Genomic DNA, 137650 nt, shown 5'->3' with positions numbered 1-137650 from the left:
TGGAATATGAAATGATAATTTTTTTAAATTACAAAGATACTTCAAGAAAACCACCTCACCGGGTCCAAAAAGACCCACTTATGCATCTAAGGTTAGCAGCATAATATGGAAGAGTAGAGCAGTCACTAGAAAAAACATTACCTCATAATTATAATATTTCTTGCTGTTTTATTCAATCAATAAGTAGCTTAAAAATCTAAGGGAAGCTCAATTTCCTGCGTGTATATTTTGATCCAGTTTATATTTTTGTTTGGGTTTGAGACGTTGGGAGATACTTGTGTCTTTAAGAAGTATAGATTGGATTCCTCTCAAATATTCTGCAGCTAGAAACAGTTTTATTTTATACATTTTCATCTGTTTTTCACCAGTTAAAGTTTCCAGTGTTTTACAACTTAATACATAATGAATAAACAGTTAATAATCGAAAATCAGACGCTCCAACTCCTCTAGTTACATGTTAGACCAATTAAGGAATAACGACCTTAAGATAAACCCTAACATTTGACTGTAGAATCACTATCGATCGACTCCAGACTGTTAAACCTGAAATCTGTTTATTACATTTTAAAACAACAGCACTTTAAAAGTGTTGCAGCGTGCACAACAACACACATATATTGTATTGATAAGTCAGTCAATCTTTCCAGACTCAAGCAACTTGACGCTCAATATCAAATACTTAAATAATGCTCACTGTTTTCATGCCAATAAGTTTTGGGTTTTCCTCAGATGTTTTGTTCTTTAAAGGCAGCCGTAAACTATCTTCAGTTATCCCCATGAGACTGTAAAGCTTGATAAACACTGTATACGTTTAATTAATACACAATCTTTCCCACACTTGTTTAGTCTCTCTATCAGCAAGAAATGAGAGCGGTTTTCAGACTTCACAGACCTGCAGAGACCCCTGTGTGACCATTAATTTGTTTTCTTTCACTAAGTCGAGCCGCTTTAAGGAGCCGTGAAATAGTGAGCAGCTAATCGTCTGTGAACACACAAACAGATCTGGCTACCACACTGCTGTTCTCGTGGAAAAACTCACTCCCTGGACCTCAATGTTTCTCTCAGTGCCAGCTAAACAGAAGGAGAAAACACTCGTGTGCAAAATGATCAGATCCAGCTGGAAAAGGGCGTTGGAAAAAGTCATTTCAAAGCAGATCTGTTTTACATATTGTTCATGTTTTGCACATCTTGACTGTGCCTTGTGATGCCAGATGTTTGTCCCACTTTTATTCAACAACTAAAGCTCAGAAGTGTGCGTTGCTTTTCAAACGGCAACACGTTGAACCGGCTCTCTCTTTATTTCTAGTTTCAGCCGACAAACAACAAGTGGGTGCTGTTTCTGGAGGATATATTTAACCTCCAGCTGTGACTGGTCCAGCCCTTCACACACCCCCTCCCCATTTATCCACCTCAGACTCAGCGCTGTCCAACTTTCCCTCTCACTACAGACCTCCTTTGATATATTCATGACCTCACAGTTTCCCTCATCTGGCTCCACACTTTACCTCAGACGTTTAACTCTGCAACCATTCCTGTAGTAATGAAGCCGCAAGGAGACGAGGAGAAAACCCATAACGTACTTTTAATCTAATCTTATTTGGGGTTTGTCTTGTGATTTTAAAGGCTTCACATCATGGGGAAGGTTGGAAATATTCCCAGGTTTATGATCAGACAGCTGAAGTTGTATGTTGGTCTTTTAAAGCGTTAAAATATACTGCACAATACAATCCTATCTATAAATGCAGGTTCAGTTATCGAGACCTTTTGCTGACATGATGCCTGTTCTTGTGCACAGCTGTATGGTTAAAGTTTGGTCTTAAGTTGGATTGTTATTCAAAAAAGTATCATATATATTGCTACAATGATCTCTTGATCCTGCAGGTTTTCTTCCTAAGGCTCTCTTTATTAATATTATTATTATAATTATTATAATTTTCTATTATTCTCTGTAGAATCAAGTGCAATGGTGGATGCAAAAGCTTCTATAGAAACGTTCATACCTATGGCTGTGGTGTTTAATCATGGTACATCTTCTCAGTAAAAATCCTTAGTATTAAAGGGGACCTATCATGCAAAAGGCACTTTTTGATGTCTTGTATACATCAATATGTGCGTCGGGGAACTCACGCAGCGTCAGAAAATAAAACCCTCTCTCTTTTCCTCCGTACCCAAATCTCTAAAAACGGGGAACAACGGAGCTGATCCAGATTTGAGTCCGATATGACGTAATATCTGAAATGTGGACCCACGGGCCAATCAGAATCGTTGCTATCAGAAACAATGCTCGACAGTTTTGGACGTAATATGGTCGGTGTTCACATTAGCATCGCTAACACTCAGAGCTAACCTGTACTGGAGAGCATGTGTGTGAAGAAGCAGGAAGTAAAAAGGAACTCACCTTGTGGTATAACCTACAAGACAGAAAGCCTTTGAGCTCCATACTGTTTCAGAGAGAATCCTTGATAATCCATGATATGGCGTTTCATCACGGCAGCATTTAGTTTAGACAGTAGCTGCCGGGTCCCCATGAGCTCAGACTCCTCCTCTTTTTAATTTGTATCAATTCTTTTTTTTAAAGCTTTATTCCCAAAATCAGCACTTTTGAAACAGGAAGTGAAATAGAGGGATATGAGGCGTGGTTAGAATGGGTGATATGTTTGGTATTTTGAGCAAAACACTTCATAAACATGTGTTTTATATATTTGTATATATCTGAGACCTGTGCTATTGCCTACAAATAGCACGATAGGTGACCTTTAAATGGATGCTTTGTTTTCTACGACATAAGCAGTAAGGAATAATAATAGACGTACGTTTGTTTCCATCGTAACAGACCTTTTGGTTAAATAAATAATGAATAAGAACTAGTGTTTAATCGTTGGACCTCTCTGCCTAATATTTCTGCAAACTGATTTATTCGTTTCAACAAAATGAAATGCAATTTAAGAATCGCACCGACTCAACGCAAAGATGAATCAGGTTGAAATAGATACAGTTAACAAATAGTTGCACGTTTCATGGACTGTGTCAGGAGTCACTAAATAACATATCATTCACAGAGTAAGTGTCATTTAATGTAATATATTTAACGTCCACACAGCAGCACCAGGTCAGCCTCTGCCACAAATCTATGTGATTTATGTATATGGAATATGCTTCTGTCCGTTTAATAAAACCAACAAAAGGTTGATTTTCCATCCGTTACAACGTAGGACTTGTTGAAAGCAGCAGTGTGTTGGAGGTGCATTCACTGACTCCTGCAGACAGTACGTTCAGTTTTGATCTGAGCCGGCGGTTAGCAGATAAGCCTCTGAGATCTTGTGGAGATTGTTGGACTCAGACGCAGCTCTGGAGGTTTTCTGCTGCTGATTTAATTGTGAACTGTGGGATATTTGAAATATACTTGCTATTCTAATTTTCTAATGTCATCCAATGTTGGGTGTTTGCAGTGAGTTGTATTCACCTGTGTGCAGTACCGACTTACTCAACTGTGACTATACACATCTTAAATGTCAGGAGAGAGACCCGACGGCACCCCAAAGGAAAATCATTAAACCTACAGTCAAACTGTCACAAGACGCTGCTCCTCCTCAGTCTCTGGGAGTCTTGGCTTCTCTCTAAAGAATCTCTGAGTTCATCCTGTCAGCAAACAATGGGGTATTGTTGCACCGGATATACTTCAGATAGCAGCGCGCTGCAGTCAAAACACAGAGGGAACTTCTTTTTGTAGTTGGGGAGGGGCCATGTGAGTGTGGGGCCAGATAAGGACCGTGCTTTTTGTTTTCATCTCCTGGGTTTATGCAGCAGAAGTGGTTTTGCTTTAAAGGTCCCCTATTATACTGTTTTTCATCAATATATTATAGGTATCAGATAAATACAGAACCTGTCTCTGATTGGCTGAAACACCAAACAGATCATTGCAGCATTACCCATAATCCCCTCTGTTTCAGCCCTGTTTCCAAAGTGCTGATTCTCTGTCTGTTACTTTAGATGAAAATAAGGAGCCCCTCCCCACGCCCCTCTGAGAGACATTTACAAAGAACTCAATGGTGCTCTAGGAGGAGATTCAGGTGATAAGGTGGGGGGGGGGTTACCTTGGTTGGTGATTGGCTAATGGTTACACAAGACAAAACATCGTTATGACATCATAAAGTGGCCAAAATCTGATCAGCTCATTTTCAGACAGATTTTAATAGAAATGGATCAAAAAGAGAGAGAATCTTTGTTCCTGAAACTTTTAGAGTCTCTTTCCACAGAGGGGACACATGTTGATGTAGAAAAGACATGAAGAAGAGGGGACACATGTTGATGTAGAAGAGACATGAAGAAGAGGGGACACATGTTGATGTAGAAGAGACATGAAGAAGAGGGGACACATGTTGATGTAGAAGAGACATGAAGAAGAGGGGACACATGTTGATGTAGAAGAGACATGAAGAAGAGGGGACACATGTTGATGTAGAAGAGACATGAAGAAGAGGGGACACATGTTGATGTAGAAGAGACATGAAGAAGAGGGGACACATGTTGATGTAGAAGAGACATGAAGAAGAGGAAGGAGGGGACACATGTTGATGTTGAAGAGACAGAGAAGAGGGGACACATGTTGATGTAGAAGAGCATGAAGAAGAGGGGACACATGTTGATGTAGAAGAGACATGAAGAAGAGGGGACACATGTTGATGTAGAAGAGACATGAAGAAGAGGGACACATGTTGATGTAGAAGAGACATGAGAAGAGGGGACACATGTTGATGTAGAAGAGACATGAAGAAGAGGGACACATGTTGATGTAGAAGAGACATGAAGAAGAGAGGACACATGTTGATGTAGAAGAGACATGAAGAAGAGGGGACACATGTTTGATGTAGAAGAGACATGAAGAAGAGGGACACATGTTGATGTAGAAGAGACATGAAGAAGAGGGGACACATGTTGATGTAGAAGAGACATGAGAAAGGGGACACATGTTGATGTAGAAGAGACATGAAGAAGAGGGGACACATGTTGATGTAGAAGAGACATGAAGAAGAGGGGACACATGTTGATGTAGAAGAGACAGAAGAAGAGGGGACACATGTTGATGTAGAAGAGACATGAAGAAGGGGGACACATGTTGATGTAGAAGAGACATGAAGAAGAGGGGACACATGTTGATGTAGAAGAGACATGAAGAAGAGGGGACACATGTTGATGTAGAAGAGACATGAAGAAGAGGGACACATGTTGATGTAGAAGAGACATGAAGAAAGAGGGGACACATGTGATGTGTAGAAGAGACATGGAGAAGAGGGGACACATGTTGATGTAGAAGAGACATGAAGAAGAGGGGACACATGTTGATGTAGAAGAGATGAGAAGAGGGACACATGTTGATGTAGAAGAGACACATGAAGAAGAGGGGACACATGTTGATAGAAGAGACATGAAGAAGAGGGGACACATGGTGATGTAGAAGAGACATGAAGAAGAGGGGACACATGTTGATGGATGAGAGAGAATGAAGAACAGAGAGAGGGGACACATGTTGATGTAGAAGAGACATGAAGAAGAGGGGACACATGTTTGATGTAGAAGAGACATGAGAAGAGGGGACACATGTTGATGTAGAAGAGGACATGAAGAAGAGGGGACACATGTTGATGTAGAAGAGACATGAAGAAGAGGGGACACATGTTGATGTAGAAGAGACATGAAGAAGAGGGGACACATGTTGATGTAGAAGAGACATGAAGAAGAGGGGACACATGTTGATGTAGAAGAGACATGAAGAAGAGGGGACACATGTTGATGTAGAAGAACATGAAGAAGAGGGGACACATGTTGAGTAGAAGAGACATGAAGAAGAGGGGACACATGTTGATGTAGAAGAGACATGGAGAAGAGGGGACACATGTTGGAGGTAGAAGAGCATGAGAGAGGGACACATGTTGATGTAGAAGAGACATGAAGAATAGGGGACACATGTTTGATGTAGAAGAGACATGAAGGAAGAGGGGGACACATGTGATGTAGAAGAGACATGAAGAAGAGAGGGACACATGTTGATGTAGAAGAGCCATGAAGAAGAGAGGGGACACATGTTGATGTAGAAGAGACATGAAGAAGAGGGGACACATGTTGATGTAGAAGAGACATGAGAAGAGGGGGACACATGTTGATGTAGAAGAGACATGAGAAGAGGGGACACATGTTGATGTAGAAGAGACAAGAAGAAGAGGGGACACATGTTGATGTAGAAGAGACATGAAGAAGAGTGGACACATGTTGATGTAGAAGAGACATGAAGAAGAGGGGACACATGTTGATGTAGAAGACATGAAGAAGAGGGGACACATGTTGATGTAGAAGAGACTGAAGAAGAGGGGACACATGTTGATGTAGAAGAGACATGAAGAAGAGGGGACACATGTTGATGTAGAAGAGACATGAAGAAGAGGGGACACATGTTGATGGAGAAGAGACATGAAGAAGAGGGGACACATGTTGATGTAGAAGAGACATGAAGAAGGGACACATGTTGATGTAGAAGAGACATGAAGAAGAGGGGACACATGTTGATGTAAGAGACATGGAGAAGAGGGGACACATGTTGATGTAGAAGAGACATGAAGAAGAGGGGACACATGTTGATGTAGAAGAGACATGAAGAAGAGGGGACACATGTTGATGTAGAAGAGCCATGAAGAAGAGGGGAACACATGTTGATGTAGAAGAGACAGGAAGAAGAAGAGGGGACACATGTTGATGTAGAAAGACATGAAGAAGAGGGGACACATGTTGATGTAGAAGAGACATGAAGAAGAAGGGGACACATGTTGATGTAGAAGAGACATGAAGAAGAGGGGACACATGTTGATGTAGAAGAGACATGAAGAAGAGGGGACACATGTTGATGTAGAAGAGACATGAAGAAGAGGGGACACATGTTGATGTAGAAGAGACATGAGAAGAGGGGACACACATGTTGATGTAGAAGAGACATGAAGAAGAGGGGGACACATGTTGATGTAGAAGAGACATGGAGAAGAGGGGACACATGTTGATGTAGAAGAGACATGAAGAAGAGGGGACACATGTTGATGTAGAAGAGACATGGAAGAGAGAAGAGAAGAGGGGACACATGTTGATGTAGAAGAGACATGAAGAAGAGGGGACACATGTTGATGTAGAAGAGACATGAGAGAAGAGGGGACACATGTTGATGTAGAAGAGACATGAAGAAGAGGGGACACATGTTGATGTAGAAGGGACATGAAGAAGAGGGGACACATGTTGATGTAGAAGAGACATGAAGAAGAGGGGACACATGTTGATGTAGAAGAGACATGAAGAAGAGGGGACACATGTTGATGTAGAAGAGACATGAAGAAGAGGGGACACATGTTGATTGTCAGAAGAGACATGAAGAAGAGGGGACACATGTTGATGTAGAAGAGACATGAAGAAGAGGGGACACATGTTGATGTAGAGAGACATGAAGAAGAGGGGACACATGTTGATGTAGAAGAGACATGAAGAAGAGGGGGACACATGTTGATGTAGAAGAGACATGAAGAAGAGGGGACACATGTTGATGTAGAAGAGACATGAAGAAGAGGGGACACATGTTGATGTAGAAGAGACATGAAGAAGAGGGGACACATGTTGATGTAGAAGAGACATGAGAAGAGGGGACACATGTTGATAGTAGAAGAGACATGAAGAAGAGACATGAAGAAGAGGGGACACATGTTGATGAGAAGAGACATGAAGAAGAGGGGACACATGTTGATGTAGAAGAGACAATGAAGAAGAGGGGACACATGTTGATGTAGAAGAGACATGAAGAAGAGGGGGACACATGTTGATGTAGAAGAGACATGAAGAAGAGGGGACACATGTTGATGTAGAAGAGACATGAAGAAGAGGGGGACACATGTTGATGTAGAAGAGAAATGAAGAAGAGGGGACCAATGTTGATGTAGAAGAGACATGAAGAAGAGGGGACACATGTTGATGTAGAAGAGACATGAAGAAGAGGGGACACATGTTGATGTAGAAGAGACATGAAGAAGAGGGGACACATGTTGATGTAGAAGAGACCATGAAGAAGAGGGGACACATGTTGATGTAGAAGAGACATGAAGAAGAGGGGACACATGTTGATGTAGAAGAGACATGAAGAAGAGGGGACACATGTTGATGTAGAAGAGACCATGAAGAAGAGGGGACACATGTTGATGTAGAAGAGACATGAAGAAGAGGGGACACATGTTGATGTAGAAGAGACATGAAGAAGAGGGGACACATGTTGATGTAGAAGAGACATGGAAGAAGAGGGGACACATGTTGATGTAGAAGAGACATGAAGAAGAGGGGACACATGTTGATGTAGAAGAGACATGAAGAAGAGGGGACACATGTTGATGTAGAAGAGACATGAAGAAGAGGGGACACATGTTGATGTAGAAGAGACATGAAGAAGAGGGGACACATGTTGATGTAGAAGAGACATGAAGAAGAGGGGACACATGTTGATGTAGAAGAGACATGAAGAAGAGGGGACACATGTTGATGTAGAAGAGACATGAAGAAGAGGGGACACATGTTGATGTAGAAGAGACATGAAGAAGAGGGGACACATGTTGATGTAGAAGAGACATGAAGAAGAGGGGACACATGTTGATGTAGAAGAGACATGAAGAAGAGGGGACACATGGTGATGTAGAAAGAGACATGAAGAAGAGGGGACACATGTTGATGTAGAAGAGACATGAAGAAGAGGGGACACATGTTGATGTAGAAGAGACATGGAGAAGAGGGGACACATGTTGATGTAGAAGAGACATGGAGAAGAGGGGACACATGTTGATGTAGAAGAGACATGAAGAAGAGGGGACACATGTTGATGTAGAAGAGACATGAAGAAGAGGGGACACATGTTGATGTAAGAAGAGACATGAAGAAGAGGGGGACACAATTTGATGTAGAAGAGACATGAAGAAGAGGGGACACATGTTGATGTAGAAGAGACATGAAGAAGAGGGGGACACATGTTGATGTAGAAGAGACATGAGAAGAGGGGGACACATGTTGATGTAGAAGAGACATGAAGAAGAGGGGACACATGGTGATGTAGAAGAGACATGAAGAAGATGGGACAACATGGTTGATGTAGAAAGACATGAAGAAGAGGGGACACATGTTTGATGTAGAAGTAGACATGAAGAAGAGGGGACACATGTTGATGTAGAAGAGACATGAAGAGAAAGAGGGGACACATGTTGATGTAGAAGAGACCTGAAGAAGAGGGGACACATGTTGATGTAGAAACATGAAGAAGAGGGGGACCACATGTTGATGTGAAGAGACATGAAGAAGAGGGACACATGTTGATGTAGAAGAGACATGAAGAAGGCAACCACATAATAGGGGACCTTTAATGTGGTTGCATGTTTAGTCTTGGTGCAGGAGACCTCTAAGATTCACCCTGCAGAGTTAATTACCTTCGTTTCAAACTTGACTTGAACTGCAGGACTCAGAGTTTCCACGAGGACAAACAAAAGGCGGGCTTTATAGCAGCTGTCTGTCAAAGCGTCAGCGCTGTGTGGAGCTCTCATCACGGCTCTTTAGTATACGGCTCCTTTGTGCGGACAAACGCTGATGTTGTTCAGCTTCTCTGCAGTTGCCTCGTGCACACGCAGCTCTCTCTGCAGGCGGAAACCTCCGGATAGAGGGGAGGAAGAGAGAGAGGAGCAGCTGAGTTTGTTTGATGAGTTTCTCCTCATGACGGGCACGAATCCTCAACTTGAACCACATGCAGAATGGCTTCAGAGAGTAGGAATGCTTAAAGTTCACTAACACAGCCCAACCCTCAGGCTTCTGTCGTTGTTTTGCCAACAAAAAATACTATTCCTTTGCAATTTTGGCATTTTAAGACTTATCTACTCTAGAGAACATTCTTAGTGAGGACTAAGGGCCAAAACAATTTATTTAACTGGCTTACTGTCTTCATTAAAACCTTTTTTTGAGTCTTGAAAACTGTCATTTGCAAACATGTCGAGATACAGAGAGATACAGAGTTAGCCAATTGGAAAGATGGGTTTAGATTGGTATCATCGCCTTGAACTGTCCGGGAGAAGTGCACGTTGTGTTAGGGTCCTTAATCTGGATGATGTTTGAAATATGACATGTGTGTTGTATTGTTGCTCCATCATAACACTTCTACCTTTGCCACCTTAGGTCTCAGGAGGCCTTTAGAGAATTCACAAAAACACTCAAAATGACAGCAAACACATTCTTGGCAGGTTGAGGAGGACCAACGCTCATTTGCAGGTTCTTGATTGTATTTAGTTACTCTACTGTGACATAGTAGATGGAGCTTTATTGTCTCCCTTAGGAGAAATGTGTCTTAGGCATCGAGACAATACACCTAAAACATTTAGGACAATCAGTCATAGATACAGAACAGAGGTCACATGGCAAAGAAACAAACAAGAAACATACAGGTACAGAACTTTCCATATTGCACATATCCCTCTTGGACCCCTACCAGTTTGCTTTAATCTTCAAAAAGAACACAAGTATTTTAGCCTCTGCAGACCGTTGACATGCACTAAAACCGATATAACACACTACAGCAAAGGGAGAAGCCACAACAGCAGAATAAGGCCTCTTAAAAAAAAATCTATGATCTATTCCTGCATTATTCAAAACATTGTGTACCATCCCAGAAGCAGAGCTAGAGTAAAACAAATGTGTGAAGTCCTCTGGATCGACTGCTTCTACATGCTTCCTAAAAGGACAACACTCTGGTTTAACGGCTGTGTTTTTGGACCTCAGTCTAACGCTCCTCCGTAAAGAGGTGGCAGGCTTCATGTTGTGGCCAGCGGCAGAGGACCCTCCCTCAGAGGTCCGTGGCCTACTGAGGGGCCCTGAAATCCGCCCGGTTACCTAACAGATCCTGCCTTTCTGCTCCTTCCTCTGGATTGGTTGGATTTCCTGCTGTCACGTCTTGGCTTTCCTTTCTGCTCGTTTGAAACGTCTTAAGCACTTCCTCTTTGAAAGTCTGCCTGAAGAACAGAACAGAAAATACCCTGATGGAAATCTCTCTATGTTGCTTTATGGCTCTATGGGTAAAGGTTCCCATACATGTGGGGAAATCATTTCTAAATATACATCCACACATGGCGCTGTAAGCCACTTTGGGAAAGAAAGCAGACTGGATTTGCTGTGCTAACATTTGAAGAAAAGGCCTACGGTTTCTCCAGAAGAATAAAGCACAGTCTGTTCTGCAAATGTGCCGAAAACTGTCCAAGAGCAGAATTAAAAACACATGACTGGATCCGTCTCTCACTCCCAGATGTTTTTAAAGTTTCAATTGCTCCTACGTGTTGAAAGGAGCCGGTTGTGATGCTTCAGGTGTCGGATCATAATGCAAACAGGGAATTACACAGTTTTCAGGGTTTCAAGTTTCAAAATGTTGGACTTTTTAACCACATAGAATATCACTTTATGACTATTTGTCTTTTGGGGACATACTGGCAGAAGAAGGCAAGTTGTGTATGAATCAAAATAAGTCCTAGGTTAGGGTTAACACATAGAGCAAGCTAGCATCTGTTGGCAACTTTTTGTAGTTTTGTTCCTATTTCTTGTGTGCTTTTAAACTTAAATTTCTGATATTATAATAATTGAAATGTCTCAAGGCTTCATATTATATCCTTCCGGCTTCAACCTCGTATTGAACATCTTATTTTCTATCCACGTCTTCCCCATTGGCAGCAAAGTGAAGCAGAATTTAATCTAAGTACATCAAGCTCAGTCTGAATGTTAAGAAGCTGGTAGGGTAGCATGATGGTGCAAACGTTAATTAAGTTGTGGTTCTGTTTTATAGCGATAAGTAAATACGACCCTCTTGAGTATTTGCTCTGAACACAAAACTAGAGCTTCAATTTTAACCTATAAAATCCTACTGAAGACAACTTGAGACCATTTTAGGACTGAATTCCAGACAAACCACCTGCAGGAAACCATCATTTTATTACATATGAAAGTCAAAATGTTCCAAGACAGACAGGATGCAAAACGATGGCGCCCCTTCACAGTGATCGGCATATAGTGTCATGGCTTTTATTGTCATTCGTACATAGCTACAGTGTAGTTATGTCGATGAAAATCTAAGGTCACAGGCTCCTCCAACAGTGCAACAACAATAAAACAGATAACATAGTGCAAGTAAATACAATAAAATAGAATAGAAGTAGTGCCATAAGAGTCTATATACAATTGATACATAATTTGTAATATAGTTTGAAAGGAGGTTTAAACTCTCTCAATGTCTCTTTTTCATTTTATTCAAAACTACTTCTGTCCATTTTGGAAGTTTTTGCAACAGCATGGATGTCATTCCAGGAGAGACTCTACTTTAGTTTGCACACCTCTCTATGACGCTGTCTCCTAACTCCTCCTTGTATCTCGGGCTCTATAAACCCCTCAGATGTGGCCCGACGACGTGTTGTACGACAGATCATTAACGCTCTCTGAGACCTTCAGACTGCGGCTCTCATTCTGGTTCTTTGAAACGTCTCAGGGCAGTAAAGTCCTTCCTCTCTCCTCCATAAACTCCTGAGCAGCGCTGAGGCCTCTGAAGCTGCTGCTCACCTCCAGGCTTTATGACGCTCACATGCGGGGCAGAGCATCACAGAAGTTGTAGAGTTGTTGGTTTGATTCCCGGCTCTTTCTGTCATTAGCCGCTTTCACACCAAGTACTTTGCCGTACTTAGTTCCCAGCACTTAGTTCCCAGCACTTAGTTCCCCCATGGAACTAAGAGCCAATCGGGTTCACACCGGAATAAGTTCCTGAGGGAAGATTACGCAATCTGAAGCCGCTGACGTCACTTCTTCTTCTTCTGCTTTGGGTTTACTGGCAGGCCGCGAACCACTTCACGGCATATACTGCCACCCGAAGTCCCCGGAGTTGGGGACTTCCGAGTAAATCGCCAGAACGCCGATACCTCCTCATCTCCACCGCTCCCATGTTTTTTTTTTGTGTTTCCATAAGTTATTCTCTCTCTGTTGGTGCGCAGGGCCAATGCTAATGCTAATAATGCTAATGCCAGCAAATACAATGGCGGCTTCAGAGTTTTACGGGGCGTGGTTTGCAATTCACCTCTCTAGCAGGGACTGAAAAGGGGGAAAAGTTCTCATGAACTAAGTTCTCTTTTCGGTGTGAAGGCAAAATCCCAGGAACTATCGGAACTAAAAGGGAAAAGTACTCCGGTGTGAAAGGGCCTAATGTTCAGGTGTCTCAAACATGCTACTGATGTGAGCAAACGCTCGAGTTAAATTTTTTCAACTCGAGTGTGACATTCGCGTGACGCGATTGGTAGCCAATCAGCGGTGAGGATCTCAGCCTGCCGTCACTGACATTGAACCACAAAACCAAAACATCAGCCGTTAGCTGTTAGCCCTCAAGCTCAAAGCTCCTCATATCTGTTCAGAAACTAGACAAAAGTTAAACAAGTACAAACCACAGACTGTCTGTGTCATGGCGAATACAGTCGCTGGTTTATTTATGTCTCTAGGCCGTTGTTGTGAGTGTGGACGGACGGAGCATATACAACGTTAGCTTAGCCGATCTCCATTCAGAAAACACGCATTTTTAAAAAGGTTTTTTGCCTGCCGTCTGTCTGCAGACTTGTCAATTCATGGTTTTTACTAACCGGTATCAGTATGTTTTTACTTCGGCATCATTTTAAAACGTGTATTACATTTTGTTGTAGTTGTAGCCCCCTAGCCAGCGCGTCCTGTTTGAATGATGCGAGTAAACACAGCTGACAGCCGCATCGCGTCCGGTGTGATTGCAGCATTAGACTGACACTCAAACTTTATTAGACTATATCTGGAACATGACTATGTAACACTCACGCTTCTATTGGCTAGCCTTCCAACACATTGCACGTAGCCTATAGGCTAAGGGGCGGGACATCTCCAAGCGATTGACCAATCACAACAGAGCCGGCCAGCCAGATCATATGCCAGCTTTTAAAAGTGAATTTTAAACTATATTTTGGTCTGATTTTGAGATTTCATTCAGCCAAAAAGATGATTTGCCGCCATGTGTCTACAGCCTATTGTCATAACTCAGCTTCTTGTTTCCACTTCTCCCGCCTCAATGTTAATGAGATCCTTCATTCCCAGATACTGTTCTTTGACGAGGGAGTGGACTTATGTCAGAGCCTCGGTCTGAACCTGGTCCAGTAATGAACTCTCTTCCAGGCGTCAGCGCTGATCGCAGGCTCTCTTTAATGAAAACACGTCTCTGTTAATGACCCGGGTTAGAAGGTGAGGCGGAGGACAGCCGCAGATCTGCTTCCCAGAGGACTCAATGTATTTTTAGTAACCTGCCGTACATCAGATCCTCCACAGATCATCTCGTGAGGCTCCTCTGAACACACACACCACTGTTTGTCTTGGGTTCTCCTTCAGCGAGGTCTTGGCTTTTGTGGCTTTATTTCTTTATTTAATCTCAATGGAGAGAGAAATGTATTCGTGAATTTATGACGTTTTACATTCCTACCTCAGTTATCTTTGGGATTATTAGCTGTATAGTGTGTATATTTTTGTAAAAACACCTTTAAACCTTGAATAAAAATCCCCGATTGGTATGTGTTTACATTTTACTTGAATAATTATAACTAGTATTTCATTTGATATTTTAAATGACATGCCCAGGCAAAACAGGCTTACAAGACACCTTTTTTTTTTAATAAAAGACCATAAACCAGACATTAGCAACATAAACTACAAATGATACAAAACAAATTAACCTTCATGACCTTTTCCCCAAGCTTTAGAAACACAAGTGCACAACTATATAAGCATTACATTAACTTATAGTGGATTTATTTGTAACTGTACGTCTTTCGACTCTGAGGTTTGCCATAAAAGACAATTCAGTGACATGATTGTGCTTGATTTTAATATATGTTCATAATTGTGTCTATTCTATTATATCTATTTTCTGTATGGAAGAGAAACTCCCTCTGTAGGTTACTTTGGGATGTTAGCCTTTGCAGACCATTTACATGCACTAAAACCTACATAACACACTACAGCAGGGGGGTCAAACTCAAATACACAGTGGGCCAAAAAAAAGAAAATGGGTACTAGTGGAGGGCTCAATGGCTACTGGCTCAATGTTTCTTGCAGAAGTTATTGAAATGAACTTATTGCACATATTAAACCTGGAACTAACAAAGCTTAAATGATTGCCTATAAAAACAACATTAAACATTAAATAATCAGTTGCATTCATTTCTTATGGCTCTATCTGCAGTCATTTCTTATGATTACATTTTTCCACAGACCAACAGCAGCTTCAACTAAACTATTTCCCTCAAAGAGAAAACCAAACCTGCCCTGTTGTCGTGAGAGAAAGTGCAGAAGGAAACATCCATTAAACTCAGTGTGCTGCTCTGTGATGCTAGCTCAGATACTTGGCATCTCATCTTGGGTGCAAGTTCATCAATGTTTGGGCTCAGGCTCTGAGCTGAGGAGACCCTCAGGATGGAGTGAAGGTGTGCGTGCAATATACCGGCGGGCCAGATCTAATAGTAATTAGAAATTATCCTGCGGGCCAAAATTAAATCCACCACGGGCCTGATTTGGCCCCCGGGCCTTGAGTTTGACATGTGCTCTACAGGAAAGGGAAAAAGCCTCTTTAGTTGTCGGACATCATGACGTTGTTCTCTGACTCAGCAGGGGACAGATGTTGCGGTGACTCAGCATCTGTATTAGAGTCAGAAATCCCAGCAGCTCCGTGATGAGCGTTTGTGACTTTAACACTTTACCTGTAATTATGTGCAACAACAACAAGTGTTATCAGCATGCCTGCACGCTGCAGTAAGCCTCGCTGGATGTCTGAGAAGTGTCTGGTTAAAGGACATCGTTATGCAACTTTTTAGATACATGTTTTTATGTGGAACACAGCAGGTGGCTCGGCACAAAGGAGGAAACTGAGGGAAATACATTCAGCTAAAGACATCGGCAATGAATTAATATTAAAATATATAATCAGAATCTCATGTTAGTCTCAATATGGTTTAGAAGAAAGAAAAAATCATATTTTTACCGTAACAACACAGATGTTGACTTTAATTAAATGTATTATGTCAACACATTTCACATAGCTGTAGTTGAAGGCAATAATATTAAGTTGAACCTAATATTTTGTATCTCAACTTAATATTATTACTTTCAACTAACCTAATCACAGTTACGGAAATCTGTTGACATAGAACATTTAATTAAAGTCAACCTTTCAGTTTTTTCAGAGATTGCACGCTATCATGAGTCTGCTGACCCTCAGGGCTGAAAATGATTCGTAGAGAAAGATTCAGATAATAGAACAAAGTGACTCAATCTATGGATCGTTTCTTATCTGTAATCATGTCAGTGAGTAAAGACTGGACTCTCCTGAACACTGCAGTGTGTTTCTTATCTGGACAGTTTGTGAATGAGACTCTCGTAACACCGTCACTGAGAGATAGATTGTGTTACTAAGAAATATCGTCTGACAGAAGATCAAACTGTCCTGCTGATTAACTATCAAGACATTTAAGATGTGTTTAGGACAGTTTCTTCTACTGCACGCTACCAGTGTTGGTACATGTTATTACAAACAATTAATTTAGTTGATTATTATAATCATTGATAAGAATTTTCCCAGTAATTTATACCAAGTCATTTGACATTTCGTGGTCTTCTCATCTCCTCATCTCTTGTGTTTTATGTTGTTTTTCTGATGATTTATGGGGAGGACATTTAAGATGTATCAGATCAGATTCCTTTTAGTACTTTGAAGTTATAGCGCACACTATGATGCAACGTCCTGTTTAACAAAAGAAAGAGTATAATAATGAAGAATTCAAGAAATACAGGTTCACTCTTCAAAATTACAATCATTGGTTTTTACCATTGGATGTTGGATTCAAGCAGGAACATGATACATCCATGTGTTGTTCATCTGGATCATATTTACAAGTTAGTACGTGTTTACATGTTTATGAAGTGCAAATGCTATCAGTAAAAAACTCCACACCACGTTCACATGACTTATAATTTGATATAAGCTATTCTACAAAAGCCTTTTCTCTTAGTGTCATAAAGTTTTATTAACCCTCCTGTTGTCTTTGGGTTGTCTTGGGATTTACTACTTTCATCAATCATAACTTTGTAGTTTTACATTCGATTGCATTCAGGCTTTATGATATCCTTCACAGTAGACATTTGAACATATACAATTGCTGATCAACACTTTCATTGCATTTTGGATGATTTAGTCAACTTTGTAACACCATGGTGTTCCTCGTCCCATAAAGAAAAGGAATTAGTAACCATCCGGATCAGATCAAACACACACACACACACACACACACACACACACACACACACACACACACCACACACACACACACACACACCACACACACACACACACACACACACACACACACACACACACACACACCTGGCACACGCAATACATGTTCAGTGTCTGTTCTTTGTATATGTACTGCAGTTGTTCATGTATACCAGTAGTCTGATACAATATGTACAGTTTGAAAGGGTGTTAAATAACATTTGGTGATGATTAATGGTTTTTGTGTTAATGTAATAGCAGTTAAAACAGGACCGGTCAAATTTGGCCGCGAACACCAAAGTAAGGGGCGGAACGAAGACAATAGGAGGGTTAAATAAGTTTGCATGAGCTTGAGTATGAACACAACAACAACAACAAAAACATCAAAACACTGTATTTTTCAATATTCACTTTATATCTTAGAACAAAACATAACAATCTCTTTAGCTTGCATTAACCACAGACCTTATTCCAGTCATGAAACCAAAACCCCCTTCTTAAAACGTTAGAAAAGTGAGATTTTCAGCGCTCATATCTCACAGGAGGAGTTTATTTTGGTAACAATCCGCCTCTGAGGGTGGTGTCGGGTCCAAAACCCTGAGCCGTCAGATAAATAAACAGAAATAAACACAGATAATCTGACACGGTCAACAGGTCGACTGCAGTGAGGATAACGGGTTCTATAAAGAGCCTGAAATAGAAAACACACACTGATAACAGAGAGTGTGTGTGTGAGTCCAACACCAGTAAAAATATCACAGGTCGGGACCTTTATATACAGTCTATGGTCGGGACCCTTTATCTCCAGGAGAGCGGGACATACTCACGTTCGCTTTAATGCTGTTCATCGAAACAACTGAAACGTTGACTTTAATGAAATGTTCTATATGTCAACAGATTTCACGTTACTGTGTTAAGTTAGTTGAAAGCAATCATATTAAGTTTAAATACAAAATATTAGGTTCAACTTCATATTATTGCCTTCAACTACAGCTATGGGAAATGTGTTGACATTTAATTAGTCAACATCTCAGTTTTTTCAGTGTTGTTACGGTAAAAATATATATATTTTTTTACTATATCCAAAACATATTGAGACTAACATGAGATTCTGATTATATATTGTATTAAAAATTAATTAAATAATAACTTTTATTTCTGTTTTGTTCCGTAAACTCACCCATTTCACTGAAATATAATGTGTAATACTTTCTTTTGCTTCATGCGTTTTCCTCTAAAATATATATTTTTTGCAATATCTAAAACACATTGAGACTAACATGACATTCTGATTATATATTGTATTAAAAATGCATGAAATAATAACATTTTGTTCCTTAAACTCACCCATTTTACTGGTCTATTATGTGTTGCTGTATATTTCCATATCGTTCCCTAATGAAGAGAAACTTTTGAGGTTGTGCCACAGATGGAGTTGATCCCACTGTGAGTCAGACTGGAGCTAAATTCAATAATTGATAACTTGTGAAAACAGTGAAAGAAAGTCAATGTTTTATAATTAACAAAAACCCTGAGAGCTGGATCTCGTTTACGATCAGAGACTGAACTTTGGATCTGACAAGATTTACCTTTCTTATCTTTGAATACAACCGGGTCCATCTGCAGCTGCGTGACTTTATACAACGTACGTTTTTTATTGCATCCCACAGAACTGTGTATTATGTTTTATTATGTCATAAACGGACAGCTTGTTATCAGCTGTGTCGTCAGCGGAGATAATACTCTAATACTAAAAGGACAATTTCTACATGTTTGTGTTCAAACACTTTGATGCTTTAGCACCGTAACAACAGCTTTGAACACTTCAGACATCACACAAACATCATTTAGTTTCAAGAGAATACATTTTCTAAACATCCTCCAGTCTAGAAAACATACAATATAGGTTTGGTACTTAAGAAAAATGATTGGCTTTGGTAGTTTTTATTAATGAATGATATATGCTGTGTAGAGATAGTTTAAGGTTGTAAAAGAAAACATAATTCCCTCTGTAATATACATATTTTATATTGTTGTGAAAACACACAAAATATATATATTTTAAGATGTTAAACCCTGTTTTGATATATTTACGGGTCAACTACAGACTTGTTTGGGCCTAACTTGATCTTTATTTAAATATTAATTGAAGACACCAATAGCTTAAACATCTATTACAAATAGATTGAATTTCCTTTAATAAATATAACTTTATTACACCACGAGATTTGAAAAACTGCCCTCTAGTGGCAGTATCAGAAACTAAATGTGGAATTTATAAAAACAGTTTGAGTATCAATTTAAAGATGTTATTAAAACGTTACTTCCTGTTATGTAATAGTACATATAGTCATATTTGAGCCTTTTAACTTCTCCTTTAATATCCCAATTTCAGTGTATCAGTTTCCAGTAAAAAATAGGCGTCTTGTTATTTAATTGATATCCCTGCACACCAAAAAGTTATTTATTTATTTTCCTCATCATTTTCTATTTATTTTTGCCATCTTGCTATAACAACACTCCCATAATATTCCTTCAAGCTGTGTCACTGATGTGTTGATGGGAGGGGCTCAGCTTCGTGACGTACCTCTGTTGACAGTAGTAAAACCTCCACACACGCACACACACACACACTCTCACACACACACTGCTTCCACTTTCTCCACACACTCTCGCCGAGCTGCGCGCCTCTCCATCCCCGGCTGTGCGCACTCTCTCCCCGCAGAGCGTAGGAGCAACGACCGCAGGCTGAGAACCGGACAGACTGCAGCGTAAAGAGGGAATAACACCCGGGAATATCATGTCTTCTAAAGCCATGGAGTGCATGATGCTGGCGGAGGAGCAGACCAAAGTTCTGGAGGACAGTTTCACTAAAGTCACCAGACATCCGGACGGGACCACGCTCATGCTGATCGCAGCCGAGTGCGGGCTGTCAGAGGAGGACACACAAGTGAGTAGAGAGACAAAACATGGGGTGGGGGGGAAACGCTATTTTATTAGTATGGGGTAAAAAAGAGTGTTTTTTACAGGGTTTTCAAGTCAAGATGTGTGAGTTGAAAAGCAGCATTTCTAGAAATAACGAGTTAATAATGTTGAGGAAACACAAGTGAGTAAAGAGACATAACGTGAACAAACGGTCTTTTATACTGAGTTGTGTTAAGATGGGCTAAAAAAATGGTGAAAGAAATGTGTTTTTCACAATGTTTGCAAGTCATCTGTACATTTTGGCTGAAGTTTATTGATAAGCAGGATTTCTAGAAATTGTAAGAGCGTAGAACTTCTTGCTATTGATGAGGACACACAAGTGAGTAGAAATAAATCCCTCTTTTATTAGTATTCGACAGTATGGGGTGAAAACGGTGTTTTTCAAACAAGTCTAGATGTGAGTTTATGGCTAAAATGTATTGAAAAGCAGCATTTCTAGAAAATATAAGAGTGTAGAACTTCTTGATATTAGGTTTTAAGGACACACAAGTGAGTAGAGAGACCAAACATGTGGAAAAGAATAACTCTTTTCTTGAGATTGTGCTCAGTATGGGGTAAAAAGTGTGTTTTCACAATGTTTTCAAGCCTAGATGTGTGAGTTTATGGCTAAAATGTATTGAAAAGTGTAGAACTTCTTGATATTAGGTTTTAAGGACACACAAGTGAGTATAGAGACCTGACATGTCCAAAACTCCCTTTTGTTATTAGTATTGTGGTCAGTATGGGGTAAAAAGGGTGTTATTACAGTGTTTTCAAGTCTAGATTTATGGCTAAAATGTATTGAAAAGCAGCATTTATTTTATTTAAAATGAGGTAATAGAACATCTTAATATTAGCTGTGTTGAGGACACACAAGTGAGTATAGAGAATTAATGTGAAACAACTCAAATGTATTCTGAGTTTTGTTCAGATGGGATAATAAAATATTTGTTTTTCACAATCTTTGCAAGTCAGATTGTGTGGTTTTAGGCTGGAATCCAGTGAAAAGCAGCATTTCTAGAAAATATAAGAGTGTAGAACATCTTAATTGAAGGGTTTGAGGACACACGAGTGAGTTTTCACATTGCTTTCAAGTCTAAATGTGTGAGTTTAAGGCTGAAACGTGTTAAGTGGCATTTCTGTAAATAATTTGATAACAGAAAACTCCTATAGTATACAGTACTACTGAATAGTATATATCAATGTAATATTCTTATACAGACTGTTACCAAGTGGTGAACTCCTAAGAAAGTCATTTTAGTTTTAAGGTGATTTAAACATGTCAGTGGTCATTTTACAGTTTTTCTGTGTAGTATTCTAGACCTTTACAAACGTGTAATGTATAGTATTCCCATAGACCATGAGCAGGAGTAACCCATCTCTCTGCTGTGTGATCGCTTTGTGTGGTCAACCTTTCTTTTATGGTGATTTAAGAATATTTACGGTCATTTAATTGAGCCGTGGCCCTTTACAAACATGTCTTTCATATGATATGTGTACAGTATCCTTGTAGCAGACATAGTAACCACACTGGTTTTTCTATTTGTGTGGTCAGGACTTAGTAAATATGTAGTATTAATATGGTCATAAATCTAGATTTGTAAATTTTTAGGCTGACTATATTGATGTAATTGTGTTGCTGAACAAACAGTATGCCGCATTTATATAAATAATGAGATATTGATATAGGCACGTAGCCAACTCCTTTACCACATCATCATCTATGCCAAGTTGTTCAACTGTTTATGCAAAATGTTGTTGTGCATTTTCATTTTCAATACGCATTTGGGTGAAACTAAGTGTCATTTTATGTCACTGAGTAGTTTAACCTCAGTAGTACTTTAGTAGATATACTATTTTATTTTTAAATCTATGCAAATGTGAGAGGTTTTACTGAAGTTACAGAAAAAACCGAACTTGTTCACTTAGACTCAGGAAACATGTCAATATGGTGTCACAAGTTAGTGTCAAGAAAGTTGACAAGTCAGGAGAGTGTGTGTCAGTTTTCATATCAGTGTCTCAGTTAGAGGAAGATACAGCTAAACAACATTTTAAATCTGTGATATGAAACTTAATCCAGCAGGTTTGTGTGTGATCCCTGGCTAATATGTCTGGTTAAATGTCGCAATCTAATGATATAATTGTCATTTGCACGTCAACACTGACCACAGAGGCGGCAGCGCCCCATTGATCGTCTGCTCCACTGTTGTTCTACATGATGAAGTCATTCAGAGTGGAGTTTCCTGCTTCTGTTTCAGCTCAGGAAGAATCTTTTGTTCATTCTTACGAACACTGATTGATCTCCACAGGGGGACTTCAAGTTTAAAGAGGACAACTTTAAGGAAAGATCATACGTCCATCCATCAGTGAGGGAAGTCTCTATTGTTGACAAAGTTTGAGTTTATTTTAGTGATACTTGGCCGGATGTGCACATGTTCCCATTTCAGACCATCTTAGAGGCATTAATTGAAGTGGAAAACATGACAAAACATCACATTACTAGTTAGGTATTTAATCTCTCCCACCACCACCCCTCTCCCACATGTAAACACTCCCACCATGCCTCTATCTGAGGAATGTCTAACTGTAAGTCTGTGCAACTGTCACATCAGGAGCCAGATGTGAAGCTTCAGAGTGCCAATAACAACATGTTGAAAGGCACCTCCTGTAAACCCTCTGATGGATCATTGTAAAAGCTCTCCGTAATGAGGTATAGTTTGTGGGGTTGGAATAGATTGGTGCATTCATGACGTACTTTTAAATGGAGATCTGGAAGTTAGCATCTCAATGGCTCCCTCGGATAAAAAAACAATCACATTTTCTTCAAGCAAATTAAACTCTGTGAGATATTGACACCACTTTATGATTATTGAAGAGTAAATCTTCAGATTCCCAGAAGTAAAAAGCTAACATTAGGATATAAAGGAACTACAGATCGGTCACATGACTTCACGTCACCACCGCTAAACTAAAGGTGGCTAACGTTAGGATATAAAGGAACTACAGATCGGTCACATGACTTCACGTCACCACCGCTAAACTAAAGGTGGCTAACGTTAGAATATAAAGGAACTACAGATCGGTCACATGACTTCACGTCACCACCGCTAAGCTAAAGGTGGCTAACGTTAGGCTATAAAAGAACTACAGCACGGTCACATGACTTCACGTCACCACCGCTAAGCTAAAGGTGGCTAACGTTAGGCTATAAAAGAACTACAGCACGGTCACTGACTTCACGTCACCACCGCTAAGCTAAAAGTGGCTAATGTTGGGCTATAAAGGAACTACAGCACGGTCACATGACTTCACGTCACCACCGCTAAGCTAAAGGTGGCTAATGTTGGGCTATAAAGGAACTACAGATCGGTCCCATGACTTCACGTCACCACCGCTAAGCTAAAGGTGGCTAATGTTGGGCTATAAAGGAACTACAGCACGGTCACATGACTTCACGTCACCACCGCTAAGCTAAAGGTGGCTAACGTTAGGCTATAAAATAACTACAGCACGGTCACATGACTTCACGTCACCACCGCTAAGCTAAAGGCGGCTAACGTTAGGCTATAAAAGAACTACAGCACGGTCACATGACTTCACGTCACCACCGCTAAGCTAAAGGCAGCTAGTGTTCGGCCTGATGGCGTTTAGTCGTCTCATTGAGACACTTGTTAGCAACCTCCTTTTGTAACCGTACCTTAACCAGTTGGGTATTTACTGACGTATGTTACTAAACATGACATTCGTATACATTTTAATCAACCTTGTTTTGGGGAAATTCACCAAAAGCTGATTGAAAAGCCATTGACTTCAAGATGAAAGACTGGAAATGCTAAAATACTAACATATTTCCTGCTCTAGGACTCATTCCCGCACCACTCCCCATTAAATCTATTTTGCACATTTCTTTTACTAAATGCCTCCATATCGATATTGCGACAATATTCTAGGGTTGACTTTTCGTGATCTCACGCAATTACTATGAGTAATGTGGATATAACAAATAATAGAAAAAGCTAGAACATCAAGCTTTGTTCAGAAAGTTACATCACTTAACTATAATGCAGCCATTAAAACCAAGTAAGGAAAAAGCTTATGCCATATTACGATATCCAAAATCTAATCTAATTTATCGACATATTCCCCAGCCCTTGTTGGTATTCCTCTTCAATTCAATTTCCAGGGCAACAACACGCCTACTGTATTTGCTTAGCTGTACCCACTGTTGAAACCCTACATGTAAATTATTTCATTTGCGTTGACGTAACACCTCATAGGCAAATATTTCTGCTAGTGTTTGTGCTTGAGAGGTTAATATCTCACATGACAGGGAAATGTGTGTCCTTTTCATAATTAGCTTTGGCACAGGTGTGTCCTAGCTCTTTGCAGTACAGTACAAATATTCCACCTGTCACTCACTCGTTGACGTGTGACTGTGACATCAACTCCTCAAACCAGTTCATCCAGGTTTCTCAGGGCTGAAGTCACACAGCCCTCAGGTGTAAACGGGTAGACCTGATGATGTAGTTTGTATTAAAAGTGGAGGCCTCTTTTACAATTTTGTCCAAGCCTTCTGCATCACTGTAGCTACAAATGTTGAAAGAAAAGACAACATATGCTTTGGTTTGCAGTCCAGAGATGTTTAAGCCTCAATACTTAAAGGGATGCTCCATGGTTAATATTTCATTTCCATAAATAAGGGTAACGTGAGAGAGAATTAGATAAAAAGTCTATAGCGACGATTTGCAATATCCTGACTTTTAATCCCTTGTATAAATCGTAATGTTCCCATAATGCACCACAGTAAACTGATATTTATGTTAAATGTGTATAGAGTACAAATTTAAAGTAGAGGGTCTCAAATTCCCTCAAATCCTTCGTACATGCTCGTAAACGCTGCAATTTTTACTATTTGTAATCATTCTGTCCGTACTGAATGATGACCCTCTATCATGACCAAGTTGCGTGAAGGCAACGTCATTTTTTATCGAAACAATGTGTTGTTTCGGGGGAATAAAAGCATCAAGCAATCATGTTTTGGATTTGAATCTATAGTCGACAGTCCGAACCAAGACTGCAAACTTTATTACAATTTTAAACCTTGATAAAGTCAGCTCTACCAGATCCACAATTGTTACCTTTCACAATAAACGCCCTGGCCATATACACGTAACTTTTTAACCTTCCATCCAAATGTGTTTTTCTGAAGATTGACCTGGCTCTCACATTTAATTTGCTGCCAGTATGAATAGTTTAGCTTGTTTTTCCAGCATGTTCATGTCAGTAAATGGCCATACGCCTGATGTGTAAACGCCTTGAAAGAGGAGAAAATCCAGTCCTCAATAAACCCAGAAATGAAGTTTTAGACGGACTAAGTGCATATGTTTTTCCTGGTAGTTGTGTAGAAATGTATGGCCCATTATCAAAGCATCTAACAAGCTCATAAACCACATATGACTCACAAATGAACATACTATGGTTTGAACATGCGAACATGGCTTAAAAAAGCACATTAAAATCCATGTTAAAACAGCAGATGCTTACATTTCGCATGTATCGTTCAAGCGATTTGAACATGCTAACGTTAGCCTGTTAAGATGTATTCTCGCCGAAGACGTGTGTGGAAACCCAGAGGCAATTTCACACAAAACATTTCGCTTACTTCTTTTACCGCAGAGCACCACCTTCGTTTCTAACACATCCAAGGTGTTTCATTATTTGGCTCCACTGAGGTTTACAATGCAGCTTTTCAGCCGATGAAAGATGTTAGATAAACTAAAACTGCTCTGCGCTGCGTCCTAATTCCTCTCCCAGTGTCAGTGACTGTTTCCATTCATGGTACACAAAGGTGGGAGGGCTAACCTGACAGAGTGAGGTAAAGGTCTGGCCCCTCATCAAAAGACCTCAATTCATTTCCAGCTGATGAGCGGTTTTTTTTCTGCCTTTTTTCTACCGCTTCCCCCCTATCGAGCGTTAACAAAGCTCTCATTGGAGAAGGTTTAGCTGGAGAAACACTCCCGAACTCCACTCCCCGTTTCACATTTACAACATGCTCTAACCTCTGTAAGGCATGCTTAAGCTCCTTTCATAGATCACTTGTATTTGTTTTCAGTGAGTCAGCAAAGGTGAAGAGAAGTTTGAAAGGCCTGGTTATGTAATCCACTCCTATAGTCAGTTTGAAAGAACAACATAAGCACGAGTGTATAGGTCAGCAGGATTATAGGACTTTTTAAAAGACATTCAAAGGTATTTTCCACTTTGAAAAGGATTGCAAACTAAACAGGGTTGTGACTTTCAGAGGATAAATGGCTTCTGTGTTTTGTGTGTAATCTGACTTCCATTCAAAACCTGGTAGAGAAAATGGCATTTTAAAGACTGTATAGACTGGATTTTCTTCAGTTTGGACACATCTAATGTTAAAGAATAGTTTATTTCCCCCCAAAATGAATGTCCTGCATCACAGAGAGGAGCTACACGAATATGAAATCCTCACACAGATGAACGCAGAGCAGAATTGATTTACTCCTAAGTGCAAACACAGATGACTCCAAATGGGATTCTCATGTGTTCTCGACAAAATGTGGAAACCATCCAGGTGCACGTCTATAAAGTGTGTGTGTGTGTGTGTGTGTTTGTGTGTGTGTGTGTGTGTGTGTGTGTGTGTGTGTGTGTGTGTGTGTGTGTGTGTGTGTGTGTCGAGTCAGGGTTTCAGTGGCGCACTTATTTGTGGAGGAGCCTGCTAAAGTCGGATGGAAAAAAATTTCTTTCGTGGTTTTCATAATACAACTTCGCCTCGGGGTCACTGCCGTGTCACTGTGACTCAGAGACCACACCTAAACTCACAAAGAAATATAAGTGTAACGTAATTATGAACTTAATTGAGTCAGAAACATGGCTACAGCTATGACTGTCTTTTAGGCGTATCATTTAGATGTAGGGTTTGCCTTTTAGGATGGTGCTCCGGTCACGAAAAGACTCAACAAAAATAAAACCAGTTATGGAAATCCTTAATTCCCCTTTAAATCTGACTGTGCTAAAATATTTTCGTTATTTAATCCTAACCTAATCAAAACCGTTATCGTTTTCTTTTTATAAACTCACAAGCGTGCGTATAGGCCTACTAAAATACATATGGACGTTTTCATGTATCATAACAGGCTAATGCTAGCATGCTAAAATGGTGCATGAAAAAAGTCAGCTTATTTCTGCTGCTGTAGACAGAAGATGTTGATATGCTAACTGTAGCCACGTTAACTTGTTCAAGGCGTAGCATGTTCAAATCTGACTTACATGTTCCTAATGAGCTTGTTAGCCAACCTAAATGCTTTGAAAGCTGGACGCATAAGTTCACTGCAGATGTTGTCATTTTGGCAATGATGTTAGGGTGCACATTTAACAGCATACGACGCGCTAATGAGGCTAAGCAGGTGACCGCATTGTCCTTATTACTGCCGAAAAGTAAAGCTAGCTACTGTATATCCCAGTAGCGCTCATATGTATGCTAAGCTAGGTTAACATACTGATTACAGCACTCACAGACATGAATTTGATTGAGTTTTTCATCTCAGTAGAAAGAAAAGCACTGATTTATCCTAGCAGGTGTTATTATAGCTTTAAACCCATCACATGGCAATGGTAATATTATTAACCAGACATCTATATCCACACCTCTGAGATTGCAGTGTTTAAATTCAAACAAACTGTAATCGATACCAGTTGAATCACTTCACTTAAGTATCACATAGTCATCCTATAGTTGTTTTAGTTCCTCATGTGTCCAGGCATCGTTCAATAACAGGTGTGAAGCCTATACTGTATGTACCCAGTGGCCTGAGGATGTATTTTTGTCCAGATCACTCTTGACACTACACACACTCCACCTGTGTTGCTTCTCAGGAATATTCCTGTCATGACTGTATTCTGTAAATTACCTCATTGCTTTGTTTCTGAACCAAACCTCCTGCAACACCTCCCATGGGTGTGTTTGTAATTAGTTCCTTTTGTTTGTGTCCTGCAGAAATGGTTCAAGCTACGCAACGCACAGTGGAGGAAGGCGGAGGGTCTTCCGTCTGAACTCGGATCAGTGTTGGACTGATACCGAAGAAGGAGAAGAAGAAGCTCTGCGCTGACTTTGTTGCTCCTGGACAAAAATGCCCCCTCCACCTTTTCCTCATACCCTTCCCCTCTGTGTCATTCGTTCTTGTTTTGTATCTATTAAGCTATTTTAACTTACGGAATGTGAAGGTGTTTGTGTGCCAATATAACCGCCATGTTTACAGAAATAAACATATTGTTATTATTATAAGTTAAAATGACTCGAGTGTGCTCTGTGGTTATACAATAGTCTAAAGGGGGACTGGGGACCTTTTGTTTTCAGGCTTTGTTTACATGTGCGTCTGTCAGCAGGGAGCCGACTATAAAAAAAATGTAAGGAAGCGCTGGGATTACAATAGATGTTGCTGGAATCAGTTGCCGCTATCCAGGGACAATTGTGGAAAATGTCCAGTTGTAGAGGAAGGAGGATGGGGTGGACATATGAGCCGAGTGAGCTGAATGACTAAATCACGGGCTAAATAACAGGTGATGTCATTTCAATGTCCATTTCCTTCCTTGTGATCACTCTTAAAGGATATGATTACAGCAGTCGGTTTGAACTTAAAGGTGGGGTATGGTCATTCACTTCAGAAACACTTTTTGTTATATTCCATGGAATGCTCTTAACATCCCGATAGCAATGAATATATTAAATGCTTTGACAATAAATACATAACAAAATATCCTCTGTGGAAGCCGTGGCGCTGTAAAAAGCCGGCCCGGCTAAAGTAACTGGATGGCCTACCTGCCTGTCAGCCTTCCATCTGTGCACAAACTTATCTCGTGCCCTCATTGGTCATGTGCGCGTTCGTGTGTGTTGGAGGAGGGGCTCTGTGAGGAAGTCTGAAGGAAGGGGCAGATTTTTTTTGGGTGCGTACTTTCAAATTCTAGTGCACTCGAGCTGGTTTCTCCATTCTTACCTACCCTACCTTTAATGGCTAAAAAAAGATGTATAGACAAGTATTTTTTTGTACTTTAATATTTACTGGAGCCCCGAAAATACTCACTAGCCTATAGAGCATCACATGCTGAAAAAGTCTGTAAGAAATGCACTATTACTTGTGTTTTTTATTGATGTTTTCCTGAAATAACGCTGCCCTGCTGAGTCTTTTACTTATTTTTAAGAACCACGTCTTCAGTGATTGGCCTGTGGTCTGAGTGCTACTAAAAAGGAAGATAAGACAGGAAGTACTGATGAAAGCACATTGTTGGTTTGGGTTTGTTTGAATGAAAATAGTTCAGTTTGTGGTTATTTTGGGATGCTTCCTCTGACCTGATTTTGGTTGCTGTCCTGTTGAATTGTTTTAGTTAGCAGGATGTTTTAATAATACTAAAGGTTATGGTCTAAGGACAAAGTAGCGTTTTTATTTTTGTTCAACTACCACACCTGCTTATTGGAAAAACTGTCACATGTATTTATAGCTTTTTGGGCAATATATGTTAAGGGTTAAGAGCATTTAATATTATCTCTTTTTATTCTCCCTTTCATGTTACCAGTTTCAAGTTCAAGCGAGAGGTACAATACATTCTTTGAAATGAAATACATAGTTATTTTCAGCAGAAACAAGAGGCTACATAAATGACGCTGTGGAGGAACGAAAATGATATTAAATCAGACATGTTCAAAAAGTGGAGCGAGAGGCAGTTTCTAAATGTACCGGTCAGCAAAGAAATGTTGTTTGTGAAGAAGGTGTGAGAAAGAGAGAGAAGAGATGAGGTTTCCTGCCAAACAGCCCGGAGTGAACTCTCTGTGAGAACAGTCTGCACAACGAGCTCGACAGAAACCAACACCAACCCAACAGGTAGTTCAACTGCTCATACACTGCTGCTTTTAACAAGCTGCTGTGACAAGGTGTTAACATCTGCCACACACACACACACACACACACACACACACACACACACACACACACACACACACACACACACACACCACACACACACACACACACACACACACACACACACACACACACACACACACACACACACACACACACACACACACACACACACACACACACCACACACACACACACACACACACATACACACACACACACACACACACACACACACACACACACACATACATACCATGTATGTATACATCACTTCATACACATACATGCATTTCTTGGAGACTTATCCTAACCTTAACCATAACCAACACATGCCTAACCCTCACCCTAAACCTAACCAAGTCTTGACCCTAAAATGAATGATTCCCCTCATGGGGACCTCCATTTTGTCCCCATAAGGGAGGCGAGTCCCCACACGTGACTGTGTAAACAGATGTAGGTCCCCACAAGTATAGTAATGCTAGGCCACACACACACACACACACACACACACACACACACACACACACACACACACACACACACACACACACACATACACATACACATACACATACACACATTCATAAAGTATGTATAATCAGCAATGATATTCATGACATCTTCTTAGTTTACTTGTGACATAATTATTTGTAGTTATTAGTAAAACACCCGCAAAACTCCTCAATTTGATAATTGTTTCTAATTGTTTGAGATGATATTTGAATCCCCATATGAAGAGAAAAACAGAACACACACACACACACACACACCCCTACACACACAAAAACAAAAACACACACAGTGGTGTCTGTTTCCTGAGCCTGGGGGTGTTTTCCTCTGTTCAGCTAAAAATAGGCACAGTTGTTTATAGTGTGAACACCCCACACACACTGACACACACACATGCTGTTGCTCAAGCCCCTGCTGAAAACACACATTATATCAGAGACCCCACCCATCTCTCACTCACACTATTTCCTCTTAGTTTGGATTGCTTAGCACCAAAACGGTTTACTTTTATTGCTCGGGTGATATTACACATTGTGAGCAAAACAATGTCAACGAGTGTTGGAAAGGTTCTTTTTGAACTGTTAAAAGTTAGACTATAGTTACCCTTTGAAAATGTAAAAACTAAAATAAATCCAAAACTTTTCAATAAAGAAACTGTTGAATTAAAAAATTAAAAATAGACTAAAATCAAATTTAAAGAGTTGTGTCCTACAACCAGAGAAGTCATACAATGCTGCATTGATTCCAAGTCACTGGGTCACATGACATAGAAGCAATTGAAAAGCAATCTTTTCCCAAATTACTTTATAAATTATGCAATATCTACAACTTTTATACCAATATAAGCCACTAAAAAGGAAAGATTACTCAATGACGGTTTAACTAATTAATTCATATGGAAATACAGTTACTCCAGGTTGTTTTAAATAATGGAAAAAGCAGGAGGATTTATTTAAAAATATTTTTTGCCAGATATTCAATGCATTCAGCTGATAATGTATCCAAAGTGACTTATCTGCATTACTAAAAGTGGAATAAACTATCATATCTAATATTCCTGAGAGAGATCACGAAGTCCTGATGGTGCACAAACATTCTCTCTGCAGTCAGTGCAGTGAAAGCAGGATGTGAGTCTCTGTGTGTGTGTGTGTGTGTGTGTGTGTGTGTGTGTGTGTGTGTGTGTGTGTGTGTGTGTGTGTGTGTGTGTGTGTGTGTGTGTGTGTGTGTGTGTGTGTGTGTGTGTGTGTGTGTGTGTGTGTGTGGTCTAGCATTACTATACTGTTTACACAGTCACGTGTGGGGACTCGCCTCCCTTATGGGGACAAAATGGAGGTCCCCATGAGGGGAATCATTAATTTTAGGGTCAAGACTTGGTTAGGGTTAGGGTAAGGTTAAAGGCAAGGGTTAGGCATGTGTTGGTTATGGTTAATGTTAGGACAAGTCTCCAGGAAATACATGTAAGTCAATGTAATGTCCCCTGAAGGGATGTATACATGGTGTGTGTGTGTGTGTGTGTGTGTGTGTGTGTGTGTGTGTGTGTGTGTGTGTGTGTGTGTGTGTGTGTGTGTGTGTGTGTTGTGGAGCCATAAGAGTGTGTGTGCAGCATGTGAATGCAGTGTGGTTTTGTGTGTTGCTAAGAGGACTCTGCAGAGCTGTGAGGAATCTGCCATTTAGCTCTGCCAGCTTCAGATGGGTCACTTTGTGCTGCTTGACTTCTGTTCCCATAAAGGCAGGAGAACACAGAGTCTTGTTAACTGCGAGTCAATTCTCCCTTACTGAACTGGGATTTTTCATGCTCTTTTAATCACATTATGTGACCTTTTGTGACATGCTATAACATTAATACATATGTTTTCTTAAGGCAAGCTAAACTATGATTTAAACATATTTTTTAAATACTATTTATGACATGCTATAATATAAATATATTTATTTATTAGATTCATTCACTCCACAGCTCCATATAATATGCTCATCGTGGGTGTTCTCTTTTAACCAATCACATTTCACCTCAAACTCCAGCAGCCAATCATCGTGCTGCAGTCAAACTTTAAAATCGTTCTCCTCTCTCCTGCAGTCAGCTGTGATTTCAGGTGTTCATGCTGCGGCCTCCACCCCATCTACCTCCTCTCATTACATCCAGAGTCAGGAGAGATAACCAAAAAAACACCTCCTCTTCATCACATCTCCTCATCAAATCCAGATCTTCAGCATCCTCTTCATCACATCTCCTCATCAAATCCAGATCTTCAGCATCCTCTTCATCACACTTCGTCATCAAATCCATATCTTCAGCATCCTCTTCATCACACTTCCTCATCAAATCCATATCTTCAGCATCCTCTTCATCACACTTCCTCATCAAATCCATATCTTCAGCATCCTCTTCATCACACTTCCTCATCAAATCCATATCTTCAGCATCCTCTTCATCACACTTCCTCATCAAATCCATATCTTCAGCATCCTCTTCATCACACTTCCTCATCAAATCCATATCTTCAGCATCCTCTTCATCACACCTCCTCATCAAATCCAGATCTTCAGCATCCTCTTCATCACACCTCCTCATCAAATCCAGATCTTCAGCATCCTCTTCATCACACTTCCTCATCAAATCCATATCTTCAGCATCCTCTTCATCACACTTCCTCATCAAATCCAGATCTTCAGCATCCTCTTCATCACACCTCCTCATCAAATCCAGATCTTCAGCATCCTCTTCATCACACTTCCTCATCAAATCCAGATCTTCAGCATCCTCTTCATCCCTTCTCCTCATCAATCCAGATCTTCATCATCACCACCAGTGTCTAGAGTCTAGACCCCAAGGGTTGGTTTCCTATATGCTCACAGCTGCACTTCCTCTTAAGATATACGATATCAGGATTGGGTTTTAATCTCCAAAGACTATTTACATTTCCATCATACGGCGCATGCGCAAGTAAATGTTCTTTAAACAACAAGTGAAGTCTTTCCTGATTGAAATGTTTGCACATGCTATTAATAACAAAAACCACAAAGAATCTGTTGACATTCCCAGTTTAAAAAGTACCCTCCCTTCTTCTGTTGAAGCATCCAACTCCGCTCCCATATGTCAGAGATGTTGTGAAAGAAAACACAGTTCAGAGTTGACGTTCAAAACATCCTCATGTGGGAGGAAACATGTGGGGTGCTTTGGTGACAGAAAAATCTGGGAGTGTATCTTATAAAATATGACTTCTTAATTTACACTAATAGAAAATATTCATCACACGCTAAAATTAGCTAGCCAGCACTGATCTGCTTTGAACTGTCACCGTCAGACAAACTGTCGCAAACCTTTAAAGCAAAACTAAAACTTGACCATCCTTAGATTTTTGCATTCCTTTCCGACACCTTTAGATAAACTCTCAGATAAACTGGAGGTGGTTTTTCAAAATGCAAACCTGAAGACCATGAAGATACATATTTTTCACACATCTGTTCCTCCTGTGTTGGACCATTTACTCAAACTAATAAACCCAAGTAAAGCCACATGGATGTGCCTCATCCTCGGCAGTATATCATGGGTATTAATTAAGTAAATACTGAGTTTGCAGAGTGAAGGTCCAACTGGTTCTTGTTCAAACCCACAGCAGCAGAAACCGACAGCAGCCAGTTCCTCTCAGCTCAGGGAATATTTACCAGAGACGTTTTTGTTTGGAGAGAGTTCCTGTTACTCCACCCTGACATGGATGTTTGCAGAGTAACAACCGTGCAAAGGAAACATAGAAAAAGATAGAGATCATTTTAGTATTTATAAGGAACTTTATAAGCTTGGTTAGCTTGAACCAGCGCCGTATTTCTATTATAGGGCTCTGGCTTGAACTAGCGGAACTAAACGGGAATAGTACGGGGAAAAGTACTCCGTTGTGAACGCGCCTAATACTTTATAATCTGCAGCAACTTCAGGAGATCAAGCTTAAACTCCATTTTCTTCCAATAGGTGATTGTTCTTAACCGGTTGAACCCCATCCCCCCGCCGGCGGGCGGAAAAACGCATCATCTGCAGGAAACAGCGTCTGAGGGCTTCTTAATATTTAATAAACTATCAATGTTTCATATCCATGTAATGCAGTGGTTCTCAAACTTTTTCTGTCAGGCCCCCCCTTTGGAGATAAAAAAAAGTCGGGCCCCCCCAACACAAATAGTCAGGCTCAGTGGCGGCGCCAGAGATTTCTTTTGGGGGTGCTGTGGGGTAGCTTGACCTTTCATAGAGCGTGCTCAAACATTTAGGGTTTCCCATTAATGTACCGGTCGCTACAGTGGAATTTTCTACTGCAACACTCCCCACGCACACTATGTACCCGCGACTGTTACAATGAAGGCTCGATATCAAGTCTCGGCATATAGGTGTAAGCAGGGGTAAAGTGCTATTTTTATAGGTGGTGTGTGGACCTCACATAGGGGGGTCCGGGGGCATGCTCCCCCGGGAAGATTTTTAAATATTGAAGTTGAAAGCATCAATCTGGTGCACTTTGAGAGCAACATGAGAGATCTATGGATACATCGCTCAACACCCATATGAAACAGAATTGTAAACAGATTTACTATTTCTTTATGGATATTTTATAAATCACTCTTTTAAACTTTATTCTTGTTTTACTGTCATATAGTATTTCATAGCTGTTTTTCATGTATTCTCTTATTTTTTTATAACTATAATGATCATATAAACGTGTGCCTCGGAAATAATTGTTTATATTAATGGTGACCAAAACGTTTGAGACCCACTGAGATAACACTGAGAGTCCTTTAGCTCACTGAGACTCTCAGTCTGACAGGAGAGGACTCTCCTCCACTTTGTTGTTAAAAAAACTCCTTATATCCGTTAGCGTAGCTCGCTAGCACCAGAAGCTAACATCAACGATCTCCGGTACCGGTGCGCTATCTCTCTCTCTCGCTCACGCACGCACACAAAATGGCTCGTTCCACACACACACACACACACACACACACACACACACACACACACACACACACACACACACACACACACACACACACACACACACACACACACACACACACACACACCACACACACACACACACACACACACACACACACACACACACACACACACACACACACACACACACACACACACACACACACACACACACACACAGAGCCGAGCTTTAATGAAACACAGAGACCCAGACGTAATAGTACTGTATCATATTATTTTCGAATCAATAATTTTTCAAAATATGATTTTTTTTTTTTTTTATAATCTTTTTTTTTTTTTAATAACCATTTTTCCTCCTGGTCTCTCGCGCCCCCCCTGTCATGCCTCATGCGCCCACATTGGCCCAAGCCAATGTGTCTGTGTCACTTTGAAATGATTTCTGATAATCCATCAGCAATTAAGTTTTAAGTTTTCAGATTTCAGAGCGTAAGATAGGTTTCGCTTTGGGCAAACTGCGTGCGCATAGCCCCCACTTCTCAATGGTAACGTTGGTGTGTATGTGGAAACTCCCCTTCGATTTGATTGGCTCTTTTCCCCTTTTAGAAGTGTAGTTATGGTCATTTGTTCTGGAAATGTCATTTTCGAGCCTGAGACCTGAGAAACAGGCTTGGGGCTTAACGGGTTAAGCACTGAACTGTTAAATATGTGTTAAATCACAGAGGTGTAAAGCAAGAAGGTGTCATAACAAGAACCTCCTTAAAAATAAACCCGTTAATGTAATTAATGCTAAGAGTTTTTATTATTATCTGAAACATCTATTTTTAAGTGTTTCCTGTGTTTTGCAGAAGGTGTGGGCAGCAGGCTCTCCACATCCTGTGGAGGATGTTGGCACAGAACAAGTGATAAAGCAAGACGGCTGAGACAGCGAACAGGAAGTCAGCAAACGTATTAGTTACATAAGAAACATACCTTCTTTAGAGATGATATTATGTCAGAAACACTGACTGTAATCACACCTGTTAAATAACCTAAGACATAAACCAAGCTTTCTTTCAATTATTGGACAGGGGACAATTTACATTTTACACCATTACAAGATGCACACTTTTTACATGACTTTCTTTTGGATACACTATACTATGACTTATTTCATTATATATTTAACTATACTATCTATGGCTTTTTTATGATATTTTCGACATACTACACAAATACTTTTTTGACATTTAGAGATATTATACAATGACTTTTTCTTGATATTTTAATGATTCTTATGATATTTTCATGACTTTTCTCTTGTTATTTCGAACTATTAACTTAGATTTTTGCTATGATATTTTTGACTGACTACACTACAGTATAACCCTTTTTTAACAAACTGTACCATGTCTTTTATATGACATTTTCAATACACCATACTATGACTTTTTCCATGATATCTTTTCAAATATTAAAGGTCCCATGTCATGGCAATTTCTACTGATCATAATTCCATTGTTGAGGTCTACTAAAATAGATTTACATTGTTCAATGTTCCAAACTCACATTGGTTTCTCATACAGCATCTCTGTATAGTATGTGTATTCACTCTCTGTCCTACACGGCTTGTTGGAGCTCCTGCCCCCCCCTCCCCTCCCTGTGAGCCCAGTGGCTGTCTGCGAGACAGCAAGACACCGCAGAACTCAGCCTGGGCACACACACACACACACACACACACACACACACACACACACACACACACACACACACACACACACACACACACCCGCAGCCTGGCTGGGAGTTTGTGTGTGTGCCCAGGCTGAGTTCCGCGGTGTCTTGCTGTCTCGCCGACCCCACACCAGTGAGCCAGCTCACAGTGTCCTGCTCCTCGCAGCAACGTCCCACCGAGTGTGTGTGAGGAAGTCCGCGGATTGGTCCAAACGTAACGGCTCCGCGGACGTAACGTAACGTCATTATACCCGAAATACGTCACTATACCCGAAATACGTCACTATACCCAAGAAGTAAACAATGTAAAAAGAGAAATCTCCAACGAGGCGTTCTGGGGCAGCACAGACAGGTCTTCTCTGTGTTAGAGTTTTACTCGCTACAGGGTGTACTTTGAGGGTTTGTGACTCTGCAGACCGTTCACATGCAGAAAAAGCTTCATAACACAAGGGGACGGTTAATAACCGGAAAAGCATGACATGGGACCTTTAAGACATACTATACTATGACTGTTCATTTGTTCAACATACAGAGAGATACATTCAACAATCTGAGTCATGGCTCACCTAAAGTATCAAAACTCTCTAACACTGGCTGGTGTCTGCCTGTTAGTTAAGGAAGCGCTTGATTTGACGTGCAGCTAACTTCCTCCTCTGCTTGGGGTCACCATCATGGCGGGCTAATCCCAGATTAGCCTCCCAGAGGGACGTCGGTCCAATCTCCTTCATGTCTAGCCGAGTTGAGCTACAAGCTGCACTGATTTACAGCCCACACTGAGAGCAGCAGCACACACCACAATGACTCCTCTTTATGTAACACTCACTTGTTATGGGATCTTAGTGGATTTCCAGGCACTCTCACTGAACTGTGGCCCGGTTGTGGTGTTACCAACAAAGTTATGACCTCTGAAAGGGGGATTGAGAGGCTTTGGGGAAATGTTCTCTCTCACACACACACACACACACACACACACACACACACACACACACACACACACACACACACACACACACACACACACACACACACACACACACACACACACACACACACACACACACACACACCACACACACACACACACACACACACACACACACACACACACACACACACACACACACACACACACACACACACACACACACACACACACACACACACACACACACACACACACACACACACACACACACACACACACACACACACAGTGGCCTGAAGTGACACACATCAACGCGTGAAAAAAAAATGGCAGACGCACATCTGTACCAAATCAGAACTTCAGAGAGAGAAGAGGAAGTGGTTGAACTGGAAGAGAAGGCACAGCGTTGCCTCAGTGGAAATATTACACTTTCAAGGCTAAAATACCTACAAAATAAAGTCAGTGAACAGAGGCTGTCTGTTTGCAGGGATTCAAACACATGTGGTTGTGATATAAATGCACAATCCAGCTCAACAGCAAAGGAAAAACACAGTGGACGAACATTATTTATCTTCCCTGCCGTGATTTATTTAAAATGTCTGAGATTTAAAACAACAAATCATTCATGAGGTATAGTACTGCAGTCCAGATGTTCTATTCAAGTCTTTAGACACATGGCAATGTCATCAAGAGAGAAACAGACATATAAATGTTATCTGTTCTCACTCACATTTCCCCTCCAGACGTCTCAAACTCTGGAGGGATTTTAACATATTCAACATTTTTATCACGGTACAAATCTAGTTCATTTATATAGCATATTTAAAACAACCACAGTTGAGCAAAACAGGATCAAAGTATCAAAGAAAGGACAAATAAAAACACTCTATTTTTATTGTCGTTAAGCTTGGATCCCTAACCCTAACCCAATGTCTTGATCCTGGTATGTTTGCTCTCATTGAATTGACACATGATATGAATACATTTAATTTCATAGCACTCTTTAAAAACAGACTTAACATACATACAGAAGGACAGAGCAATCATGTAGCAAAGCCAATATAACGGCACAATCAGAATGGGTTTTATTACCAAGTAGGTTTACACATACGAGGCATTTTCTTGTTTATATGTGGTGCATACAAAAACAGAGAGTAAAATGTATCAATGTACAATCAAATAAAGTAAAAAGGTGCTTTATGACATCAGGGCTTGAAATAAAGCTTTTCAAAATCATTCGAAAAACATTGAATGGAAGTTAAATGCTCGTCATTACTGTTATTCACCATTTCGACCAACAGTTTTCTGCTTCAGGTGACGTTGAATTCTCCTCAAAAGGATCCACACTCTATAAACTCTGACTTGGTGGACTTGTTGACGGACGCTCAGGAGGACAGGACGGTGTTTCTGCTCCACTCTGGATCTCGAGGAGGGATGTAGTTTTTGGAAAGCTGTTTCGGTGTCGCTAACATTTCAACTCGATCACTCGCTGTGGCTTTCCTCGCCGCCTTTGAAACCTGATTTGGGAAACTTCAGAAAGTCATCAATCTAAATGTTCACTTAAAATCTTTCTATGTAAGAGCCAGACTTTAAAAAACAAAGATGGAAAGGACAGATAGTAAAAATCTGTCTGTGGTGTTTCAGCAGAGGACGCATCCGGTAGCGGTTTGGCCTATGAATGGAAACTGATGGAAAATTCCACATTAATTGAAACTCATCATGAGAAAACAGCTCTACAGTTCTCGACATGGAGCTGGTTTGAACAGCTGGAACATATTTTAAATTAATTGACTGATGATGTCGAGCAAACAGACATTCAGCCAAAACTGTTCTTGCTTTGTTGAGACGAGTTTCTTCCAAGACTGCTTTGAAAGAATGTACAATAATAACTGAATGTGGAGTCCTCTACTGTTTAGGAGGGTTTTAAAAGAACCTCCACTAACCAGAGATGGCAAAAGTACACACATCCTTCACTCAAGTAGAAGTACAGATACTCATGTTTAAAAATACTCTGGTAAACGTAGAAGTACTGACTAAACTAAACTAAACTAAGCTGTTTTAAAGAGTACCTGACCTCCCTTTATATTAATAGAACAATAATGTCATTGTTAGCTAATGAATGTTTCCATGCTGAACAACGGCAACATGACAACGTTTTAATTGGTCCCTCTTCTTTAGAGAAGACCAGGAAATGATGGATACACGGATCGTGTTCAAATCAATAGGCACGCAATGACTCTAAATAATAATGATCACGCCACCAAACACACATTCAGACTAAAGGAACCAGCCTGTTTGGACAATGTGAGAAGTAGAAAGTACAAGTATTTGAGTTCAACATGTAAGAAGTAGAAAGTACAGGTATTTGAGTTCAACATGTAAGAAGTAGAAAGTACAGGTATTTGTGTTCAACATGTAAGAAGTAGAAAGTACAGGTATTTGTGTTAAAAATGTAAGTAGTGGAGTAAAGTACTGTGAGCAGAAAAATAAGTAGTGGAGTACAGTAACGAAGTATTTGTACTGCACTACTTCCCACCTCTGCCACTAATAGATAATGAAATGATTTGTCGGTGCTCTTACGGTCCAGATTGAGTCGGCTGGAGGTCCGATCTGGAGGCAGATGTTGCTCTGCTTCAGTCGGGGCAGAGACAGTCTGATCAGCCGCGGAGGGATTTGAGCCGTCTTTGAAGCAAAAGAAACGATGGAGGCAACGCTCTGTGAAAAAAAAACATTCCGACCTTAGACACCTTTGTGGTTATTATCAAGTCAAGTTTATTTAATATAGCCCAATGACGCTCTGTGGAACAAAAAAATGATACAGGGAATTCAGACCTTAGACTCCTCCTAAACAGTATTTTGATTTTTCTGTGTACACAAACATATTTTGAGATTGACAATAAAGTTGACTTTGACTCCTTTGTTGTTGTTATCTATTCAGCTGTATTTAATATAGCCCAATATCACTAATCACTTCAGTCATTTTCCAACCCTCGAAGACCCACATAGGGCATTTCTGTTTTTGTATATTGTTGTGTTTTGTCTTATAAATTGTCATTTCTTTACAGTATAATCAAGTTGTACACATCCCAGAAATCAGCAGAACCTCAGCTAATGATATATGTCACTCATTAGAGACTTATATACACTATAATAGGGGATATTTGTCCATTAAAAAAAAGAAAAAAAACGGAGCTTGAATTTTTTACTTATTTCATTAAAATAACTGCTAACCATAACATTGAAAGAAACATTCAACACAGAAAATTGCAAACATTTATTATCATTGTATCAGAACTGATTAGAAGATTCTAACTTATTCTGTTCATTAGTTATCCCCATTCTTTTGGGCAGTGTCCATGGGCGTTCTTTTGCCAGGAATTGTCATTTTTTGTGCTGCCAATTTTGAAGACACATGATATATATCATGGCAGTTCCTGTCCACAATCACACATGGCATGCTGAGCAGGTTCGTCTGCATTTTCATCGACATCGTCACCTTGAAAAAAATCAGCTCCAAAGCCTCAGCTGTAGTAAACTTCCTTGCCATACCTCAGTCTACTTTTAAGACACTAATGGCGCTTTTCCACTGCAGGACCTAGCACGGCTTAGCACAGCTTAGTTTGGCCTTGATAGGCCAGTATCACTTTAAGCTGCGTTTCCATTGGGGTAGTTACTATAGTAACGCATTGTAGGTGGGGCGATCGGCTGTTCGGCAGGCGGAGCGACGCTGCGTAAAACTGCCGTGACGTCTTCTTCAATGCGAAACATAAAATCAAAAACATCTGCCGTTAGCTGTTATCCCTCAGAGCTCACAGCTCCTCATATCTGTTCAGAAACTAGACAAAAGTTAAACAAGTACAAACCACAGACTGCCTGTGTCATGGCGAATACAGTCGCTGGTTTATTTATGTCTGTAGGCCGTTGTTGTGAGTGTGGACGGTCGGAGCATATACTGCGTTAGCTTAGCCTGATCGATCCGATCTCCATTCAGAAAACACAAATGTTTTTCGCCTGCAGACCGGTATCAGTATGTTGTTACTTCGGCATCATTTTGAAACGTGTATTACAATGAAATCACCGTAAAATATGTTCATTTTGTTGTAGTTGTAGCCCCCTTGTCAGCGATTCTCTCTGACCATTTAGCAGTCGAGAGTGTTGACGTCACTAGTTTAGCATTGTCAGCCCGGTTGTTGGCCCGGTAAGAACCTCGATTTTGGAGGGCCAGAAAAAAGGTGAAAAAGTAGCCCTAAGCCGGAACTACCCCTAGTGGAAAAGCAACAAAAAAGCTTAAACCGTGCTACATGCTGCAGTGGAAAAGCGCCATAAAAGAACGTATTCCAACTTTTATTTTGTTTTCGTGTGTGGAATTATACGGGCTCTCGTTTCAGTACACAAAACATATTACTATGTTCGATCTGAATTTACTTTAAAATAAAAACATCAATATTGATTCTGACTCTTCTACATCCAACTCACAGGTTTATCATTGCTTTGAGAAAAAAGATTATTAATTTACCCCTTTTAGAAGTAATGGTCATTTGTTCTGGGAATTTCATTTTCGAGCCTGAAACCTGAAGAACAGGCTCGGGGCTTAACAAGTTAAAGCAACACATCAGGTGACTCTCAGCTGATTCCTCATTCACTGCAGGAAGTGAACAAGAGCAGACGTAGCAGATATTTGTTGTCCTTCGGAGCTTAAAGACTATCTGTTCAGAGATAGAAAAAGTATTTGACATTCACTAACACACTAAGAGAGGAAATGGCGCAACAAGAAATAATCAGCTGTTCGATCTGTCTGGATCTACTGAAGGAACCGGTGACTATTCCCTGTGGACACAACTACTGCATGAACTGTATTCAACGCCACTGGGATGACAATCTAATCTACAGCTGCCCTGTGTGTAGACAGGCCTTTGCACCAAGGCCTGTCCTGGTGAAAAACACTATGCTAGCAGACTTAGTGGAGGAGCTGAAGGAGACTGGTTCTGCTGATCACTGCCATGCTGGAGCTGAAGATGTGGGATGTGATTTCTGCACTGGGAGAAAACTGAGAGCCTTGAAGTCCTGTCTGCAGTGTGTGGCCTCATACTGTGAGAAACACCTCCAGCCTCATTATGATTCTCCTGCCTTTAAGAAGCACAAGCTGGTGGAGCCCTCCAAGAAGCTCCAGGAGAACATCTGCTCCCGTCACAACGAGGTGATGAAGCTGTTCTGCCACACTGATCAGCAGTGTATCTGTTATCTCTGCACTAAGGGTGAACATAAAGGTCACGACACGGTGTCAGCTGCAGCAGAGAGGACTGAGAGGCAGAGACAGATGAAGGGGAGTCGACAAAACATCCAGCAGGGAATCCAGGACAGAGAGAAGGAGGTGAAGCTGCTTCGGCAGGAAGCAAAGGCCATCAATGGCTCTGCTGATAAAGCAGTGGATGAGAGTAAGAAGATGTTCACTGAGCTGAAGCAGCAGGTCAGATCCCAGCAGAAGAGTGAAGTGAGTCGAGTCAAAGAGCGTCAGGAGAAGCTGGAGCAGGAGATCTCTGAGCTGAAGAGGAGAGACGCTGAGCTGCAGAAGCTCTCTCACACAGAGGATAACAACCAGTTTCTGCTCAACTACCCCTCTCTGTTACCTCTCAGTGAACCTAAACACTCATCCAGCATCAAAGTCCATCCTCTGCGCTACTTTGAGGACGTGACAGCGGCTGTGTCAGAAATCAGAGATAGACAACAGGACGTCCTGAGGAAGACGTTGAACGACACCTCACTGATGGTGAGTGAAGTGGAAGGCGTACTGCCACCTCCAGAGCCAAAGACCAGAGCTGAATTCCTAACATATTCCGATGAAATCAAATTTGATCGAAACACAGTAAAAAGTGTAGACCTGGAATACACAGACACATTCACTTTTTATTTTCAGCTCCTGAGTACAGAGAGTGTGACTGGTCGTTGTTACTGGGAAACGGAGTGGGGTGTTGGGAGGGGGCTTTGTGTAGGAGTTACATACAAGAACACCAGCAGAGCAGGGGGATGGGAGGAATGTTTGTTTGGATTCAATGATAGTTCATGGGGGTTATATTGTTTAAATGACGGTTATACCTTTTGGTACAACAACATCAAAACTCCCGTCGCAGTTCCTCAGTGCAACAAAGTAGGAGTGTACCTGGATCACAGCGCAGGCGTTCTGTCCTTCTACAGCGTCACTGAAACCATGACTCTCCTCCACAGAGTCCGGACCACATTCACTCAGCCGCTCTATGGTGGACTTCTGTATTAATTACAGTTCTATTGGAGACACTGCTGAGTTCTGCAAACTCAAATAATCATTTAAAGGGGCCATGTGTTGTTCATTTTCATTTTCAGGTTCCTATTAGTAGTTGTTTCCTTTACTGGGACATGTATCAATGCTTTAATGTTCAAAAAGCTCTTTATCTTGAACTCATTTATCTCAATGCTTGCCGCTGACAGCTGATTGTTGTGGCATTTCTTCAGATATCAATCAAACATTATGGGCTCAGCTGTACTTTGACATATTGTCTTAAGTTGGTATGTTGTAAATGTTAGTTTCTTTAGTGTGTTTAGCTATCACTGCTCATGATGATGTTTGTTTCTCTGCATGAATATTTACATTTCTTTATGCTCTAAAATATTGTTAAAAATGGGTTTTCATGTATTTCTATGTTGCTGACCCTCTTCCACTGCAAGGGTCTAGAGAAGAACTAGCAGAACTACTTCCTGGACACTTTGCTCTGTTTGTGTGCATTTGTAAAGACATGTTCAATTACAATGTGTTGTTGTTGTTGTTGTTGTTGTTATGAGATATCATAGATCTGTAAATATCATGATCATATTAATTAATGAGGAATGATTCATTATGTTCTTATACATAGCGGAGATTCTGCTGTGACAAAGTGATTGTGTTGATGAAATCATTAAACCGGTGATAAGAAATAAAAACATTTAACAAAGTTGAGTTTCTCCTTCCTGATTACAATTTGCAATTCTTCTGCATATCTGTAAATTATATACAATCATATGTATAAACAGTATATTACAAGCCTATATTTCTGCTACTGCAACATTTTTGACCCTCCTGTTGTCTTCGTTCCCCCCCCCCCCCCCTTACTTTGGTGTTCCCGGTCAACCGGTCGACCGGGAACACCATGGGTGTTACAAAGTTGACTAAATCATCCAAAATGCAATGAAAGTGGTGATCAGCAATTTCAGATGTTCAAATGTCTACTTTGAAGGATAACATAAAGCCTTAATCGAATGTAAAACAAAAAAGTTATGATTGATGAAAGTAGTAAATCGGTCAGATCTGACCCGAACACAACAGGAGGGCTAAAGAACATTTTAATTATCCAGAATTGTGTATATTGTTTATATTTGATATACTATTTTTAATTGTTAACTATTTTCCACTTTGTAAGTATTTGTTTTTTTAATGTTGAGCACACTGGTCCTGTAACAAAATAATTTCCCAATTTGGGATAAATAAAGTATATTATATAATCTAACATTTATCCAATGTTGACATTTCTGTTCTGCAAATGGATGCAAATAGGCACATATTTAGTAAAATAATTATGATCTGTTAATTATGACCTGGGTGTTTCTCAATGTCGAGGACGCTTCTTTGGTAGGACATGTCACTTCCTTCAGAAGCGAGGCAAGAATCCCTCCTAGCCTCGGAAAACGAAGAATGGTGGAACAGGCTAACAGGTGTGCGTCATATGCGAGGCCCCGCCTTAAATGGAGCGTGATTTCCACCAAAGATTTGGGAAATTGGTCCGTCCGCAAAGCATTGTGGGGATTTTAAGACCGCGGAGGATACACATGTGCAGCCTCGAAATTTCCCGCAACGAAGGACGCCGGCCTCGGTAGAATTCCAAGGATCCTGGAAATTGGAACAGTCCAGTCGGTGGGACTCGATGACGTAGCACCCTTGAAATAGTGGCTCTGGAGGATCCTTCCTCGACATTGAGAAACACTGCGTCTGTTGACGCTTGATCAGATCAGAATATTGACGTATAAACATTATGGCTCACTTTTAGACTGAAATAAAAATAGGAATACAAATATGTATTAACTTCTTATATAAACAAGTTGTAGAAAGAAGCTCCAATAAAAAGTAAATATTTTTATATTTTGTTTTATTTGATTTGATTTAGTTAGAATGTGTAAAACAATAATACAAAAAATAATAATGAAATGAAACATGAGAATTATTATAATATACAAACTTAAGCAGTATATTAACTTAAGAGGATAAAGTAAAATGTCCAATAAAGGATCAAATAATATTACATTTGAATTCTTTTTTTTAAATACACATATTACATACATCATAATCTCAGTGGGTAAGTCCTTCAGGATCTCACCTCTCTGTTGCTGTGGAAGTCCGGACGGATGAGTTTTGGGATGGAGAGCTGCAGGAGTCTCGGTGTTATCACTGCAGAGGTTTTCAGGCGGGGGTCGACGTGCCAAATGGGACAACTCCTCTCACAGTGAGGAGTGTGAGGAGGCCTGGGGGAGCAGAGAGACACACATGGGAAAAGTCAAGAGGTTTCTTATTGAGCTTTATTTGACTGAATACACAAATGAGTTTTGTCTTCTAAAATGTGCACTTTTCTTAGTGATTTAAAATATTTATCCACAAAATATGTTTTCAATGGCAATGACAATAAAAGACAATACTACAGTATGTTGAAAACCAAGTGTTTTTTAAAGGAAATGAAAACATATTATTACACAACTTAATAGAATTCTTATAGGTCAACTTGGACTTTCCAGAGGTCCGTTATGTTTCCGCTAACAGACCGTTACTAAGGAGAACAGACCGTTGCTAAGGAGAATCGGCCATTGGTAGGAGAACAGACCATTGCTAAGGAGAACAGACCGTTGGTAGGAGAGCAGACCGTTGCTAGGAGAGCAGACCGTTGCTAAGGAGAACAGACCGTTTCTAAGGAGGATCAAGGGGACTATGTGCAGTCATATCAATCCGCAGAAAGAAGTCCGGTCAATTAAACGTCAGCTGTGAATAACACACTTTAGTTTTCCTCCGTTAGAAAACACAGTGGAATACTTTTTTGATTATTAATTTTTATATTTGTGAATTTGTTGATTTATGATGGCTAAACTGTCTCCAGTAAAGAGAGATCAAGAGAAGGAAAGAGGTACTAACCCTGAAATATTACCTATACAGTAACAGTTATTAAACATATGATTCCTTATACAGATGGTGACCAAATTGCAAGGATTCATTTTATGAACAAATAAAATCCTTAGCAACCGATATAATAATTCCAGTACCTTTTATCACAGTAATCTTTAATAAAAGGTTTACTGTATATCACATATGTGTCATTTAAGAAGAAGTACTCAAAGTAAAGCCAAGTTGCTTGTGCTCCTTTGTCTGCTTTATTCATTTATTTCGATGTATTTTTGGTTGTTTTTCTGGAGCATCCATAAGAGAGGATTACGTTTAGACAGCTGGCGACTTTTGTTTTTTTTAATCAATGTAATGCCTGCTTTCTAAATTACAACAGCGCCTATTCATTTCGATGTCATGATTTTAGTTTTGTGTGTTCAGACATGGTTTTATGTTGAAATGCAGTTCTCTTTCTTATCCCCCTCCATGTTGGTCCCTGATGGCTTTTGTCCGGATGTTCCTCATGCTACAGATTTATGGATTTATGTGTTTTTCATTGTCAACAGCTTTTTGGTACTTTGAACCCTTCTCCTCATTCTGCATTTGGATCCTGATTTCCCCTAACCCTGACATTAGAGCATTGAATTCAGAGAGTAAAGCAAATGTCTGTGCAGCCCTTCAACATGTTCTGCTGCTGTGTTCGGGGTTTATAAAAATATGTTCTGTCTGCGAGCGTCCCCAGGGGTCCTGAACTGGGGACAATAATCTCTATTGTCTCGACTCATATGCTCCCACAGTCTGACACTGAAATAACAGATGTCCAAACGCTGGCTTCCTCACCGTAGTGTTGGAGCCTGGACCGCTCATATTTAACTGTATGATATCAAATATTCTGCTGCCATTAAATCCTAGACTGTAGACACACTGAGGGGGAAGGAAAGCAGTTTGAAGTTAAAAAAGATGGATGTCCGCTGGAGGATGTGGACATAATCTCTAAAACAGGAACCTCAAGGAGTTTAGTTTTGTGCTGGTGATTTGTTTTAACATTAAATCAGTGATGAGTGGTTAGATATGGAGAATATGTAACCAAATGTTTGAGGTAAATGGACCATAACAATTCAAATAGAATAATTGAAATTACAAGGCAAACGTTTAGCACTGTCCTTTACTAAGTGAGGTTGTTTTATAATAATAATATGTCAAAAAACTAAAAGAAAAATCATATGTCTCAGAGTCCATGGTGAAGTCTTCAGATTGGTAATTTTGTGTGATAAATAGTTAAATATTTAAAAAAAATAGCAAGTAGAAAGTCCTCAGAATTGAGCAGATGGAACCGATAAACGAGACATTTTTGCGTGATAAATAACCGCTCTGGCTCCTCGCTTCTTAAAATAAGCAAAGTCTCGTTGTGGTTACAGCTTCAGTGAGACTTTAGTTATGAGCCGTTCAACCAAAGAATGTTTATCCTCCTCAGATTGTTTTCTTAAAATGATTTCTAGAGGCCTGTAGTGGTGAAAGTAATCAGTATTTCCCTTTAAAAAAACTTGAGAAAAGTAAGAATAATATGTACGATATTTTGTGGGACAGAAATATATACGTATTTATTTTTTTATAGATATGTTTAAACTTTAAGATCGGTCAATCTTGAGGTAATATATGATGGTTTAGGGACAATGTTTTTGTATTTCCATAAAATGTGTATTGTTGTAGTGGGAGTGATTTGGTGGTCTGGCATTCCTGAAATGTATTTGTAACATTGTTTTGAAAAGTGCTGTTTCAATAAGGTTTATTATTACATAACTTTAAAAAAAACAACAACTGTACGAGCAGCGTAGCGGTGTGTAAGGGAGTCTTTTTAAAATCGCTACCCGAATGGGCACAGCTCCCCAAGGGCTCATGGCAGGGGCGGACTGGGACTAAAATTCAGCCCTGGAAACTGACCCAGCCACATGAAATGTCAAATGTTAGAAATCCGCTGTTTATTGTTTAAAGTTTTACGTCCGACTCGCTCCTTTTTCCCTCTCTGTGCACAGCTCCAGTTTGGGCATCGGCCTGTCATCAGATTTCATTTTGAGCTGCTTCCTGTAGCGGAAGTTTAGTAAAATTATTTTTGATGAAATACTCCAAATCTCCACCCTCCATAATTGCACTTGCTTCAGTTGCTTGCTACTTTTTAAGGGCAGTGATGACAGTTACAGTACGAACTGAAGTTGATGCGATTTGATTGGATTGTGAGGCATGACGTGCATCATCTGATTGGTCAATCCCTCAATTCTTTTCACCAAGGGAAGCCAATTTCGGCTAGCCTCCTCTCGCAACAGAGAGTGCAATCTACTGTTTCACCATAACATCTAGAGGGGCGCTGTTTCACTCTTTGTAAAATACTCAATGAGAATGGGGGAGAGACGGGCCGGCGGAATAATTACCGAAACTAAACGAAGTGTTTTTATGTATTTATTAAAATGATAACTACAATCCAAAAAAACAGGGGAAGCCTGGCTTCCCTTGGCCTCCAGGAGAAAACGCCACTGAGTTCAAGGGATAATTCTCACCCACCTCTTGCTCTGCACGTGTGCCAGTTGAGATGGTTCTTCCAGCAGCTCAACTCTCTGTCCCTCATTATGAACGCAGGAGGCTGGCTGTATATCTGAACTAGCGCCCTCATCATTCTCTTCATCATCTTGCACTTGTTCTAAGCTGCTGCTGATAATGCTCGTAGCAGCGCTGCTGCCAAAAAGGTCTGTCAATTTGCGACATGTATATGCTTCACCTGCTTGTGACTTCATCTTTTTTGTTCTCGCCTTCTCGGCCCCACCTTTTTCTTTTCGTTTTCTTTGATTTGTATCCATGTTTTTTTATTCTTCCTGTCTGCCGCGGCGTCTAATCCCTTCTCTTCGTGTGGCCGGTCTTTTTTCTTCTTCGTGTGTTGTTGACAGATAAGAACCACACAACTGCATTAGCGGCCGCTGTCGCCCGTCAGCGCAACTTAAATGATGCCGTTAAACATTTTTTTTTTTAAAGGGCCGGCCGGCCGTCAACGGCCCCTGACGACCGGCCGTTCTGTGGTTCTCCAGATTCTACAGATGGCCAGTCCGCCCCTGGCTCATGGGCTCCGTTGGGTCGCAATCAACCTCCCCGCGTGTCCCGTGACAGATGCGCTTGTTTTCGTGCACGCGCTACCATCGCCGGCCAGCAGATGCCGACACATTCCCCGGTGTACAAAGCGAAACGTCCTTTGAATAAAATATAGCCCAGTTAAAAGTTAAACTTCTAGATGCATTTTCATCTGCAAAAACCAACACAACAATAAAACTGTTTTAGCTAAGATGTTAGCTTGTTAGCTTAAAAGAAGGGTAATATAACTTCAGATTGTTTGTATTTCACCCTCCGTCTGAAACCAGAACCCAGTCTGCTCTGATTGGTTAGCTGGCCGACTCTGTTGTGATTGGCCAACTGCTTAGAGTTGTCCCGCCCCTTAGCCTATCACGTAAAATGTGTTGGAGCGCTAGCCAATAGAAACGTGAGTTAGGGATGTCACTATTACAGGAGTAAACAAAGGAGTAAAATGGAGGCGTTTCCGGCATGGAGGTTGTTCCTTCTTGAGGGAACACATGGATTTTAGCCTTTGCAGACCATATACATGCACCAAAACCTATGGAACACACTACAGGAAAGGGTAAACCCTGAAAAGCACAATAGGGCCTCTTGAAAAAAAGTAAGCGTAAATATAAAGGCACTAATTTGACCTGTGTTGTTTGGTTCTGCTCCACTTGTCCTCACTTTATTGACTCATGTTGGATTTAATGAGGCTTTTACCGGTTTTCCTGGGCGCTGCGCCTCCTGCTCCCGGGTGTCGACAGGCGGACAATGTGCTCGTACTGGGATGGTTTGGAGGAAGGACGTGGGGTCTTCCTGGAGAAACTCGCCTCCTCCTCTTCCTCATCTTCCTCCTCCTTCCTGCAGGAAAATGGAAGCTATTACCACATCCATTATGTGTTGTTGGTCTGCGACAGAAGAATGTCTTGAGCCATGAGGAAGGAGGAGGAGGGGAGACAGAACAATGGACGAGGTAAAATCATCTCTACCCACAAAGACATCTACATTTGTTAAACTCCAGTCGAGACAATGGGCTGACACATAACGGAGGATGAATGCTCCCAGCTGACAGTTTAATTCTGGCTCATTGTTTGGCTGGAAAGAAAATATGTTGTCACAGTTATCATGTTAAAGGATTTAAGGCATCATCTCTGCAAAGCTATTCCTAACATAAGGCTGGTCATATGTTATGAAAGGCATGAAAAGACCACACATTGATTCAAGTAGTGACTGAAACTTACTGAGAGTAGTCCCAAACAAATGCACTATTTATTTGTTGACGTTATTTCCCCTTAAACTACAGCCTCCAGCTGTTTTACGAAGTTGCTCAGCCGGATTTAAGTCTATTTGTGACACATTTTTAAAGATTTATGCCATCAAGATGAATCATTTCCTCCAACAAAAAAAGCCAAATCTCACATCTGAGAAGCTCGAACCTGCAATTGATGGTTTTCGCTTGATTAATAACTTTGAAGATTTATCAAAACTTCAAAATCTGTCTGTTTATTTTTGTTTATTGACATATTAAGAAATGGTCGAATTGTTTCAGAACTACAAGTCAATCAACAGAAAATTAACCTGCAAACATTTTAACATTAGATTAAATGTTTAAGTACGGAAGAACGGTCTCTTTGTAAGAACTGGAACTCTCTCTTTTGACTGTGTTTTCATAATTCCATACCATGTTTTTGTAGCATTCAAACTGTTAACAGTGGCTTTATGGCCCCCCTGAACTGCAAAATGTCACTCAAAGAGACATGTGCCAACCAGAAAGATTCTCAAAAAGACAACGGCTAAGAAAATTACATAAAATGACTACAGAGACACAAAACAGCTACAAAAACAGGCTTAAAACCAATAAGTCTGTGTATCCCGCTTCGGAGGCTCACTGTCTCAGAATCCAGCCACGCTATAACACAACAAACAAATTGAAGATGTCCATGTATCAGTCCATAATGAAAATATACAGTATAGCTGCACCAGCTGCCATACATCTTTCCACACTATTAATAATGACTTTGACCAGTAATGTTGTGATATTTGATTAAGAGGAGCAGGAACAGAGTCTGACGGGTAATCAGATTAGAAATGAACTACGTGGACTGCAGAGTGAAAGAGCAATATAACACATTTATCACAATTTAGATGTCGTATTCACCAATACAAATCAAGCCAATGAACACAATCTCTATATTTTCATTTGCAGCCTGAATCCACGGTATCTCCTCCGCTCTGAATTTCAGATGAACTTCCTGCTCCAAAGCAAGCCAGCAGGTGTTTGCTGTCATCTTCAGTTACAGTGAATTACTGTTATTTACTCTGCGAGGAGCACTTCCTGTGTGGGCTTCTGATTGAGTTACGTGGTTATGTGGCTGTGCTTAGAATCTGACAGCTGGGGGGAGGGGACAACAAACATTATCAAAATAAAAGCCTCTAAAAGACGGCGCTAATCGATCCTGAAGCCCTCGGAGGAGATGGGGATGCAGCTGCTGGCTTCGGTCCTGAACATCACTTTGCATTTCCTGAATACACTCAGTGCCAAAGCAGCATCAGAGTCATTATCTCTTCAGCTTTGCAAACATTTTCTCGAATATGTCGATGCAGCACAGGATTATAAAAGGCTCGTGTCAGACCTCTCGTGCCTTTTTCAAAAGAGTCATCAATACTGTACCTGCGGGGGTCCTCCCTTGCTGAGAAGTCTCTTTTGTGTCTGGACAGGTATTGGATTCTTGCACTTGGAGCGGCTCCTGATGCAGAAAGCGGCCATATCGGATCCTGGTTGCCCCAAATCACCTTCTCACTGATCAAGAAAAACATGAAACGTTTACAATAAGGAGCAGAGATGATGAAGAAGTTGGTGGAGAAGAAAGATGTTGTGTTTGAAGGAACCTGGGGATACGGTAAACATCATGATACAGGTGTTACACTTCAATGTTTTGTGATTCTCTAAGCAAGGTGATATATTACAAACTTTTTTTTAAAATCCACATTGCACACATTTAGAGAGAGAGATTTCATATGTTGTGTCTACGGGACCAGCACAAAATAAATGTTGTGTCACTTAAGTTCTTCTTGAATCCTAAACACAGCTTTAGGAACACTAGCATAGCTATTTCCCCTGTGTGTGACCTAGAGACCGTCTTCTTTTATGACGTACTTATGTTCTGATTTGTTTTTATTGTCTGTAACATTAAATGTGTTATGCTGTGTTGGAGATTATTAATCTGAAAGAGGCTTTACCTAGTTTGACTTTTATGTAAATAAGATTATTAAAGAACATGCCACAACTTAGTGTGCAATCTAAGCAAAGAAAAATATAAAATGTGCCTATAAGTAAAATAAATAATGGAAAAATATAAGAAAAAGCTTAACAAATTAAGTTTTAGAAAAATCTAACAGCAAGTGTTTCATGTACATATACTACACTTTCATTCATATAAACATGTGTTTTAGAGCAGTGCTTCTCAAACTTTTTTCAGTAATGTTCCCCCTTTGAAACATTTTCTCAGCCAAGTACCCCCTGACCGATCCCGAAAATGTTTGATCGAAAAAGCCTATATAAATAATTACAATATAGTGATGTTCCCTCAGTGTGTGATGTATTAACTCCTTCGTGGTATGCATTACAACAAACTAAGGATATTTTCATTGTATGCATGAAAAAATAATAACATAACACTTTTTCCAAGGAGTTTAAGTAATATGTTATTGTGAAAAACTATACAATACAATACATACATTTGACATGTTTATATGAGGACCCCCTTGGTGGTTCTAGGAATGTTTTATATAAAATTGTGTTTTCTATTTAACTTATTTTATTAAGATTATTTTTTTAATTAACCTTTTTTTTTTTTAAATCTCACGTACCCCCTGCAGTACCCCAACGTACCCCCAGGGGTCCGCGTACCCCCATTTGAGAATCACTGTTTTAGAGCATCAACACAATAATACAAAAAAAAAGTGATTATATTGCGATACTAAAGTGAATGGATCTTTTTTACACTCTATATAAATATTTTCCAGCGGGCGATTACCAAATGAAAGAATAATACTCTCAATCAGAAGTGACCGCTGTTCATTCTCTCAATGTTCTGCCATTTCAACCACACATCCATCCAGAGCGTGCCAGACATCTTTCTCTAATTATGTTGCTGAAAGAAACTCAAAGGAAGGAAACACTGACCAGAGGCTTTGCAATTCTTGGACTCTCTTTCACACCATGATCAATGAACTAACGTGCAATTTCATATGATGTAACAGCTGGGGCTGAGACCAAGAATGACCAAGGACATACTGAACAGAGGCCGCTGTGATGCGTCGTGTGGTATCAGAAGAGTTTAAATTGTTATGTGAGAAAGAAACCACTTTTAATCAAGAGGAGAGATGTGGTGTGGTGCTCACCAAGGAGTCGTCTCCCAAATAGTCTTTGAGGTTTTGTGCTGCGCCAGCTCCAGGATCCTGCCAAGAAAACATTCCCAAAAAACACAAATCAGCTTTAAATCGAGTCGGATACAGAGACTCTGGGCAGAACGTGCAATCACTCCGTTTCTCTCTCTGGCATCAAACAACGGGTCTCACTCTTCAGCTAACAGGCTGGCTTCAAACTGAAAACCTCAATGGGAAGCTGATCAAAGTCACTGTCAATATTTATCCACGATTACAGAGGTTTTACTTTTCAGGACTGACATTTACACGTTTTCTTTATTCCACGAGTAACCCCTTGAAGAGGACGTATTATTAATAACACATAAGCGGCAGACATAACAGCATTCAAAGTGTCTAAAGTGAAAAGTATTTATTTGTATAACTCATCCTATGGAGACACATATATATATTTATCAAAGTCAAAGTCAACTTTATTGTCAATCTCAAAATATGTTTGTACACACAGAAAGATCGATATACTGTTTCCCACAGTCCCGAGGTATAACAAATCTCACACATTAAAACCCATAAGGACCCACATGAACTTTAAATGTTCTGGAAAGTTCCTTATTCAGCTTTAGCCTTTATTTTATCTCATGAAGTCCCTCAGTGACACACCCTGAACTGTCTGGGGGGTCCTGGTCCAGGACATGTGATTTTGTGTTCCCATGACAACATGTCCAAGATGTCCATGTGCCAGACTAACACATGTGACAGAACATTTCAAAAGCTTTTTTGTTGCTAAAAGTACAATTCAAGCCATTTAAGAATTGAAATGCTTACATAACATGTCCTTTATTACATTGAACCTGTTGTGGAAACATTTATTGATTAAATTGATATGAAACAAATGAGACAAACATCGCTGTAACATCGGGACTTTAACCCTAAACTTTCACAGTAAACCCAAAGTGACATATATGCACAATTAGAAATATGATTATGATCTGCTCAGTTAATTTAGCTGATTCAATTATATTGAGTTAATTTGTTCTTATTCTTCAATTCAAAGAATGTTCAAACTAATTTTAAGTTAAAAATAAGAGTTACTTTGCCATTAAAGCCCATCAATGGGACATATATGTCACTTTTCAGATATTTGTCTCTAGGGGGGGGTTACTTGTCAGAAATGTGTTCTAGGTGGTCTATTTAGTCTAAATGATGTTCCCCTTAATTTCCCCAAAAGTAGAAATGGGTCCGGGTTCTTATGGGTTAAAATCCAAGAACACTCAATAATTTACAAAAAAACACAAAATAACCATTTACTTGAAGTAAGCAGGATATATATAAAAAAGATGATGTACATAGTGCAAATGGGAGTGCACAATTGTCCATAGCAGCGTAAAAGTGACTGGTGCTGGATTTAGAGATGTGACATACTATAATATAGCTTTATTATTTCTTCTAAAATACTATTTCTGTCAACTTTTAAACCCCATATTATTTATTACTATGATAATCTCCATATTGGCGCCCTTGTATATCTGATTAATGTCCTTTTTCTTCGTTGTTTAATTGAAAGGGGACCTATCATGCAAAATGCACTTTTTGATGTCTTGTATACATAAAGATGTGTCCCCGGTGTGTCGGGGAACTCACGCAGCGTCAGAAAATAAAACCCTCTCTCTTTTCCTCCGTACCCAAATCTCTAAAAACGGGGCTATAACGGAGCTGATCCAGATTTGCGTCCGATATGACGTAATATCTGAAATGTGGACCCACGGGCCAATCAGAAACGTTGCTATCAGAAACATTGGTCGACTGTTTTGGACGTAATATGGTCGGTGTTTACATTAGCATCGCTAACACTCAGAGCTAACCTGTACTGGAGAGCATGTGTGTGAAGAAGCAGGAAATAAAAAGGAACTCACCTTGTGGTGTAACCGGCAAGAGAGAAAGCCTTTGAGCTCCAAACTGTTTCAGAGAGAATCCTTGATAATCCATGATATGGCGTTTCATCACGGCAGTATTTAGTTTAGACGGTAGCTGCCGGGTCCCGCATGAGCTCAGACCCCTCCTCTTTTATTTTTTAAATAGATTTTCAAATTTTTTAAAGCTTTATACCCAAATCAGCACTTTTGAAACAGGAAGTGAAATAGAGGGATATGAGGCATGGCTAGAATGGGTGATCTGCTTGGTATTTTGAGCAAAACACTTCATAGACATGTTTTTTATATATTTGTATATATCTGAGACCTAAGCTATTGCCTACAAATAGCATGATAGGTGACCTTTAACATCAATTTTCGTAACTACCACCATAGATTTGACCTTTTCTCTTAGAACAGAATTCTTAAACTTAAAAGCTTTTAGAAAATGATGCAACTTTTATGTCTTTATCGGAATAACTACAGTATTGTCTTCTTTTGTATTATGAAATTATTGTCATTTAATGGTCTTCATATAAGCTTTTCCACTTATGTGTGTTCTATGTTTGCTCCTACTGTTTACCAGACAACAATAACACACTAAAAACGAATTTTGATGTAGGTAAAACACAATAAGTGCATCTAAAAAGTGTGAACTTTATAACAAATTTGATGTGACCTCACCTTTCTGATGGACCAAATCTGGACAGAATCCCTGCAGGAATGAACAAGAAAGTAAATTAGGATGAAAATACAAGACATTTAAACACACAGTTTACAGCTAGTACCTGTACGTTGTTTTGCAGACATCTCTCCTCTCTGCAGGATGGGTCCGCTTGCACTAATCTCCTGCTGTTGCTATGCAGCCAGGAGTCCTTAGCAACCATCTGAGGACTCCTTGAAACTGGAGTCTGTGAACTGTCCCAAGACGTACGTTTGAAAGTAAGTGATACATGCAGGTCAGCTTGGATCAGATTTCAGAGGAGTACTGTGATGGTCGACGACAGATTAAATATCAGATGTTAAGACAAATATATTTTTTCCCCGTTAAGAAATATGTAGAAGCCATAGAGTAGACTGTAGCCTATAAAACGGTAGAAGCCCTTTGGAGGCAAAGGATACAAAGAGCATTCTGGAGATCTATTGTTTCAGTGTGATATAGCCTATCAAATATTGTGATTATTAGTAAAGAACAGATACCAAAAAAGGTTTTGCATGGTTACTTTTTTTCCATCTGTTAAAATAGGATGGGAAATAAAGGTTTCGCGTTTTTGTATTTGTTGATGTAATACTCATTTTAGCCACAAGAGGCTGAAGTGTAGCACTACAGGTGATATATAACAGTGTGTGATAGCAATGAATGTAATCCAGTTATATATCAAGGGAAATAATGATTCATTTAAATGAGGACTTTACTCTACTACAGTAATGAAGTTTAATCACATATGAAAGCTTCAGAATCAGGTTTATTGTCAGGTAGGTTTTAATACATAAGAAATGTGCTTTGTATAAGGGTAAGTCTCTGAAAAAAAGGCTTACATTTAAAAAATATATACTTAAATTGAGAAGCATAATAACTGGGAAGTGTATGCCTGGGTTTCTCTTTAAATAATTGATTGTGTTTTTTAGAAATATAAACATATTTACCCTTTTTTTCTTGACATTTGTAAAGCGACCCCTCACGTTGTACAATTAAGCTCTCCATATATGCTATAATACATATACGTTTTGGACGTAAAATGTATGATATTTCATTCTATGAAACGCATGCCTTTGTCCATGTGCGTCTGTATTCATCATGAGTTCAATTCCCATATCTACATTAAAAACAAACCACACAACAACCAACACATTTAGTGGAAACAATTTATTTAAGTGTGAAAAAATACATTCAAACTATTCACACACATACTGTCTGTCTGACATTTTGGTTTTGGTAAAAGGCTCTGAAAATGTAGATGAAATAAAAAAGTGCTTATTTTTTTAAACCTCCTTAGAAATGGTACTCGTGAAGGCTTTGCACAAAACAATGTATTTCCCTTTTTATCCCAATGCTTACAGACAGATTTCACCAAATAAAAAAGCATTAAGACTTAGTAACAAGCAGCTGTGTCGGCTCTCTAAACAACAAAAACACCACGCTAATACAAAAGCGACTAGAAAAGTAAAACCCTATTTAAGATGAACACTTATCAAAGTATTTACGGACATTCATGATAAAACCAAATGTTTTTTACAAAGCTGTAATCCAACAATAACCCCCTGCAGTAATAGTGATCGGGTAGTGTTAAGGTTTAGTGGCTAGGCGTCTGATTTTCATAATGAAATGACAATAAAACGTGTATTATTAAGGCAGATCTGACTCTAATTGCTAAGTTAAACCACTGTTGTATTCAGACATTCAGACATCGCTTGGGTGGTAATATTGGAGAATGCAGCATTTTTTCAATTAACCAACAGAAAAACCCTTCCCAGTGTTGCCTGCTCTTTTAGGTAACTAGCACCACTAGCTCAAAGGTGGCTAAATCTATCAAGAAAGTGTCCGTTTCTCAATGTTGAGTATACCTGCTGCAGAGCCACCATTTCAAGTATACTACGTCATCGAGTGGCGCCGAATGCTGGGCATTTAAACAGTCCTTCGGCGCCACTCGAAGACGTAGTATACTTGAAATAGTGGCTCTGCAGCAGGTTTACTCGACATTGAGAAACGGCCCGATTCCACTCCAAAGCCACTCCCCCAAAATGACCCGGATGAACATATTATGATGAACGTAACAAGAAGAAGAAGACATGGCTTTTCCGAGCATTCACAGCAACATATAGTGCTCTTTTTTTGTTTCTGGTTTCTAAATGAAAATGACCCACCCTAGCTTTAGGTAGTTGTGGTGTTATATGTGGTGTAATTGTGCTATTTCTTTATCAGTTGAAATATTAACGGGTCATCAACAGGTTTTTTTTTTTAAAGCTGCAATAGTTAATATGCATGTTACCGTGCGAAATGGCAGAAAGAGGTCACTGCTTGAAAAGTTGAAAACATATATATCCCGTACCACCTGAATAGAGCAGCCTTTTTTTGTGTGTTTTGCCAAAATGTGAAGTGATAATACCAGATCTTAATCAGTAGCCTTGTATTAGGTTTACATGATGGCTTTCCCCCCATAAAAAAGATCATAGGACAGCTTTGAGAGTCGAGGTATTTAATATTCTTCAGATCACGACACATGAAGAACATTATGATGCAGACCAGGTTAGAAAAATAACTCTGTTAGTGCCGACAGTGCTTTTACATTTTGTTTTCTTACATTACAAATTGATGCTAAACGACTGTTAGCAATGTTGGTGCTAAAGCTGATGGCTTGATCAAACCTACACCCTGAAATGAAGCCTCTTGAGATTCTGTACCATCAGGCGATCTGCGGTAAAACCTGAACTGTTTCAACATCTACCGCTGAGAGGCTTTAGGAATAAGACGCACAGTAACAGTCTGTAAAGTGGAACATGTATGGCTCTGTTGATGACGCTCAACATCCGCTTTGGTGAAAATAAATCTTTGGTGAATATAACGTTTGAACATAAGCGTGTCCAGTAGGCCTTAAGTTTAAATTAAGACAACAAAATAACTCATTGTTGGTTGTAACGGTTGAAGAACAAAAATGTTTGAAGTTTGGAACAAATCCAGAATCTACTTTATAACCCCGAAACAAAAACGGTTAAATACTTTTAAATGTTCTTATTCATAAATAAAGTGCCAGCCTACCTGGTGTAGTGAAAAGATTAACAGAGAACGTGTTAAATCAAAGTCAAAAGCAGAGGTTTAAGGATGAGATGTGTCCTATCTGCTGTCAGAGACCATCTGCAGGATCAGCTCTCGAGCGTCCTGAACGCCAGAGCTGAGCTCGCCCTCGCCCTTCTTCACGTGGGTCCCGATGAGGAACAACCTGCGGTCCCCGGCCTCAGAGAGGGACAGAGCGTCGTGCAGATCTGTGATGCTGCAGGCTCCTGGGAGGTCCTGGAAACACAAGGTCGACATGAGGAGACATCCGGCGGCAGAATTAACTTTTTTTCAAAGACATACACGATATACAGTGAGTAGGTACCCGAAACCTTTACATGGCGTACAAGAAAAGAAGAAAAAGGCTGGGTATTGACAGTTCCTGAGAATAGTCTAAAGCTGCCAGTCGACAGTATCGCAGATACAAATAAAAAGGCCAAGTAACCCACTAACAACAACAACAACAAAAAAATATCGAAAGGAGGAAAAGTGCAAAAATAAATAAAAAATAAAAAACTGGGGATGGGTTGCTTTTATCTTTTTAATGCTATTTTATTTCTATTTCTGAAATATATTGGACTGTTTATTTCTGTGTCTTAGTTTCTCTTATGTAGGGATGCTCCGATCGATAAGCCGCCACAATAGAATAGCGGTATGCAACGTGTGTGAAGCAGAAATCCTGCAGCTCCGCCCGCTGTGACGGACTGGTGAGCGAAACACACACTAAGAGTTAGACCTAACACACTTAGCTATTTTATCTACCTCTGGAACAAGCTCAACAATTATATGTTTATTCTTTACTGTCGGGTCACTCATTACTGGATAATTGAGCTGCATGAGATACTGACAGGCTGTCAGGAGTAGGGCTGTCCCGAATACCATTTTTGGGCTCCGGATAGCTATTCAGTAGCAATCAGCAGCGAATATTCGGCCCGCGCGGGGGGGCGTAGTAATCAGCAGCGAACCGCTTCAACACGTGTATTTCGGTTTATTCACGGCATTCATTTTGTTCTACAGTATTGTTGTTTTATAGTTATTTGTTAATGTATATAACCCAATTTGTGTTCTTTGAAATTGAAAAGGATATTGCATTGTTACTTTCGTTGCAGTTGTATATGTCGTGTAATTTGGCTTGGCTTCCTATTTTGTATGGACATGCTTTTATTTTGAAGGAGAGTTAGCGCTGTTGACAGGAAGTTGTTGTTGCTATGGAAACAACGTGACGGAGATTAACGGAGAAAAAGTCATATCTACATATAAAGACGGAGAAAGTAAACGATAAAGTGTATGGTTAAGTGTTAGCACCCCCCGAAGAGGCACAAGCTGAAACCTGAATAGTACTCCAACGAACGAATATTCGGATATTCGGGTACAGCCCTAGTCAGGAGAGAGAGAGAGAGGAAAAGAGAGCGCTTCTGCTAATTTCTCCCGTGTTATTCTCCAAAGTGAATGTAAACTTGAATAATGTACTTCATTTGAATGTAATAATTAGGTTGGTTGTTGTTTGTGGAAGGGCCAGTGAATGAGCCCCATTAACTGAGTTTTAAACATCACTTTTAATGGAAGATCCCCATAGGCCCCGCCCACTCGATCGGATCGGTCGATACTGATTCCGTTGATCGGCCCCAAAATTGGTGATCGGAGCATCCCTACTCTTATGTAATGCAAACATTTCCCAAATTGGGATCAATAAAGTACATATCTATCTATCTATCCATCCATCCATCCATCCATCTATCTGTCCGTCTATCTATCTATCAAACATCAGACAAAATTAAGAATTACACAGTCTTTACAGAGTGAGTAAACTACAAGCAGCAGCAGAGCTCTTTAATTAAATTATCAATTATCCTCGAGCAATGTCAGAAACGGTTTCCACACCTTAATAAAGCAATCCTGTGAATTCCGTTATAGTGAGTTTGCTCCATCCTAGCAGAGGGAATCATTTCGGATAGCCACCTCCTGAAGCACGGGGGATTTCCTACCTGTTTTAATATTTCGGTAATGCCTGTTTTGCTTTTTTTCAACTTTCCCACTTGGATAATTTGTGTCCGAGTTTTCCTACCAACCATAATTAAACGTTCAGCTTTTGTGTAATCGAAAGGCAAAATTACTACGATTTTTAATTAATGCTGAAGAATTATAAAGAGGAAATTATTGATATATTTATTATATTTTTTTCTACAAAGGGTAGATTTTTGTATAATAATATATTGTTATATATAATTGTGTACGAACAAAACAGCATTTCCTTATACGAGTCAAAGAAAGAAAACATTATGCAGCGGATTGTGGAAAAATGCTAAATAAACTGAACTTTTAAATCAAACAAAGTGTACTTTTACCTTGATTCTTTATCACCATTCACATGACAACTCTTTTAATTAATACTTGTTGTATAAGCAATTATGCAAAAACTTTACTGCCAAAAGCTTCTGGTCTGGTTCCAAATGAAAATCATTGCTGTCACTTAGACACTGAGATGGATGTTTTTTAATTATTTCTCACAATTGTTAAGATCAAACCACAAAAAGTATGAATCAATTAATATTATATTGCATCCCATGTGAACACAAAGTCTCTATTTATATGTTTTACATGTATTTTACTGTTCAAATGTCTTTGATGACGAGAGGTTTGCAGGCTTTTAATAATTATATTAATAATACATTTTATTTAAGGGGCCTTTCATGACACCGTACAATTTGTTAAATATTCTAAGAGGCAACAGAACATGATAAAAACACAAACATACCATCATGCAGAAGACAATTCAAGTGGACACAGACGATAGGGACAGGTTATTCAGGGGAAACAGATAAACAGATTTGTTGAAACGGTGTGGAGTGTTTGTTCTGTCACGCTCACCTGCTTGTTGGCCAGTACCATGAGAGGCAGGCGGGGCCGGGGGTCAGAGGTCAGCAGCTCATGGAGATGCTTCTTAGCGACGGGGAAGAGCTCTGGGTTGGAGGAGTCGACCACGAACACCAGCAGCAGCGCCTTGGACATGTACTTCTGCCAGTAGGGCCTCAGCTCCGCTTTACCTCCAACTGAAACACAGATGTAGTTCCGTCTAATCCAAAAATCAATACATCCAAAAGTAGCAATAAGCTTGAGTCCAACAAAAATACGTCTCTGGAAAGTTTGGTTGACTCTTTACTTAAAGGTCTCCTATCATGCTATTTTTAGGCAATAGCATAGGTCTCAGATATATACAAATATATAAAAAACATGTCTATGAAGTGTTTTGCTCAAAATACGAAGCAGATCACCCATTCTAGCCATGCCTCGTATCCCTCGATTTCACTTCCTGTTTCAAAAGTGCTGATTTTGGGTATAAAGCTTTAAAAAAATAAAAAATTGATAAAAAATAAAAAGAAGGGGTCTGAGCTCATGCGGGACCCGGCAGCTACCGTCTAAACTAAATGCTGCCGTGATGAAACGCCATATCATGGATGATCAAGGATTATCTCTGAAACAGTCTGGAGCTCAAAGGCTTTCTCTCTTGCCGGTTATACCACAAGGTGAGTTCCTTTTTACTTCCTGCTTCTTCACACACATGCTCTTCAGTACAGGTTAGCTCTGAGTCTTAGCGATGCTAATGTAAACACCAACCACATTACGTCCAAAACAGTCGGGCATTGTTTCTGATAGCAACTGTCTGATAGTGCTGTGGGTCCACATTTCCGATATTATGTCATATCGGACGCAAATCTGGATCAGCTCCGTAGCCCCGATTTTAGAGATTTGGGTACGGAGGAAAAGAGAGAGGGTTTTATTTTCTGATGCTGCGTGAGTTCCATTACCAGCAGTCGGCTATGACGTCACGCAATTACAAGCATAGATGAGTGAGAATGGGACATCCACACCAAACTCGGACTGATGGAGTGGTGCAGGAATGAGTCCTGAACCTTGAATCAAGTGAGCATTTTTAGTACTTCCTGATTCCTTGATCTTGACATCAATTGTTTTTTTGAAGGAGTTAGATTCTTGGAATAAAGCGTTTTATTATCACAGGCTTACGAGTTTTTCACTTTTTTTTATTTTATCAAGGACATAAAGTGCGTCAGTAAATACCCTAATTGTGAATATCTGAAGCACTTTTGTGTCATAAAATGGCTGTTGCCAACTAAGTGACTAAATAAGACTACTCACGTTATCATGCTGAACATTAGCCACTTAGTGGTGGCGATGTGACGTCATGTGACCAAGATGTAGTTCATTTATAGCATTGCGTTAGCTTTTTACTTTTGGCTATTGCATTTAAGCTTCAATTCTTTTAAAAGTGGTGTTAATATGTGGAGATTATCCTGCAACTTTAAAAAGTACAATGGAAAAATCCTATAGGCTTTTAGTCAAAGAAGCCCTTGCAATGCTAACAGAGCCGGCCCGACCCATTAAGCGACATAAGCGGCCGCTTAGGGCCCCGCAGCAAAAATAAATAAAAAAATACCGTCACCGTGATAAGTATGTTTAATTAATTGTGTTAATATGCCTAGATTGCCTACTCTCAAAGTCATGTATTATATTATTGAGTCAATAATATAATACATTAGCCATGCTTTACCTAAACCTCATCATGACACAAGAGAGGACGGCAGGATTGTAATTTCCCGTGATCAGTGAATGCAACAGAGGCAAGACACCAGACATCTGTCTTATTGGCTGACGGGTACCTATCCTGTGAGCTGTGACAATGTTTAAACTGTCAGTCGGACTCAGAGTTTTTGAAGACAAAAAAGTGGTGGCTCACACAACAACCCCAGAGCCACCACTTGAGCCAGGTAAACAAGGTATGTAAATGTCAGTAAACTTCCAAGTTATGCGAACATGTAAGCAAAGCACAAATTACAGCTACGTTGACGTTACTTTGAATCGCGGGAGTAAGCTAAACCGTTAGCAAGTAGCTATAGCTAGCCAGATATATTAAATAAACACTTTGTCATACAATCTAAATGTAATGTTTTTTAGCGTTACCTGGTGATTTCAAAGAAAGCTCTCAGGGAAATGTTGACTTACTGTCTGTGTTCGACATGAAGCTAGAAGCTACCTTACAATACACAGTTGATCCGGAGTCCAGTCAGTTAAAGTGTTTCATAGTTAGCTAAGCATCAACCTAGCACTGAAATATATGGATGTTATGTGACAGTATTTCTGAGAAAAAGTCAGCTGAAATGGTGGTATAGTTGCCACTGCTTTACGTGTCGACAGCATGTTTGAACGTATTTGCAGCAGTAGATGTGGCTGTTTGGCCACTGACGTTGCCATAACAACACCTGAATTTAAATGTGCAACCTCTTTTTGTGACAGATTTTTGCAAGAAATTATAATTCTTCTGAATGATATTCCTATTGACAGCTAGTTTCTATGTGAACATTATGAGATGGACAGCCAGAGAGAATAAATGAAAAACAGTTATGAAATACTATATGACAAAACAAGAATACAGTTTAAGTGATTTGTAAAATATCTATAAACAAAAATCTAGAGGAGGTTAGGTCCACGGTGTTTACATGCTTATTTATACAATATGTGTGCTTATGCTAACATCATAAGACAAAAGTTGCTTTTGTGTTGTGTGTAGAGAGAACACGCTAGAGTGAGGGGGGCCCCCAAGCCAAAGCTCGCTTAGGGCCCCCAAAAGTCTAGGGCCTGCCCTGAATGCTAACATCTGCCATTAGGTTACAAAAATCGGAGCAGAAGTGAGTGGTCACATTGTGGACTTAATACTAGTTGAACATAACATTTTACATTTGTATGTGTTTTTATATGTTTCTAGTTATTGTGCTTTTTATTTTATTATTTTTCTCCCATTGTGTTATTTTATATTGTATTTATTCCCAGTACAGCACTTTGGTCAACTGAGGTTGTTGTTATGAGCGGTCAGAAAAATCAACGCGCATGCACATTAAAGTTCAGATATCGCCGATTATTTAGAGAAAAAAAACTGACAAAATATTAAACAAAACTCTAAACTCTTAACCAAAAGATTCAAAGCCATACGGCGTATATCTTGGGTGCATTTTCTCCTTCACCACGCGCGGTCTCTATCGTGCGGTTAATAAATAGTTTCCCTCGACTCAACATGAGCACCTGTCACCTGTCGTCTATTAAAGGGCCAAAGCCACGCCTATGTGACGTCACCATAATAACCCATTGATAGTCGGCATCAATCAAAACAATAATTCATATAAATAATAAAACATCATATCCAAGTCATTCATAATATTTCATTAGAAATAGAAATAAGATGAGATAAGAAATGCTAAATGGCTTCAACAGTTGTTTTAAATGTGCTATATAAATAAATAAAGATTGCGATTGAGGACTTACTCTCCAGGAACTCGATGTGCAGGTCCTCCCGGCTGATGGACACGGCGTTGAAGCCCTGCGTGGGCTCCATGTCGTGCTCCAGGCAGCCGGTGGACAGGCAGTGCAGCAGGCTGGTCTTACCGGCTCCATCCAGACCCAGAACCAGAACCTGGGTCCCTGCTGACTCCACAGGCTTGGACTAGAGCACACACAGAACCAGCACACATCAGATTTAGGCGGAAAACTATCTGACATACACACGTTTCTGTACCATGAAGACACACATTTGACCTTTGAGAAATGTTTCATCAAAAATATTGAATGGCGGTTTGGTGCAGACAGTTCATATTAAAGCAGTTGCTAGTTGTACTGAGCTGTTAGTATGAATCAGTAAGTGTGCATTATAAGATTTGTGTAATCAATTATTTAAATGTATGTCTGATTCATTTGATCTATGTTTTAATCACAGCTTTAGAGCCGGTACTATTAAAAGTAATCCCCTGAGCCATTAAAAAAATACTGCCAATGAGTTTATATTTTAAGTTTAATATGTGGTCTATTTCAAGACTGCAACTGATTTGAACGGATTAGTCATCATAGTCTAATGAGCAGAACGCGGTAGAAGATATATTACTATTTATATTACTGTCGTGTAAAATGTAGGAAACCAGGATTTTTTTTAATTCAAATACATGTAACAATGTCAAAGGTTTTACATTTTCTGTCACTCAAATAACTTATATTTTGTTTAACTTCTAATATAATTAATACAATATAATATAATTATCAGGTTACTTAGCACTACATATCCCAGAATTCCCCATGGCAACATCCAAAGAACTAGCATGAACTTGTGTACATAAAATATAGCTTAGCTGTTTTTAGTTGTAGTTTATACACCCTGGAAGATGTTCATAATAAAAGATAAACTTAAATCACTAAGCTGCTGTTATTTAGAGTATTTTCGTTCACGTTTTAATCCTGAAACTAAAGTTGTTTTAGGTGAGGAGAAACGTACAGTCTCCCCTTGTAAGTATATCTGGATGTCAATTTTAAGTGCAAAGGTATATTTAGAAGTAAATAATACTACACTACCACCAACGGTTTCTAATGGAAGGTGTGTCCATGGTAACGTTTTTACCTCGGGTGCTTTCGGAGCTTCTGAAGCGACAACCGGCGCAACAGCAGCGGCGACAACAGTTTGTTCAACCATAGTTTCCTCCTTTATTTCCCCTTCATCTTCGGCCTTTTTACCGTCTTCCTCCGGCCGTGTTTCGGTCTCCTTCTCCCCGGGGGAGGACGCGTAGTTCCAGACAAGATAAGCGACTCCTCCAGCCATAGCCACGGAGGCACCGAGGACACCGGCTGTCTTCAACCCAAACATCGTGCTCAACCGCCGGATTAGTGATCTACAAACTGCCGCTTTTTTTTACCCGTCCGTTTTAACCATTGTTTTTACTTTAATTGGTTATTTCACTCCTCGTTATCCTCTATAAATCAACAAGTGGATTAACAGACAGGAAGCTGAACTCCTCCACACGATACTTCCGGAAAGAAGTGCGCCGATTTAATTTGAAGCAGTGTTACCAACTCACCGCTTGATGGCGCCATTATTCTTTGTATTTTCAATATATCAACACAACTCTTGGCTCCTTTTCATTACATTACATGTTACACGCTTTTATCCAAAGCGACTTACATACTCAATACTGTGGACAATCCCCACAGGAGCAATTTTGGGGTGAAGTGTCAGTGGGGTCTGAACCTGTTCGGCTCCCCTGATCCGAACACCAAGGCTCTATCCACTGCGCCACACGCATAGTCTATGATTATACCCAGTGGTAGAAAATAGGTCCACTACGTGTACTTCATCGTGACATTAACAATAGCCTACTGACTACGACTACGACTACAAATAATTAAAAAGAATAATGGGAGGATGGTAAAAAATACAAATTCCCACTTTTATCAATATTCAGAGTCAGGATTATTTTGTGAAAAAACGCTATCATTGGGTTTATTTAATGTCTTCCATATATGTTTACACTGCACGTGTGCTTATTTCAACTTGAATGTGCTTCTCGTTTCTGAGTTTTCCTTGTGATAGGTCTTTGGGCGCATGGGACTATTGTTTTATTCCTATAATCAAATTGTAGTCCCAAAAATGTATTAAAATATTGAGTTCTTACTCTTATACTAAATATAGAATCTTAAGAAGATCTCACTTCAGCAGAACAGTTTGACTGATTTGAACAAAAAATAAATATATCAATAAAACATTTATAAAAGACCATTAAGTAGTTGGGTTAGACGTTTAGTTTGTATGGATTTTGGTTAGTGTGACTTTAGATTGTAATGTTTCTGTATAATACATGAACTCTCTCAATTCTATATGTATTAATTATATATAATGTAAATACTGTGATTATTGTAAGGGCCCCAGTTCTCAAGCTTCCTATACCTTGTTGGGGTGTCCCATTTCACATGTCTCCATTATGTCTTAAGATTGTACTTGTTTTTGAAAATGTAAACTTGTGAATATAAAATAAAATGAGAATAGGCAATCCTAGAAAACACTTCCCATTTGTGGCCATAACTGAAATATATATATATATATATATATATATTTCAGTTATGGCCACAAATATATATATATACCACCATATTTTTAACCACTCAAAATAATGACAAAAATGCACCATACCAACATGGATTTGCTAGGAGAAGCCAAAGATTTTACTAAGTTGTGATGAGTTTTATATATATATATATATATTTCAGTTATGGCCACAAATGGGAAGTGTTTTCTAGGATTGCCTATTCTCATTTTATTTTATATTCACAAGTTTACATTTTCAAAAACAAGTACAATCTTAAGACATAATGGAGACATGTGAAATGGGACACCCCAACAAGGTATAGGAAGCTTGAGATATATATATATATATATATATATATATATATATATATATATATATATATATATATATATACAGTGGGGCAAAAAAGTATTTAGTCAGCCACCAATTGTGCAAGTTCTTCCACTTAAAAAGATGAGAGGCCTGTAATTGTTATCCTAGGAGGTATACCTCAACTATGAGAGACAAAATGAAAAAAAAAAAAAAATACAGAAAATCACATTGTCTGATCCTTAAAGAATTTATTTGCAAATTATGGTGGAAAATAAGTATTTGGTCAATAACAAAAGTTAATCTCAATATTTTGTTATATACCCGTTGTTGGCAATGACAGAGGTCAAACGTTTTCTGTAAGTCTCCACAAGGTTTTCACTCACTGTTGCTGGTATTTTGGCCCATTCCTCCATGCAGATCTCCTCTAGAGCAGTGATGTTTTGGGGCTGTCGCTGGGCAACACAGACTTTCAACTCCCTCCAAATATTTTCTATGGGGTTGAGATCTGGAGACTGGCTAGGCCACTCCAGGACCTTGAAATGCTTCTTACGAAGCCACTCCTTCGTTGCCCGGGCGGTGTGTTTGGGATCATTGTCATGCTGAAAGACCCAGCCACGTTTCATCTTCATCTTCTTGCTGATGGAAGGAGGTTGTCACTCAAAATCTCACGATACATGGCCCCATTCATTCTTTCCTTTACACGGATCAGTCGTCCTGGTCCCTTTGCAGAAAAACAGCCCCAAAGCATGATGTTTCCACCCCCATGTCTCACAGTAGGTGTTCTTTGGATGCAACTCAGCATTCTTTCTCCTCCAAACACGTCTAGTTGAGTTTTTACCAAAAAGTTCTATTTTGGTTTCATCTGACCATATGACATTCTCCCAATCCTCTTCTGGATCATCTAAATGCTCTCTAGCAAACTTCAGACGGGCATGGACATGTACTGGCTTAAGCAGGGGGACACGTCTGGCACTGCAGGATTTGAGTCCCTGGCGGCGTAGTGTGTTACTGATGGTGGTAGCCTTTGTTACTTTGGTCCCAGCTCTCTGCAGGTCCTTGACTCGGTCCCCCCGTGTGGTTCTGGGATTTTTGCTCACCGTTCTTGTGATCATTTTGACCCCACGGGTGAGATCTTGCGTGGAGCCCCAGATCGAGGGAGATTATCAGAGGTCTTGTATGTCTTCCATTTTCTAATAATTGCTCCCACAGTTGATTTCTTCACACCAAGCTGCTTACCTATTGCAGATTCAGTCTTCCCAGCCTGGTGCAGGTCTACAATTTTGTTTCTGGTGTCCTTTGACAGCTCTTTGGTCTTGGCCATAGTGGAGTTTGGAGTGTGACTGTTTGAGGTTGTGGACAGGTGTCTTTTATACTGATAACGAGTTCAAACAGGTGCCATTAATACAGTTAACGAGTGGAGGACAGAGGAGGCTCTTAAAGAAGAAGTTACAGGTCTGTGATAGCCAGAAATCTTGTTTGTTTGTAGGTGACCAAATACTTATTTTACCGAGGAATTTACCAATTCATTCATTAAAAATCCTACAATGTGATTTCCTGGATTCTTTCCCCCCATTCTGTCTCTCATAGTTGAAGTGTACCTAGGATGACAATTACAGGCCTCTCATCTTTTTAAGTGGGAGAACTTGCACAATTGGTGGCTGACTAAATACTTTTTTGCCCCACTGTATATATATATATATATATATATATATATATATATATATATATATATATTTCAGTTATGGCCACAAATGGGTCAAACAAAAAGGTAATTTTCCAATTGAAAATAACTTTATTTAACCTGGAAGAACACAAACAAACAAACAGAACACATGGTTTCAGCTGGAAGACTTCCTCCCTTCCCATCAATCTTTGTAGGGTGGTGTCTGGTTGGTCCTCTTTACCGGCACCCTCTCCTTCTGCTCCGGAGCGCTGAGGAGCCAGACCTGCACCCGGCTCTCGTCCTTCGTCACCCCGAGACTCTTCCAGGTCCGAGCCCTCAGAGAAGGAGGTCTCCTCTTCCTCCCAGACCCATAATGCTGCTCTGATCCCGAGCTGGAGGACTCCACCTTCAGCTTCTCCGGCTGCCGGTGCCTCCGGGCCTTCGGCGCCTCCTGGAAGTTGCTGTAGCTCTTCTGCTTGATGGAGGAGATGAGTCTGGCTCTGCTGCTGCTGGCCTTATAGTCCCTTTCCTCCTCATCCTCCTCCTCCTCATCATCATCCTCATCATCTCCACCGCCACCTTTGTTATCCTGCAAGCAGTGGTGTAAAGAAACAAAGTACATACTACTTAAGTACAATTTTGAGGTACTTGTAACCATTTTATGCTTCTTAATACTTCTACTGTACTACATTTTGGACTTACTTTTACACAACTGGGTACTTGTACTTTAACCGAGTATTCTCAGTTTATGGTAATTTCTACTCTTAAAAGTCAATATTGTACTTTTTACTCCATTACATTTATTTGACAGCTTGGAGTTACTTTTTAGAGATTTAGATTAGCTTGTAAAAGAAAATATATATAAATCAAATGTTACATACACGTTGACATAAATGTAGAGGTTAAGATATCCAGCAGCAGTATATAAAGTATTTAAATTAGCTATACATTTAACAGGTGTGATAAAAACTGTACATTATCAGTAACTCAAGATATGATTCTGAAATGGGCCATTACGTATAAGGATAACTTTTACTCCTACTAATACTCCAGTATAACTTGATGCCGATACTTTTGTACTTTTACTGAAGTAAGGTTTTGAATGCAGGACTTTTACTCGTAACAGTACTTCTGGAATTAAATATTACTATTACCGCCTCTGCTTGTGAGAAGGTCTTCTGCTGCCAGGTGAGGAACTCCGCCATGCAGTCCTTCAGGCGAGCGGTGAAGTCTCGTTGGGTCATGGAGGCCTCACACCTGACCGCCACCGTGTTCTCCTTCAGCTTCTCATACTGGCTCTCAATATTGCTCACCTCATCCAGGATGTCTGCGGAGAAGAGCTCCTGCACGGCCATGGACCTCCCAATAAACTCTGCACATACGTTGTTCTGCTTTCGTTTCCTCAGCTTTAGGAAGGAGAGAAAGTGCGGCATTGCGGTGAAGTGAATGGCTTTTGCTGCAACAAGCTTGTGATAGATGTACACCACATCTTGATGCCCTGAGTTCACTGAGTCCTTGAGAAACTTCTGGATTATGTCCCAGTCCCCCAGGGCGAGTCTAATCGGCACACGGGGGATGGCGAGTTGTGTGTTGTACAAACCAAACATCAGATAAAGGCCTCCCGCCCTGATCTGGTAGCTGTATGGAGGCAAGAAGTACTTCACAGCCGTGGCTAAGGTTACTCTGCTGAACCTCTTCTGCTCAGCCATACTGACGATGCCTATAAAAACATCGGAGAAGCCCATCTGCCTCCAAGCGGCGGAGAAGTACTCGTACCTGATGGAGTCCGACTGCTGGAAACGAGCAAGTAGTTCCTCCACATCTTCAGTCAGAGGATCGTAGAAGAAGTCACTGTAAATAGGTCGTTCACGAGGCATCCTGTCCACAAAATGTGCACCTCAGAAACAGCCAGGAGTCTGAAGGAGCTCTTCAGAGCAAGTGAGGCTTTTCATTAGATAATCACACCCAGTGGAAGGAGTCAATTAGGGTTATTTCAAAGCAGGTGTGGTCTGGCAGCAAGGCTTAAGTGGACTTATTCTATTGTGCTCATTTTCAGGTTCATATTAGTATTTTTCCTCTACTTTAAAGTTCAAAAAGGTCTTTATTTATGTCAAAGTGTCTGTGCTGCAGCACCCCTGTTACGTTTCATGACAGCAGCATGTCTAAAAGGCAGTGCACCTAAGTTTAAAATATAATAAAATGACTATAAAACAGTAACACTAAATATGTACGTATCGCTCACTTCCTCAGGGTTTCACTTGCATGGACCATCAATAAGTTATCATTTGAATGAACTCAGAAATGGCCCATTTATGATGATGCTAATAATTATGTTTATGTGGCACAACTTCTTTATGAATTTTTCATTACATTATTTTAACTTGAAAGACGATTTCCTGTTGTAAAATAAATTCCATGTCATGCGACCAAGTGACTCCAAAGTATTATTTATTTTAAATAGCTCCCATGTCAAATGACCTATTGACTCCAACCCAATGCAACCCTACACTGGAAGTAAGGAACATCTTTTATCTGATCTTATTTTAGATGATTATTTTCAATATGTTTCATGATATTTTGGATTTCTGCCCTGTTCAAATGAATACCTGCCAAAACAAATCTGTTTTTTACCCAAATCAAGTCACATTTCATCAAAAATAAATAACTAATCCAAATGCCAACTCCACACACAGATCAGAACACAGTAGTTATATCATAGGAGGAACCACATGTGTCTTTGTTAAGGGTTTTATTAAGACTTAACAAAAAGGGATCACCTGTTTGGTCTGAAAACAAGCTCTGGGTTTTGCTTGAATTTAGACCAACACAGGGATTACAAAATAAATATTCACTTACTTGAAGCTGATTGAAAGTAAAAAGGGACAATTTAAGAAAACATGAAGCAAACAGCCAGAGTGTGATATCTTATTTCTCCGAATCAAGAAATATTAAGGAAAACTCTCCCAAAAATGTACTCGATGTTAGCTTGAAAAGGCAGTTTCTATCATCCTAACCACCACATGGTAGAATATTAAGAAAATGCATTGAATATGTTTTGATGTCAGTAGTGACAGGCTGTCAGTGATTTCATTGAATAGAGGGTAAGTGGATTCACCATTTTTTTAATAAAGACATTTAGAGATGTGTCTGAAGGTCTTTGTAAATTACAAGGGGACAAATGTGAGCAACTTGAAAAAAAAAAAAACGGAGCACCAGGTAAAAGTAAATCATTTTACCATTCATCTGAACCTTTAATGAAAAAAAGGTCGCGAGTAAAACCACTTGCTTTTGCAGAGCAACAAAAAGTTAATTTGTGTAGAAACGTCCTTTAAATACTCTTCTGTGTACTTTTAACACACAAATGAATGACACAGAATAGCAGAGGGGAGCTTTTGGTTTCACATAATTCAATGAATGGCCAGAACAAAAATAAACTTGAAACATAAAAAAGCTGATGTCTCTGTGAGGCAGCGGTGTGTCACGTGATGCTTCCCTCCGACTACCAGCCTCCTTTGCCTCCTTTCTTCTTCTTCTGTGGTACCTTCTTGCGCGTTGCCCCCGGCGCTCCAGGTTTCTGCTGTCGGGGGGGAACCACATTGCTGGCGGGGGCCGTGGAGGAGCCGGACGCAGAGCCGGGTCTGGGGGAGGTGGGGGGGCTGCTGGCCGTCTTACTGGCATCCCTGGAACAATGGGGGGAGAAATCATGTCAGAAGGCAAGGCATGGATTTATAGAGCACCTTTCAACACAAGGCAGTTCAAAGTGCTTTACAAACATGAAAGACATTAAGAAACATATTATAAATGGCATTTAAAAACACTCATTTAAAAGCAAAGATAATAAAACATGAATAACAAAAAGGTACATGAATTAAAGTTACAGTGCCGTGTAAGATACACACATCTGAAATGTTTAGGTCGGACTCTCAGAAATGTCTCAAGGAAATATGTTTTTCACTCTGGGAACAGTTTGCTTTTAAATGTCTATGAAAAACCCATTAAACAAGTTCAAATGTGACGCCCCATGTCTCTCTGTGCCCTCAGATATCTTAAAGGAATAGTAAGAGGTCCATTTCCTTTCTTTTGAAGAGTTAAATGAGAAGATTAACACAAAAAAAAATGTATTCAATATACAACGACAAATAGTTAAAAAAGCAAATTTGACTCATTTGAAAAGCTGAAAATGAAAATGTAGGTGATATTTTATATTATAAAAATGTAACAATTGTTTTATTAAAAAGTTGTCACTGCCTCACATATGGCATACTTGTATTTTGGCTCTGCACATCTCCACTGAGGAATTATTGGCAGGGAATCAGAAAGGACACTTGAGTGCTTCACTTCCATCAGAGTGTAGATAATGAAGGTTACAGCTCCACCCTCAGGTCATGATCGTTTACTCACAGCTCGGCCGAAGCTCCTGCTGTCGCTCCCTGTGTTCCTTTTCCTATCGTGTCCTTCTTCTTGCCCTTCTTCTTGCCTCTGTAGTAGGTACGCTCCCTCATGGGCAGCCACCGCTCCATGTCAGGGGTCGCTGAGAGGTCGCAGTTCTTGGGCAATTTGCCTAGAAAATACAAAAATATCAGGTTAGGCAGATCTCTGGTAAATAACTGGATGCTAAGTTACCAAGGTGAGTACAGCTTTTAAGGAGTCATGTCTTTTTGAAGCGTTTTCTCAAAGCAAGTTCCCATTCTTTGTTATTTTGGATTTCATTTACATTTAAAGTTGTATTAGTAGTCGTAGCAGTAGTAGTAATAGTAGTAGTAGTAGTAGAAGTAGTAGTAGTCGTAGTAGAAGTCGTTGTAGTAGTAGTAGTAGTAGAAGTAGTATTAGTAGCATAGTAGTAGTCGTTGTAGTAGTAGTAGTAGTAGTCGTAGCAGTTGTAGTAGAAGTAGTGGTAGTAGTATTAGTAGTCGTAGTAGAAGTAGTCATGTCTTTTTGAAGCGTTTTCTCAAAGCAAGTTCCCATTCTTTGTTATTTTGGATTTCATTTACATTTAAAGTTGTATTAGTAGTCGTAGCAGTAGTAGTAATAGTAGTCGTAGTAGCATAGAAGTAGTCGTAGTAGTAGTTGTAGAAGTAGTATTAGTGGTAGTAGTAGTAGTAGTGGTAGTAGTTGTAGTAGTCGTATTAGTAGTAGTAGTAGTTGTAGTAGTCGTATTAGTAGTAGTCGTAGTCGTATTAGTTGTAGTCGTAGTAGAAGTAGTAGTCGTAGTAGAAGTAGTCATGTCTTTTTGAAGCGTTTTCTCAAAGCAAGTTCCCATTCTTTGTTATTTTGGATTTAATTCAAAGCACCAACAATATGTGATGATTTTGCATACCTTTCTTTTTCTTCTTCTTCTTTTTGATGTCGCCTTGGCTGTAAATAAAAACCCAGACGGAAGCGTTAAGGAGGTGAAGGTGTAGCCCCTGAGCTCATCCTTAATACTTTTCTATGAACAAATACCATCTAAATGTAGTTTATTTCTGAAGCCGGTGAGATTACCTCTGTTCTTTGGGAAGGTTTTCTCCGATGACCTTAGCTGCCTTTTTCCTGACGTAGTTTGCGCCGTGGGAGTTCTCCAGCTCGTCCACGTCCACATTTAAGGCCATCGTCTCTGCGGAGGGGAGGTGTTTGCTGAGGCTGCACAGGAATGCTTAGGAAATGTACATTTAATGTATACAGCTTAAATTAATCCAAGAGTCATTAACAACAAACAAATGCATTAAAATACAATACGGTAATAATCTCAGGTTGGATAACAAATAACGAGGCTCCATTACTGTTTTCTATACAATTAACATGGTACTAGTCTTTAGCGTTTGTGGTGTGGTCTTCTAGGGCTGCAAATGGAAACAACTTTTCATTCTGACAATCAGTTTCACAACTAAGCAATGCCTATTAGGGCTGCACGATATTTTTTTTAGAACGTGCGATATTAAGTAGGCAAATTAACTCAAACACTTTATGTTACAATTCTTTTGCTGCTTGCTACAAAAGGAAAAGTTGTGCGGCTCTCATGTCAGGGGCACTTGAGTGAGTGACAGGCTCTGCATGGACAGCAAACCACCATCACAATCAAATCGGTGATTAAAAGGTAAACACACTGAATAAAGTAGTTTCATGTGTTTCTCCAGTTCGGCGCTGCTAACCGAGCTAGCTCAGCTTGTTGTTCTGATAACTTAAGATTCAGACGTCCGTGACTAAAATCCTTCATCCGGTTAAATATAGTTAGAAAAATACCAATTGTATCATTCAAGTTCAAGAAAGCAAGTATTTTCTTCAATTCCTGTATTTTTTCCTATCGCAATATATATATATATATATATATATATATATATATATCGCAGGGGGAAAAAATCGTAATGTCAGTTTTTTCCAATATCGTGCAGCCCTAATTCCTATTATATCTTCCTAAAAGCAAATGTGGCGTTTTAATGTTTCCTGATTTATTGGATCATCCAATATCTAATATCTACAATTTCAAATGTTCAGGAGGTCAAAGGATACGATTTGGCTTTATCTGTGTCCACCAGAGAGTACGCAGAGATGAGTTGTGCCAGTGTGTGGATGTCCTTAGTGTTTTGCCTGCATTAGGAAAAAACAAAAACACGTTTAGCTTCATTGTTCTCAAGAAGAAATTCTTCCACATTTGAGTTTTCCGGCTCTATAAGCAGCGTGTAACAAACGAGCTACTTAGTCATGCAGGCAAGAATGATTGAACTGTAAGCAGAATCGACAGCTGGGAGATAACTTCCACACCAAAAACACTCCACACTTTTCTGATTGTGAGTGTTTCCACAGAGCTGCAACTCACTTCCACAGCTGCTCCAGATCACTGATGGCTTCTTTTTTCCGACCGTACTTCAGTTTGAAATTGGCAGCTTCTCGTACAAGAGCCAAGTGAGCAGCAGATCCGGACTGTGGAGGAGGAGGAAGAGCAGGACGATCATTCAATGAAAAATACATTCAAAAACTACTTCCTGAGGTGGCTTAAATTGTCATATTAAAATATTATGAAACCACCTTCACTATAGGTGATACTTCATTTTGACTCAAAGTCACTTGATGCTTTCATGTTATTTTCACAATTAAAACATAGGACACAAACCTGCTCAGACTGGTAATGCTCGATCCCTTGTTTGAAAACCTCGATAGCGCTGTCGATGTCTTCTTCATGGGAGTACATCGTTACCAGAGCGGAAATCTGAGGAGTCAAAGACACGGTGAGATCAGAGTTCAATTATGGCGCTTTTCCACTGCAGCAGTTAGCACGGTTTAAGCGGGCCGGGTAGTTCCGGCTCAGGGCTACTTTTTCACCTTTTTTCTGGCCCTCCAAAATCCCTTACCGGGCCAACAACTGGGCTGAATATGCTAAACTAGTGACGTCAACACTCTCGACTGCTAAATGCTCAAGAGAGAATCGCTGGCAAGGGGGCTACAACTACAACAAAATGAACATATTTTACGGTGATTTAATTGTAATACACGTTTCAAAGTCGGCAGACGAAAAACCTTTTAAAATGCGTGTTTTCTAAATGGAGCTTGGCTAAGCTAACGCAGTATATGCTCCGACCGTCCACACTCACAACAACGGCCTACAGACATAAATAAACCAGCGACTGTATTCGCCATGACACAGACAGTCTGTGGTTTGTACTTGTTTAACTTGTGTCTAGTTTCTGAACAGATATGAGGAGCTTTGAGCTCTGAGGGCTAACAGCTAACGGCTGATGTTGGTTTTGTGTTTCGCATTGAAGATGACGTCACGGCAGTTTTATGCAGCGTCGCTCCGCCCGCCGAAAAGCCGATCGCCCCGCCTACACTGCGTTACTATAGTTACTACCACAGTTCCTAAACTGTAATGGAAACGCAGCATAAAGTGAACCTGGCCTAACCATACCGTACTAAGCCGTGCGAGGCCCGGAGTGGAAAAGCGCCATTAAAGAGTTTACACAGTTACCAGGGGACATAACCCAGCCATGCGTTAGTTAAAAGAGACTTTGTGACAATTCTGAGCAGACTTACCATCCCCGATTTGTGCTTGAACTCTTCTATGGACCTTAGAACATCACAAGCTTTTGTTACGTGACCTGAAGACCAAAAACAGAGTATTATAAAACAAATGCTGCCATGTGACCATTATAAAGAATCCCGTAATTTAACATTTTATAAAACTCTGAAAGACTGATCATTAAAAGACATAAACTACTCAGTTAAACAACTTAATTTGCCTCATTTGAACAATTTGAATGTGTTTATTAGAAGACCCTGGATAATTTAGGACTGACACCCTGTCCTAAGGGAGTAAAGGTAAGTAAGAGTAGGGTCTGTAATCAAACCTAATCAGTGTAGATCATATCTGTACCTTGTATTAAATAGAGTTGTGCCATTGTCAGTTTGATGCCAGACGCACTCTCTGGATGTTGGTCTGAGAATTGCTGGAAAACAAAAGGAGAGTTAGAAAGCATGGTCTAAGAAAACAGAAATCACTGAAAAACTAAATTCAGGGTTTAAAAAAAAGTGTCTTTCAGTACTGGCCTACATTTGTATCGTGGATTGCCTAACTGGGAATGAATCATCCCCAAGTTGGTGTTTGACTTTTACATGATCAGAAAGAAAAGCAGGAGGATGTATTTAGATTTAAAAGGTTGTCTATTATACTGTGTTTCATCTATATATTATAGGTCTCAGATATATACAGGACATGTCTCTGAAGTGTTTGGCTCCAAACACCAAACAGATCATTGCAGCATTACCCATAATCCCCTCTGTTTCCAAAGTGCTGATTCTCTGTCTGTTACTTTAGATGAAAATAAGGAGCCCCTCCCCACGCCCCTCTGAGAGAGATTTGGTTACAAAGAACTCAATGGTGCTCTAGGAGGAGATTCAGGTGATAAGGGGGGGGGGTTACCTTGGTTGCTGATTGGCTAATGGTTACACAAGACAAAACATCGTTATGACATCATAAAGTGGCCAAAATCTGATCAGCTCATTTTCAGACAGGTTTTTATAGAAATGGGTCAGGACAAAAAGAGAGAGAATCTTTGTTCCTGAAACTTTCAGAGTCTCTTTACACAGAGGGGACACATGTTGATGTAGAAGAGACATGAAGAAGAGGGGACACATGTTGATGTAGAAGAGACATGAAGAAGAGAGGACACATGTTGATGTAGAAGAGACATGAAGAAGAGGGGACACATGTTGATGTAGAAGAGACATGAAGAAGAGGGGACACATGTTGATGTAGAAGAGACATGAAGAAGAGGGGAGACATGTTGATGTAGAAGAGACATGAAGAAGAGGGGACACATGTTGATGTAGAAGAGACATGAAGAAGAGAGGACACATGTTGATGTAGAAGAGACATGAAGAAGAGGGGACACATGTTGATGTAGAAGAGACATGAAGAAGAGAGGACACATGTTGATGTAGAAGAGACATGAAGAAGAGGGGACACATGTTGATGTAGAAGAGACATGAAGAAGAGGGGACACATGTTGATGTAGAAGAGACATGAAGAAGAGGGGAGACATGTTGATGTAGAAGAGACATGAAGAAGAGGGGACACATGTTGATGTAGAAGAGACATGAAGAAGAGAGGACACATGTTGATGTAGAAGAGACATGAAGAAGAGGGGACACATGTTGATGTAGAAGAGACATGAAGAAGAGGGGACACATGTTGATGTAGAAGAGACATGAAGAAGAGGGGACACATGTTGATGTAGAAGAGACATGAAGAAGAGGGGACACATGTTGATGTAGAAGAGACATGAAGAAGAGGGGACACATGTTGATGAAGAAGAGACATGAAGAAGAGGGGACACATGTTGATGTAGAAGAGACATGAAGAAGAGGGGACACATGTTGATGTAGAAGAGACATGAAGAAGAGGGGAGACATGTTGATGTAGAAGAGACATGAAGAAGAGGGGACACATGTTGATTGTAGAAGAGACATGAAGAAGAGGGGACACATGTTGATGTAGAAGAGACATGAAGAAGAGGGGACACATGTTGATGTAGAAGAGACATGAAGAAGAGGGGACACATGTTGATGTAGAAGAGACATGAAGAAGAGAGGACACATGTTGATGTAGAAGAGACATGAAGAAGAGGGGACACATGTTGATGTAGAAGAGACATGAAGAAGAGAGGACACATGTTGATGTAGAAGAGACATGAAGAAGAGGGGACACATGTTGATGTAGAAGAGACATGAAGAAGAGGGGACACATGTTGATGAAGAAGAGACATGAAGAAGAGGGGACCACATGTTGATGTAGAAGAGACATGAAGAAGAGGGGACACATGTTGATGTAGAAGAGACATGAAGAAGAGGGGACACATGTTGATGTAGAAGAGACATGAAGAAGAGGGGACACATGTTGATGTAGAAGAGACATGAAGAAGAGGGGACACATGTTGATGTAGAAGAGACATGAAGAAGAGGGGACACATGTTGATGTAGAAGAGACATGAAGAAGAGGGGACACATGTTGATGTAGAAGAGACATGAAGAAGAGGGGACACATGTTGATGTAGAAGAGACATGAAGAAGAGGGGACACATGCTGATGTAGAAGAGACATGAAGAAGAGGGGACACATGCTGATGTAGAAGAGACATGAAGAAGAGGGGACACATGTTGATGTAGAAGAGACATGAAGAAGAGGGGACACATGCTGATGTAGAAGAGACATGGAGAAGAGGGGACACATGCTGATGTAGAAGAGACATGGAGAAGAGGGGACACATGTTGATGTAGAAGAGACATGAAGAAGAGGGGACACATGTTGATGTAGAAGAGACATGAAGAAGAGGGGACACATGCTGATGTAGAAGAGACATGAAGAAGAGGGGACATATGTTGATGTAGAAGAGACATGAAGAAGAGGAGACACATGTTGATGAGGAAGAGGGGACACATGATGAAGAAGAGGGGACACATGTTGATGTAGAAGAGACATGAAGAACAGGGGACACATGTTGATGTAGAAGAGACACATGTTGATGTAGAAGAGACACATGTTGATGTAGAAGAGACATGAAGAAGTGGATTTTGCATAATAGTTGACCTTGAAGACAACAGCAGTGTAATGACTCTGTACCTGCAGCAGCTCGATGGCCCGGCTGTGCTGCTTCTCTCGGCACAGCTGAGCCACCTGGATCAGGACCGGCCGGGGGTGACCCGGGTTCTGAGCCTGGAGACTGGACGACAGCTTCCTGCACTGCTCAGCCTGTGGATGTTAATGCACACACATGATCCTGATCAGCAACAGGATCTCACATTCTGAGAAGTCAGCCATTCCTGTTCTCCTCTTGATGTGAATGCAACAGCTCTTCATCTACCTGGTTGGTGTACATGGCCAGCAGGGATTTGTTGAAGTCGATGGCCTGCAGCTGCTTCTTGGCCAGCTTGTACTCCACACCTTCAGCGTTCGTCAGCTTCACCTTTTTCTTAGAGTCAAACACGTTTTGGTCCTACGGAAACAGACAGCTTTCATTAAAACACATTCAATTAAAACAGTATTTTGCTTATGATTTATGATGAAATAGTAGCCAAATGTACTGTGTTTGCATGCAACACTTGTAGTGCTCTATAATTCCGTATATGACAACAGGGTCATGTTAAAACATTATTCACTTAGGACATTTGGAATAAGCCTTTATTATGTGTAGGATTTCCCAATAAACACATGTGGGATATGCAGATAGTTTTATGAGCATGCAGTGTTTCCGCCAGACCAGGGCAGCGAGGGCGCCCACCCAGAGAGCGAGGGGGGGGGGGGGGGGGGGGGGGGTGACGTCACGTTGTGTCACGTGACTTGAATTGAGCCGTCCCTTATAGATACCATCTCTTTACGTATTAGTGATGGGATATCCGGCTCTTAACCACAGAGCCTCTGTTTCGCCGCTGCGAGGCTCCACTAGCCCCCCGCCAAGGCTCGCCGGCAGAACACTTTCCGTCACAGGAACACGCTTTCCTGGCAGCGAAAAGAATCCTACCAGCAGAGACTCCTTTGCCCCTCCAACAGAGGGGTGTCCTGGTCCTTTTTCCTTTTCGTCACTTCAAGCGATAAAAACTCTCGATCTTCTCTGGAATTTCTTATTTTTTTGGACTCCCTCGGCTCGAGTTCAGGGTGACGTCAAATGACGGCAAGACGCCCCCCTGGCGGAAACGCTGTGAGCATGTATACATTCGGGTTATGCTTTTCAATAGTGTTTTCTTTGCGACACAAAGCCTTTTGCCTGTTTATGGTCAGCTATTTGTGTTATTCAGAAAACCATTTCATGTCTGTTGTAAAAGGCTTAGTAGTAGTAATGTTGTCTTTTCCTCAATCAGGGCAGAACTTGGATTATTTTGGGCATGTAAATGTTGGAGCGTCAAACACTCACCTTGTTTATTGTAATGATATTGTTGGCAGTCACAGCGAGCAGCCCCACGTCTGATGGCCTGCGAATAAAGAGCATGGAATATTCATTTAACAGCTCCACTGTTCACGCACTAAAAACTCACAGCTTATGTATTGACTTGTGTACATCTACGCCAGTAACAAGTTAACAGGCATTTCCATACAATTACAATCACATTTAACTAGGATAGACTATATTTATTTAACATGTGCTACATCATTTCTCTGCTTTTGATGAACTCACTTGAGCTTGATGACCTGGTTGTAGAGCTGCAGAGCCTCGTCCGTCCGGCCCTGTAACTGCATGACGTACGCCATCTGAGAATGGATTACAGCCAGCTCTGACTCGATGTCCTCCTCAGTCACATCCTGAGAGGGACAAAACAACAACCAGTGATTATCAGGAGGGTATTGAAGACAAGCGTGGGCTTTGTTGTGCATTTAGTCCAAAGAAAAACACCATATTTAATTCATTTGTGTATATTCTTCTTGTTTCTCTTTTGGGGTATTTAGAAATGTGGCGGCTGATTTACCCACGCAACTTCCCTCAAGATAAAACTATTCTACAAGATTATTGCCTTTCACAATTCTTTCTTTACATATATTAAGAATCCATTTTCATTATTGTCCACTTGATTATCTTTCGACATCAATCCACATACATAGTGCATCACATCGTCATCTACAAGCATCTTCTACCAATAATGAATAAGGCTTGATAAAACCAAAAGCAGCACTCACAGAATCCTCTGCCAAAGACACTCTGCACAGCTCTGTGAAAGAAACACAATCAGTTCACGTCAAACCAAAGAATTGATCAAATAGAAATCGGACAGAAACTCAGATCAGAGAGAGACTGACCCTCCGCTTCCTGTAGTTTGCCCAGCGCCTCTGTCAGCTGTCCTTGACCAATCAGAGCGCAGGCAGCGTTGTAGCACAGCTCATACGTGGACTCAGGGAGACCCAGATCCTCCTGTAGCAGAACACGCAACACATCTTCTTAGTACACAATACATGCGTGTTGAAAAATAAACAAACTACATTTTTTTAAATGTTGTTAAAGAGCTTACCAATGGCGCTTCCTCCCACTGACTCATAGACGCCACCACAGCAGAGAGGTTGGTCTTCCTCTCCTCCTCGTACTCGTCCTGGGAGTTTCTGATGAGGTCAGTGTAGACGGACTTGCAGTCATCGTAGCGCTCCATCCTGTACAGCTGCAAAATAAAGAGAGAGACACTTACTATCAGCAGGAGTCTTTGAGAGGTTGAGAGAAAACCTTTGATGCTTTTCCATCACATTCACAAACAAAGAGCTGGGTAGGAACACCGTCTACTTTCAATATACATGGTTTAAAAGCTAAGTCCACAGATCAAAGACATCCAGCAATAATTAGATGCCGTTCAGCCTCACCACTTGACCATAAAGCTCCTTCAGCTTGTCTGTCTGCTCAGGAGCAGACTCGATGGTCTTCAGGGCGCTTTCCACTCGGTTCAGACGGTACTCGCAGTACGCCTTCTCAAACACAACGTCACTGAGAAAGGAGAGAGATAAACATTATTTCAGTGGGGAGATGGAGCCAACTGCACGACAAGTACTCACGTTATTGTTTGTGTGTAAAAAATGTATTCAGTTATGTATATTGTTGAACAGTTTTGATAACATTAGCATTAACGTACAGCATTAAAACAACGTATAGGTTGTATTTTAAATAGGCGAGCAAGTAGGTGTTGTGACAAATGTATTTATATAAATATATCTGATAGTACTTCAGTGCCTGTGCCCCTCGAGTATTAAATGAATGTAGGCTTGCCGTTACAAGTGAGTTACTATTTTGGAAGAGCTAGGATTTGTGTATGTCAGTTATTACTTGTTTTCCCCTCTATAAAGCACTTTTTACTGCTTTTGTACAAGACTGTGCTCTACACATACACTTGAATACGGTCTATAAGAGTCAAAACATTTAAGAAAAACAGAGAAATAGTATATTACCCGCCGAGCAGTTTTGAATGAGTGTTCATGACATTCAGCGCCTCTTTGAAGCTGCCGTTCTGAACGAGGCAAACTAATTTACAGTGAAGAGCAGTCACATCCTCCCTGTTGTCTTGCACAACTGTGAACAAGATAAAACAAAGCAGATTAAAGAGATTTTCAAAGAGTGTGTCTTAAAAAAAGAGAGCTTAAATCACGAACAAGTGTATTTCTATAAAAATAAACCAAATCAGACAGAAGGAGAATACATAGAAATAATGAATTGAGAAAAGGAATCCTGATGAAACCTAACCTTAAAACATGTTGTCTTCTTAAGTATAACAGTGCATATTACCTGCACTATAATATGAAAATACCCCAATAAAAAATGAAAGGAAACTAGTGTTTCCACTACACTAGTTTGATTATAATGTTTGTATCATTAGTAGGCTAAATAATAGAAGGAAGGACTGATTTAGTGCTGACGGAGAACAGTATTATTGAAAGAAAAAATGTTTCTAAAGGTCTGGTGACAGCTGACTGAAAGCTGGTTAGCATTATGATTAGTTAGCTGTAAGGCTAGGGACACGTCACTAGTCAAGACAGGACCACGCATTTCTTCAGCTAAATACTACTTTATAAGGTCACATCAAATCTACACACACTCGATGCATGTGTAGCCACGACACTCAAGTATACATTTATGAATATACTTTTACCATACAAAGCTAATTGCTTGTTTGAGAGACCTGGCAAGTACATGTGTAACCACCATTAGCTTAGCCACATGCTAACAGCTGGTCATGCTGTTGGCCCTAGCTCAGCCACTGAAGAAATAGACAGTTTTTCCACTGTTTACCAGCAATTACAGGTTTTGTTTGAGAGTAGCAAGGAAAGATGTGAATACGTACTTTTAGTCACAGCTTTAAGGGCTCTTGTAAAGTCTCCATTCTGCCCACAGCGGTTCACTTCGGTCCACAGCGAAGCGACCGAGATCCCTCCGCTCGCCATCTTCGCTGAATGGGCTCACAGAGTCTGCGGAAGTAGAAGCTGTACACATCCAGGTAAACAAGAATTCTGTATATTTATTTTATTTTATTTAAATAAATACTCAAAAAGATTATTAATGATTGACCACGACTTCATTCTATAATGTAACTTATAATAATAATAATAATAATTCTATATGTGTGTTACATTCGGGCAAATGATGCCTTCATAGCCAACGTGAAAAGTGAGGCTTTCGTATAGCTGCCATAGTAGGCAGTTAGTAGTAACATCGTTTATACATTGCCTCATAATAATGAAGACTTTCTTAGTGTCCGACACCAATTTATGTCAAAGTTGTAATTGCCGGAAACCTATTCCCCTCTCATTGGCAATCAACAATAAAACTACAAACAATAATTCACCTTTATTTAATCAGGTTATTTCTGTGATAATTTCATAATTCCGAACTTTATTCTAGCTCCTGAAGGCAGCACTGCCGGAGGTTCGGTCGGACTCGTCATCTCTCGGCTTCACTCGGAGGGGGGGCACTGTTGTCATTCGTCAGGGCTGTGAGTCGAGTTTTTGTCCAGGAGAAATGGCTGGGATTAAAGGTAAGCCAATTCCACTTTTCATTCCCTCTAGAAAGCCTCTACATTCCGGCTCAGTTAACGCCACTTTGACCCATCATCCTGTAGAAAGATGGATGCGTTTTCCACGTCCAGCTAGCTAACTGTAGCGAATAAGGAGTTAGCAGCAGGGCCGGTGTAGCATGCCAAGCCGGCCGTTGAAGCCGAATGTTTGAATGACGTAGTGGCCAAATGGTGGTACTACAACGGCCGTGACGTCATGTTGGCCCAAAATACTCTTATAAATAATAATAATAATACACTTAATGTATCTAGCACCTTTCATGCACTATGCAGCCCAAAATGCTTTACAGAGCAAGACAAGATACATAACAGTAACAATGAGTACAAATAGGAAGGAACAGAAATAAAAACGTTATATAAAAAGTGATATAAAAAGTTAAAAACCAACAAAAAGGGTTGGATCAGAGAAACAACAAAACAATGATACAACTAAAACTTGAAATAGCTTTATTAGCATGACCATAATGACATACAGTATTGCCTAAGCTTTGTACAATTGCGACATCTATACATAAATATACATTTTAAATGTACTATTACATTCATAAACATTTTAAACAAATGCAAAAACACGTTTTCTTTACAAGGAAAATATACTTTTTGAACATGGACTAGAACATTTCATAAAAAAAACTCATAATAGAACAAGTTAATGTGAGTTATTGGTTATTGTATTTCTATTTTTTAAAACTGAATCCAGAGTTATTTTCTCTTTCAATTAATGTTACTGAGCTAAGAGCAGGGGAATAGGAGGCGGGGCTTAAGGGGAAACTCAACTGCGCATGCTCAATGGGCCCGGGTCCCCTGATGATCCGGGTACTTTCTGAATCTACAGTCCCTTTATTTTGAGCTTCACGCGCTACTGAGTAACTCATAGCAATGAACGGGGTATCCAGTTCTCTTTATACATCCATGCAGTAGAATCGTTAGCATTTTAGCCTTTATTCATTTGCCCAGGAAAATCCACAGCAACACAATGAAATGCACAATAACGTTATTTGACACTCAAGCAGTTATGTCATGTTACATAACGATGGTGTATTTTATTCCCCATCCTCTTGTAACAGTGTAATAACGTGGTTAGGTAGATACCGTTAAAATGCTAATGCTAGCTGCACCCTAACTTGATTGAGATGCTGTGCTTTCTGCCGTGATCTGCCGGGATTATGTTCTGATAAACCAGCATGTAAACTCACTGTAATGCTCCCAGAGTTTAACACGAGTCCCTAATGACCCGGCTTAGACTGCAAATGAAGCTGTTACACGTTAAATCAGCTGATTCATCACATGAGAAGCTGCAAGGATGTGATGGCAGTGGTGGTGGATAGTAATATAGTACATGTACTCAAGTATTGGAAGTAAAATGTTGAGGTACTTGCAGATGTGGAAGAAATACTCAGATCTTGTACTTTAGTCCAAATTAGATCTACTAGACTTTTGCAATGCAGGAATTTTACTTGTACCTGAGTATATCTACTCTCTTGCAAATGTTTCTCAAGTAAAAGTACAAAAGTAGAAGCATCGAAACAATTTTTTTTCAGACTTTTGGTATACTCAGTACTCATTATGCAGATTAGCACATTTCAGAGTAATATATATGATATGTTTTGATTATAATTATTGATGGATTGATGTGTAAAGGTGCAGCTAGTAGTGCAGGGTAGTGAAATGCTTAATACCCTCCCCTCTTCCTCTCTTCTCTTAGCTCTCATCAGCCTATCCTTCGGGGGGGCCATCGGCCTCATGTTCCTCATGCTAGGATGTGCCCTCCCTGTGTACGAGTAAGTATCATCATCACACACCATGTGAGCCTGTGTGTGTGTGTGTGTGTGTGTGTGTGTGTATGTGTGTGTGTGTGAGTGTGTGTGTGTGTGTGTGTGTGTTGGGGGGGAACTCTTTCACACTTGGCACTCACACACATGCACTCTGGGTGATCCCATCATAGGTTTACAGCTTTAGATGCAGGTGTGGAGCACGGTCGGATTAACCTCCAATATAACTGTTTTCAATGTATTTAAATGTCACTATATAATGTGTTGTTTGTTTTGTTTTAATTGTACGACACTTTGAAATTATATTCTGATATCTAGTTGTTCATGTAGTTGTGTCTTTCATTTTATATTTATGGTGGATAACCCTGAGGTAGAGATGTAAACAGTAAAACAAATAATATCACAATTACAGTGATCAAAATGATGTAAGTATTGTTGAAATATACAAGCATTGATAAACAAATTATTCCGGCACATTTTCACAATTTGAAGGCTTTTGTTTGTGTATCTTCTGCAGACAGTCACCGTCTTTGTTCCAGTTTTCCTCAGCACTTTTATTACAAATATATGTACCACCACTTTCTCGACGCATTCCTCTCGGATTGTTCGTGTTCATAATGTCCACTTAAAGGCAGGGTAGGTAATTCACTTCAGAAACACTTGTTATATTCCATGGAATGCTCTTAACATCCCGATAGCAATGAATATATTAAATACTTTGACAATAAACACATACAAAATATCATCTGGAAGCCGTGGCGCTGTAAAAAGCACGACCAATCATCTGAGCCGGCCCGGCTGAAGTAACTGGATGGCCTGTCAGCCTTCCATCTGGGCACAAACTGATCTCGTGCCCTCATTGGTCATGTGCGCGTTCGTGTGTGTTGGAGGAGGGGCTCTGTGAGGAAGTCTGAAGGAAGAGGCAGATTTTCTCCGGTTGTGTATTTTCAAATTCTAGCGCACTCGAGCTGGTTTCTCCATGCTTACCTTTAAATGACTAACTTATGTTTCTTTTTTCCCTCTTTCTACAGTAAATACTGGCCTTTGTTCCTCCTGTTCTTCTACATCCTGTCCCCCATCCCGTACTGCATCTCTCGGAGGGTGGTGGACGACACAGACTCGGCCAGCAACGCGTGCAAAGAGCTGGCCATCTTCCTCACTACGGGCATCGTCATCTCAGCCTTCGGCCTGCCCATCATCTTCGCCAGAGCTGCAGTAGTAAGTCACAGAAGCCTGTATTTCTATCTAGCCCTCTGCTCACTCCACATGCAATCGGGTAAAGAAATGACTTTCAATCACAAAACACCTCATAAACATGTACAGAGTTTGTAACTCTTGTTTTAAGATAGGTTTGTTAAATTAAACATGACCCCAATGTACTCGAAACCTTCAAGAACTTTTTCCATTTTAAGAGAAGTCTTACTTTATAACACAACAGGACTACATGATATACAAACAGCCCTATCCCATTGAGGAAAAAACAGTCAAACCAGATAGTGAATTAACAAAAATGACTGTAAAAAGAAACGTTTAGCCACATAGCAGAAGCCCTGAAAGACGGAGGTACCGGCTGCAGTTTGACATGATTAGCATTTAGCCGCTGTTAACGTCTCACTCTGAACACAACAACAGCGTGGAAGTGATTCTGTGAACTCTTGCTGTTGAACACCCGGTAGATTTTGCCCTCAATATGCACTGAAGCCTGGCAGCATTCAGCGCAGCATTTGTTAACGTGACTTATTGATGCGTCTGTTCTCAGATCGCCTGGGGGGCGTGTGCGCTCGTGCTAACGGGGAACGTGGTGATCTTCAGCACCATCCTGGGCTTCTTCATCGTGTTCGGATCCAACGACGACTTCAGCTGGCAGCAGTGGTAAACCAGCGGAGTCTGAACTGTTTTTATTAGCATTACAATTATTATTATTATTATTATGGTAAAAACTGTTTGGTTCTTATTGTTGTTATTTATATGATGACCGCCCATCCATTGACTCACACCAAACCAGTGCAATACTTAGTTTCTTTTACCGCCTGCTTCATGTTGAACTGACAAGTGGGATGGAGAATGCTGACTTACAGTTGGATTTGTACTTTTAGTTTTGCTCTTGTTCATTTTTTCTCCATCTCTGTGTTTCATTTGGAGCTGATGAGCGCTGGTGAACAACTGCTTGTTTTATCTGTGAACAAATATGTTAAAATAACCCCAATTGAATGTGGAATAAGACTTAATCTGACCAAAGGGACAGGGTCATACCTTTCTCTATGTAGTAGAACCTCTGGAAAAGCTTTTCCTACACCAGTCTAAGTGTAAATTGCAGAAAACTGACAGAAAATCTGCATCACATAAACTCAGATTACACCACTCAAGCTCTATTTCCATTTGTGTCGAATTTGATTCAAACTAAAATATCTTTTGTCACTTAAAATGTGATATTCCTGTAATAGAGTGCGGATTTAAGTTAGCTTTGTGCTAATGTAATGCTACGATCGCTAAGCTGTGAAAGTCTAGAAGCTCAGTGTGTGTTTTAGACTGTTACCGCTAACAACCCTTCTCATCTCTACACCCTGTTACACGTTATTCCGTTTTCTTTATTTCTTTGGGACCATGTTGGCATTACACGTTGAATCATTTTAATTTCTGCAATCCATAAAAGTCATAAGCTGTCGCCACACAACACAAGTAGACGTTGTTCAGGAGCAGCAGGAGCATCCTCTTTCAACTTAGACGAGGGGATTTGTTTAAACAGCCTCAGCACCACCGCAGAGATCAAGTTAAACCGACTAGGTGATTTCCCAGGCTGCTTAAATATTCACGAGTTATTCTGCATAGCTGTTTCCCCACTCTAATGTCAGGTGAAGAAAACATGAGAAGCCACGGCTCGCGTACAGTAGTTAGGATTAGCGATTGAAACTGAGCCGGCTAAGAACCGGCCGACTTATAACCAGTCACTGACGGCCGCTAAGCTTTTAAACAGGACCCTCTTAAAATAAAAGCATCCAGCGTCTCTGCTCAGTGTAGTTTCCTCTCTCTAGAAGCACATCCAGATTTGTCGCACATTTCCTCACACCAGCATTTCTCATGGTTTATGATTTCTATGTTCTCCGGCCTGTGGGAAGGACGTGTGTAATACGTTGGCAGATTACAGGTGCAGCTCTCCTGTTTCACTGCATTAGGAAGATAAACAAGGAAGTTAGGGTCTGGTTCCCTGTTTAATGGATGGTTCAGTTTGAATATGCGCCCTCTGGAAGACACTTTTATTTTATTTAAATAAGGACTGATGACTGACGAGAATTTGTATTGTGTCCATAATGTCAAATTGAACATTTGCTTTTGTTTTTATGTGTTGTAGGCCAGCCCAGATTTTTGTTGTTATTGTTTCACCGTGGGTTTGCATGCACAGCAGATTTCCAATACAAGTTTAATCCTGCTACAAAGAAAAACTGTTTGCAAAAATGACAAGTGATGGTTTTAGAGGGATTTGTATTAGCTTTCACGATAAACAGTTGTTTGTCAAGAAATAGTTATAGCACAAACAACATTTGGCATTACTGTATCTCAATGTCCTTATCAATAAACCTTAGAAATGTTGATAAGTGGTGTAAAAATAAGAATTTGATAGCTGTTTACTAGCTTTATGCTAAGCTAATCGCCTCCCGGTTCTATACTTGAAGCACAGACATGACAATATCTGTCTTCTCATCTGCATCACATTTGCATGCAATTTCTAAGGAAGAACAACAAGTACAACTCTTAATTTAACCACATTATTTCTAAAATAAATAACAAATTCTATGAGAAAAGCATTGGAAATCTGCAGAGGAATCCCACGGCTAATAAAATGCTAACTGACCCTGGGCCTGGGACTACAATTCGGCATTACTGTAACACTCCTCTTTAATATATATATTTATTCTGTTACGTGACTCTTCCAGAGATCACCCCCTCAGTGAAGGCACTGATTGTATAAAAGCACCATAATAACCATGGCAGCTTTTTCATTTCCAGTTATATTTACCTACGTTAGTGAACATTGAACACTACTGACATGATTTGTGTAATTGTTACGTGACACTGAATCTGATGCTCTGAACATCACGTCTGTTTAACGTCTGTATGACACTGTGGAGTTTAAGCTAAATGTGTCAAATGTTCTCTGACTTTGTTCTGGTGTGTAGCGGTGGGACGGGTTTCTCTGTGTTCCTGTGAAGAGAAACTGATTCGGGGAGGATATTGTATTTATTTATTTTAATAAGGAGGTTTGTGTCAACGAACGTCCAACGCCATTTTCTATCTACAATGTTTCTGTTCAGTAGGCAGAATTCAGCATGTTGGTCTTCTTGGTTTTTTTTGTTTGTTTTTTTAAATAAACGCCATTTTTGAACATCCTCTCCTTTGAATGACTACACTTACATTTGCATGACACTTCACAGGAAATACTAGTATAACTAAACAATTGACTGCTTACGGTTCACTTCCTTAGCTTAGCACTGATGCATGGAAGTGGAAGCTTTCCATTTTGACTACCCACCACATTTAAAACTACACAGCTACTGAAGTGTCGTGGTATTATTTATTTCGACCATTTTTATGGAATTAACATAATCTTTGTTCGACTGTGGATCAAATGTTGCACCTAGAAATAGCATATTTTCTGTATTCAAATGATTTCTTTATTACTAATTATAGATATGAAATGTTGCTCCCTTAAAGTAGAGTCCATCTTGAGGAGGGGGCTGGACTTTGTCTCTCTTCACATTCACTTCTGGTAAAGAGACTATGAGAGACTTCCTGTGGGTGAGGTTGTTTCTAAACTTAAACTTGAATTCCTCCTTAACACTCCAGCACTGCGTTTCAACTATTTGCTTAAAGCTGTTACACACATTTTCATATGAAATATTGGTGAGAAGGCCCATGGATTATAAAGTGAGAATGACGCCTGCAATTGTATCTCCTTCTTAAAACTGTGTGCACTTTATTTCTTCGAGAAAGACTTTATGCAGCAGCCTTTAGAGAAGCATCAAGCATTACTGACCATATGTGAAGAATCACGAGCCCACAGGATGATCTTATCTACATCAGGAAGGATATGCTAACACCTTATCTCTGTTCATCATTAGAGGATATCTAAACCAAGGTGCAAACAATGTGCTGTGTTAAAAGCTGCTCAGTTGTGAGCTTAGTGAAAAAGGGAAGGAAGCCCTCACCGTGTAAAGAACTTAAAAAAACAACTTCCGTCTCCAATATTACATTGCATTTGTTTCTCTGTAGTTCCTGATTGCTCTTCATATGCTGCAGTTTCAGTCTTTCTATTTGCACAAAGTAGAAGAATTTCTCAGAAGCAGATTATCAGTGCTGGATGTGAAGATGGGACACACTTTGCTCTGTCTACGGGGTTTTTTCTGTGAGTACTTTTCCTGTTTTAATTACCATTGATAAAACGTTTTAAATGCCTGAGTTAATATATATTTCTGTCAGTTTGATAATGTCTGATTTAGTTTCATACATATTTCAGTTCTGAATTTACTTTACCGTGGACAAGCTCAAGGTATTTATACAATTTCATACTTTTTTCTACTCATTCTAGACAAATCTCAATGTATAAGAAAACACATTTTACTTTTTGTATCTTGTGATGGTTTCTTGATGCTGTACTGACCATTGAGCCAAACTGGACCACTTTCTTTACCGGAGAGTCTGTTACCTTCAAGTGTGACATTACAGGAGACAAAGGCAGCGACTGGGTTTACTCAATCTACTGGAATGATCAAGAATGGCTTCCTAACAACAAACATGAGAGCTATGAATTACATTCTCTAACTCCAGGCTACAATGGTGCATACCACTGTTTTTTTTATCAGAAGGGCTCAACAAAGAAAAGCAATACAATCTATCTAAATGTATCAGGTAAGTGATCAAAGTAATACCACCATGACCAAGTTCAACACAAACAGTTTTTATTTATTTATGAGCCAGTTTGATGTGAACACGCAGTTTGGACAAGTTCTAATATATAATCTGTAAATGATTGTAATGTTTTAACGGTTGAACAGCTCCACTGACGCTGTATAGGCAGGTGAAGTATACTGTACCATCCTGTGCTTTTCGTTATCACAAAATAATGTGTATTAAAATAAGAATAAGAAGACAGGGATCAGTTTCTTACATCACAGCATTTACATAAAGATAATACTTCACCAACAAACCTTGTTATACTTTATTACCTGTGACAAATGGATTGTTTTCACATTGACAGTTTCTGAGAGTAAGTCATTTATTATCAGTTAATCTTTTTTTTACTGTATATACAAATAGTATTTTGGTTATTATAGTTAAGTACAGTTCACACTTAAATTAGTTTTTTACATACTGTATGCAGCAAATATGTAGGATCCAAGGAGTGCATGCAACCCACCAATTATACATCATAATGTTATCATTCTGTGAAATGTTGTTTTCCAACAGACAGACCTAAGGCTGTCCTCACTGTGTCTCCATCATGGCCGAGTCCTGGAGCCTCAGTAACTCTGGACTGCAGCGTTGATCATCCTTCTGCTGGCTGGAGCTTCTACTGGTATAAGGCTGTTCCCAAACCGTCACACAACTCCTACAACTCCTACGACTATGAGCTGCTACCTGGCAGCGAGAATGGGACCGAACAGCATCTCTTCATCATTGATGGACAAACACACACAGCAGGATATGTGTGCAGAGCAGGAAGAGGAGATCCAGTGTATTACAGTGGGCAGAGTCAACCTAAGTTTGTCTGGTCTGGAGGTCAGTATGTTCTTCCTGTTTCTTTCTTTCTGTAGTTTGTACCACCAGTAGGCCAACAAATGTCTTTGTCAAAGTTTGCCTGGTCTTGAGGTTTGTTTTGACTTTTCCATTATTGCAAAATGGAACAAAGTCACTTATTTTGGGAACTTTTCTTTTACACCAGCATCAGGTCATAGTTCAGTTTTCAAAACCTTTCTCTAAAACAGAATGATGATTGACTGATTCATCTTCTGGACTGAATTTGAACACAAAATAATCTCTTTTCATCCTGACACATGAGTTGTTGTTCGCCATGGTTCAAACCTTAGACTTTGTAAATCCAAAACCTAATAATATAAGGCTTCTACAATACATTAGATATAAGTGGAAAGTGTTTTCTTTATTTTTTTAGTTTGGAATATGTTTTAAGATATTTATCTGCTGGTTAAATAGTTGAAGACATAAACAATACATATAATTAAACACATTTGTAGTGTGAGACTGAGGCACTGGTACTTTCACTTTTGTTTTTTCAGGGTAAATTAAGTGGCAGTTTTGCCATACCAATGCTTTGTCTTTTTCAGTCTGCATGGTTTAAATGTCCACTCTTTGTGTGTTTCAGATTTGAATTCAGCAGCGTCTCTCACAGTGAGTCCTGACAGTGTGCAGCACTTCAGCAAAACGTCTGTGTTACTGAGCTGTGAGGGAATCTCCACTGAGTGGAGAGTGAGGACGTTTACGAAACCTGACTACCTTTATCGCTGTTCTTCCTGGGGGACAATGACTGGATCCACATGCACAATAACCAGAGGCTGGCTTAGTGGAGTGTTCTGGTGTGAGTCTGAAACAGGACAGTTCAGTAATGCAGTCAACATCACTAAATATGGTGAGTTTTAGTTATTTAAAATGTTTGTTTCTGAAGTATTATGTTGTTTTGAAATGTGAAGGTGACAACAAGCATTAGCCAAACGTCTCTTCAAATTAGTAAAACTTCATAAAAAAGGCTAATTTGCGAAGTGATTTCCAGGGTTACTTCTCTCAAAGATCAAAGATAATATTCTGTGTTTAAATGTCCTCATACATCTACCTGACATTTCAGCTTCTGCCAGACTAGGCCAGTTGTGCATAAACATATTAAATCTGCAAAAGCTGATGACTCTGTCAAAGCCTTTATATTCTTTGATTTCTTTTCAGACTATGAAATGATCCTGGTGAGTCCTGTCCGTCCTGTGGCTGAGGGACGTTCTGTCACTCTTAGCTGCAAGTTCAAGACAGGAACGGTTCTTTATAATGTGGATTTCTATAAAGATGACAAACTCATCCAGAACGATACCAGGAAGGAGCTGACCATCTCTGCAGTGTCAAAGTCAGACGAAGGCTTTTATCAATGTAAACGGAGAGATCCAGCAGATGGTTGGACGTCACCAGAGAGTTGGTTCTCAGTCAAATGTAAGTATGATTTAAAAACCCTTCCTTTTTTGTAAGCTGTGTTACAGTATGAGATAAAGAAAGCTTAGTTTCATCTGAATTAAACTGTGTTTGTTTAAGAGAGATGTTTTATACAGTTAATCTATAACAGGAACGTTTAATATAAAATAAAGATTAATAAAGATTACTTTTAGTAGCAGCGTCCGGGCCTGGAAAAGCCTCTCAATTTCCCATTCTTCTGATCGTTGGGCTGCTTGGTGGAGTTGTACTGATTATTCTCCTGCTGCTGTTCCTGTATTTATACAGAAAGTCAAAAGGTGAGATCATTTTCTTCTGATATCAGATTGACTCTAATGTAACCACACGTACTGTTTTAACAGTAGAACACTTTGCAAAACATAATAATATAGCAGCAAATGTCTTCTTTTTTTTACAGATTCATGCTGTATCAGGTTGGTACAACACTCTATTGTATTTCATTATGAACATGAAAGCAGTGATATCTATGTTCCTCTCATAAATCCACTTTATCTTCATGTGTTTTGCACAGATCTCAGAGGACCAATCAGGGCCCTGCTACAGACCACATGATCAACCAGGATGAAATTCAAAACATGCCACAATATTCTACTCTCCTCCATGGTCAGCCATTGTCCGGTTTAATAATATGATTTATTTTAACTTTTGGCCTTAATTGTGATTAAAATGTGGCTTGATTTTCACTTCTCTGTAGGTGATCGTTGTCTCTATGAAACAATAGGAGGGCCTGTAGAAGCTGGAAATGGTACAGTATTTCCTCTGTGTTTAACATGGAGTAATACAAACTACTGCAGTGGCCAGCAGTGTCTAAATAAAGTACAGGAATTGTCCTTTGATACATTATTTTAATCCTTCTAACAGGTGCCAGTAATGAACCAGAAGAGAGCCTTTACTTAAATGTGGCAGCAGGTAATGTAATAAAGCTTTTATAATGTGCTGTGCTGCTTGCCAGTTTCAGCAATGAGCAAATCCACCAAATAAAGCTTTTACACTTTGTGTGCATTGTTATACAGCATGTTGTTTTCCAGTAATGTCTTGGTTTAATGATACATTACTTAAAATATCATAATTATTAAATGGCAAATGTAAATATGTTCACACACAAATGAATTGGCATTAACATACATTGTTTTATTCAAAAATAATAGACAGTACCATGAGCAGAAATGACCCAATGATAATAACTTATTTTGGTTTTCTTCCAGATCAATAAAGACATCCTCATGGACAGAACCAATGGAGCGGATAAAAACATGAAAAACAACATCCTTGTTTCAGCAATTGAGTGTATTTGCTGCTTTTGTGTAAATAGCGCAGTGCCTTTAAAAAAAATGCCTTTCTAGGAACATGGTGAATGCTTTGCAATTCAACTGTACTTTCTGTGTACTTATATTTAGTGTAAAACATTGTACTACCACCTTATCTGTTAAATGTCTGATTCAGATCATGTGGCTAGAACCTCGTTGTACATTGAGTGATATTAGAGCCAGATACTAATATATGCAGTATGGACACATGCTTTAGCACTGTAGATGCACACAGTGGACACACAAATATACTATTAATAAAACCCAAATGCAATTATACCTGCATGTACTGTTCAGTGAATGATTCTTACCAGATGCTACCACAGGGTGCCCACTGTAAGGGAAACTTCTGCAGCAATGGAGAGTCAGAACTCAGAGAGACACGAGGAGAGTTGGAGCTTTGATGTCAAACACTGGTAGTTTATTACAAGTATCGGCCGGAGAATTCATATCACAAGTCACAGCAGCAAGAGGTTCTGACTGCACGGGTGGGTTGCCACATCAATTCTGCCCAGCCTCTCTCTCGATAGACCTTTTAACTAGTTTACAGAGAGTTAATAAACATATTGGGGGAGTTAACGTAAACATCTGGGAACACTGGAGATATCACCAACATCTGGAGGCACTGAATCACTTGCCTGACTCTTAGGATCTGTGACCGAGAGTTGACCGGTCATAAAACTGAGAATAACAGAGTCATGGTAATAAAACGTCAACAGGCAGAAAAGTTAAATATCTTAGGAGTAAGGGAGAATTATTCTCTGACACCCACAAATTATCTAATGCCTTGAATTTATCTGCAGAAGTAGTCTCTTGCAAAAGCCAAAACATCTGAAGTCACAGCACCACTAATAGGTCAAACAAGCTTTTCGGATTCAAAGGAACTGAAGCACACACCTTTTGTACAATGTGTTTGTTTTCTTTCAGATATTTAGGGCCCGTTTTTAGTTTTTTATTTATAAAAATAACTTGGTTTATCTCATCTCAGTTTTAATAATACAAATGTTCTGTATTGTGTGAAGCAGATTAACCAAAATAACTAAGAACATGATGGAATTTCTCATACGCTTGTCACCAATAGAAAAACATCAACCCACAAATCTTATCTTTATTGCATGATTTCAATGCAATCAAAGCAGTAAAGCCTGTCCAGGAAGAAAACAAGGCAGAACATTTTATATTTTTCAAACATGTTATTGTCATTACAATTTTTAAATGGTAACGAAAACATGTCCCACCCCACTTTTCAAATGTGTTTTAACAGTTTTAATTTTAAAATGTTGTACGCAAGCGCTTATCGCCAGGGAGGAGCACATCCTCTGTGTGTGTGTGTGTGTGTGTGTGTGTGTGTGTGTGTGTGTGTGTGTGTGTGTGTGTGTGTGTGTGTGTGTGTGTGTGTGTGTGTGTGTGTGTGTGTGTGTGTGTGTGTGTGTGTGTGTGTGTGTGTGTGTGTGTGTGTGTGTGTGTGTGTGTGTGTGTGTGTGTGTGTGTGTGTGTGTGTGTGTGTGTGTGTGTGTGTAAAGAGGGAGAGCGCACCAGTTACGGGGATTTTTGTTGTTAGCATCTGGTGCTAGCTCAGAGCTAACGGACATTAGAAGCTGTTTCTACAACAAGGAGAGGGAGAGCTCTCGCCTGTCAGACTGACCCCTAGATTCCACCGGGTCCGTCTGCGTCATGTTACGGCTGCGCCGCGGTTTTGGTCCGGCCTCCTCCGGCGTCATACCCTACCGGGCGCGTTTCAGAAGCATTTCAGAAGCGGAGCGTCTTGCCTGCCGGCTCGCAGTTTTGGTTGATTTGGGCATATTTCCTGGACAGGCTACTTTGTACAGACAAAGTTAATAATCTTGTAATATTCCAGTTATAAACGACATGAATCAAAGATCTGTTGCTGTATTTTTGTCGGGTTTGAGTTTTTGTGTGTCTAGTTTTGGGGTTATTTTGCTGTTCTGTCCTCCCTGTCGTTAGTTTCCCTGGTGTGTCTAATTGTCTGATTGTGTTCACCTGTTCCCCTTGTGTTTCTCCTCCGCTGCCCGGCTGTTTCTCGTCTCGTGATTACCCCTCCCTGTATTTAGTCTTGTCTCTTCCTGTGTTCGGTGTTGGTTCGTTATTTGTTGTTCATGTCCCTCTTCATGTTGGTCACCGTCACCTTTGTTTGGATGCTACCTCGTACCTGTTTTTGGATTCTTGTTTTTGTTCAGCTTTTGTTTAATAAAGCTCGCCTTTTGTTTCCTTTTGAAACCTGCTTCCTCCTCAATCTGCATTTGGGTCCTATTTTTCCCCAACCCTGACAGAACGAACCAACCAAGAATGGACCCAGCAGACAGTTTGTACGAGGTGAAGTACAATTTGACATGCTTGAGGAATGACTTTAGATATGCCTCCAGTGGTGAAGAGAGGCAGTCAGGACCTAACCGCCCCCCTAGAGGATATGAGGTCCACCTCCACTTAAAATATGTTCACATGGATAGGCTCCTAAATAGATTTGCACTTTTTTTTAAAATAGTAACCCATGTCCATATGTTTATTCTGGGGTAGTAGATTTAAAGTTTAGGGCTATCACTATGGGCAGCAACGCTGTAAATATTGACAAATAAATCCAGAAAAATGGCACAAAAAACTGGTAGTGGCCTGGCTGGGTGTATAATTCCCGGCCTGACTTATTGTCCCAGTCCAGCCCTGAATTTGCCCATGCATCTATGACGTGCCACAGCGATAGACAAGAGCAGAAAAGACATCACATAACGTTAGCATTTCAAAAATGTTAGCGTGGCTTAATAATAGTGCGAAAAGACAGCGGTTGTTGCCGGACAAGGATTCCCTCTCTCCTTTCCTGCTGAAAGATGCTGAGTGTACTCCGGGACAAGGAGTCATTTAACCAGCCGCCAGTAGGAGTCAGGCTTTAATTTCTTTTATATCCATAAAGAAAAAGTAAATCTGTTTACAGTTGTTTCATATGGATGTTGAGAGGTATCCATATATCTCTTCATTTTGCTCTCAAAGTGCACCAGATTGATGCATCTAACTTCGATATTTAAAAAAAAAAATCTTCTGGTACTGGCACCTTTTGTATTCCAATTCAAGCACTGGGGCTGCGTTTCAATAGTCCATTTAGCTTAGGAACCTTCCTAACGGAGTGAAATGACCCGGAAGTACGTCACTGGCAGCCATGATAAGTGCCGTTCCAATTCTCCAAATTAAAGGAAAGGAGGTTTCAAACTTCCTTTATAACCTCCTTTAGCTTAGGAACCACTGGACCTCCCTTACCGAAAGGAGAGGAGAAAATGCTGCCCCACAATGCATTGCAGCCGCAGCATTTGCCGTCACTCAACAGTCGGCCGTTCACGGAAACAACCGATTATGTCCGAGAAATTATATCATGAAAGTTACGGTGCTTATTAAGCATTTTAAAACGTATGTGGTCATTAAGTTGCCAAAGTGCTTTGTTTTGAACGTTCATCCGTATTATAATCAAAGAGAAATATGAACGTTAGTTTTTACTGAAATTATCAAATAAAGTCAACATCTCAGTCTTCACTGAGCTGTGTGGGGTTTGTTCAACTTTTAAAAGATGTTTGAATGGTGATATACACAGTGATAGATGTTAAGGACTAACGTTTATAATAAATACATTTATTATTTTAAGATATTTTCATAGTTCATACAATCATACGTAATATTAGGATCATTTGTATTAATGTGGACCGGAGGGAGAGGGTGACGAGCATAAGTTTCACTTTCCTTTTTTATTTCAATTCCAACTTTGGTCATGAAGAATATGTTTCTCTGTTGTCCCCGTTCATAAAGCATAAAACAACAGCATCAGAGCACGGTGCAGAGTCTCTAGATGAGTTTACAGGAGTCCCTCCTTCTTATTAAACATCCATGTTGTAGTCCGCTGTATAGAAAACTGTAGTTTCCATAGTTTCCCCACAGCAGCAGACGCACAGACGTCCGCTGGCGCATCATAAACACGTCGGAAAGTGAAAGTGCATTCGGATTCTCTAAAGTACCGCAGTCTCTTCTCCTAAGTCCTTTTGAATTCTCCTATCCATTATCCCTTAACCCCGTGACATTTCACTCAGAGGTCAAGGAATAGGAGATAGGGTTAGAACTTAGGAGCTGATTTTTGGATTATCGGAACGCAACCATGGTACCGACACCGGCCCACTTCGGTACCGCTAGTAAATTGTCAACGGGGGGAGTGGGGGATGTGCTAGTGACTTATCCGACCGGCCCACTTCGGTACCGGCCCATCGGGATTCGTCCCGATGGCCAGTCCGCAGGGGCGGATCTACCGGGGTGGCATGGGGTGGCAACTGCCACCCTAAACAATAGCCTTGCCACCCCAGCTGCCACCCCAGTTGGGATCTTTGTTTTGAAAGAAAAGTTGTGGCTCATCGGACATTTATGAGAGAAAGTCTCTAATGTCCGAGTGCAAGTGAATGCAGCACAAGATGCACGTCATGTAACCCCTCCCCCGGTCCTGGCTCCTGGCGCGAGAGTGGAAATATGATTGGTGGCGAATTCACTTGAAGGTGGGGACGGCGCAAAACGAGAAGCCTTTCGGACCCAAGCACTGAAGGAATGAGGTAGGTGCGGTCTACAATGACAGAGAAGAGACTGTCAGTGTGGCTGTACTCAGCATTGAATCAAAACGCACTACAGCTGTTGATCTTAATAAATTTGTGAGGCGTTTTGCTGAACAAAATAGTAATCGCCGCATTCAGCTGTAATAGACATGCCAACTTGATGCTCTGCTCACGGATGACTCGATGAGAATAACAAACTGTTAAGATGATGACCTTGTAAGCGTGTATATATATTTTTCTTTGAGGGGGGTCTGCCCCCAAAAAACAGTTTTAAGTCCTGAGAAAGTAAAATAAGACGGTGTGTAAAACTACACTGCCCAGCCAACAGAAAGTAACCACTTTGATTTAACTAGGCCAGTAGGTAAGGACCTTCCACTGGATAATAACTGCAGCGATATTTTAGCTGAATACACGTTTTTTAACCCTAACTGATGCAGTTAGTCACTTCTTTAATGTTTGCTCTTTCTGATGTAAAGTCAAGGTTGTAACTGTATATCAATAATGATATAATTACTTGTTTTTCAAATTTGAAGGAGGGTGAGCAAGCATCTTGATGAACATTCATCATTAACTCCTCCAAAAAATATAGCTTATTCAATAATAAATGAATATGTGAATCATAACAGTTCTTCACTATATCTGTAAAGCGTCTTTGAGCACCTGTAAAAACGCTAACAAATTAAATCTATTATTATTATTATTTATTAACAGTGATTGACAGCTGATAGGAATAATATGATTGTTAATAGTATCATATTCATTCAGACAAACATCGATGAGACAGTTAATTAATGTACTTATTGCAGCAGTCTGCATAGATTTGGTTCCCCTGCTGGTCTAAGAGTGAGACAAACTCATTCAGTTATTGTTCAGTTAAAATTCATTACATTACGTCTGCCACCTTATATGTAAGGCTTTACTGATGTGCCACAATAATATCACCTCTGTGATTGAGTTAAAATATTAATATTGTGGCTTTCCAAGTTAACATTGATTGTAGGGGTGTAACGGTTCACAAACATTTCGGTTCGGTACGTACCTCGTTTTTAGGTCACGGTTCGGTTCGGTACGTTTTCGGTACAGCAGAAAAAATTATCACAAAACATGAAATATTTTTTTTTAATTATTATTAAACTGTGACTAATGTATTCAAATAAATACAAAATATAGTAAAATAAACATTAAGGTGCAGCATTTCGATGAACTGAAATATCTGTATTTGAACTGTACTAGTACCTAAGCAGCCGGCTTGACATTAGGACTTGCTTGTCATTGTATTTTCATGTTGTTTAAAGAAAGATGAACTTGTCCACATTGCTTGCTGAAAGGGCAGATCTGCTGGCACTAACAATGTCTCCTGCTGTGGAGAACACCCTCTCTAGGGACAGAGGTAGCAGATACAGCCAGGTAGCGCTTTGCTAACATGGCAACATAAGGATATTTGGCGTTTGTAATAGCTTTGGCTCGGTCTGAACTCTTTGCGAGTGGTGGAGGCTTAAATGCTAGTGGGAGTTGGGTTTGCACTTTAGTCTTTTTTCTTTTGGTACCGGTGATATTCACATTCGGGTGATGCCTTTTCAAATGAGTGTGATGTATTGCCAGCCGCGTAACCAATGTTAGTTGAACAATGCCGACAAACAGATTTGGTTCGGTCCACCTGTCTTTATCCGTCATCCTTGTACGTAACTGCGAAAACAAAATGTTCCCAAACCGGAGACTTCAATGATGCTGGAGGATTTTCAGCTCAACTATATCTGCGTTCGCCATTTCGACAGTTCCTCAAATTACTGGCTAGATTTGAAAGCATCCCTCTGACCAGCTCTCATAGTATGCCTCTCGTCCAATGAAATGACTTGGTCGCTCTATGATATATACCTGAGATTACTTCCAGAAAGTTGTTCATGTTCTCAATTTTTTACTTTTAACGCTATATTCGTTCGGTACACACGTGTACCGAACCGAAGGGCCCGTACCGAATAATTTCAGTACGGGTACGTGTACCGTTACACCCCTAATTGATTGATATGATTGCGATTTAAATCAGCATATACTTCTGTCAGGGGATGCCACCCCTCAAAATCTCCTGCCACCCTCTTGCCACCCCATGAATATTTGTCTAGATCCGCCCCTGCCACTGCACCCAGCCCACGTAAACTGTCAACGGGGGAGCCTCGCTGCGGGGAAACGGTGGACCTGTGTCCCAATCGGAGTTGGAATAATAATAATAATAATCATGATCATAAATCATAATCCGTGCATTTTATCCATTAATTTCCCCAACATTGTGGTAAAAAAACACACGTTTAATCCATGTTGGTGTACTACAACTACAAAAAGCATCGGTTCGTTTTTTCATCAGGAAATGCAGACCGGCTCAAACAAACGATTTGTAATCATCATCCTCACTATCATTTAATGTATCATATGTTCGCCGAATTGACATGAAAGCACTAATAAATGTAGTTTAATCCACTTGAGTTTACAACTACAAAAATAATCGATTTGGTTTTATATCACATGATCCGACGGGAGGAAATTCAGCAGCTCTCACTACCGATTTTTAATCCTAATTTAATCATCATCTTCACCACGATCATTTATGTTTATGTTCGCCGAATTGACATGAAAGCACTGACAAATATGAATATACTGTAGTCAACTTCATTAAAACGTTATTAACGTGCCTAAACTCAGTAATTCACAATTTCTACGCATGCTAACACACTTTGTCCGTGTTTGGTTCTTTCGCCGCACAGTGAAGCGTTCCTGCATTGACGTCACTTCCGGCTTCCCCCAAAACTTCAAAATGAGTTGAAGGAATTTCCCTGCGATGTTCGAAATTATTGATATTTATCGGAACGGTATCGCACCTTCTTTTTTAAGCTGACGGTTCGAGATTACTAGTAGCCCAATATTTCATTGCACAACAGTTGTTGGGAGGCTGTCACAGGCTCTTTCAGCCTCCACCACTCGCAAAAAGTTCGAGCCAAAGCTATTACAAACGCCAAATATCCTTATGTTGCCACGTTAGCTAAGCGCTACCTGGCTGTATCTGCTACCTCTGAGTACCGGCACCTTGGGTACAAATCAGAAGTGCCGGTACTGGTACCGGTGAGTACCGGCCCAATTCAAGCACTGCCTACACCACACACACGCACCTACAGCTCCTAAAGCATAATCAGCTGTTGTGTATTTTATTATGTGAAGCACTAAATGTTTGTAGATATCTACTAAACTAAAGCAAATAAAGAGAGTAGGCCTGTTATACTGAGTGATATATATATTATACACAACCTTCCTAAATTCTCCACCACGCCGCTCCTCCGCTCCCTTCACTGGCTTCCGGTAACTGCTAGAATCCACTTCAAGACAATGGTACTTGCGTACCATGCTGCGAATGGATCTGGCCCTTCTTACATCCAGGACATGGTTAAACCGTACACCCCAGCACGTGCACTCCGCTCTGCATCAGCCAAACAGCTCGCCGCACCCTCGCTGCGAAGGGGACTCAAGTTCCCATCAGCAAAAACACGTGGGTTTGCTATCCTGGCTCCAAAATGGTGGAATGAGCTCCCCATTGACATCAGGACAGCAGAAAGGCACAGCCCCACCTAGTGTCAGCAGAAAGTATTAAAAATAATGATTACAACAAAATGCAAAAAATAAATTTAAATATATATAAAATATATTTTAAGATCATGTTTAATCATCTGATTCGTCTGTACATTGTGGTTTTAGTCTGTGTTCTTCTAATTAGTGTCTACAGTGTGTGCCTGCCTATTGAGCTGTTTAGAGCCATGTGGGACAAAACCCGATCCTGCCCCTCCCTCTCTCTGTCTAAGTCAGGGGTTCTCAAAGTTTTGATGAGTGAGGGCCAATTTAGGTACCCAATATTGGATTGAGGGCCGCCCAAGAAAAAACGGAACATAAAATAATTCCAAAACAAATCCTTTCTTTATTGTACTAACCAATTACCACAACTCGCGAGATGCCTAGTTGCCATGCAACCAGTAGTCTAGCAAACTTTCCACAAGCTGTCATTCATAATTTAGGAATGACATCCCAGGGGGCGCAGTTTTACCATTCTTAACCCTCTGGAGTCTAAGGGTATTTTCTCGATTTTTAGATGTTTTCTTAAATCACCTTTTTAAATGTATTTCTTCTAACATGGCACCCCATGTGTTAAATATCAAAATGTTCAGGACAATCTCTGGTCTTGCTATATATGCATATTGCTCACCTTAGAGCACTGTTTGATGAGATAAGTAGCTCAAAAGCTTAAAATGTGAAATCCGATTTTTGGAAAATCTTCAAAACTCTTGTGAAAACACAAATGTACTCATGATCGAATTGTTTTGGTGTTTTAGATTTGGTTACCAAAGTCCTAGGATCACAAAAGCAGTGAAATATTTGAATTACACTGTATATAAATGTGTTAGTCATGTCTAAAATGAAAAACATTCAATTCAAATTTTGAGTAAAATAGGTGTTTATCACTCTACTTTCACCACAGCAGGGACTGAGATACATCAGGACTGAATAATGACTTCATATTACATACCAAGGTTCATGTGACGTGTACAAATACAAATTGAGCATTCAACCTTTTTTTTTCAACCAACAATTTATATAAATATAAGAAACTGGAAAATCTCACTATTTACAATATTGAACATCAGAACTTTCAACTAGGGTTGCCAGAAACTGACCATGATCCAAATCGATTATTCGGCAGCCCTGGCGAATAATAATCGATTAATCGACCGACCCCCCCCCCCCCCCCCGCGGGAAAAAACAAATTGCATTTGCATTTCACTTCCTTTGTACTTATAAGTTCGAAGTAGTTCCACGAGGAAGAACTCTTTTTACCTGCCGCTTTGTTCATCTTTAGTCGCACGTGTGAGGGAGGGTGGGGGTGGGGGCGGGGGCGGTGTGTAGCGTGCTGCAGCAGCAGTCTGCTCTGCACGCAGGCTTCCTCCAAGTTTACAGTAAAACAAACTGGTGGTGTGACCAATGGCCATTTACAATTGTTAATACTATTACTATTATTAGCATTAGTCTATATTTTGGTTGAAACTAAGCCAGAAAAAAAAAAAAAAACATAAATAATAATAAAAAAATATATAAATAAAATCGATTTTTAAAAATAATATTCGATTATGGAGACTGTAACGATTAATCGAATAATCGAATAATCGCTGGCATCCCTACTTTCAACCAACTATTCATTATAAATGTCAAGACAGTGTCAAGGTCTTTGTCTGTCTTCCAAGACTGGGTCTGGCTGCTGTGTAGGTGGGGGTGATGGTGCATGGGCTGCTGTGTAGGTGGGGTGTACAAGTGCTATACGAGACCTCCACGAGACCTCCTTGCTGGCTGGGTTGAAGGTGATGGCTGTGGTGGAGCCTTTGTGCTGAGGTGTATCTTGACCTGGTGGCAGCCGCAGATGGAGGTGGAGGCAGCTGTAGTGATGATGGTCTGCTGGTCCTTGGTGGTGATGGCTCTGGTGAAGGCCCTTGAGCCACAGTAGATCTTGACCTGGGGGCCGGCACAGATGGATGTTGTGGCTGCTGGATAAATAATTGTGTAGGACAATAATTACAACTAATTTCATTGAAATAAAGTTCAAGTAAAATGTTGCTCAAGCACAAATAATAATGCACACATACAAATAAAGTTTGGGAGGTTGCAGAAGGAGTCTCTCTCTCTCTCTCTCTCTCTCTCTCTCTCTCTCTCTCTCTCTCGCCTCTCTCTCTCTCTCTCTCTCTCTCTCTCTCTCTCTCTCTCACACACACACATTTCCAGTTACTTTACATTCAGTATAAAATCACAGACACACATATACATAGGCTACATCTGATTACAAAGTCTCATCTGTACAGGACGGTCAAATAATAACAGGCACACATATAAATAAATCTATGACAAAGTCTCATCTGTACAGAACAGTATGATAAAATAATCGATGGCAAAAACATGTCACTGTAAATGTCTCCGTTGTGGGACGAATACATGATTAATTTAATCATCTACACATGTAATCTCACTTTTACACACCAAAAGAACGTTAACACAGAGTAAACGTTTGCTAATGGAGAGTCTATTTTGTCCCAATAAAAAGTTCATGACTATCGATAAAAAATATATATCAATCAACCTATTGTTCATTTTCGCGGTATTCCCCACACATTGCCAGTACACTATTACTGTAATATTTACACTTACCCATGTTCAAATGGATCCTTGTTGTTGTCTTTGTATTCTTTTTCGGAAGAAGAGTCGAAGACTTCACGTTCTGAGGCTCTATCTTCACTGCTGCTAGCGAAAAAAATCTCTAGCGAAGTCGGCAACTGTAAAGTTTTTTTTAGCCATTTTATCTGTCTCTCTCTCTCTCCTCACAGACGTAAACTGATGGGAGACACGTGGTTTATGTTTTTTTTACTTGGTGGGTAGGCCCATGCCCGGCGCCGTGGGAGGGCCAGGCCCTCCTATGTGACATTCCTGCCCTCCCCCAATAAACACGTTTTTTATTATTTATAACATTTAAAAAAAAAAAAGTTTTTATTTTTTTAATTATAAATAAACTGTGAACTTTTATGCTACGATGTATCTGATGTCAGATAGTAACTAAAACAAAAAATCGCAGGCTATGTCAAATAAATTCATGTGTCTGTTGTGATTTGTGATTCGTCCACATTTAGACCAATCACAGCGTCACACTCTGCCGCCTTCTGGATTTGTTTGTTTATTGTGCATTCTGTAGACTCCCATTTCTGTTTGAATTACAAAATGGACATCAGAAATTGGCTGAAAAGCAACCGCTCAAAGACCAACAGCCCCAGATGATCTTGGGGTTAATAAACCCAACGAGGTGAAACTGGATCGTTATCAGGGAGATTGTTTTCAGGAAAGAAGCGCACTTTTGCCGCTGCATGGTACAACAACAGACCGGCTTGAAGATTCGTTAAAAGCAGACGCAGCCTTTTGTTTCCCCTGTAGACACTTTAAAGTAAATACGTCTTCATCTGATGTGGCTTTTACTGTCAAAGGTTTTTGCGACTGGAAACACGCATTTCTACGGTGGCCCTGAAGTGCAAGACACCACAGCATTTCAGAAAACACTACAGCATTTCACAAAACACCACAGCATTTCACAAAACGCTACAGCATTTCACAAAACACTACAGCATTTCACAAAACGCCACAGCATTTCACAAAACACTACAGCATTTCAGAAAACACTACAGCATTTCACGAAACACCACAGCATTTCACAAAACACCACAGCATTTCACAAAACACCACAGCATTTCACAAAACACAACAGTATTTCAGAAACACCACAGCATTTCAGAAAACACCACAGCATTTCACATTGGACGGAAAGGGTATTCCTTTAGGGAGAACACTTCTTGTTTGTGATTGGACAGAGCAAGCCAGAGAAGCACTGCTTTGATTGGTTGTTTTTGCTGCCAGTCAAGAAATGACGCTTCGTGATTGGTCAACACCCGACAGCGAAATATGTCCCAACACATCAGCCGTTAGCACACACTCAGAGCTCACAGCTCCTCATATCTGTTCAGAAACTGGACACAAGTTAAACATGTACAAACCACAGACTGTCTATGTCATGGCGAATACAGTCGCTGCTTTATTTATGTCTGTATGACGTTGTTGTGAGTGTGGACGGAGCAGCAACAGGTTAGTTTAGCCTGATGGATCCGATTCCATTCAGAAAACACGCATTTTAAAAGCTTTTCGCCTGCCGTCTTATCTGCAGACTTGTCAAAGCGTTAATTCATGTTTTTTTACTAACCGTTATCAGTATGTAGTTACTTCGGCACCACTTTGAAACGTGTATTACAATTAAATCACGGTCAAATATGTTCATTTTGTTGTAGTTGGTATCTCCCATAGCATTTACATGGAGATACGCCAGCGCCTCTTGTTTGAATGACAGGAGCAAACACAGCTGACAGCCGCGGTGAAACTCGAGCGATTAGAGCGATGCGAATATTGGGTGGTCTACCATAGTATTTACGTGGAGATAAGCCCCTTAAAAACCATGAATTAATAAAGCATTAATTCTGTGTTTACTCCTGTCATTCAAACAAGACGCTGGAGAGGGGACGGGGCGTATCTCCATGTAAATCCTATCGGAATCGGATCGATCAGGCTAAACTAACCTGTAGCTGCTCCGTCCACACTCACAACAACGTCATACATACAGACATAAATAAAGCAGCGACTGTATTCGCCATGACATAGACAGTCTGTGTTTTGTATATGTTTAACTTTTGTCCAGTTTCTGAACAGATATGAGGAGCTGTGAGCTCTGAGTGTGTGCTAACAGCTAACAGCTGATGTGTTGGGTGTCATTTCTTGACTGGCAGCAAAAACAACCAATCACAGCAGTGCTTCTATGGCTGGCTCTGTCCATTCACAAACAAGAAGTGTTCTCCCTAAGGAATACCCTTTCCGTCCAATGTGAAATGATGTGGTGTTTTCTGAAATGCTGTTGAGTTTTGTGAAATGCTGTGGCGTTTTGTAAAATGCTGTAGCGTTTTCTGAAATGCTGTGGCGTTTTGTGAAATGCTGTAGCGTTTTGTGAAATGCTGTGGCGTTTTCTGAAATGCTGTAGCGTTTTCTGAAATGCTGTGGCGTTTTGTGAAATGCTACTTTGTGAAATGCTGCGGCGTTTTCTGAAATGCTGCGGCGTTTTGTGAAATGCTGCGGCGTTTTCTGAAATGCTGTGGCGTTTTGTGAAATGCTGTGGCGTTTTGTGAAATGCTGCGGCATTTTCTGAAATGCTGTTGTGTTTTGTGAAATGCTGCGGCGTTTTCTGAAATGCTGTAGCGTTTTGTGAAATGCTGTGGTGTTTTGTGAAATGCTGTGGTGTCTTGCACTTCAGGGCCACCGTACATTACAGACTGATAAAGGACTGCTAAGGCATGCCGCATCAAAAGAACACATTTCATGTGAGAGTTTGTGGAGAGAGAGACGCGAGGAAACAAATAAGGAATTTAGTACTTTGGTGCGCACAGATCAGCTGGCACGGAACCGTTATTACGTGTCAGCTGTCGTTGATATTATAGCTTTTTTAGCCGTCAACCAACTCCCTCTCAGATGTGACTCGATTCACTCCACAGCATGTCCGAGTCAGGCAGTGGGCTCTTCCTATCGCTGTTTGAGTATACGCTGCACAAAGATGCAGAGTTGGCCAAAAATAATGTTCTAAGTTAGCTCGGCTGAGCGAAAGGATGCACCTGCAGTGCATAGAAAATAAACCATGCCCAAGGCGGGTTAAACAGTTCATCGTCTCCGTTTATTTCTCTCCGTGTGCAGCGATGAGGAAGCTGCCATCCTTAACCAGTGTGCCTTGCTCGTGATTTACCAGTGTGTGTGCTGCAACGCACACAATGTTTCAAAAGTGGTTTCTATGTTGCCCTTTATTTGTGTATGTATTTGCGATAAGTGTGCGTCTTTACGCAATGCTGTTGGCCTTGCTGTTTGATATATATTGTGCCGCAGGCCCGCAGCACATGACGGTTTTGTGTGCCCTCCCATGAAAATCATATGCCCTCCCTTTAGATTTGTTCCGGCGCCGGGTCTGGGTAGGCCCTTAGTGATTTCTCAATGTCCATTGGTCATTTCAGACCATGATGGCTGCCGGCCGAGATTTCCTTGACGGACACACAAATCCACCAATCCCACACAGTGTAAAGTCAAGCTGCTTTGAGCGGCCATATTGGCTGTTGTGCCCTGGTTACAGTCTCACAGGAGATACCGCTGGAAAGGTACTCATTCTAATTCTTACTAGATACAACCATGGAGGATTAAAATATAACGCATGCATTTCAGCGTGTCACATTAACTATTGTGGGCCGCCAGAAACATTTCCGAGGACCGCCATTGGCCCGCGGGCCGCACTTTGAGAACCCCTGGTCTAAGTGAACGGTGACTGTAAAAACTACACTGCGCATGCTCAGAATATTTTCCTATTTAATGTGTGTGGCAAAAAAAAAATGACCATAGGGGCATAGAGCTGCCATCCCCACCATACGTCATCTCACATCATTCAGAGCTGATTGGCTGTAAGTACGTGTGCCGCGAAAAGTGTGGTGTGTGAAGAGGAGACGAGAGAGCTGCAGTGAGGCGTCCTAAAACCCGGAAGTAAGCTGCGCATGGCTTCCCTCGACAAAAAAGCAATGAGATTTCTCCATAGGATTTTAGAAAATAGCTCCAAATAAGGTCTGTGGGAAACGTAGCTGTTAGATAAATGCACGTTTTGTTCAGCCGGATAATATCCACATGTCTACCCTACTTTTATAATTTTCGAATCATAAATCTATTGATTAGATTCGATTTATGATAGACTTTTGAAACTACAAGAACATATAGGAGGACTTTTACAAAAAAGTAATAGAGATTTTTGTCCAGAAGGATAGGCAAATGGACTTCATCTTCAAGTCAAGGTAAGACTGCAACTTTATTGAAAATGGGATCTTACTAAGAGAGAAAAATTCAATATTTAAATGATAAAATTACATTTTTTGGGTATCCTTTTGTTGAACTGTCTGTTTAAAATTAATTGAAGCATCAGACAAAAAAAGCTTTTGAAAATAATATTATATTTTGATTTAGGTCAAAATATAATATTATTTATAGTATTTGAGTCAGTGCCAGTGCCTCACCAGCCATGAACCTCACTGCAGAAGCTATAGACATCTACGTTTTTTGTGCCCCACCACTTTTGTACATATAAAACGCCACTGTTCAAGCGATAGAATTACTAACAAAGAATTATTAACAAAGCACTTATATACTAATAAAGGACTGGCTTATCTAAAGCCAGTTGAGTAGCACTTGAAATGTTTTTGCTCTATGAAACCTGATGTAGTTATATGATTCTGTTTTCTTCAAGTTTGTATCTTGTTGGTCGAACGCACTTATTGTAAGTTGCTTTGGATAAAAGCGTCAGCTAAATGCAATGTAATGTAATACACACTGCTCTGCTTTCTGCACGGACCTCACAGCTGTTCTAACTGTAAACATCGCATCTCGATGAGAGCAGTTAATAAAATAATATCCAGGGGATGCATGCAGAGCTGTCATTGGCTGAGATAATCCGGCCGTGCGTCACGACTCTATAGAGGTTTCTCAATACTCTAATTTCCTCTCCTCGACTCCTATCCTCAAGACTTAGTCCCGCCCACAGGAGATGCGAGTGGTGGACTGAGGAGGGGAACCGAGGAGAGAGGAGAGGAAGCAGCAGGCGGTTAGAGAAATGAGAACTCCTCTCTTCTGTGCGCCATTTTAAAGAGATGTCCATTAATGATGACAGGAGGCAGCAGCCCTCTGTCTGATGGACAGATGTGTTCATGACGACTTATATATTTATTTTTAATTCATTCACAGTGCGGTATAATGAGACAATAACAGGCTACAGATGCGGACACACACACACACACACATATTTATATAAATATATACAATTTCAGAATCAAAGTATGAGAGCACTCTCATAATAACGTAACACAATCAGAGACTGGATATATCCCCCCGAAATGCATCTGCGGAGGAGCCATCAGTGTCTCCTTAGTTAGAGCTCCTCTAGAGAGCCTCCTCGATGCTCGATGCTCGGTCCTCGATGTGCATTTAGAGAAATTAGATTTCCTTCAACATGGCGCGCTGACATCCATTTCCGGGTCACTACCGGAGGAGTCGAGGAGTCGAGGATGGGAAATTAGAGTATTGAGAAACCTCTTATGAAACATCTCTGTTCATCCACGAAGGAGCCGTGGAGGACCCATCAGTGTATCCTCGGTTAGAGCTCCTCCAGAGAGCCTCCTCGATGCTCGATCCGCGGTCCTCGAAGTGCATTCAGAGAAATGAGATGTCCTTCAACATGGCGCGCTGACATCCATTTCCGGGTCACTACCGGAGGACCAAGGAGTCGAGGAGGGGGAATTGATTAAATGAGAACGGGCCAGAGAGTCAGTGTTCGATGTGAAGATGAGACACACTTTGCTCTGCACGCTGGGGTTATTCTGTGAGTACTTTTCAGACCCCTGGGCTAGGCCATTCCCTCAACTAAATGTGCTTCTTCTTTAGCCACTCCTGTGTTGTATGTTAAGGTTTATTGTCGTGCTGGAAGACCCATCCATGACCCATTTTCAGTGTCTTGGCTGAGGGAAGGAGGCTATCGGCCAAAATGTCACCGTACATGGCCCCGTACATCCTCGATGCAGGGAAGTCGTCCTGTCCTTTTAGCAGAGAAACACATTTCGTCCTGTTGACTGTTGGGCTGCTTTGTGGAGTTTTACTGATAATTCTCCCGCTGCTGTTCCTGTATCTCTACAGAAAATCAAAAGGTAAGAACCTTTTCATCTGATATCAAATGAATTAAACTATAATTACTCAAAATCACACATGTACCGGAAACCTTTGCAATTCAAGAAAAATGTAACTAATCAAAGGTTTTTCCTTTTTTCAACAGATTCAGTCTTCATCAGGTCGGTACAACCCTCTTTTATCTCATTTTGAACATTACAGCAGTTACATGTTGAAGTCAATCCACTTCATTATCTTCATGTGTATGGCCCACAAGATCTCAGAGCACCAATCAGGGCCCTGCTACCAGCGACGTGCAGTCAGGGGAGGCAGGGGAGGCAGAGCCTCACCTGTCATACTACAATGTAAAGGAAAAACAACTAAAGAAAAACTAAATAGTAATAATAATCAAATGTCTCCACTGATCTGTGTTGTAAGTGTGATTTATGTTTGATTCCAATCGCTTTTTATAGTCAAAATCAGCAAATTTGCCGAGCTCCGCTACAACTACATGGGAGCGATGAGGAGTGAGGCAGGGACGAGCTCTGCCTCACGTAAGCCCACAGTAACTGGCTGGAGCGCGGGCACTAATTTAGCGCGGGCACTTATTTTGTGAGCGCGCTCAAGCCAGTTACTGTGGGGTGAGGTGAGGCACAGATGAGATCTGGCTCACCTCAGAATGCGTCACCCCACAGAAACTGGCTGGAAAGCGGGCCCTATAAGCGCATGTCTGCACCATCTCACTGTATGTCACCAATGTAATGTTTGTAGATCCCTTTATTACATTTATCCTCGCCATCCATAGTCTCTAAATAACTTATTTCACGTATATATGATATTTAGGCTCGCTGGTCTCATCATACAACGGCAATGAAAAAAGCATCAGGGGAGGCAGCCATAACCTCTGCCGCACTGAAGGGGGCGCACGTGAGCCCACAGGTTCTTGTTGCTACTGTTATTCTACGCAGAGACGCGAACAACAAACTAGACTTTTGAAACTAGAGGAAGATAAGGAGGACTTTTACAAAAAAGTAATAGAGATTGTTGTCCAGAAGGATAGCATGGACTTCATCTTCAAGTCAAGGTAAGACCACAATTGTAATGAAAATGGGATCTTACTAAGAAAGAACAATCCAATATTTCGATTTTGGGTATCCTTTTGTTGAACGGTCTGTTTAAAATGAATCGAAGCATCAGACTAAAAAAGCTTTTGAAAATAACCGAATATTTCGATTAAGGTCAAAATATAATATTTGTAAATCTAACTCTGAAAGAGTCAGTATCACCAGCCATGAACCTCACCGCACGTCACTGCCTGCTACAGACCACATGATCAACCAGGATGAAATTCAAAACTTGCCACAATATTCTACTCTCCTCCATGGTCAGCCATTGTCCGGTTTAATAATATGATTTATTTTAACTTTTGGCCTTAATTGTGATTAAAATGTGGCTTGATTTTCACTTCTCTGTAGGTGATCTTTGTCTCTATGAAACAATAGGAGGGCCTGTAGAAGCTGGAAATGGTACAGTATTTCCTCAGTGTTTAACATGGAGTAATACAAACTACTGCAGTGGCCAGCAGTGTCTAAATAAAGCAGAGGAATTGTCCTTTGATACATTATTTGTAATCCTTCTAACAGGTGCCAGTAATGAACCAGAAGAGAGCCTTTACTCAAATGTGGCAGCAGGTAATGTCAAGTACAAAACACTTTTACATATACACATAAATATACTAAAAGCTTTTATACGGTGGCCCTGAAGTGCAAGACACCACAGCATTTCAGAAAACACAACAGCATTTCACAAAACGCTACAGCATTTCAGAAAACACTACAGCATTTCACAAAACGCCACAGCATTTCACAAACGCCACAGCATTTCAGAAAACACCACAGCATTTCACATTGGACGGAAAGGGTATTCCTTAGGGAGAACACTTCTTGTTTGTGATTGGACGGAGCCAGCCATAGAAGCACTGCTGTGATTGGTTGTTTTTGCTGCCAGTCAAGAAATGACGCTGCGTGATTGGCCCAACACATCAGCCGAGCCGTTAGCTGTTAGCACACACTCAGAGCTCACAGCTCCTCATTTCTGTTCAGAAACTGGACAAAAGTTAAACATATACAAAACGCAGACTGCCTGTGTCATGGCGAATACAGTCGCTGCTTTATTTATGTCTGTATGACGTTGTTGTGAGTGTGGACGGAGCAGCAACAGGTTAGTTAGTCTGATCGATCCGATTCCGATAGGATTTACATGGAGATACGGCCCGCCCCCTCTCCAGCGTCTTGTTTGAATGACAGGAGTAAACACAGAATTAATGCTTTATTAATTCATGGTTTTAAGGGGCTTATCTCCATGTAAATACTATGGTAGACTACCCAATATTCGCATCGCTCTAATCGCTCGAGTTTCACCGCAGCTGTCAGCTGTGTTTGCTCCTGTCATTCAAACAAGAGGCGCTGGAGAGGGGGCGGGGCGTATCTCCATGTAAATCCTATGGGAGATACCAACTACAACAAAATGAACATATTTGACCGTGATTTAATTGTAATACACGTTTCAAAGTGATGCCGAAGTAACTACATACTGATAACGGTTAGTAAAAACCATGAATTAACGCTTTGACAAGTCTGCAGATAAGACGGCAGGCGAAAAGCTTTTAAAATGCGTGTTTTCTGAATGGAATCGGACCCATCAGGCTAAACTAACCTGTTGCTGCTCCGTCCACACTCACAACAACGTCATACAGACATAAATCCATGAGTGTCAAATCCCGCCGCAGATGGGAATACATTGCAATCAGTTGAAAGCTATTTGCGTCCCTTTATGAAGCTGAAGGAGCCTAGGAGCGTCACAACTGCACGCCACGGACACTGACCAAACGTCGCTCCTGGACGATTACGGAGTGAGAGTGTGTTGCGCTAGCACCAGAAGCTAACATCAACGATCTCCGATCTCTCTCTCTCTCTCTCTCTCTCTCTCTCTCTCTATCTCTCTCCTCTCTCTCTCTCTCTCTCTCTCTCTCTCTCTCTCTCTCTCTCTCTCTCTCTCTCTCTCTCTCTCTCTCTCTCTCTCTCTCTCTCTCTCTCTCTCTCTCTCTCTCTCTCTCTCTCATCGCTGCACTCGGAGAGAAATAGTAGAGACGGAGACGATGAGCTGTTTAGCCAACACATCCTCACTCCCAGATCGGCCTATGTTGACGTTATGTCAAGTCCCCTGTCGGCTTTTTCCAACGCAAGGGGGGGGCCTTAGCGTCCATTTTCAACGCAAGGGGGGGGGCCTTAGCGTCCATTTTCTGCTTTCCTGGATGTCCATATGCTTCTATGGACGCTCATGGAAGCACGGCATTCGTTTGTGTCGGCTGCCCTTAAAGGCAATGTGAGCGTCCATTCTCATTGGATAACGGAGAATTGTACACCCGGAAGTAAGTATTCCCCTTACTGTCGATTGATTTTACAGTGATATCTGCACTACTCATCGACTAAAAAACACCAGATTATCCTTGTTAATTACACAACATTGATTGGTTTAAATTGTGTGCAATGCTTTTGTATTTTTCCCCTTCGATTCGGAGAAACAAATGTTTTTTCGGAGTAAAGGATGGCAGAAGACACTACACTACCCAGAATCCCCAGCTATCGTTTGGACTACACCATGTGCTCTGTTTGACAAACCCCGTGATAGTCCTCAAGCTCTGTGATTGGAGAGTGTGCTCCGAGGGTTACGCCGATTCTCGAACAGCACTTAAAATGGGATGGAATCACGGCAGACTGTCCAAAACTGGATTTGAACGGGTCCACCGCGTCCCCCCCTCCCCCACCCTGTCCCCAGAACTACAAATGCTGGCTATTCTGTTTCGCAACATGTTCTGTATCTATGGCACGTCTCTACTGGGAGTTGTAGTTTTAAAAGACGTTTTCGTATTTCCCATAATAAGAAGTTGCCAGTATTAAACTGTGTACATCCCTGGAGGTTTAGGGGATAGGAAACACTCACATTTAAAACATATAATTAATAAATGGGTGAAAATTGCTTGTGCCCATAATGGGCAGCATTAATATATATACACACATGCCAGCTAAGGTCAGAAGAGCTTTATTTAACAGCTGGTCTTATGTTTGTGACCCCTGTTGTTAATTGATAACATTACATTACATTACATTAATTGATAAGCCTGAAACATGCACTTGTTAAGGTTCAGAGGCACATTTTGCAAATATGGCAGTAGCCATCGATCAGCTTAAGATAAGATATACTTTATTGATCTCAAGTTGGAACATTTGCGTTACATCAGCATGTGTAACAGTTAAAATGCAGTGGTGTTTATTTGTAAATCATTTAGTATAATCACACAAATTCTGTGTTTTATATTCAACAATTCTGTGTTCTTTATTTATTGATTGTTCAATACCTGACAAGGTCGGAGATGAAATATCTACATACATCTTATAAGAGTATAATACATTATGTATAATATCAGTTAAAATAATTGCTTCAACATAGTTAACATTGCTGGAGGTATGCACAAATATTGATAGATGTCTTGTAATGCACTATTGAGAAACCTGCGACCCAAGTTTTTCATTCAATTTATAACTACACCATAGTTGTGTGGGCCTATATGATATGTCAATAAACCTTAGAAAATCTTGAAATCTTGAAAGGGATGTGCAAAATAGTCATTATATACAGTCTTTAATTAACTATTAGTAGAGAATAACGAGTAATTAATATACTTTATAGGGATCCTATTAATATCTAATAATAAAAATAATGAAATTCAATAACATGCTTTAACCACTAGGTGTCCCTTTATATCAGCTGTGCACCTTTATGGTGTAAATACAGCCTATCTACCAATTGGATCAAATATAAAAGTCAGCAGAATTAGTGTTGATACTGCAAGGAGACGTATTGTGTGAAAAGAAATGTAAGATGTTGTTTAATGGCTGATATATTTATGATCAACGTCACGTTTTCAGTTCCTCATGTTTGTCTAGAAGTCTTCTCATCAGGGCTCTATAAATACAGAACTACGGCAGATATGTAATATTTAATGCAGCCGAACCGTGTATTACAATGCCGGTATGTGATGACTTTCAAAGAGAAAAGCAAGCACACTCGGAATAAAGTATTATTGTATTTCTTTAAAATGTTTTCGGTCTGTTTCCGTTATTTGTTAATGACGATGTGCTGTGAGATGTGAGACTGGAATTGCACAGGGGAAAATAACGTAGGCTATCTTTAGATGCGGATTTTGTTAAACTAATATGTTTGCGCTGTGGACCAACACTATACATTGACGGGGAAGGGGGTAGCAATAAAGATAACACCATTAAACAGTTACACAACATAACAGAAATAATATCGATAGCAGCGTCCCTAGCAACCACCTTGGTAACAATGAAAACGTTATGGACGCAATTTCCTGAAGTAATCTTCGTAATAACTAGCAAACTAAAGATCATGTACATCCACTGCACACATAATCTGAAATAACAACTCATATTTCTCGCATCAAATGACATCAAAACGCATTTTAATGGCCAAACTAACTTTAAAATAGGCATTTTCCACCGAGAATAAAACGAAGTTCCGCCATGTTTTTTTTTTCTGCAGGGAGAAATTTGAAGATCACGTGACGTCAAACAGAGCACATGGTGTAGTCCAAACGATAGCTGGGGATTCTGGGTAGTGTAGTGTCTTCTGCCATCCTTTACTCCGAAAACACATTTGTTTCTCCGAATCGAAGGGGAAAAATACAAAAGCATTGCACACAATTTAAACCAATCAATGTTGTGTAATTAACAAGGATAATCTGGTGTTTTTTAGTCGATGAGTAGTGCAGATATCACTGTAAAATCAATCGACAGTAAGGGGAATACTTACTTCCGTGTGTACAATTCTCCGTTATCCAATGAGAATGGACGCTCACATTGCCTTTAAGGGCAGCCGACACAAACGAATGCCGTGCTTCCATGAGCGTCCATAGAAGCATATGGACATCCCGGAAAGCTGAAAATGGACGCTAAGGCCCCCCCCCTTGCGTTGGAAAAAGCCGACAGGGGACTTGACATAACGTCAACATAGGCCGACCTGGGAGTGAGGATGTGTTGGTTTAGCCCGCCTTGGGCATGGTTTATTCTCCTATGCACTGCACTCGGACATGCTGTGGAGTGAATCGAGTCACCTCTGAGAGGGAGTTGGTTGACAGCTAAAAAAAGCTATAATATAAACGACAGCTGACACGTAATAACGGCTCCGTGCAGCTGATCTGCACCAAAGTTCTAATTTCCTTATTTGTTTCCTCGCGTATATGTCTCTCTCTCCACAAACTCTCACATGAAATGTGTTCTTTTGATGCTGCATGCATTAGCAGTCCTTTATCAGTCTGTAATGCGTGTTTCCAGTCGCAAAAACCTTTGACAGTAAAAGCCTCATCAGATGAAGACGTATTTAACTGTCTACAGGGGAAACAAAAGGCTGCGTCTGCTTTTAACGAATCTTCAAGCCATGGTCTGTTGTACCATGCAGCGGCAAAAATGCGCTTCTTTCCTGAAAACAATCTCCCTGGATAACGATCCAGTTTCACCTGGTTGGGTTTATTAACCCCAAGATCATCTGGGGCTGTTGGTCTTTGAGCGGTTGCTGGCCCAATATAACCTGTTGATGTGCTGCAAGGTAGCGTCTGTAGCGGAGGCACCGGCACGGAGCAGGAGGAGGAGGATGCTGGCGGGTGTGGTACAGGGTGTGGCAACGCAGGTGGTGACGGTAGGGGCACAAGGAGCTGTGCCTCGGAGGACAGCGTTGGTGGCGGCCGCCTTGATGAGTCAAGGATTGGGCTCGCTAACTCAGCCCCGGGGTTTGCCGAGGTCAAGCTTGTGACATTAAAGCGTGCTGCTGCAACGGCAGGTGCAGGGTCGCCAGCAGCACCATCGGCTGCAGTTCTTTCATCGCTATTTCGTTTGAATAAATCCTTAGACCTTGTAAGCCGATTTCTGATGTCCATTTTGTAATTCAAACAGAAATGGGAGTCTACAGAATGCACAATAAACAATAAACAAATCCAGAATAGGCGGCAGAGTGTGACGCTGTGATTGGTCTAAATGGGGACGAATCACAAATCACAACAGACACATGCATTTATTTGACGTAGCCTGCGATTTTTTTTTTTAGTTCTGACATCACATACATCGTAGCATAAAAGTTCACAGTTTATTCATAATTAAAAAAATAAAATATATATATTTTTTTTTTATAAATAATAAAAAAACGTGTTTATTGGGGAGGGCAGGAATGTCAAATGGGAGGGCCTGGCCCTCCCTGGCCCTCCCACGGCGCCGGGCATGGCTAGACCGTCTCATTTCATAGGCCGCTCGGTCCAGCCTACGCGGTCTCGTCGGCCGCATCCTGCGTCGACCGCGTAGGCTGCGTACCCTGAAGGATACAACCCCTGAATTGAGACACGGCCCATGTCTCCTGACTCACTTCCTGCCTCGTCACTTCCCTCTGCCATCTCTCGTCCAGTCACAGTCCAGTGTTGCCACCACCGTCTACCAGAAACAGCTAGCGTCTGTTCAGCACGAATCCTGTCCAGGTGCTGCGTCGCAGCATTCAGTGTATGAGAGGCATAGCTGGTCACAGGGATGCGTTCAAATGTAGTCAGTAATTTGAGGAACTAGCGAAATGGCGAACGCAGATAAAGTTGAGCTCGAAAATCCTCCAGCATCATTGAAGTCTCCGGTTTGGGAACATTTTGGTTTCGAAGTTACGTACGAGGATGACGGAAAAAGACAGGTGGAAATCACCGGTACCAAAAGAAAAAAATACTAAAGTGCAAACCCAACTCCCACCACTCAAAAAAAGTTCAGACCGAGCCAAAGCTATTACAAACGCCAAATATCCTTATGTTGCCATGTTAGCAAAGCGCTACCAGGCTGTATCTGCTACCTCTGTCCCTAGCGCAGTGGTTCTCAAAGTGGGGGGCCCGCCCCCCTTGGGGGGCGCAGAGTCATGCCAGGGGGGGCGCGAGAGACCAGGAGGAAAAATTGTTATAAAAATTTTAAAAAAGATTTTAAAAAAAGAAGTCATAATTTGAAAAATTATTTATTCGAAAATAATATGATGCAGTACAGTACTATTACGTCTGGGTCTCTGTGTTTCATTAAAGCTCGGCTCTGTGTGTGTGGAACGAGCCATTGTGTGTGCGCGAGAGAGAGAGAGAGAGCGCACCGGTACCGGAGATCGTTGTTGTTAGCTTCTGGTGCTGGCGAGCTACGCTAACGGAGTTTTTTCAACAACAAGGTGGAGGAGAGTCCTCTCCTGTCAGACTGAGAGACTCAGTGAGCTAAAGGACTCTATCAGTGTTATCTCAGTGGGTCTCAAACGTTTTGGTCACCATTAATGTAAACAATTATTTCCAAGGCACACGTTTATATGATCATTATAGTTATAAAAAAATACGAGAATAAATGAAAAACAGGTATGAAATACTATATGACAGTAAAACAAGAATAAAGTTTAAAAAGGTGATAAAATGATAAAATATCCATAAAGAAAAAGTAAATCTGTTTACAGTTCTGTTTCATATGGGTGTTGAGAGATGTATCCATAGATCTCTTCATTTTGCTCTCAAAGTGCACCAGATTGATGCTTTTAACTTCAATATTTAAAAATAAATGTTCCCGGGGGAGCTTACCCCCGGACCCCCCTATGTGAGGTCCACACACCACCTACAAAAATAGCACGTTACCCCTGCTTACACCTATATGCAGCCGTGAGCTGATTATCGAGCCTTCATTGTCTTCATTTATTTGAGTGAATACATTATTTACAATTTAATAATAATTTTAAAAAAAACGCGCCTCACACTTTGAAAACCGCTGCCCAAGGGGGGGCCGGGGGCATGCTCCCCTGGGAAGATTTGTTTTTAAATATTGAAGTTAAAAGCCTCAATCTGGTGCACTTTGAGAGCAACATTAAGATATCTATATATCTCAACACCCATATATGAAACTTTTTTTTTTGAAAAAGTCAGGAGGTTGAAACTGTAAACAGATTTTATTTTTCTTTATGGGTATTTTACAAATCACTCCCATTTCAAACTGTATTCTTGATTTACAAGCTAGCTAACATTTGCTATTGTTGTAACTAGTTAGCTAGCTTAATAATACATTCATTTAAAAGCCTATGTAAAGTTTATTTGTCAAGTAAAGGTTGATCAATTGGTGACGCCATGCAAAGTGATGGCACTTCTGTCACGATATTCATGTTATGTCACGTTTTTATGTCTAGGTTTGGGTGTTTTGCTGATCTCCCTGTCATGTTTTCCTCCGGGTTTATTGTCTGGTCCTTTTCCCTGTGTTTTTCCTCCTGTTGTTAGTTTCCCTGGTGTGTCTAGTTGTCTGATTGTGTTCACCTGTGGCCCTTGTGTTTCTCCTCCCCTGCCCGGCTGTTTCTCGTCTTCTGATTACCCCTCCCTGTATTTAGTCTCTTCCTGTGTTCAGTGTTGGTTCGTCTTTTGTTTGTGACCGAGTTCACTGTGGAGTGTTTTGTTTGTCCATGTGATATGTTGGATAAGAGCCCTTGAAATAAAGGTATTATCAGTGTTATCTGCATTTGGGTCCTACCTGCTTCACTCCTCGTATCAGAACGAACCAACCACATATGGACCCAGCAGATGATCCATTTGAAGTGGAGTTATATTCATTTACCTACTTGCTGGCTTGCAGCTATGGTGAATGGAGAGGAGCAACCAGTGCGGAGCAAAAGAGGGCTGCCCTGGCAGAGGCGTACCAGAGGGCAACAGAGAAACCAGGGTTAGTGAAGTTCTTACCTGGCTGGATTATGGACTTCCTCCAGACATGCGTTTCCCGGCCTGCTAGCCCCAGGTAACCCCCTGCCTGCCACAGTCCCCAACATAGCTTCTTTCGAGAACACTTTTGATGGGTCTCTCGTCTGGCTTTTGGAGGTCCACGGAGCCTCCCAAAGGCTCCTAAGAGAAGGAGACCCAGGTCCAGGCTACCAGCCCGAGCCCCTGCAGCCATGTTTCCGGCTCCAGCACCGGCCCCAGCAGCCATGGTTCTGGCTCCAGAACAGGCCCACGCAGCCATGGTTCCAGCCCCAGCAGCCATGGTTCCAGCCCCAGTTCTGGCCCCAGCAGCCATGTTTTCGGCTCCAGTACTGGCTCTCCGGCCGACGCCAGCTCCCCGTGTCCTGTCGGCGTACCGGCCGACTCCAGCTCCTCGTCTCCTGTTGGCTCTCCGGCCGACGCCAGCTCCCCGTGTCATGTCAGTGGTTCGGCGGCTAACAATTGTCTAAATGGGACAACTAAACATCATCACGCCCAACATTAGCCACCTTTAGCTTAGCGGTGGTGACGTGAAGTCATGTGACGTGCTGTAGTTCCTTTATAGCCCAACATTAGCCTCCTTTAGCTTAGCGGTGGTGACGTGAAGTCATGTGACGTGCTGTAGTTCCTTTATAGCCCAACATTAGCCTCCTTTAGCTTAGTGGTGGTGACTTGGAGTCATGTGACCGTGCTGTAGTTCCTTTGTGACCGTGCTGTAGTTCCTTTGTGACCGTGCTGTAGTTCCTTTATAGCCCACCTTTAGCTTAGCGGTGGTGACGTGGAGTCATGTGACGTGCTGTAGTTCCTTTATAGCCCAACATTAGCCTCCTTTAGCTTAGCGGTGGTGACATGAAGTCATGTGACCGTGCTGTAGTTCCTGTATAGCCCAACATTAGCCTCCTTTAGCTTAGTGGTGGTGACGTGGAGTCATGTGACCGTGCTGTAGTTCCTTTGTGACCGTGCTGTAGTTCCTTTGTGACCGTGCTGTAGTTCCTTTATAGCCCACCTTTAGCTTAGCGGTGGTGACGTGTAATATCAGATGGTTGCTGTTTTTTTCATTTGCTCTATTAATACTTTGTAAGGACAAAACTGATTAAATTAACAAAAGCTAGCTCAAGATTAAGAATATTGTATTTAGAGTTAAAGAAACATCACAGTTTTACATTTATTGTATTACGGTACGATTCAAAATATTAAAGAAATAGCAAAAGGTCATTGTTTTTTAGATTTTGTTTCAATATAAATTCAATCTGTCACTTTATGACTCCAAACAAAGAAGAGATATCAGATCTTGCTGTCAGCTCCTCGGGGTAAAGATTACGAGTAGGCTTTATGTTAAATATGTGATTTAAAACTGGATACAAAGTTATTTTACGACAGCTTCTGGCAGACGACGCTGACCAATTATTTAGTTGGAATGCTGTTAACAGCATTCCAACCATCTGTTATTCTACGCATGAAAAGTTTATTATTATTCCGCCGGTATTTTGCCGCGCTTCTTCTCCCGCATTGAACATCGCAGAAACTCCGTTCGAACATCAAAACGTTCAGCTCGGTCGGGAATCGATGGCTATTACTTTTCTCATTCATAACTTTCATAATTCCAGAGATACATCCCATAATTCATCAACATTTTAACATTGAAGTCAATGGAGGAAATCTTCAGACTTCAACAAATCTTCATGCGACTTCAACTGCTAACTGTTCATTCATACTTTCACTCAGAAACCTCATTCCAACTTTAAAATGTTACACATCTTTGTCATTATTCGTGTAAAACAACTTTTAAATCTGATTCTTACTTTTAGAGATATTAAACATTGTTCAGACCTTGTTATAGAAATGTTCTTCAGATTTTAACATTAACTAGAGTGCGTGATGTCACAGCTAGGAAATCTTGAGATTTGCCTTCATATATTTTTTTAAAACTGCCATAATTCCCAAACCCTACATTCCTGAGACATAATTTATCATGACAAATGTAGGAAAACATCTCATAGCTTGAAAAATGACAAATAATTAAGCAAAAAATAATTAAACAAAATGCCTCTTGAGGGCATGAAGTGACAACAACTTTCAACATGCCTCCATTAAAGCCCATTGTAATTTCAGGCTGATATTTCCTCACGGCAGTAGCCGCACACCTTTAGTTAAACTGCTAAAAAAGGCCACATTATTAACCCAAAAGTACACAAAAATTACACTTCAGATACTCAACTTCCTTGACTTAATGTTATTAATATTATTGGGGTTTTATGGGGTTTTCAGTTTTTTATGATTAGTAGGTTGGGGGCGGGGAGACCTTAGAGAAGGTTCTGACTGGGCTGACTGGTTGCTACGTCTGGTTGCTTGGAGCTGAGTTGGTATAATCCTGAATTAGATTAGAACATTTTAGAAATATGAGGAATAACCTCTTGGTTTTATAAACCGTTTTGTAATTACTTCTTCATCCATTTTTGGATCTCTGCGGGGTTTTCCTAAACCCCCCCCCTTGGGGTTGGTCCCTCCCCTCTCCCTCTGCGGATCTAAGGTCCAGTAGAGGGGGATGGGGCACAGAGTCGCTTATCCAGGCGGGGGAGTGCATCTGACGAAGAGATAGGTTGTTGTGCTCTCTATCTCTGTTTTCTTATCCTACATTTTTCACCCTGGACTAGAGGGAAAGCGTTCTTGGATGCCTTTTCAGCTCTGTTTCTTACTATATTCTTCCTACCCCGTTTACCTTGAACTATTCTAGGAGAGTGTGTTGACGTTGACTCGTTGGGCCTTTCCTCCTGTACTTGTTTGTTCCCCAGTTCTTTCCTTTAACTGAATCTAGGAGAGGGCATTTAGGCCTCTCTACTTCCTTCTTTTGATTAGTTTAGTTTTTCACCCCCTTTCCCTTGAATTAATTTATACAGGAGAGTGCATTTACGTAGTCACGTTGTGCCTCTCGGCGTATACTTTGACTTTCTGTCTCTTTGGAGAGTGCTAGTACGTTGGATACGTTGGGCCTTTTTACTGTTGTCCCTCTTCACTAGTATCCCATGTCCCCTTTTTATAATTTGGGTCTTCATAATTTCCACCCTATTCTAAGGGGAAGCATGATGGTGCCTTTTCATTTCAATTTCTGGCTTTGTGTTTCTTCACCTCTTACTCGTTTAATATTTAGGAGAGTGCATTTACGTAGTCACGTTGTGCCTCTCTTCCTCTGTTTCTGGCTGTTCTTTTCATACCCTTGTTTCTCAGAGAAGAGAAGCAATACTATTCTAAAAGGAGCTGACACATGGTGTCTCTTCACTTGAGGGGTCAGAGTTCATATGGTGAGGGATTCCATGAGCGGTATGCGCCGGCCTGTGCCTTTACCTTGGACTTCTAATAGAACTGCTCGGGTCTTGATAGATTGAGTGGGGAAGTTCATGAGATCTTTCTAGAGGGTTATCAAGAATAACTTTTATCCAATGACCTTTTCCCTCTCTGTCTGTCTGTGTATTCTCTTGTTCCGATTAACCCAGCCAAATCTTTGTTCTTGTTTTGTATCTATATCTACGCCGGGATCCGGAGTCGAGGCTGATCCTCTTGCTGTAGTCCTGTGTCTTGGATCCTCTATCCCGAGTTCTGGATTAAGTCGTGGACGTTTCGGGTCGTGGCTGAACCTGTCTCTGCGGTCCTGCCTTGGGTCTCGTCATGCTGCTTCCCTGATGGCTTCACAGGATTGTAGCTGACATCCTCGTGGATTCATCTTCTTATTACAGACACATGCATTTCCTAACATTCGGTCTATATGCTGTAAAATGTATTATCTCTTCGATTTACACACGGCATCTATTGCACGTCTGTCCGTCCTGGGAGAGGGATCCCTCCTCTGTTGCTCTCCCTGAGGTTTCTCCCATTTTTTTCCCCTTTAAACTGTGGGTTTTTCTCTGGAAGTTTTTCCTTGTACGATGTGAGGGTCTAAGGACAGAGGGTCTAAGGACAGAGGGTCTAAGGATAGAGGGTGTCGTTTTTCTCATACTGATATTCTGAACAATCTGTGTTGTTGTATTTGCTGTAAAGTGTCTCTACTGTAGGCTATTTTTATTATATGTACAGCACTTTGGCTCGACCAAAAATCATTTATAAATGTGTTATATAAATAAAACTTGATTTGATTTGACTTGCTTCACGTTTTGAAATGTCACAGATATCTGTTACAGTTCTTCCACAAAACGTTCACATGTAAGAGGTTTATCTCTCATTCAGAACAATGGAAACCTGTGATCTCTGCACACCTCGTTAGCTCAAATATAAACACCTGTGTCATGGAACACGATGATGTCATCGCTCCAACTGACATGCTCAGAGCAGCAGACTTCAGATAGCAGTAGGGGTGTAACGGTATCCGTATTCGTCCCGTACCGTCACGGTTCGGACGTCACGGTTCGGCACATGCAGTCACACAACGAATACGCCTTTTTTTTACGAGTGGGAAAAAAGTCTGTCATTCAGGGCAGTATCCACTACACTATTTATAATCCAGGGGGCGGTATTGCGCCTAAAAGCTGTTTGCCAGCTGCCCTGAAACAACAAATGAAGAACAAGAAGAAACACAACAATAAAATGAATAAAATACAAGAAGAAGAAAAGTTAGTATGGCGATTTCAGATAACACACAGGAGCTAGAACCCACCTGCTTCTTTTAAATCAGCTGTGTGGGAACATTTCGGGTTCCCTGTGGACTACAATAACGATGAAGTGCGAGTGGTGGTTCGGACGAGGACGGTGTGTCGGCGTTGATCGATAGCGGTGTGGTATGCTAATGGTAACACAAGCCAAACATGCTTAATCATATCAGAAGGCATCAGCCAGATTTGCCAATCACCGGAGCCCGGCAAAAGACAGCAGCAGTTCAACAGCTGATCCCCGCTGTTTTTAAGAAGCCAATAGACATGAAAGTTAAAAGAGAGTGACCAACATAAATAACGGAAGCTTTTGGCATATGTTTTTCAACGACTTTGCGCTCTTGAAACACTTTCTTATTATTTATGATGTCATATTTTCAAGACATTCTTTTTAGTTTTACAGCTTGATGAAACCTTTTTGTTTGACATCAGCCATTATAGATAATATGGCCATCTAAGTGTGTGTGGTGCTGTTTGTGGTTTGTTTTTAACTGTTTAATAAAGTTAATTATTCAAAATGTCAGAGTTCCTTATTTTTAAACTGAAACTTGCACTACTGTTAAAAAAATAATAACAACAAACCTGGAATTATGCATGTGGGACTTTTGTTTGCTTTTTCTTGTTGTACCGAACCGTGACCCCCAAACCGAGGTACGAACCGAAGCGTGACTTCTGTGAACCGTTACACCCCTAGATAGCAGTGTGCTAACAGTCCAACCGTGAAGACATCTACGGGACAGTTTTGAGATTTCTTCAAATGCCGTTGCCATGGCAACACAATGCTCGCCATGAAACACGGTTTTCTCATAACTTCAGTGAATATACTCCAAACAGCCCAGAACTTCACAGGTTTGGTAACGATGTAGCCATCAACGCATCTAAGCGTAGTATGGGGTGTCATCAAATGCCGTTGCCATGGCGACAGACCACTCGCCATGAAACACAATGTGGCTGTAAATCCAATCGACACGGTCCAATCGTCCCCCAATCTTCACTTGTATATCACCGGTCCATGCCTCAACAGCTCTACGGCAAATCTGAGATCTCACCATATGCCGTTTCCATGGAAACGCATCCCTCGCCATAAAACATGATGTCGCTATAACTCCTATGAAAATGTTCAAAAAGTGCTTAAACTTCACATGTGTGCTAACAGTCCAGCCGTGAAGACATCTACAGGACAGTTTTGAGATTTCTTCAAAACACAATGCTCACCATGAAACACGGTTTTCTCATAACTTCAGTGAAACTGCTCCAAATGCCCCAAAACTTCACAGGTTTGGTAGCAATGCAGCCATCAACACATCTAAGCGTATTATGGGGTGTCATCAAATGCGGTTGCCATGGCGACAGATCATTCGCCATCAAGTTAGTTCAGAAGTTTGCAGTTAAAATATTCTGCTGCTTTTCCAAGCTTTTCTTTTCTTCTCTCATCACACATTCAAGCCCCCAGTGTTCATGTATAATTTCAATCTAAATTCTTCACTTTCTTCTTACACATTACATTTCAGCATAGCAGTTTAGCATCAGATTTTCAGCATAAAGCATTCCCACGAGCAATTTCTTCAGGAATTGCATTCTCTAGTGCTACGCGAAATTCTTTATTATTCTGCCGGGTTATTTTGTGCTGCTTCTTCTACCACATTGAACATCGCAGAAACTCAGTTCAAACATCAAAACGTTCAGCTCGGTCGGGAATCAATGGCTATTACTTTTATCATTCATAACTTTCATAATTCCAGAGATACACCCCATAATACATCCCATTTTTAACATGGAAGTCAATGGAGAACTCTTCAGACTTCAACAACCTTCATGCAACTTCAACTGCTTACTGCTCCTTCTTCAACTGCTAACTGCTCCTATACTTTCACTCAGAAACCTCATTCCAACTTTAAAATGTCACACATCTTTCTGACATTATTCGTGTAACACAACTTTTAAATCTGATTCTTACTTTTAGAGATATTAAACATTGTTCAGACCTTGGTAAAGAGGCCTTCTTCAGATTTTAGAGTGCGTGATGTCACAGCTAGAGTGGAGGACAGATTTAATTTTGCCTTCATATTTTCTTTTAAACCTGCAATAATTCCCAAACCCTACATTCCTAAGACATAATATTTCATGACAAACGTAGGAAAACATCTCGTAGCTTGAAAGATAAAAAAAAATTAAGCAAAATAATTAAACAAAATGCCTCTTGAGGGCATGAAGTGACAAAAACTTTCAACATGTCTCCATTAAACTCCATTGTAAGTTCAGCCTCACCTTTCCTCACCACAGCAGCCACACACCTTTAGTTAATCTGCCAAAAAGGCCACATTATTAACCCGAAAGTACACAAAAAGTACACTTCAGATGCTCAAGTTCCTTGACATGCTTCACGCTTTGAAATCTCACCGATATCTGTTACGGTTCTTCAACAAAACGTTCACATGTAACAGGTTTATCTCTCATTCAGAACAATGGAAATGCTCTCCTCTCACTAATCACCATGGAAACCTTTGATCTCTGGACACATCGTTAGCTCAAATATAAACACCTGTGTCATGGAACACAATGTAATAACTCCAATTGACATAATTAGAGCAGCAGATTAATGAGTGGTCCCTGGAGTTTAACAGACTGGCTCAGCCTATTCTTTTCCATCTGATGGAGACTTCATACTGACTTCAACATGTTCCACATATTTTAGACATTATTGGTGACGTATGCTTTTAGTTCTAAAGTTTTCAGTTCAAATATTGTGCTGCTTTTTCATGCATTTAGACTTTTATTTTCTTGTTCTTATTATTTCACATTCAAGTCCTCTCTATTCATGAACCCTTGAAAGTACTCAGCCACACCACTTATATACCACGTGCGACTGTTGCTATGTCAGTTAATCTTTCAAATACAAGGTTGCTTGTTTGATTCAAGCTCTTGTAGTCAATATGTCAAGGTATTTATCCCTAACATTTTATCAGCTAACTAATGACACACACTCAGAGGATCTTTATAAACAGGGCTGCACATAACTGGTGCGCAGGTGCGCACCCCCCGCCAAACAAAGAGCACCGGATCATTTGAAAAAAGGCGCATTTGTGCACCAACATTGAGAGAGAGAGAGATAGATAGATAGAGATATATAACTGACATGCTCAGAGCAGCAGACTTCAGATAATGGTTAATGGTCCTTCCCTCGACAGCTTATGTCATCATATGCCGCTTCCATGGAAACGTATCCCTCGCCATAAAACACAATGTCGCTGTAACTCCAATGGACACAGTCCGATCGTCCCCCAAACTTCGCTTGTATATCACCGGTCCATGCCTCAACAGCTTTACGCCAAATCTGAGATCTCACCATAGGCTGTTGCCATGGAAACGCATCCCTCGCCATAAAACACGATGTTGTCCTAACGCCTATGAAAACGGTCAAAACAGCACCAGACTTCAGATAATGGTTAACGGTCCTGCCCTCAACAGCTCTACGTCAATTATGGGGTGTCATCATATGTTGTTTCCATGGAAACGCATCCCCCGCCATAAAAAACGATGTCGCTATAACTCCTATAAAAATATTCAAAAAGTGCTCAAACTTCACATGTGTGCTAACAGTCCAGCCGTGAAGACATCTACGGGACATTTTTTAGATTTCTTCAAATGCCGTTGCCATGGCAACACAATGCTCACCATGAAACACGGTTTTCTCATAACTTCAGTGAAAATGCTCCGAACGGCCCAAAACTTCACAGATTTGGTAACGATGCAGCCATCAACACATCTAAGCGTATTATGGGATGTTATCAAATGCCGTTGGCATGGCGACAGATCATTCGCCATCAAGTTAGTTCAAAAGTTTGCAGTTCAAATATTCTGCTGCTTTTCCAAGCCTTTTTACTTTATTTTCTTCTCTCATCACACATTCAAGCCCCCAGTGTTCATGTATCATTTCAATCTAAATTCTTCACTTTCTTCTTACACATTAAATGTCAGCATACAGTAGTGTTTAGCGTCAGCATTTCAGCATAAAGCATTCCCACTAGCAATTTCTTCAGGAATTGCATTCTCTAGTTATTACTGTTATAGATACCAGAGAAAACACACCTTTACCTTGATAACAATTACACAGTTCTGGAATTACTCAACTTAATATGTAACTATGGTTGAATGGTTTTTAAAAATGTTAAACTGGAAATGTTACACATCATACCATTAATAGTTAAATGTGGATGAACTCAGTGTGTGTGACCAGATTTCTGCACTCAAACACAACCGGAATCCGCTGAATTTGAATAAAATGGCACCGGTTTATTTTTGTGTCAACTGTTGTGTCTTAGTGTAGAGTAAGTCGACTAGCGGTGTCTGCGTTGTGTTGTGGAAGACCCGAGTCAGCATATTGTTGGAACCGATACCTTGGTTGGTGATTGGCTAATGGTTAAACAAGCAACAAAATCGTTAAAGTCATCATAAAGTGGCCAAAATCTGATCAGCTCATTTTCAGACAGGTTTTTATATAAATGGATCAGGACAAAAAGAGAGAATCTTTGTTCCTGAAACTTTCAGAGTCTCTTTACACAGAGGGGACACATGTTGATGTAGAAGAGACATGAAGAAGAGGGGACACATGTTGATGTAGAAGAGACATGAAGAAGAGGGGACACATGTTGATGTAGAAGAGACATGAAGAAGAGGGGACACATGTTGATGTAGAAGAGACATGAAGAAGAGGGGACACATGTTGATGTAGAAGAGACATGAAGAAGTGGGGACACGTGTTGATGTAGAAGAGACATGAAGAAGAGGGGACACATGTTGATGTAGAAGAGACATGAAGAAGAGGGGACACATGTTGATGTAGAAGAGACATGGAGAAGAGGGGACACATGTTGATGTAGAAGAGACATGAAGAAGAGGGGACACATGTTGATGTAGAAGAGACATGAAGAAGAGGGGACACATGTTGATGTAGAGGAGACAGGAAGAAGAGGGGACACATGTTGATGTAGAAGAGACATGAAGAAGAGGGGACACATGTTGATGTAGAGGAGACAGGAAGAAGTGGATTTTGCACGTCCCATGTCATGGCCATTTCTACTGATCATATTTCCATTGCAATTTTCCAAAATCACATTGGTTTCTCATACAGCATCTCTGTAAACTACGTATATTCACTGAATTTCACTCTCTGCCTTTAACGGCTCGTTGTAGCTCCAATAGCTCCAGCCCCAACCCTCCCTCCGTGGAGGTGTGGTTTCCTTGTTTAGCGACAGCGAAACACAGCCAAACTCACCCTGAGCACACACAAAGTCACAGCCGAAGTAAAAACAATAAGTGTGGCTTGATATTGAGTAAGAAAAAGGTTGATAAACGCTGTGAGAATGGGTCTGCAGAGAGAATTTCGCCGCGATCCCAACTGTCTGTTATCAGCCTGCAGCCAGGGAGGAGAATCAGCAGAGCTGCTTGCACTGAGTGTGTGTGTGTGAGGAAGTCCGTGGATTGGTCAATTTGGACCAATCAGCGGGGGCTTAACGTAACGGCTCCGCGGACGTAACGTAACGGCTCCACGGATTGGTCCATTTGGTTCCGGGTAACGCATTACATCATGCGGTACCCGGAAGAATCAATGGACAGTGATGTAGGGCTGTGCGATTATGGCAAAAATCATAATCACGATTATTTGGTCAATAATTGATATCACGATTATTTTGACGATTATTCATTGACCATTTATTGAACTTTAAAACAAATAATATTTTACCAATAAACAAGATCAACAAATATGTTGGAGCGCACTTCCAAAACCATACTAAACATATATTAATATGATAAATAAAAATAAATTAGACCAAAATAAATGAAATCAAACATGTTGCAGTGCACTGTCACAACCTACTGAAAACTCCTTAACATATAGCCAACATTTTGGTAAAACATATTCAACATATTCCACTCAGTTAAACGTTGAAGGCTGGCCAACCGTCATGGTCCAGAAGTAACAGGAAATAAATGTTGAACTACAATTTAAGACCAAATAAAAATGTTTAGGCCACCATGGCAAATGCTGGCAGGGCTGCTCATGTCATCTCTTAAAGATTTGTTGCAAGAAATACCAGGCTGTTTACATGGTCTGGTTTCAGAGATGAGCGCAGGCAGGTGACAATATTGCCACCTGTACTGAAGACCCTCTCTGAAGAGGAACTTGTGGCAGTGCTGCCACATATGACACAGGAAAAAAAGAAAAGACTCTGAAGAACCCTTTCTTTGCCATTATATAAAAATAGTGTTGCTACAAAAGTATAAATTAGGCTTACTAATAAGACAACTCAGATCTGAAGCTACACAGGAATCTGCTGCAGCAACAGTGCAATAAAAAAGACAACATTAATAGAATCAAACCCATTTTTTGTTGCATTTGATTAGAGTATAAAAAGAAATGCCTTTAAAATAGGATGCAAGCAACACTAGTTTCTGAACTGATAGACTATAATCAATTTAAACAGAACAGATCTTAATGTTTGCATTCTTATACCATTTTGTACAATAATTATCATGAATAAATTCAAACAAACTAAAACTTACAGCAGATTAATAACGGTATCTAAATTGAGTTTTTATTATATCAAAAACCTGTTGAAATGCTGCTGTTATTTTTACTGTCCCACAAAAGCGCGTCGCAGCCTCCAGGAAAGCTTCTTTCATAACTTCGCCGTCTTTGAAAGACTTCATGTGTTTCTCAAGAACGTGACTGACACGATAAGATGCTATGGTAGCAGCCTTGCTCTTGTTGTTGGGCCTGGTGGAAATGGACTGTTGTGCGTTTAGCTGTCCTCTCAGGCCCCTCCCCTTTTGGAGCGTAGGGCAGAATTAGGAGGGAATTCCGTCTCGTAGCGTTTGTGCACTGTTTTGAAATGCCGCTCCTAAATTACCCTTCTTCGATAAAGCCACGCTCGCATTGCAGATGAGAGACAGATGGACTTTGACTTGGAATAGATACAAAAATAATGATCCTCCCACTTGGAGTGAAAATTATATATTTTGGGCTTTTTTGCTTCTGCCATAATTGCGGTCTTGTGTGTGTGTGGACTGTCACTCCTGTTGACCATGCATGCTGTTGACACGGACAACGTCAGCGAACTAGTGCACTGCTCACCAGCCACGCCCGGACACATGGGGTGAGGCCGGCCAATCACAAAGCTTTGATGCGTTCAAGTGCATTATTCTGGCACGGGAACATTATGTTACAGGACATTAACGATAAAACAGAATATTGTTGTTCTATTTTTAGACACATCTCGCGATCGACTGGGAATCTCCCCGCGACCCTTCTTTTTAACTAGTTGCTGCTCTTGTTCTGACATCTTCGCTCG

General features: G+C 40.5%; 8 protein-coding genes across 10 annotated transcripts; 4 read left to right on the top strand and 4 right to left on the bottom strand.

The window, feature by feature from the left end:
- The first annotated feature begins 20011 nt into the window (after positions 1-20011).
- On the top strand, positions 20012-28680 carry hopx (HOP homeobox). Its single transcript, XM_034206839.1, has 2 exons — positions 20012-20354; positions 28386-28680. Exons 1-2 carry the CDS (start codon positions 20205-20207, stop codon positions 28461-28463), a joined length of 228 nt encoding a protein of 75 aa, XP_034062730.1. The 5' UTR covers positions 20012-20204; the 3' UTR covers positions 28464-28680.
- A 10291-nt stretch (positions 28681-38971) lies between these two features.
- Positions 38972-57734, bottom strand: LOC117540276 (testicular haploid expressed gene protein-like). The gene is made up of 8 exons (XM_034206872.1): positions 57713-57734; positions 57609-57639; positions 55033-55089; positions 53300-53428; positions 51349-51489; positions 46763-46907; positions 40965-41099; positions 38972-39901 (listed from the first exon to the last, which is right to left on the bottom strand). Exons 1-8 carry the CDS (start codon positions 57732-57734, stop codon positions 39770-39772), a joined length of 792 nt encoding a protein of 263 aa, XP_034062763.1. The 3' UTR covers positions 38972-39769.
- Positions 42944-45346, top strand: LOC117540255 (E3 ubiquitin/ISG15 ligase TRIM25-like). Its single transcript, XM_034206840.1, has one exon. The coding sequence runs from the start codon at positions 43144-43146 to the stop codon at positions 44653-44655; it is 1512 nt and encodes a 503-aa protein (XP_034062731.1). The 5' UTR covers positions 42944-43143; the 3' UTR covers positions 44656-45346.
- Positions 57735-58776: 1042 nt separating the features above from the next.
- Positions 58777-68556, bottom strand: arl9 (ADP-ribosylation factor-like 9). The gene is made up of 4 exons (XM_034206873.1): positions 68150-68556; positions 67030-67207; positions 63565-63746; positions 58777-60933 (listed from the first exon to the last, which is right to left on the bottom strand). Exons 1-4 carry the CDS (start codon positions 68390-68392, stop codon positions 60757-60759), a joined length of 780 nt encoding a protein of 259 aa, XP_034062764.1. The 5' UTR covers positions 68393-68556; the 3' UTR covers positions 58777-60756.
- Positions 68557-71689: 3133 nt separating this feature from the next.
- Positions 71690-73589, bottom strand: LOC117540265 (snRNA-activating protein complex subunit 1-like). The gene is made up of 2 exons (XM_034206857.1): positions 72738-73589; positions 71690-72172 (listed from the first exon to the last, which is right to left on the bottom strand). Exons 1-2 carry the CDS (start codon positions 73458-73460, stop codon positions 71786-71788), a joined length of 1110 nt encoding a protein of 369 aa, XP_034062748.1. The 5' UTR covers positions 73461-73589; the 3' UTR covers positions 71690-71785.
- A 726-nt stretch (positions 73590-74315) lies between these two features.
- On the bottom strand, positions 74316-87013 carry srp72 (signal recognition particle 72). The gene is made up of 19 exons (XM_034206843.1): positions 86856-87013; positions 85966-86086; positions 85387-85507; positions 85047-85190; positions 84838-84949; positions 84718-84749; positions 84221-84345; positions 83960-84017; positions 82913-83044; positions 82672-82800; positions 79928-80000; positions 79588-79652; positions 78671-78766; positions 78377-78480; positions 78070-78147; positions 77065-77202; positions 76901-76938; positions 75985-76144; positions 74316-75263 (listed from the first exon to the last, which is right to left on the bottom strand). Exons 1-19 carry the CDS (start codon positions 86953-86955, stop codon positions 75083-75085), a joined length of 2007 nt encoding a protein of 668 aa, XP_034062734.1. The 5' UTR covers positions 86956-87013; the 3' UTR covers positions 74316-75082.
- Positions 87014-87414: 401 nt separating this feature from the next.
- On the top strand, positions 87415-93737 carry leprotl1 (leptin receptor overlapping transcript like 1). Its single transcript, XM_034206848.1, has 4 exons — positions 87415-87545; positions 89290-89365; positions 90388-90574; positions 91116-93737. The coding sequence occupies exons 1-4, from the start codon at positions 87530-87532 to the stop codon at positions 91230-91232; spliced, it is 396 nt and encodes a 131-aa protein (XP_034062739.1). The 5' UTR covers positions 87415-87529; the 3' UTR covers positions 91233-93737.
- Positions 93738-93833: 96 nt separating this feature from the next.
- Positions 93834-99157, top strand: LOC117540259. Of its 3 annotated transcripts, none has more exons than XM_034206845.1 (12): positions 93834-94757; positions 94869-94901; positions 95000-95260; positions 95819-96130; positions 96732-96995; positions 97304-97558; positions 97735-97854; positions 97974-97989; positions 98088-98179; positions 98271-98321; positions 98438-98485; positions 98782-99157. In XM_034206845.1, the coding sequence occupies exons 1-12, from the start codon at positions 94643-94645 to the stop codon at positions 98787-98789; spliced, it is 1575 nt and encodes a 524-aa protein (XP_034062736.1). In that variant the 5' UTR covers positions 93834-94642; the 3' UTR covers positions 98790-99157. The 3 variants fall into 3 exon arrangements, with proteins under 3 accessions (XP_034062736.1, XP_034062735.1, XP_034062737.1); XM_034206844.1 differs by having other exon boundaries at positions 93836-94757; positions 97732-97854; XM_034206846.1 differs by lacking the exon at positions 95000-95260 and having other exon boundaries at positions 93836-94757; positions 97732-97854.
- Positions 99158-137650: the final 38493 nt, after the last annotated feature.

Source organism: Gymnodraco acuticeps, unplaced genomic scaffold (genome assembly GCF_902827175.1).
Source record: "Gymnodraco acuticeps unplaced genomic scaffold, fGymAcu1.1, whole genome shotgun sequence".
Classification (NCBI taxonomy): Eukaryota; Metazoa; Chordata; class Actinopteri; order Perciformes; family Bathydraconidae; genus Gymnodraco; species Gymnodraco acuticeps.
The sequence above is the reverse complement of the archived record's forward strand: the minus strand, read 5'-3'. Positions and strand labels throughout refer to the sequence as shown.

Bases quoted from the DNA above. Each gene is read 5' to 3' on its own strand.
- hopx (XM_034206839.1), top strand. From the start codon at position 20,205: ATGTCTTCTAAAGCCATGGAGTGCATGATGCTGGCGGAGGAGCAGACC. The intron at 20,355-28,385 runs GTGAGTAGAGAG...TGTGTCCTGCAG, and splicing joins TGTCAGAGGAGGACACACAA to AAATGGTTCAAGCTACGCAA.
- LOC117540255 (XM_034206840.1), top strand. From the start codon at position 43,144: ATGGCGCAACAAGAAATAATCAGCTGTTCGATCTGTCTGGATCTACTG.
- LOC117540276 (XM_034206872.1), bottom strand. From the start codon at position 57,734: ATGTCTGCAAAACAACGTACAG. The intron at 57,640-57,712 runs GTACTAGCTGTA...TCATTCCTGCAG, and splicing joins GTCTGCAAAACAACGTACAG to GGATTCTGTCCAGATTTGGT. The intron at 55,090-57,608 runs GTGAGGTCACAT...TTTTCTTGGCAG, and splicing joins AGATTTGGTCCATCAGAAAG to GATCCTGGAGCTGGCGCAGC.
- arl9 (XM_034206873.1), bottom strand. From the start codon at position 68,392: ATGTTTGGGTTGAAGACAGCCGGTGTCCTCGGTGCCTCCGTGGCTATG. The intron at 63,747-67,029 runs GTAAGTCCTCAA...TCTGTGTTTCAG, and splicing joins GCACATCGAGTTCCTGGAGA to TTGGAGGTAAAGCGGAGCTG. The intron at 60,934-63,564 runs GTGAGCGTGACA...TTGTGTTTCCAG, and splicing joins TGGTACTGGCCAACAAGCAG to GACCTCCCAGGAGCCTGCAG.
- LOC117540265 (XM_034206857.1), bottom strand. From the start codon at position 73,460: ATGCCTCGTGAACGACCTATTTACAGTGACTTCTTCTACGATCCTCTG. The intron at 72,173-72,737 runs GTAATAGTAATA...CACTGCTTGCAG, and splicing joins CCTTCTCACAAGCAGAGGCG to GATAACAAAGGTGGCGGTGG.
- srp72 (XM_034206843.1), bottom strand. From the start codon at position 86,955: ATGGCGAGCGGAGGGATCTCGGTCGCTTCGCTGTGGACCGAAGTGAAC. The intron at 82,801-82,912 runs GTAGATGAAGAG...TAACATCCACAG, and splicing joins TGGCCATGTACACCAACCAG to GCTGAGCAGTGCAGGAAGCT. The intron at 78,481-78,670 runs GTTTGTGTCCTA...CCTCCTCCACAG, and splicing joins AGCATTACCAGTCTGAGCAG to TCCGGATCTGCTGCTCACTT.
- leprotl1 (XM_034206848.1), top strand. The intron at 89,366-90,387 runs GTAAGTATCATC...CTCTTTCTACAG, and splicing joins TGTGCCCTCCCTGTGTACGA to TAAATACTGGCCTTTGTTCC. The intron at 90,575-91,115 runs GTAAGTCACAGA...GTCTGTTCTCAG, and splicing joins TCTTCGCCAGAGCTGCAGTA to ATCGCCTGGGGGGCGTGTGC.
- LOC117540259 (XM_034206844.1), top strand. From the start codon at position 94,643: ATGCTGCAGTTTCAGTCTTTCTATTTGCACAAAGTAGAAGAATTTCTC. The intron at 94,758-94,868 runs GTGAGTACTTTT...TACATATTTCAG, and splicing joins CTGTCTACGGGGTTTTTTCT to TTCTGAATTTACTTTACCGT. The intron at 97,559-97,731 runs GTAAGTATGATT...GATTACTTTTAG, and splicing joins GAGTTGGTTCTCAGTCAAAT to TAGCAGCGTCCGGGCCTGGA.